General features: G+C 46.8%; 2 protein-coding genes and 1 pseudogene across 4 annotated transcripts; all 3 read right to left on the bottom strand.

Moving 5' to 3' along the window:
* Positions 1-17058: 17058 nt before the first annotated feature.
* On the bottom strand, positions 17059-28142 carry MSMO1 (methylsterol monooxygenase 1). Its single transcript, XM_058657532.1, has 6 exons — positions 28001-28142; positions 25338-25625; positions 22450-22598; positions 21931-22057; positions 20159-20313; positions 17059-18053 (listed from the first exon to the last, which is right to left on the bottom strand). The coding sequence occupies exons 2-6, from the start codon at positions 25590-25592 to the stop codon at positions 17864-17866; spliced, it is 876 nt and encodes a 291-aa protein (XP_058513515.1). The 5' UTR covers positions 25593-25625; positions 28001-28142; the 3' UTR covers positions 17059-17863.
* Positions 28143-31499: 3357 nt separating this feature from the next.
* Positions 31500-86322, bottom strand: KLHL2 (kelch like family member 2). 2 transcript variants are annotated; one of them, XM_004591423.3, is made up of 15 exons: positions 86023-86322; positions 73406-73531; positions 66941-67047; positions 62984-63105; positions 57242-57404; positions 55099-55208; positions 52161-52277; positions 50625-50774; positions 44654-44771; positions 40916-41113; positions 40376-40477; positions 38377-38505; positions 37710-37850; positions 33646-33789; positions 31500-32625 (listed from the first exon to the last, which is right to left on the bottom strand). In XM_004591423.3, exons 1-15 carry the CDS (start codon positions 86046-86048, stop codon positions 32597-32599), a joined length of 1782 nt encoding a protein of 593 aa, XP_004591480.2. In that variant the 5' UTR covers positions 86049-86322; the 3' UTR covers positions 31500-32596. The 2 variants fall into 2 exon arrangements, with proteins under 2 accessions (XP_004591480.2, XP_058513411.1); XM_058657428.1 differs by lacking the exon at positions 73406-73531 and having other exon boundaries at positions 86023-86269.
* LOC101534005 (large ribosomal subunit protein eL14-like) lies at positions 54069-54732 on the bottom strand (annotated as a pseudogene). The gene has a single exon (XR_192144.2). The product of XR_192144.2 is annotated as a large ribosomal subunit protein eL14-like (transcript).
* Positions 86323-115952: the final 29630 nt, after the last annotated feature.

Below are 115952 nucleotides of genomic sequence, written 5' to 3' on the forward strand. Positions count from 1 at the left end.
CCGTCCGTGTTGGCGACCAGGCAACTGCACCCCAGGCGGAGCCTCGGGACCTTTCATGTCAGACCTTTTCCCTTCACCGCGGCATAACCGCACTGCACTGGGCAGAACCCTCCACCTGGAAAAATACAAACAGTATTTCTGGTTCCAGAAATGAAGGCGTGGACCGGGTGGCCAAGGGGCTGGTGGAGGAGGAGGCTTCCAGCCTCAGCAGTCACCTCAGCAAGGAGAACCTTCCCTGAGGCAAGCTGCCCCTACACAGACAGGATTACCCCACACGCAATGGTTGGGGGACCAGGCACCACAGGATCCTCCACCGTCACTGGCCTACGCCTCATTCCTGAACGATCCTCAACCGTAAAACCAGGGTTATAATTACACTTCTAAAATCAGGCCCCAAAGAACAACTGTGGAAACACAGAGAGAAGAAAATAAAGTAGCTAAAACCAGTGACTTCAGAAGTGGAAGGTTAAGATTTTCATGTTAGCAATTTAACGTAACCACACTAATTTGTGGCTAGGCAGGGCACACTGACTAGTAACTACAAGTACAAACAACATATTAGAGGCTCTGTGTTGTTCCTCATCTGGCGTTTCACATAAAAGACCTATTTTCTATTTTCCTCCAAATGTTGGTTTTATGGTGATTTTTAAACACTTTTTTGTTTTTAATGGGAAGAATCACAGTAACTCTGCGTTCTCGTTTGTGTGGTATGCTTCTCTGGTCTGTGAAATGAAAGGTTTCTGTTAGATTATTCATCCTCAGATGTTGGAGGGCAAAGGATTCGCTTGGGAAGTTTGCAAACTGTTTCTATTTGCAAGACCCCACCAATGTGTTGGTTCTGAAATGAGTTTCAGATATTAACAGGTTTAGATTTTAGTAAGAAAATCAGCTTTCAGTAATTTTATGTTTGACTAATAAACACACCGTGAGAAATAGGGTCCTGTAAGTCTTTCAAGGTCTCTTTCATACCATAAACATTGTGATGATTCTGGAAGTTTCCTTTTAAAAAAAAATACGTCCCTGCTCGTCTGATAGACAGCCACACCCCTTCCATATTAGCCAGCAGACCACACACACCAAGGCAGCAGTTCAGAGGAACCCAAGCTTGGTCTTGGAGTTATGTCAGCTGCAGGTCAGTGTTTCAGCTTTGCTGGAGCACTCTTGTTTTGGCTTCACAGACAATTATGATCACAGGTTAACAGGAAAGCTTGCTGCCTGGTCTTTGATGTACTTGTGCATTCAGAGTGAATGCTAGAAGCCAACACCCCTTTTCAATTGCACGTCGCCCAGAAGGACGGAGTGAGAACCCGAGTGCCTGGCCATCCGGAGGGCGTCTTGGAGTTCCTGGAACCTCCACTTCCTGCCTCTCCTCTGAAACGGTCTCCTGCAAACCTGTGTCTAGAAGGAACTTACTCTACAAAAATGCTGTGCAGACGCAGATCAGCACAGTGCACACGGCTGCACGGTAGGAAAAAGGCCTGATTATAAGTGCTTGCTGCATGCCGTGGGGTACACATTCCAGCGCCACTCATTTCAGCCTGTCCACTTGACATCCGCAGCCACAGCATTAGGGAACAAGCCATAGCCTGCCTGCCATCCACAGTGTGACAGTCAACTCTCACTATTCCTCCCCTCTCCCTCCCTTCCATCAGAGTGCCGGCAGGACTTAATGATACACTCTAATGAACATAATGTAGCATAAGTGATGGGATTTTATCTCTCATAATTATGTTATAAAAAGACTGTGACTTCCACCATAATAGCTGTTATGTTTTCTCTCTGTGTCTCCTCCTCTTCCTCCTCTCTCTCCCCCCTCCCCTTCTCCCTCTCCTCTCTATCCCTCTCAGAACCCATCCTCCAGCACTAGAAAAATTGTCCACTTATGTAAAAGCCCTCATAGAAAGATACTGAAGCATCAGGCACACAGATTGAAGGAACTGACACTGTGAATCCAACAGACAGTGAGGACCCACTGCCTGCCACCACATAGAAATAGAAACCAAATGAGGAGACTGAATATGCATTCAAAAACCTTAAACAGAAAAACCTCAGGAGCAAAAGACTGCAGTAATGAATTATACCAAAGAGTTGATGAAAAACCGACATCAGTCCTTCTTAAATATATCAAAAACTTCAAATAAGGGGAATGCTCTCAAGTTTATAAGACCAGCATCACTATGATACAAAAGCCAAAGACAAGACAAGGAAACGACATACCAACATCCTTGATGAACACCTATAGGAGACTTCTTAACAAAACACAATCCAACCAAATCCAATATCACATTCAAGAGGTCATAGGTCATGAGTGTTGATCTCAAGGTAACGGCTGTGAGGTAATTTCTGAGCCAACTTCTGTGGTCCTTCTTACCATGCTAGTGTCAACTCTATGCCTAAAAAAAAAAAAAAAAAAAAAAAAAAAAAAAAAAAAAACTACTTAAATTACTGTGAAACCACAAAAGACTTAGGTCATCACCTACTGCCTCCACGATACACGTCAGCCAGAAGCTGAAGTGGAGATCATGGCCAATGCTCATCCACAGTAAACACATCCTGTCTTGTATCTTGTCTGGAGTTGTCAGCTCTTGGCTCCCAGGGCCGCCTTCAGAATCCCTGTATCAGTAGAATTCAACAACCACCATTTCCTGTACACTCATCAACAGCATCTACCAAGCTGCTTGCATATAACGTAAGTTATTTACCAATTTTCCCACTCTATATTCAATGTAGTTCCTATTTCTTCCGCTATTGTTGTAATTTTAAATCTACCACTGAAATATATAACGGCCAGAAAAGAAAAATGGAGTGTCCACTATGTTCTTATCTAGGAAATCAGATTACTGAAACGAAAATCAAATTGCCAGTTTCTATCAGATAAACAATCCAGAGAACAATGGGTTTTCCTTAGCTGCTGGAAGCTGACCAACACAACAACATGTGACAGCTTTATGGTGTAGATTAAGTTGCTCAGTAATGTTAGGCAAAGTGAGTACTGATGGGGTTGGATTTCCCATGGGGTTACATTCAGGTAAGAGTGCTAAGCAGAAATATTGCAATGAAAATGTAAGTCATTTAAGTTACAGAATTTCACAGTTCAGCCACACAGTACACCTTAGTGCCAGTTCTGTCCATTCAAGATCTCAGAGCTAACTGGGAGTAGCCACCGTGGCTGCCATGGTCACCACCACCACCACACTGGGTCATGCCACATATTAACAGCCCAGGTAAAGGTCTAACTTCAAAATTCAAAGGACAATCTCTATAGAATGCAATGCCAGGCAGCACCTGTACTAGACTCTCATTATTAGCAATAATTATGCCATAGTCCTCCATGTTACTTCTGAATCCTCATTATTTCTTGTGCATCTTTTAGTCTCAAGAGTCCAATTAAGAAAACAATCACCTTTTTATTTCATATACATTACTACAAGACGTCAGCTCAAATGGTCTAGTACTCAATAGAAATTCTTCCTTCCCCTGGTAGGGACATACAGAAAAACATACAAGGATACTTTAAAAGGTTTGTGAAGACACGAGATTGAAGGGAGCAGATAGGGCATGGTAGCACATTAGGCTAATTATCTGCCTTGGCATTCCGTATGGTCACAATCCTTGGAACCCTACATCCACGACCATCCAGACCTGTAAGAGGCTCCTGGATCTTGGCTTGGGATTAGTGCAGCTCCAACCATTGTGGCCATTTGGGGAGCAAACCAGCAGATGGAAGAACTGAATGCCTCTCCTTCGCAGTGTAAATCTCCCTTTCAAATAAAAATACATCCTTTTTTCAAAAGTAACTGGAGCGGAGGCTTACTGCAAGCTACCTTGCTCTGCTTCCTGCAGGCCACATGACTTACTGCAGCAGCGTGCATCCTGAGATGCTGACGTGGGAGGGCACAGCCCCACAGCACATAGACACGGGTCCACGGAGAGCTTAGCGGGAGCCTCCCACACGAGTCCTGCCTCCTTGCTGGTAAATGAGACTAGTTAGGCCCTGGCATGAGTGTCCCAGCAGGTGATTTCCTTCAGGGGAATCTAAGAATCCGTGTGGAAGCAGAATGGAAGAAGAGTGGGAGCTGGGAGAGGAGGAGCGGGGAGGAGACAGAAAAGGAGAAGAATGAGAATAAGAAAGATTTTTTTTCAAAAAAAAAGTCAAGTTGAAAAGTGAAATTACGAACACAAATTAAGTGACCTTCAGAACAACACACATCATCTACTTTCGTGCGATCACTGTGGGAAACTTACGTCCCTTCTGGATGATTGCTATTAAGTCAAGTTGAGAAATCTCTGCATGCTATTGTAACACTCAGAAGCAATATGAGAATAAGTAACACCCATTAGATATAGCTTCATGATTGTCTCATTGATCCTCACAGTGACCCGACATCATTTCATGAGCCACCCTTTACAAATGAACCACCTAAATTCAGAGAAGTTCTAAGGCAAGGAGGCGCTGCGTCAAAGAAAAACATGCCATTAGCTCAAACAGGCAGAATTTTAGAATTCGCTTCCATGCAAGTTTTGGAATCTGAGTTGCTTCTATTTTAGGACAACATATCATGAATCTAAATTCTTAACACATAAGCAGGAGCCAAGAATGAATTCAACTGCTGTGTTTTCTTCCTATCTATAAAGAAATTAATTATTTCTGTGTTTTCACTAAGAATAGACTACGAGATTACGTTCACAATTACAAAATGTGGTGGGATTCATCAGACTTTCAGCATTATTGTTTGGCATTTGAGAAGACGCTATCAAAATGGAATTTAAAAAGATGATGTTCACGGTAACCTACTTAACAAAATAGCCTGCAAGATCCTAACAGCTAGGGAGCCATATTGCTTTGCAGTCCTTGGTGTTTCTGCTAATACAATGTTCACAGAAGGCTAAAAGTGTATTTTCCTCCTGTAGACCTGTTGGGGATAAAATTACCTAAATGAGAAGCATATGGCGCCCTTTCCTCACAGTCTTCAGAGATGGTTGTTTTTGTTCTTAGCAAGAAGGTGCTGCCAACCTCTTTATTTATGGCGTGCCTTCGACGCTCTGGAATCTTCCGGAGCATCTCTGGACAGAATGCAGACGTGCACAGCAGTCCACCCTCCCTTCATCATGATTAACAATCACATCCAATCTGTTTGGATTTTTCATATTCGTGCCCAAAGCTCTTGATCCTCACAGCCCCACTCCTTCCTCTGACTAACAGGAACCTTTGTTTTCTCCTAGTCTTCCTCATCTCATAGATGACTTAACTATTTGTTGAATAAAATTCCAGTGTACAATCTTAAATATTTCACTGTTTATTTTATTTAAGAGGCAGAGAGAGAGAGCCAATCCACGAGTTCATGCCTGCTAACTGCCCACAGTGGCTGGGGCTGGGCCAGGCTGCCGCCAGAAGCTGAGGGTCGCATGTGGGCGGCAGGGACCAAGTACTTGGCCCATCACCTGTGCCTCCCAGACGTGCAGCAGGAGCATGGTCGGAACTCAAACCCAGGTCCACTGGTAGGGAATGCAGGCATCCCAGTTGGTGAACAGAACCACTACACCACACACCTGCCTGTGGTTTGTAATCCATTTTCTTTTTCTTTCTTTCCTTCTTTTTTTTTTTTTTTTTGGAATATATTTTCATCATGTCAGTGATTTCTCTCACTTCTGTCTTCACTATAAGGGATCAATCCCCTTCCCAACATGGCCTCTACCAGCACCTAAAACTTAGCCCCAACACCTTCCACAGGCCACAGTGATCGCCCCCACGCACTGTCTCCACACCTGCCCACGGGCCAACACCTTCCCACAGACCACAGTGATCGCCCCCACGCACTGTCTCCACACCTGCCCACGGGCCAACACCTTCCCACAGACCACAGTGATCGCCCCCACGTACTGTCTCCACACCTGCCCACGGGCCAACACCTTCCCACAGACCACAGTGATCGCCCCCACGCACTGTCTCCACACCTGCCCACGGACCAACACCTTCCCACAGACCACAGTGATCGCCCCCACGTACTGTCTCCACACCTGCCCACAGGCCAACACCTTCCCACAGACCACAGTGATTGTGCCCACGTACTGTCTCCACACCTGCCCACAGGCCAACACCTTCCTGCAGACCACAGTGATTGCCCCCACATACTGTCTCCACACCTGCCCATGGAGAAGTTTTTACTCCAGAGTAAATCAGATTTTATCACTCCTCTTATTAAAATTCTCCAGCAACTGTCCAAGGGACTTGAAGCAAATCCCCCACTTCCACCTGTGGCTGTCACGGCCCTCCTGGGTCTGTGCTTGCCTCCTCCGGCCCCGTCCTCCAGCACCCCTCTCCCGGCCTTCCCCGGCAGCATGTCTTCCAGGTACTGCCTGCTGCTTCCACCGCATCACAGCAAAACGCTGTCACTGTTTGATTGTATTGCTTTTTCTTTTTTTGCTTTTCCTTCTAGAAAGTGACTTAGCTCCAGAGCCTTGCTCACGAAAGAGGTTCATAAATAGCTGTTGAGAGAATGAATGTGTTATGTGTCCTAACATTTTTTCTTTAACTCCACAAAAACTTTGTACCATTTGAACATTAGATTCTGAGGAAGCCAGCACTGTGACTCAGCATGTTAAGCCACCCCCGGCAACCCGGCACCCATATGAGTGCTGGTTTGTGTCCTGGCTGCTCCACTTCAGTGTGTGTAGGACAACAGAAGAAGATGGCTCAAGTAGTCCAGCCTCGAAGTACCCTCAGGGAATTCTTTCTGAGGTGAGAACTCAATGTAGCAACCAAGGCATGGCTGGAGACATGGGTTGGCTGTTGGCAAGACGATCAAAAACAAACCAGACATTAAAAACAAGCGATTATTCATCTGGATAAGTTAGTCTGGTATAACAGCCCCTCAAATTATCTGCTCTCAGCCTGACAAGCACTTGGCACGCAAGCAAAACCACTTTCGCCTTGGAGCTGTCACAAGAGATGTTACCAAACAAGACAGGATTCCTTAGGAATGAAACAAGAAAATGCTTAAAATGACAAAGAACATTATAAAGTCCCCAATAAAAAACTGAAAACAAAATATTCAAATGTTTGCTTTTCCCAAACTGTTATTCTGTGTGCGACACAACAGCTACTGTAAGTTTACTGTGCACTTGCATTTGCGTAAAATCGTTGTATATACCCAGCACATTGTGTATGCCACAGTCAGTGGGAGGATTTGTCCTGGCCCTGGAGTGTCCATTTTCCTGTGTCCTGGTTTGCCTGTCCACAGCCTACTGAAACAATCCACACAGGACACTTACGTACCCTGGCACAAGACCACCCGCACCACCCAGGGCAGGACCCTCAAGCCTGAGGGCCTGCGTGGATGCTCACTGTGTACTGTTAAGAGAGAAACGACAAAGTATAAAAAGTGGGCTTTATGTAGCCAGAGCCGTTCATTTAACACAAATTGTAAATAGGGCATTTATAACTCTACTAAAATTTGTCTTAAAATCGCACAAGGTCAGCAATTGTTATTTCCATTTTACATACAAGGACATAAAAACTGGGTGCAGCCACTTGCCCATGGTCACACAGGCAAGTCACAGGGTAAGGGGCAGGGCTCCCAGTCAAGTCCCCAGTTCCCTGCCTCGCTGCTTTACAGACCAGCGCCACCTGTCGGCGAGCCCAGGCCTGCTGGACACTGAGTTCACAACCCGCTGACCGCTCCTGCCTCGTGTCCGTCTAACCTAGGAAGGAGATTCAACCCTGGGTCCATGGCCAAGTTCACTGAGGACACAGCAACCCCAGGAGCTCTCACTGCCTTCCAGGTGAGTGTAAAGCTGAGAGGAGGTAGGAAATGTGCCTGCCTTTGTTATGCCACAGCGTCCTCACACACAATTGCTGCTATGCAAACCCTGAATTCACCTTCCAAGAATGAGAACATTCATGACTGTTAATAAGATTCTTCATTCTGCCGTGCATATTATTATTGTATAATTACTAGGCTTGGTTTCATAGTTGTTCTTGTTACTGTGACAGGCCTGCAGAAGGGGTTTGGGAAGTTTCTGAGTTGGGTAAATGGGCTGGAACCAGACACAAAAAGGGCGAGCACATGGCAAACGTAGAGGGAGGCCACGGGGAAGGTCCGCTGGCATGGTCAGAGCTGGCTGCAGACATGGCATTTAACGTGATGAGGAGCCAGCTGGAGCCCACGTGTGTACACTTCAGTTACAATGTTGTCAGGGACCCTAAAGAGACCGTTCCCCCCATTTTTTAAAACAGTAACAATTATTACAGGATTGCAAGTTGCTAAGCCACAGGCAGGCTGTTGGCATGCTATACGGCCAAGAGAGGCTTGCTGCTAAGTAAGGGGAGGGGAGCCTTTGTTTTGCTCTGGTCTGATGGTCTGAAAAAGAGAGTGTGAGATGGTTTCTAAGGATTTGTGTATGTAGTTGGAATAGTGACACAGAGAGAGGCAGAGAGCTCTTGCATTGTCTGGTTCGCTTCCCAGATGACCACAATAGCTGGGCTGGCCCAGGCCGAAACCAGCATCAGGAACTCCATCCCAATCTCACACTTGGGTTGCAGGGGCCCAGGCACCCAAGCATCTGCTGCTGCTTTCCCAAGTGCATCAGCTGGGATTCGAAGCTGCACTCCAGTAAGGGATGCTGGTCTACCACAATGCCAGCTCTGGATATTTCTAAGTTATTTCTAAGAATGCATCATTTTAGCATCTCTAATCTTTAATTCTGAATCAGGGAAATAACATTCTTGCTACTTTTTACAAGATAATTTAGCCCCTCAAAAGATTTCCTGCTACCTGGAAATATAAACTTCTTTGAAAAAACCACAAAGGGATCTTGGCACTATATTGAGCTATAAATGACTGGTGTTCCTCTAAAAAGGGAGACTTGGGGGAACACATGATGGCATAGCTGGCTAATCCTCTGCCTGTGGAGCTGGCATTCACTATGGGCACTGGTTCATGTCCTGGCTGCTCTGCTTCCAGTCCAGCTCCCTGCTTGTGGCCTGGGAAAGCAGTGAAGGATGGTTCAAGGCCTTGGGACCCTGCAGCCACGTGGGAGACCTGGAAGCAGCTCCTGGATCCCAGTTTCAGACGAGCTCAGCTCTGACTGTTGCGGTCATTTGGCGAGTAAACCAGTGATGGAACATCTCTCTGTGTCTCTCCCTCTCTGTATAACCAGAGTAGAATTACTGAGTTGGTTGGGGCCTTTTACTAACATTTTGAGGAACTGCCAAACTCTTTTCAAAGAAACTACAACACTTGATATTCCCACCAGTCATAAATGAAGATTCCATTTTTTCCACATCCCTGTCAACATCTGCTATTGCCTGTCTGTTTTATTGTAGGCACTGTCAAGGATTGAAGTAATAACTTTCTATGATTTGGACTGTATTTTTCTTTTTAAAAAAAGATTTATTTTTTTATTGGAAATTTAAAAATACAGAGAGAAGGGAAGACAGAAAGGAAGATCTTCCATCCGATGATTCACTCCCCAAGTGGCTGCAATGGCTGGAGCTGCACCGATCCGAAGTCAGAAGCCTGGAGCCTCCTCTGGGTCTCCCACATGGGTGCAGGGTCCCAAGGCTTAGGGCCGTGCTCAACTGCTTTCCCAGGCTACAGACAGGGAACTGGATGGGAAGCAGGGCCACCGGGTTTAAAACCTGCGCCTGTATGGGATCCCGGCGCGTTCAAGGCAAGGACTTTAGCCGGTAAGCTACCACGACGGGCCCTGGGCTATATTTTTTTAATGAACAATTATATTTAGCACATTTGATTATTTGTGCATCTTCTTTGGAGAAATGCCTACTCAAACCTTTGCTCGGTTTCAGTTGAGCTCTGTAAGATGATGAGCACAACAATGAACACGCTGATGACGGTGATGCAGCAAGCACCTTAGGAAGCATGGGCGCCCTTGCAAGATAGAAGAGAAGCCAGTATCTTCCCTCACGCACAGACAGTTGGACCTGCTGTAGGGTTGTTTGTTTAATCTGGATGGCCTCCACTGTATCTGGTAAGTATTGTATTGAACCTTGAGATAAATTTTGAAATACTGTCATGTTAGCAATATTAAATATCTGGACCCATGAACATAGAATGTCCCTGCATTTGTCTAGATCCTGTTCAGGTTATTTCAACAAGTTTTGGTTTTGATTTTTTTAAGCATATGAGTTTGGCTTACATTTTTTTCTTTTAAGATTTATTTATTTTTATTGGAAAGGCAGATTTACAGGGAGGAGAGACAGAAGGATCTTCCGTCTGCTGGCTTACTCCCCAGGAGCTAGTGCCTCTTCCTGGTGTATCATGTGGGCGCAGGGCCCAAGGCTTTGGGCCACCTGTGGCTGCTTTCCCGGGCCACAGCAGGGTGCTGGATTGGAAGTGGAGCAGCCAGGGCAGGAACCAGCGCATGTGGGATCCTGGTGTTGGCAAGGGGAGGATTAGCTAATTGAACCACGGCACCTTTCTTCCGCTTTTATAAATTCGCTGTCAAGTGTGTGTATCTGCAGGTACTCTGATTTTGGCCAGCAATGATTGAGCATCTGTTCACTGAGTGAATATATACACTGGAATTGTGTTTGTCCTTAGACATTTGTTGTGGTTTCAGTCCAAAAAGGTTTCCTGAAGCTCCTGAGAGCACCCAGGGACTGTGTAGTTCCTGGGGCAGGTGTGTGAACGGGGGAAGTGTGCTAAATACCACATAGTGGCAATCAACAGTGGTTTGTGGATACATGCAAGAAGTCTAGGCCAGACTGAACGAGGAGGAACTGGAGGTCCATGGGCTGAGACAGGACAGTGTGGGCGTTAGCCAGGTGAAGGGAACAGGACTGGAGCACCAGGAAAGGCTGTAGCGGGCATCATAAAGAAGAAACGCCGATAAGGCAGAGAGGATGGCTCTTAGCAAGGAATCAAAAGCGACCAAGCATGCATTAGGCTAGAGAGGTGCATCAGCTGAAATAAAACTTTGTTGGCAATATCTTAAAAACGTGATTGTAAAACTATGGGGCTCGCGGAGTGCAGGCTAATCCTTGACCTGCTAGAGCCAGTACTCCGTATGGGTGTCCATTCTCACCCTGGGGCTGCACTTCCCATCCAGCTCTCTGCTTATGGCCTGGAAAAGCAGTGGAGGATGGTTCCAGTCCTTGGGCCCCTGCACCCTTCCTGGCTCCCAGCTTTGGCTAAGCTCCAGTCGGGTCAATGCAGACATTTGGGGACTGAACCAACAGATGAAGCATCTCTCTCTTTCCTCTCTCTCCTTCTATCTGTAAAATCTGTCCTTTCAAATAAAAAGAAATAGGGCCCGGCGGCGTGGCCTAGCGGCTAAGGTCCTCGCCTTGGAGGCCCCGGGATCCCATATGTGCCGGTTCTAGTCCCAGCAGCTCCACTTCCCATCCAGCTCCCTGCTTGTGGCCTGGGAAAGCAGTTAAGGACGGCCCAATGCATTGGGACCCTGCACCCGCGTGGGAGACCTGGAAGAGGTTCCTGGTTCCCGGTATCGGATCGGCGTGTACTGGCCCGTTGCGGCTCACTTGGGGAGTGAATCATCGGACGGAGGATCTTCCTCTCTGTCTCTCCTCCTCTCTGTATATCTGACTTTGTAATAAAATAAATAAATCTTTAAAAAAAAACAAATAAAAAGAAATAAATCTTTCTTAAAAATAATTGTAAAATTTAAAAAAAAATCAAGATAAAATAAAATGCCATGGACAGCACTAAGAGAATGAGAACCCAGTCCAAATTCATCTTCAGCTCAGGGATCTCCTTCGTTATTAACTGGGTAAGAATCCTGGGCCTTTGTTGTGCCACAGCAAGCAAAGCAACCGCCTGCAATTCTAGCATCCCCTGTGGGCGCCGGTTCAAATCCTGGCTGCTCCACTTCCCATCCAACTCCCTGCTAATGGCCTAGGAAAAGCAGCAGAGGAGGGCCCGTGTCCTGGGCCCTGCTCGCCATGTGGGAAACCTCCAGGAAGCTGCTGCCTGCTGGTTTCCACCTGGCCAAGTCCCAGCCATTGCAGCTAACTTGGGAGTGAACTGATGGATGGAAGATATTCTCTCTTTCCCTCTTTTTGTAACTCTTTCAAAAAAATAAATCTTGAAAAAAGAATCCTCTCCACACTGTCTAAATCATCAATGAAGGAATCGGTAAATTTGCTCTAATTTTAAGAATGTTTTCCCAAAGGCTGAGGTGGGTTTTAATTATTTTTATTTATTTTTTAGTTTATTTAAAAGACAGAGATCTTGCATATGCTGGTTCACACCCCAGATGCTTGTAACAACCCGGCTGGGGCCTGGCTGCAACCAGAGACTTGGAACTCGAGCTAGGTCCCCATGTACTGAGAACCAGTGGTGATGGCTCAGCTAACCGGCTCCATACCTGCACTGAGTTCCTGGCATCTGGCTTCAGCCATGGCCTAGTTCATCTTTTTAGTAAATCCCTCCCCCTCTGCCTCACCCCATCTCTGCCTCTCAAATGAATTATTTAAAGAAGACTGCATCAGTTAACTCAAACTTTAAGACGCACGGCCAGACTTCAGCTGAACAAGGCAGCTGCGTGTCAGGCGCTGGCTTGAGCTGTCACGCAGCAACGTCCTTCTGCCCCCTCCCACCGTTTGCTGTTGTGACTGAAAGCTTTCCGAATCAGTCATTTAAGACAGAACTGCCACTCATGCACTCTACACTCCGAAGCCACTGTAACGCTCTGCTTCTTTTTAATTGACTTGTACCGCATTCCTGGCACATGTAGGCACCATGCCAGACCTGCAGAAGACTACCAAGCAGAGCGATCCCAGCTCCTCACTCAGCTTGCCTCTGCACCTGCACGGCTGTGACCATGTCAGCGACCTCACTGCCATAAACAGGACAAAGTCCACAGGGCAGAGACCTTTAGTTCAGAGGAGGCAGTGACATAAAGTTGCTGAGGAGTGTCCCAGGGGAGCATTAAACAACTTGTGAGGGTGGGGACCAGGCCAGATTGTCCTGAAGCAGACAGAAGTCCTTAGTAACAGAGACAAGTGTTGGGACGGGGGCTGAGCCTTCAGCTGAATTCTTACAGAAAGACACTTTGCAATATGGACAGCTGCCATTTTAGCACCCACGTCTCCTGTGGACGCTTCAGAACACTCAGGGAAATTGTAATTAGAAGCTTATTTTTAGGAATGTTTCTAAATCTGTGCACCAAGCATTTGTCCACAAACTTTCTGAACACCTGTTGAATGCATAGATTTTGAAAATTTCTCTACCAAAGTAACTGATTCCATTTTCTGCTTTTTAACATTTTTATTTATTTAAAAAGGCAGAATGATACGTGCAAGTGTATCATTCTGCCTTTTAGAAACACTTACCAAGTTTACCTATTTCATTAAAGCTTTTTCCCAAAGCTTCTAATAATTCTATAGCTTAGTTGTACTTCACTGAATAGCAAAGTTTCTGAATTTAAAGCTACAGTGTAACAGCATCTCTGTATCAATGCAGTGTTTTCGAAAAGTTTTTGGAAAGTAAGTATTGGAAAAACCAATCTGAATTTTTGGCACCAAAATAAACATACTGTGTTAGAAAAACATATATTTTTCCTTCTATTTTATTTTTAATTTTATGATGACAATTCCATAGGCACTGGGATTTCCCTTCCTCCCTTCCCTCAACTGATTCCCCCACATTGTTATAATAGCATAGTCCTTCATAAACTGTCTTAAGTCCATCATTCTGTCATTAAAGTATACCCTAACATTGTAAGCATGGATAATGACAAAGCCCAGCATCCTATATATTTAAGTTTCATTGGCAATCCATTTTTTATTTGGAAGTAGGGATGCATACTGCATTGTACCTTCACATCTAGATAAAGTCTCTATTACAGTTACTATACATCCCCTTATATGAAAAGCCACAAAACAAAATCAATAACAGGAATAAAGTTAAAAAATTTGCATCACCATGAAGTTAAATAACATGCTACTGAATAAGTAATGTGTCAATGAGGAAATGAAAAAGAAAAAATAAAACTTTCTTGGAGAAAATGATGCTACTGTGGGATCTATGAGTCAATAAGAAGTTGAATAAAAGAAACTGTGACGAAATGAAAATAAAAACAAAAATATCAAATCTCATGGGTTGCAGGAAAAACAGTATTGAAGGGGTTATTGATCATATGGTATTTGTCCTTTGTGGATCGAGTTATTTCACTGAGCAGAATGCTCTCTCGTTGGGACACGGTGAGCTTGCACGTATGTCCTGACTTAAATCGCTTGGTGGTGTCCTCATTTGAAGTTGACATTCTTTTTCTTTCCTTCCTTCCCTTTCTTAAAATGTATTTATTTACATAGAAAGGTAGATTTACAGAAAGGAGAGATCTTCCCTCCGCTGGTCCACTCCCCAAGTGGCCACAAAGGCTGAAGCTGAGACAAGCAGGGTCCCAAGGTTTTGGACCATCCTCTGTTGCTTTCCCAGGCCAGCAGGGAGCTGGATGGGAAGTGGAGAAGCCAGGACAGGAAGGGGCACCCAAATGGGATCCTGGAGCACGCAAGGCGAGGATTTCACCACTAGGCTATCACACCGGGTTCTGAAGATGACATTTCAAATACTGGATTCAAGCCTTTTCTCCCCTCCCGCATTTCCTTTTTCTTTGGACCTGCTCAGAGCTCAGTACTCTAAGAATGTATCCAGAAGACATATTGCTATGGCCCTTCAGCTACTTTTTATAGGAATGTCACATGCGAGAGCATTCATTAGACTTCAGACCTGCAGTGCTCTTGACATTGGGAAGACCGGATTAAGAGCCAGCCTCTCCTCACTGTCCCCAACGTGGGCACTCACTTGGGACAGAGTCCATCCACTAGCTTCCTTCACGCAAGGAGAGAATGTGAGGATGGAATTAACAGCCCTAGTTTTTATTTAAGATCATAAGAATGGAGAGTTGGGGAAAGTCTATTATTTATCAGTGCTGACCCACCCAGCTCATCAAAAGATCCAATGTCTTTAGTCAGCTATGCAGGAGACCAAAATACTAGCGAGTTATAGCACTTTCATTCCTAAGCATACACAGGATCATATTCATTAATTACATTATAGTACTATTCAAGTAAAATTCAAGATAAAACACAAAAGGACTATTGCCTGATTCTCATCTAGAGCTACAGTCTTCCCATCTACTTATCTGTGAAATGCTAGTAGACAAAATACCTTAATTCAGTTAACTTTAACAATCTAAAGGAAGGCCTGGTGGGTTTCCATAAAGCCTAGAATGTTTTAATGTGCTGGTGAACATGAGTAACCACTTGCTGGGCAAGGCTAGATCAGAACGCCTCCCTTTTCCAACAGCAGTCTAAAGATATTTGTTCTCTGAGATCTTTATGGAAGATCTCGCTCTCCAGTGTGGTGAGTGTGCTAGTCTGCAGGATAGGTTTGAAAGTCCAAAGGCCAACTCTCTGGACTGACAGATTGTCATCAACCTCGGAGAATGAATAAATGGGAACACGCATTGAAAGCACACAGCACAATTCAGTGGACTAAACATTCACTACAATGAAAATGGTGGGGGAGAAATACCAAGTTATTTACCAATGTTTAGACTCAGAGCTGGGCATTGGACACAGCCACCATGATGCCACTGGTGAGACCTGCATGCCTGTCCCTCTGCAGCACCTGGCTCTGCCCGAGCCCTGCCTCCCGGGGACAGTGCCTGACCTGTCCCTCTGCAGCACCTGGCTCTGCCTGAGCCCTGCCTCCTGGGGACAGTGCATGCATGTCCCTCTGGAACACCTGGCTCTGCCCGAGCCCTGCCGCCTGCCAGTCTGCATCCTGGGCAGTGGGTGACCACTCCAGCACTTGGGTCCCTCCCCCAGAGGATCCCTGGGTTGAGTTCCTGGCTCCTAGATGCAGCCTGGTCCAGCATAGCTATTGTGAATTTTGGCATTTGGGGAATTAACTAGCAAGCGAGTGACATCTCTCCACCTCTTTCAAGTAACTAAAATCTTAAACAAAACTTAGTACCACGTCCAGCACCAGATGTCTCATGCTCCTTAAGTGCTGAACGGAGTCACCTTTTCCTGATTAACACACACACATATAACAGATGTTTAAACTGGATGAAAGCTAACATTACTCTCAAAACACTCATAACTTGACGCTTAATTGTACCTTTTACTAAATTTTCGAAAACTTTAACTTACAAATATCACTACGCACTAAGAATCATCAACTACAATTTGCCATTTTGAGAATCCAAAGATTTATTTCCTTGAAAGTCAGTTACGGGCCCGGCGGCGTGGCCTAGTGGCTAAGGTCCTCGCCTTGAACGCCCCGGGATCCCATATGGGCACCGGTTCTAATCCCGGCAGCTCCACTTCCCATCCAGCTCCCTGCTTGTGGCCTGGGAAAGCAGTTAAGGACGGCCCAATGCATTGGGACCCTGCACCCGCGTGGGAGACCTGGAAGAGGTTCCTGGTTCCCGGCTTCGGATCGGCGTGCACCGGCCCGTTGTGGCTCACTTGGGGAGTGAATCATCGGACGGAGGATCTTCCTCTCTGTCTCTCCTCCTCTCTGTATATCTGACTTTGTAATGAAATAGATAAATCTTTAAAAAAAAAAAAAAAGGCAGTTACATCCGCGGCTTCACTTCTCAAAGGGCTGTGATGGCTGTGTCTGCTGAAGGTGAAGGCAGGAGTCTGGACTCGACCAAGGTATCTCATGTTGAGTGCGTATGCCATCCTGTACTGCTTTCCTACGTGCACAAGCAGGGAGCAGCCGAGACTCAAACAGGGTGCCAGCCCCATACACCTGAGAATCTACAATGTGATCCTAAGTTTACCTCTGGAACTGGCATGGTGGCTAAACAGGCTAATCCCCCACCTGCTGGTGCTGGCATTCCACGTGGGTGCCAATTCGTGTCCTGGCTGCTCCACTTCCAACCCAGCTCCCTGTCCCCCTCCTGAGGGACACCTGGTAATTGAACACACTTGAAGCTGCCAGGAAGGTTTAGCAAACGAAGCACTTCAATAGTACTTTCCCTTTTATTACAAAAGAACAAACAGTTCAATGATTTCTGCACTTTCCTTAAAAAAAAGCACAATGGGTGACAGCTCACGTTTGGTGTTGGAAACTAGATAATCAGACAAAAATCACATTTATTTCAACAGCTCAAAGTGCAAATACACCCAGTCAGTTCACAAAGTTTCCAGATACAGCTGTAAGTATAATGAAAACCTGATATACAAAAATGAAAGGGTAGATAGCAGAAATAAAGCTCCTCATTTTTAAATAATTCAAGTAACCTGGAAAACCTTTAGACTAAAATATCTATTTTCCATTAATTTGGAACTGCTTCAATTACAGATGCCGGTGGCATAGGTCATCACCCACAGTTCTTCAGAGGAAGTCACCCCAGAGTGGTCGGCTCTCACTGTGGGCCAGAGCCGGCCTGGCAGCTGCAGGCGATCCGGCATGCCAGCCAAGACGCTCCCATCCATGGTTATTCTGATCTTCAGGCAAATCTGCAAGAGCTGAGAATGAGGCCACACTGCAGCTTCAGGATGTTCTGAAATGACCAGAGTGCATCTAACAGACAGAAAGGCCAGTGTCGACTCCAGGCCCACGGTGTTCCGGGGGAAAGGTTCGGACTGAATGTTTCTGATTTTTCACAACCTTTTGGTAAGGCCAGCAACGTGGCCTTTAAAACTTCCTCATGAAGACTGTATTTAATCTAATGTGTTTACATACACAGACTTGCACTTAAAGTAGAAACAGGTCCGCTAGGAAGAGGATTAAAGGTTGTTAATGTTCTCTCAGTCACTCAGCAGCAGTCGAGACACGGACTTCTTTCTGCTCCCCAGAAGCAATGTTAGCCACTAGTTTCAACTTGGGAGAATGCGTTGCTGAGGAAGGCTCACGGAGGTCTACTCGGCCTTCTTCGCAAGCTTCTTTTCGTAGTAGGCATGGAACTGAGAGTCGGTGCCGAAGATCCTGTCCCACCAGGTGAACGTCGAGGCGTAGTTCCCGATGAAGTTCATGTGGTGGAAATCGTGGTGCCGAGAGCCCGCGTAGAAGGGGATGAGATTCAAGGGGTTGAGGGGAATATCGTACCCACTGGAAAGAAAAGGCCAGAGATAAAGCAGGGAATAGAGGCATCTCAGATCACTGCCATTTCCCTCAACAGTCGTGAGCTCGCTCGCTAACCCAAGGAGCGATCCGCTCAGCCTAAATCACTGTTTCTGACAAGGCAGTAACAGTAAAAAGGCGCATGTCATCTAGGGATGACAGACAGGGTTACAGTAAGGCCAAGTTTATAACAGTGATCTCTCCTGTTTTACACAACTTTCTCATCTCTGTACAATAGTTGTAAACAAAGCCCATAAGAAAAGTGGTGTGAAATTAGCATCACTGTTGTAGCAACTTCTACTTTTGTAGGCAATGACAGGCTGGAATTCAATGTACGATGATAAAATATCATTGCTTGTCTAAAGCTGGGGAAAACCTAAGTGACTTTATTATTTATAACAATTATTTACTTGAAAGGCAGAGCCAGCAAGACACAGATTTATCTTTCCTATGCTGTGTCACTCCCCCATTGGCCATGACTCAATGGCTGGGTCAGGCTGAAGCCAGCAACTTCATCAGGGTGACAGGGGCCCTAGTCCTTGGGCCACCCCCTGCTGCTCTCCCAGGCACAGTAGCAGGAGAGCTGGATCAGAGGTGGAGCAGCTGGGATTTGAATCATGTTACAGTGGCAGCCAATCTGAGAGCTTCTATTTCTAAGCACATCTACAGTCAGATATCCAGTTAAACCCATTTGAACCAATAACTCCATTTCGCTCTGAGTGCCTGAAGAGAATGGGAGAAACCACAAGAGGAATGAAGTGTCCTCAGCTTTGTTTTTTCCACAGAGAAATGATTTTTGGCTAGGACTGGCTACTTCTGCGATTTAAAAATAATTCTTAGAGCTTGATACTCCAAGCACATGGGTACAGGAAGTCTCAAATCAAAATGCAAAGGACCAGGGATTTCAATATGATGAAAAATGAGGGGCTGGTGCTGCAGTGCCCTGGGGCAGGCCACGGTGTTTAGGTCACGTGAATGTACGCATACCATTCTCTACCAGCTCCCAGCCAGCAAAGCAGCACCTGAAGGCTGCGCGCTGCAGGCCGCCCTGTCGCCTGCAGGGGCTGTCACAGCACAGATCACAATGCACCATCCATTACTTGAACTTTTATCCAATGATTCTTTTCTGCTTTCTCAAACAAAATGCCACTAAACAGATTAATATCTCCTATTAATCTCAGAAATACAAATAATCATACTACCTAGAAAATAGAGGTTTTTCTGCTAGTGTGGATGTGGGGAAAAGGTAGCCTATTTCACTGTTGGTGGCACCTTGGGCTAGCACATCCACTATGGAAGTATGGAGAGTGCTAAGGCAACTGAAAATAAACCTGCCGTGTGACCCAGCTAGCCCATTCCTGGGAAGATATCCAAAAGAAACGAGAACTGCGTATCAGAAAGTGACCTGTAATCTTTTATTTATAGCAGCACCATCTACAATAGCGAGGATATGGAAACAACCCAGATGCCCATCAAGAGTGGATAAAGAAACTGTGGCTCATCTACTCCATGGAATAATACCCAGCCATTAAAAAGAATGAAATTCTACCATTTGCAACAAAATGATCCCAGCTGGAGACCATTCTGCTCAGGGAAATAAGTCAATCCCCAAAGGACAAATACCATATATTCTCTATGATATAAGGCACCTTCCTGCAAAATACAAGATCAAAGGATTTATAGTAAGCATGTATATACATAACTTATCTAGAGGAACTGCATGATGGAGGGAAGTGTACTGTGAAGATATTTAGTGTTATCTCTACTTCTGAATAAAAGATGGACTCCCAATGACACTGCTACACGCATCTGGACAGCAGGATGGTGGGCTTTCTGCCACTGTCATGATACCCTCAAATAGCAGAATGTTGGCCTTGCAACTGTTGTTGAAGGATTACAGTGTTGTTAATAACACAAGGGAAAACAGTGCAGGAGCAGGGAGATCCTTTCACCTGGTGCCTGGCACCCCACAAGGCTTCAACTTGTAGGATGGGGTGTGTGGGAGAAAAAATCCCCGAGTCTAAGCAACTGCATCATGAAAAGAACACAAAGGAACTTCATGTTTTCCTGAACAGAAAGACACCAGGACTCACCTGTGGACATCAATAGTTTCTATGAGGCGGATAGTCACCCACGCCCACAGAAGAATGACATGATCACACAAAAGCACGATTCCAATGAAAAATCCAGCTCCCAGAATCAGGGTTTCCAAAGGGTGTGCGTATTCAGCTTCCATTCCAAATGGAGCCTGAAACAAAGAGATGAAGAATTCCTCAACCTACCGGGATGGTTACCTTGGCTCGGCCAGAGAGAGCACACAGATCTTTTTTTAGATGTGGTTAACATCTCAACGAGAAACGGGAGAATTCTCTCCCGAGTCGGAGCGTCTTCATCTGCTCAGCTCAAGACTGCAGGACAAAGCCAGCTTCCCTGGAGAAGGAACGCTCATGGAGACCCACCCTGGGTGTCCACCTTGCTGCCCGAATCTCAACTCTTCTCTGAATTTCTAGACTGAAGCCTACTCTACAGATCGATTTCCTAGCCCAACAATCACATCAATCGATTCCTTAAAAATCTCTCTAGAATATATACATTATTGTTTCTGCCCTTTGGAGTCTTTATATTTATGCAGTTTTATAAAATTGCATCATTTCAGGGCCTGGTGTGGTAGCCTAGTGGTTAAAGTGCTCGCCTAACACATGCCAGGATCCCATATGGGCACCGGTTCTTATCCCAGCAGCCCTGCTTCCCATTACTGAATGGAAGATCTTCTCTGTGTTGTATATATTCATATATGTGTGTATATACACATGTATATATATGTATATGCACACATACTATATGTACATATAACATATAGATTCTCCCCTGTATGACTTTCCAATAAAAATAAATCTTTAAAAAAAACCTGTATCATTTCTATGTCTCATGCTACTAATTTCTACCAGTATATTTATAAGTAGCAATTCTCAACAAAAATAACACTTTTTCCCAACAAATATCAAAATGTCTAGGAGTACAGAACAATACTTTCACTGAGAATTTAAGAAAAAGACACTATGTTGCCTGGGACTCTTCTTTTTTAACATCTGTCAGCTCTGCCAAGAAAGGAATACTTGATTTACATAGCTCCCCCAAGCCACATCCAATCTGTGGCTTTTTTCTACAGCTTCAAATACCCAAGGTGCAAAAACATTAACTGGAGAATACCAGAAACAAACAAGCCACTTCTGAGTAGTGTGATGACATGTCTCACTGTGCCGGCCTAGACGTGAGCTGCCCAGCGCAGCTCGGTTACTTGCTGCCCACCTGCTGTAAGCCTGTGACTTGGGCACTGGCTCAGGGACGGGCTGAATGAACAAGGTTCAGAACAATCTGATCTGGGACATCACTGGGAGGTCCTGGCCATTGCCCTGGGGCTGAGGCGGCACCACCGTCACCGTGGTTAGTGCAGAGCACACTGACAGAGCCGGCCTGACACAGCTGCATCAAAGCAGCTTGGCTAAAAGGACAATCATTACTCTTATGATGTCAGCTATGCATTTAAATGTAGTAAAACTAAGCCAATAATTGTGTTAGAAATCTAAGTACTAAAATTGAAGTCAAAGTCACATGTGACTCTAACATTTGAGTGCAAGGATGGGAGTTTGAATTCTTCCATGGAATACTGTTTTCTGTTAGGTCTCAATTTACCATAATTAATGAAGAAAAATTATAGAACTGGTTTTTTGTATGTATATTTTTATTTCCTTAATAACGACGCCAAAAGAAATGAAATACAAACATCATTGATGTTTTAAAATGTTCTGGCAAACATCTTCCCTCTGACAGAAAACGGAGTGTCTGTGTAGTGCTTGTAACGTACCTGGAACTCATGGTGCATCTTATGGATGTACTTATAGATCCTCTTGTGGTGCAGGAGTCTGTGCAGGAAGTAGTGCCAGGTGTCCTCAATGACCGCACAGCCAAAGCACCGGCTCAGGATCCAGCACCTTGGACAGGAGAGCACCGTCAGGCAAGACACAACCACGACAACTGTGTCTACGGGTCCACAGCTGTGTCCACAGACTACCGTGCGTTTCATTCATTTGAGACTTAAAACACAGAATTTTGTCTTAGCACAAGGTAATGTACATATGTACATGTACATAGTTAAAGCACAGTATGAAATCTTCTGATGCTAGAAACTCACTTTATAATAATAAAATATTATATGAAAATTCAGGAGTAGGAACATTGTAAGTTTCCCCAGTTGTTTACTTTCCTTTTTTAGAATTTCTTTCTTACTATTTTTTAACTTTTTAGGTTTAGAATAAATATAAGATAAATTTAAACAGATAATAAACTGTTCCTGAGAATACAAATCAAACTTTTATCTACATACCATCTTGGCATTCTTTCCCAATCATAAGGAATGCTAAAAAATTCTGTAAAGTAATAGGTTCCACAAATCAGCGGAAGCTGGATACAAAAGTGATTAAAGAGAAGTATTTTGAAACATTTCCACTGGCCTTCCCATGTTTCTGGTTTATCCTACGGAGAAAAACACAACATTCAAATTAACGTAGCTTGATTACTGAAATTGAATTCTTAGTTTATACTAACCAAGGTTCAAGAATCACAACATCCTTCTGAACTCTTGCTAAGCATCATCACTGGTCTAACCAGGAAAAGAGCCTGCGCCAGCCATAAGGATCTGCAACAAAGTGAAGCAGGCTTTCAGGCGCAGAGATGCTGTGCGCCTTATGGCTGGGTGCCTGCAGCTGCTGAAGCTGCACAGCGTCCAGGGCTGGAGGACCTACGCTGGCAGGCTTCCGCAGCAGTCATGCTCCAGAGTAAGAGCACTGTAGTTTGTACACACTGACAGGACAACAAACAAGAACCTCAGAGGTATCCTGCCGACGATGGTCATAAAACCTCATCAGCCTACTGAACTACTTAGCAAGTCCCTACAAACAGTAAGTTTACTCAACTTGAACAGTTGCACTTAGTGAAGAAAAAGCACTCCTGCTTTTAACAAAAAGGCAAAGACAGTAAGCATGAGTTACTAAAAAACTGAGAAATCCATCAAGCAAACCCCTTTAATCACTTCAGTATGTTAAAATTATGAAACTGCTGCCCATCAACAGAGGCCCAAAGAGGTCTTCCAGCTTGTCTAGGATCATACTAGACAAGGTACTGGATGAGCCAGACTTCCCAGCACCGTATGCTCTTGAAATTCTTCAGGAATTATCTCCCCGAGGCTGGAGCAACGGCTCAGCTGGGCTAATCCTCCATCTATAGGCACTGGCACCCCATACGGGGCTGGTTCATGGTCTACTTACTCCGCTGCCCATCCAGCTCCCTGCTTGTGGCCTGGGAAAACAAGAGAGGATGGCCCAGGGCTTTGGGACCCTGCACCCTCACTGGAGATGAGAAAGAATCTCTTGGTTCCTGACGGGCTCAGCTCTAGCCTTTGTGGCCATCTGGGGCGTGAACCAGTGGATCAAAGGTCTCTCTTCCTGTCACTCCTTGTCTCAGTAAATCTGTCTCTCTTTCCCCCAAAATATAAAAAAAAAAAATTTAAAAAGAAAAAAAAAAAAAGAATAGAAATCATCTCCCTGACATAGTTAGGAAAGGAAGTGAATCAAGCAATCCCGAGACCTAGGACCTAACACCAGGGCTACCACTAACCAGTTAACTGTGATGCTCACAACTCCATTTTCTCAATCATAAAATGGGGATTCGACATGAAAAACAATTCTGTACTTCTACTCAGAATTATCTACCCCACTGCTCCAATCTCTGTTCTGTGACCAGAGAAAAAATAAACCAAAAATTTAGGCTTAAGCTGACAAGGCCTTTCAACCTCTTTATAAGCGAGTAGCTTCAATCAATTAAAATACCATCTGCTGTTCCTCTTACATTTCATGTTAATAGTTCTCACAGACTCTGGACTGAGAAAACGCATCCTCTGTGGGAAGCTTTCCCTAACAGTGACTAGTGTAGGAGGTGAGCCAGGAAGGAAGGGATGCCTTCGCCCGGCCAGCTGTGCAAGCATCAGCCCTACAGAGGACTCGATGGCCAACACCAAGCAGCAGAACCTCCCCTCCAGATGAACTCTGCTTTCAAGCAGGTGTTTATAAAAAGCACTCTGGGGTGTCTGGGACCTTAACTGAGGGTGGCAGAGAAGTGTCCTGTAAGTCTACACCCCTTTTTCCTTTCCTCCTTTGGTCTGCGGTGCACTGTCACCTGATCCCCCTGCCTTATTCCAAGAGGACCCAGGCTGGCCTGCGCTTCACGTGCCACTCACCAGGAGAGGCTGAACAGCCAGAGGAAGAGCACACGCACCGTCACCCACCCCGGGTGTGCGCAGGGAACTCACCAGCCCTCTCAGGAGGTCTGCTTTTACACACACACTTTGTGCCTTGGCATTCTAGTTCTACATGACTTTAGAAAAGCTAACAGCGACAATAAAAAGCAATCACTGGATCACCAAGTGCCCATAAATCATCTCTAAAGAAGCAACAGACTTCCCTGGAACTCCAGCAGGTCAGTCTACAAATCCAAAGTGTTCACCATGTACCCATCTGTGCTGGAGCTGTGCAGGACACTGTGTCTGTCTCAGTGCACTGCCACGCACACGGGGCTGTGAAGCAGCGAGGGCTGAGGGGAGTGTGTGATCTCACTGTCGGACTACCCACCATTGACTTCGGTGTAGGAGGAAAACTAGCATTTTTTTTAGTGCTTCAATTAGGTCTTTGCACATGAGTGCAAAAAATAGCAGGGGTTGGAATGGACTACACAGTATCCACATATCCCTGAACTCGTCTTTTCCAACTACTTTTAACATGCATTAAATACAAATTGTATAAGCATCACATCTACTTACAGTCCAATTCAGCAAACTATTCTTGAAACTTTGTGCCTGAGGATCTAGGGCTACACTGTCCAGTACAGCTGTGGCGGCCAGCAAGAGATGAGGGGGACTGACTGGGGACTAACAGATGGCCTAAGAAACACGGACTCTCAAAGACTCACGACAACAGCATACAACAGCTCATTCAGAATCTGCTTTGATTAGACAGCCAAATCATAACAGTTAATGTTTATGGGGTTAAATAAAATATAAAATGAAAATTAATTTCACTATTTCTTTACTGCAGAATTTTAAATTACGTCCATGACTTCAGCATACTCCTGCTGGACGGTGCTAACTGGGGGCGGCTATATTTACTTCTGAAATAATCAACCATACTAATTTGAATTCTACTTCACGTCTGTTATGCTCACCTTTTGAATTTTGTACTTTTTCATAAAGGGTATAAATTGAAATAAAAATCCAGGAAGAGAGAATAAGAAATACAGAGCTTCGTGAACTATAAGGGAGCCCCAAGTTGCAATCTGAAACTTGGTGTAATTATCCAACATATAGTTCCAAGCATTCTTAAAGGGCTCCTGCAGAGGATTCTGGGGCAGAAGTGAATCGATATACTCCACAGCCAAGGAGGCTGGGCTGAAGATGCCGACACTCTCATTTGCTGCCATTTTCCAAATCTCCAAAGGGGCAGCCCTGTAAGCCTGTAAGAGAAGAAAAGAAAAAGAAAATTAAATCAGCTAAACAATGAAATTCTAAAAAGTTTCCAAAATATATATTCTGGGGTCATCTGTCACAATGGGTAACACACTGCCATGGCTCACAGGACCGCCTGCACTCAGCTCCCTACCCACTCCGACAACCTCAGGATCTACTAAATTGCAGAAGACAGCCACCCTCAACACCACTTCTCTCTTAAAGTCATTACCAACCTCACACCAAACCAACACCACTTACCCGCCTGTAACCTGAACAGGGTATGTAACCCGTCTGTGCCACAATTCCATCAAATCCAGAAGAACAATCAACGGGAGCGCTTCCAGAGTGTTCGGGAGCCACTGCATGTGCCGGGCCTGACCGACACCATTACACCAGCCGGGCTCCAACAAGTCAACCAGGGCCACTTTTTGTGCCAGGACCCATGTTCTACGAGCCTCACGTGCTCTCTACAGTCTACCTTAAGTCTTCACCACACTGTCTTGAGCCTGGTATTTCACTATCCTTTATTCCCCCTCTAAATTGGTTTTCATTTTATGTGAAAGAGACAGAGATCTTCCACCCATTGGTTCACTCCTCCATGACTTAACAGCCAGGCACCTGGTACACAGGTGGGAGAGACCCAGGCACCTGAGGCAGCGCTGGCTGCCTTCCAGGGCTTACAGAAGGCGGACAGAATCCAAAGCAGAGATGGCACTCAGATACGGGGTGCGGGTGTCCCACAGGGCCAAGTGCCCATCTTCATCCCCATCTCACAGATAAAACATTGAGGTTTAAAGATCAAGGGAGGCCAGTATGTTCACCACATGTCCACTGTACCAGCAGCCCACAGAGGAAGTGGTTCAAGTCCAGGCTGTTCCACTTCCTATTCAGCTCCCTGCTAACGCACATGGGAAAGCAGCAGAATCGGGCTCAAGGCCTTGGGCCCCAGCACCTACATAGAAAATATGGAAGAGGCTCCTGGCTCCAGCCTGGCAGAGTCCCAGCTACTGCAGCCACTTGGGGAGTGAACCAGCAGATGAAGATCTTTCCCTCTGATTCTCCTTCTCTCTGTCAGCCTGCCTTTTATGTAAATAAACTTTTTTTTTTTTAATTCCTAAAAACCCCTCCACAGGAGCCGTTTTCCCTGGCCTTACTGTTGGGCACAGCAAGCTGCCGTCTAGTCTCACTGGCACAGTGGAGGCGCTTCCCACCTGACACAGCCAACACTCTCAAGGGATCAGATCAGATCATCACCCGAAAACACTCCGGGCTCCCAGGCGACATATGTCACTTTCCACGGACTAGGGCTGCGCGCTCAGCCTGGCACCTCCTCGCCCCACACTGCAAGCTTCTGGCCATCCGATCGTAACCCAACATGGCCCACGGGTGGACAACCCCTCCTCCCACTCCACACCCTGCTGGGCTGCCCCGCCGCCCACTGAGTCATCCTGAGCCAAGGTTCCAGGCTCTCTCATCTCCAACTCAACTGGAGAGTGCGTGCGTGCCACAAACCTGCAGGCCAGCTGGAAATGCCTGCACCAAGGGAGGGCTGGCAAATGGAGGGGAAAAGGGAAGTACAGGGGAGAGGACGGACAACGCCTTGGAAGGGTCACTTCTCTTTTCATCCCAGGACGGTAAGCATAGCAGATCCTTACCAAAAAGAAACGGGGTTCGGTGTGTGTCCCCGAGGTACCCCAATCCCGCTGGCGTCCGTCCCGTGCAGGAGTGAACCCAGCACCAGTCCGCGTCCCACAGAGGTCCTACGGCCTCTCCCGCCCTCGCCTTCCCACCATCCTCCATCCTCCCGCAGGTTCCCCGCTGAGAAGCACCGGCTGGCCCTGCTCGCCAACTCCTACTCATCCCTCAGCAGCCCGCTCCCAGACGCCCTTCTCCCAGCCCCTCCATCCCCGCTGCATCCCTGCCCGCCAACCCCCCCCCCCCACACACACACACACAGACACACCCCGTCTTCCCCTCACCAGCCCCGGCCGCCGTCTCCCCTCACCTCCCCCGGCCGCGTCCCCTCACCTGCCCAGCCGTCTCCCCTCACCTGCCCCGCCGTCTCCCCTCACCTGCCCCGGCCGCCGTCTCCCGTCACCTGCCCCGCCGTCTCCCCTCACCTGCCCCGGCCGCCGTCTCCCCTCACCTGCCCCGCCGTCTCCCCTCACCTGCCCCGCCGTCTCCCCTCACCTGCCCCGCCGTCTCCCCTCACCTCCCCCGGCCGCGTCCCCTCACCTGCCCCGGCCGTTTCCCCTCACCTGCCCCGCCGTCTCCCCTCACCTCCCCCGGCCGCCGTCTCCCCTCACCTGCCCCGCCGTCTCCCCTCACCTGCCCCGGCCGCCGTCTCCCCTCACCTGCCCCGGCCGCCGTCTCCCCTCACCTGCCCGCCGAGACGCGGCCGCTCGCCTTCAGCAGGATCCAGTCAGGTGCGGCGGCCTGCAAATTCTACCTCTCCCGGCTCTGAGGAGACGGGGCGGAGCCTAGAGGGCGAGACCGGCGCCCGCCGCCGTTATTGGCCTGTGTGGGTTGCCGCCCCGCCCCCTCGGCGTGGGGATTGGTCCAGCGAGTGACTTCACGCGGACGCAGCCCTGGCGCTCCGCAACCATTGGCTCCGCGGATGGAGTGAGGATAGTGAGACTTCGACGTGCAGCCAGTGGCGGGGCAGCGTGCGGCCGGAGGCGGGGCGGTGTGCGGCCGGGTGACGGCGTGAGGAGGCGTGCACACGCCGAGCCGGGGACGCCCGCGCCGGAAGTGCCTTGGGAGCTGCGCTTCCTGCGTCGCCTCCTCCCCGAGGTCGCCCGAGGCCGCCCGGGGCTGACCAGGGCCGCGTCTCAAGGCTGACCCTGTGTGGCACCCTCATGGCCAGACCCTGGCAAGAAAACAGTGTAAACGCTTTACACCCTGTGTGTGCGGGCCGTCCCACCCGCCTCTCGTCCACCTTGGACTTGGACTCCTGTAGACCTTGTCCCTCCCCGCCCCATCCTGTGGAGCGAGGTCATCCTCTCCTCAGTGCCTCGGATGGCGGAAGGCCAGCAGTTTCAAACGCGGTGTCCGCCCCTCCAGCTCATGGCCATTACCCCTCCTTGCGGACAGAAGGTTGAGGAGTCCGTCTGAAGGCGGTGACCTCGCCTGGGACCTGGGCCACACACAGTCCCCGCGTAGGATCCCTGGGGCCGGGCTGGCCAGTTCCCTCCCCGGCTCTAGGCTCTTCTCCCGCCTTCTCTCAGCAGATCAGTTTACGCAATCACAACCCGAAAAGCTCCTGGCTTGCTGAAGGGGCAGCCATTTGAGCCAGGGAACACGCCCCCGCCCGCACCCTGGTTGAATTAGTGATGGCGCTGTGCGATGTCTTAATAAAAGCATATGCCGTGGGAAGGCCGTGGCCTTGCTTAACCTGGTAGAACATTCCGTCCTTCCCTTCCCTGTCCACTTCCTCCTTGAGCAAGTCCCCTCTTGCGGCTGGTCTCCAATCCTCAGTGACCTCCGTCCCTGGCGTGGTTACCCCACGTTCTGGCACACCCATTTTCTGCCAAGGATGGCAGGGAGGTGACACTCCATGGAGAGCAGTGGGAGCTGTCCTGGGGGCTGCGACAGAGCCCTCCCTGGCTCCTGGGTACTGTGAGCACCACGCAGATCTCCCTCATCAGGGCTGCAGCTGCCGGGGCTGCCACGGAGACCCAGCGCTCTCCACCGCACACACACTTGCTGGAGGCAGTCGGTCCTCACTGCTCCCCCCACTGCAGACTGCCCTGCGTGGCTGTCCAGCTGCACAAACCCCGGCCTAGGGCTCAGATCCTGCCCCTGACTGCCGAACTCCTGATTTGCCTACTCTTGCCTGTCACTTGTCTCTTAACCAGTTCTTCTGTGGAGAGTTTAACGTAACACGAGGAAGGCCTTTTGCACGGTATCAGGCACATTCATGTCGGTTCTGCCGTCTGCTCGTCTTGGATCTATCCCTTGTCGACAGCAGTGACGGCTGAGACCAAGGGCAATGGTATGGAGGCTGTTACCAAACTTCTGCTTGTCTGCGCTGTGCCGTAGGATTTCTGGCGTTTACCATCTCCTTCTCATCTTGGGCTTGTGCGCCCAAGTTCTCTCAGTTGCCAAATGAGCCTGAAACTTCTGATCTTGGGAAACACACAGGGGTAGGGTCACTGCATGCGTGCGTTAAGGCTGCACGGTTCCAGCCTGAGCCTAAGGAGATTGCCTCCAGTACCCCATTGTGGAAAGGAGGCTACATGGGAAAAGGGAACCGTGTTTTGAGTCGAGATTCTGGGTTTCTTATCCTGGCTCCTTTAAGGATGCAGAAGGTGTATATACGTAGAGGGTTACATTATGAAACCAATATGGCATCTCAACTTCCGGGGCATAGGGGTGTGAGCCTAAGCTGTTCTCTCACTGTGCAACATGAATGCAAAGTAGATTAGCAGCAAGACTGTCAGCGGGACTTATCTGACTATGTTAAAGAGCTGGTACACACTCAGACAGGAGCGTGAGTCATTTCTGAGAGAATGGTCGCCACCCTCAGCTGGGTCATTCCCTTTATTGATCAGGGTCTGGTGCTGTGAGTACATCAGTGCGATGGAGTTTACATGGAGCGCAGGGTGTCAGTAATCTCTGGAATGTTCCATGGGGTCTCTCAGGGTGCTTGGCATACAAGTGTTCATCAGTCTGCAGAGTGGAGAAAGCCCAGGAGAACCACAGGACAGTGAGTGTGCTCAACTGGCAGGAAAGTAGGTAAGATTTTTTTTTAAAGATTTATTTGAAGGCAGAGTTACAGAAATGAGAGAGGGAGAGAAATTTTCCATCCACTCCCTAAATGGCCGCAAAGCTAGAGCCAGGCCCATCCTAAGTCAGGAAGGCAGAATCTTTATCCAGGTCTCCTATGGAGGTGCAAGGGCCCAAGGACTTGGGCACCTGCAGCTGTTTTCTCAGGCTATTAGCAGAGAGCTGGATCAGAAGTGGAGCAAGTGGGACTTCAATCCCTGTCCATAGGGGACTGGCATCGCAGGCGGAGACTTGACCTCCTGTGCCATGGGACCAGCACTGAGCGTTTTTAGCAATGCAGGGTTCCAGCAGGGAGACAACTGGCTCCTTCAGCTACTAACCAGCTCCCGCTCTAGCCCCTATCAAACTCCCTGATTTCCTTACAATGAAAACACAACAAACACAGAGTAACAACAGCTGTAATTATGTCAAACCCACTGTACTTCAAACACATCAACATCATTGCTTTCAGACCTGGCAACTTTATAACAACAGTACTATCAACATTTCAGAGGTAACAAAGGTTAGATATTATGTAATGTATTCAAAGTCACAGCTGGCAACTTGGTAAACCTGTGTGTGTGTGTGTGTGTGTGTGTGATGGGGTGGGGCATGCAAGCTGAATCACCTGATTTCCATGCCATGGGCTTTCTAATGCGCCACACTGCTGCATCCTTAAAGGAGCCAGGATAAGAAACCCAGAATCTCGACTCAAAACACGGTTCCCTTTTCCCATGTAGCCTCCTTTCCACAATGGGGTACTGGAGGCAATCTCCTTAGGCTCAGGCTGGAACCGTGCAGCCTTAACGCACGCATGCAGTGACCCTACCCCTGTGCGTTTCCCAAGATCAGAAGTTTCAGACTCATTTGGCAACTGAGAGAACTTGGGCGCACAAGCCCAAGGCGAGAAGGGGACGGGACTCTGGCTAATGTTTCTTGAAGGACAATTTGCAGTGACCGCAGTTACTGACTTAACTAACTTGCCTTAGAAGTTGACAACAAATTAAAAATACGGACTTTTGAGGTTAGAAAATGCAAACTTTATAAAAGAACATAAAAACTGAAGAAGCAACTTTCTTAACATAAAACCAAACAGATAAAATTCAAGGATATTGTGAAACAAATAATATACAAACTTTTATTCAAAGATAATTCAAGAAAGACATGTTTTGGTCGTTTTTTTTAAAGTGAGACTAGTTGAAGAGCTCAGAAAAGTTGAATCTGACCGATGCACAATGGCTACTTACAGGAAGTCCTTTCTTCTGTTAACAGCAGCTAAATTTATACACACAGAAAAATGTCGTAAGACCATGCAAATTCAGTTGAATTGCAGACATTCATTATATTCATCAAAAACCTGCAGTAATGTTCATGCCAAAGTGTTACTTTAACAAAAAAAATGAAAAATACACACCAAAACATGACCAATATTAAACTAAAGAAAATAATAAATAGGCATCATTTATCTTTTATTTAAAAAAGTTTGGCATCACACATATTCAAGTGTGTCACACCATGTTCGTTCCTCAGAAGTGGCATTTTAAAGTGTTAAGCATTGTTAAATATCAAAAAATACAACTCTGTTTTACAATGTAGTACTGGCATAATTCAAAGTACTGTGCCAATTATAAATAGTATAATCAAGTTTCAAACATCTTTTCAAACATATTTAAAGGAAAGCATATAGACACACATTTATATGCACACAATTTATTATATTCATGTAATCAAAGATATTTTATAAAAGCAAACAGTGTCATCCCTCCACTAGCTTGTATACTTACGCGGATTTTAATACCTGCTCAGAGATTTTCAGTTCCCGGGTACACAGATTTTCAAGATAAGGAATAAAGATTAAATTTAACTTTACAAGAGCACATATTACTTTCTCCTCCTCACAGAATAATCCCTGGTCACTCCCGGATGAAAAGCAGTGGTGTTTAGGAAAGCCGGTGTCTGGGAACTCCAGAGGGACGCCGGCAGCCCAGGGTTCTCGCTGAAATCCAGCCAGCTGCTGCTCAGTGCGGGAAGAGCCCACACAGTGCTTCGACCGAAAATAATCTTCAGGAACCGAGGCCTAGAAAGGCAGAGAGCTTGTCTTCTGCTGAGACTTAAAGTGCAGCTACAAGTGGAGAAGTGCTAGGTGCCCAGTCACTGCAGAAATGCTTGTGGAAGCCTCTTCTTCACGGGTGACTGCTCAGGACGCCCTTCATAGTGGCTTATCAATAACTGTGACTCCTAAGCAAAGACAGGAAGAAGTAAGCCAGACGGCACGACAGCGTGGGCATCTCTGGATTCCCTAAAGAGCAGGGACTGGACACTTGGCGACCTGACAGTCTTGTTCCTGCACATTTGGTGCCACCGTTTTAATCTGAACGATTAAGCAGTAGGCCTTCTGTTTAGTTTTGAACCAGAATATTTGAGACTATTTAATCTAAAACTAGTCTTTGGCTTGTTGCTCTGCTACAGGCAATACTGAAAGTCACCTACCGTGCCAAGAAGCTTTTGAAGGAGGTAGTTAACATTCACTCCCTTGAGTGTGGTGATGTTTTCCTGGCTATTCCAGAAACCAAAAGTAATAAATACTGTATACTTTCAATACAGAGTATTTATCCTGTCAGTTATACCAGCTATGAAATGAAGCTGCTGAAAACACTTCACTTAATGCTGAGCCGTGGGACTTTGGCATGCTACTGAATATCTAATTCTGTGGACTGCTCTGGATGGTAACAACCAACAGCGACGGTTAATTCACAGAAACCTTTCACCACATTTTTGCACCAGGTTTGTTACATTCTAATAATTAAAGCAGCGTAAATATCATCAGAATAATTAGCATATAACACAGTTTTTAAAGACTGACTACTATAGTTTATATTACTAACCAACAGATTTAAAATGGTACTTTATAATTTAACCTATGTTAGGCTTAAAAGTGGAAAACCACTGCACAAGCTGGATTAGCGCCCCCTGCAGTCTGGCCACAGTGAATGCCCTCTCCCACACACAGGCTTGGATATGAAATCACAGGACATGATTCTGGGCTGCAAAGATTTGGGATTTCTGACTATAAACTACCATAGACAGCCAAATGAATATCGATGCTTTACTTTAGAAGATACACACTCCGTGGTCACTGTTTTAAGATATAAAATGCACTTTGAGAAGGAATTTTTCCTAAGTACAAGCTTAACATAAGAATCACAATGTCATTTTACACGGATTGCAGGAGAGTCCAGGAAATGAGACAGTTATTACCTGCGTAGCTCCTCCCCGTGCTCATACAAGAAGACACAACCGTCCACTTGTCGGTAGTTGGGTTATAGTACTCCACTGATGCCAGGTTACAGGAGCCATCATCTCCACCGACGACATATAACAGGCCATTTACTGCACAAACGCCTTCAAAAAATCAGAGAGGACACAGTGAGCATTCCTGTCCAGGTAGGATGACCCACTGACACGTAGAAGAGGCCAGAGGAGGCTGTGCACTTAGCCTAGTGGACAGGAGGCATATGTCCCAGGGCCAGGTCCCTGGGTTCAATTCCCAGTTCTGGCGTGTGGCTCCAGGTTCCCACTGACACAGCACCCAGCAGGCAGCTCGCTGACAGGCGCATCCTGCACGGACTGCGGGCTCCGGCTCAGGCCAGGCCCTGTGAAAGTGCTTCCCGTGCTGGGGGATCAATCAGCAGGGAGCACCGGTATCTCTCCCAGTCTTTATGTCCGTCTCTTAAACAGACAAAAAATACTACTACACGGAAAATACTTGGAATGCCAAACACACTTCTAAAAAACTCTCCTTTTACATGTGAGCACTTGATTCCATTTGCAAGCTTCTACTGTGTATCGTTGGTGTAGCTGCTGCTTCATACAGGCGTTGTTTCACTGAATCTTCAAACATTAGAGGTTAGAAACTATTTCAATTCTCATTTAAATAAAAAAGAAACAAGTAAGAGTTAGCAACTCTCTCAAAGTCAGGTTTTTAGGGAATACTGTATTAGCAAGAAAGTTAAACTTATTCTTCATTTCATTATACTGAGTGGTTAACTATTTTATTTCCTCTAAGAGAAAATACTGCTTCTTCGATTAATAGAATAACTACCCCTGGTTTTTTTTGGTAAAAATTCAAAAATATCAAGAAAAAAATCACCTTTGATCTCACAACACTTAGAATAATGACCATTAAAATTCAGATATCCACTCTATTTTTCTTTACACATGTATACTCAGACACTTCCTTATTTAAATCCAGAGTAGCTCACAGCACGTAGGAGCAGATCCACCCTGGCCAGCAGATACCCAACTGATTTTTCAAGTGAGTAAATACTGATCTACAGTCTGCCCAGTCAGCACCCGTGCCTCCCAAGGTCAGTATGAACAGGAAGCTGGAGCTGCAGCAGTGCCGGGACCCAGCCCCAGGACACTTGCGCGTGGAACGTGGGCTGCCCAGGCCCAGGCGCTTGAGCGTGGAACGTGAGCTGCCCAGGCCAGGGCGCTTGAGCATGGAACGTGAGCTGCCCAGGCCCGGGCGCTTGAGCGTGGAACGTGGGCAGCCCAGGCCCGGGCGCTTGAGCGTGGAACGTGGGCAGCCCAGGCCCGGGCGCTTGAGCGTGGAACGTGGGCAGCCCAGGCCCGGGCGCTTGAGCGTGGAACGTGGGCAGCCCAGGCCCGGGCGCTTGAGCGTGGAACGTGGGCAGCCCAGGCCCGGGCGCTTGAGCGCGGAACGTGGGCAGCCCAGGCCCGGGCGCTTGAGCGTGGTACGTGGGCAGCCCAGGTCTCACCTTGGTCACTTCACCAAACACCCACACCACGCAGTTATTTCTTGATATAAATTTTGGAAAGCTGCTGGATCAAAAGGGAAATAGCTTTTAAAGTTCTTTACATCACCTTCATTTTGCCTGAGGCTCACTGAGAATGCTAGCCAGGTACCATATTACGAACTGGCACTGGAGAGCATCAAAAGAATCCAGGACCATGCTGTCCACACATTTGTCTCTTTTTGTACACACTTTCGTTATCTTGATCAGCAGACATCAGAATGCTTTTTAACATTACAAAGTAATGAGATGAAACCTCTAGCAATATTCTCTTCTCTCCAAAAGAAATGAGTCTCCTCTCTGTTACTCTATGGTTCTGTGAACTTGGGCAAGAGACAGCCTTTGCTGGCACACAATCTTCTCAAAGCTGCAGTGTGTGCACTCAAGTCTCCGTCTAGCTCTGTTGACAGGTGACATATAACCAGGAAGGGATAAAATGGCTCTGTGTTGATGGAAGAATCGAGGAAGGGGGCTATGACTTCCTATGAAAGCTTGTCATTTATATCTCTACAAGGGGAGGAAGCACTGGAAAGGCCCACTCCATCTGAACAAACAGTTCTGCCTTTAAAGGAGCCATTCTACCAGCCCTTACAGTCACAGCAGATCCCTCGTCAGGAACGGTGGTCAAACCACTTTTTGCCATAAATATGAACATTGCTGCAGCATTTGATGCTTCCAGTATATTCTGCTTACTTCACCACAATCAAACCCAGACTGAAAACCCGTCATAGGTGGACCATGACAGAGCTTAATTGAATAACTGAATTCACATCCTTCCTCCCTCTGATGCTGTGGTTTGCCATACTAAGAAAACAGTTGCCTGCTATTTTAAACTGTTTGTTGCCACCTCTTTCCGCGTGAACTGGAACACGTGTCCCAGTCTCCTTGCCAGCTTAGCCCTTTTTAACCCCGTGTAGTGCTTGAAGGAAATCCTGCAAAATTACAAATTTGTTTTGAGGGATGGACAGAATTATCAAAAGTTTGCTTTAGAACGCAAAAATATGCAATGAGGGCAATCTTCTAAAATATTCTCCTAGGAGATTATATAGATAATGGGAAAATATGTGTTTATTAGGATAAAGTCTTATAAATCATAGAATTATTCAAACGTCATTATTTGTGCAGAAAATACACTTAGTCGGTTAGGCTGCAGACTAAGCTTTCCTGCTGTGCTCTTCCTGATGATTACCGAAGCAAGCGCAACTGTTGCCCAGATTAACAGCCCTTCCATAGATACTTCAGAAGTCTTCTTCCTAAGGCCTAGCAGAGAGACACCAGAGAAAGTTGTCTCATCTGTTGGTATCCTCTTTCCAAACAGCTTTACGCTAGGAACCCCATCATGGTTTCTCCAGGGGACGGAACGGGCCCATGTGCTTTAGCCATCCTCTGATGCCTTCCCAGGTGAATTAGCAGGGAGCTGGGCTGGAAGCACAGCAGCTAGCACTCTCAACTGGCATGACAATATGGATGCCAGCACTGTAATCAGAAGCTTAACACACCCTACCACAACACCAGCCCTCAGCAGGTGAGACCTGGAAGAAGCTCCTGGAATCAGTCTGACCTAGCTCTGGGGTGAGTCGGCAGATGCAAGATTTCTGTCCCTTACTTGGTTTCTGTAACTGTGCCTTGAAAATAAACAAAAATAAGCCTTTAAGGAAAAAAAGCAGAGGTCCTATAACATTCTTGCAGCACTGTGTCCAGTTCTGTGAGTGTTCTAAGGCTTCCGTGCCCGTGGCCATGCTGCCACAGCACACACACCCAGCCTGCTGCCCGTCATGCACAAGTGCATGCGGCACACCTGACCATCACAGTCAGTGACTAAGTTCAGAGTGTACTTTCAAACCGAAGAAGGACGAGGTCAAAGAGTGTAATGTGTTAAGTCCCCAGCAGCCTGGGCGTGGACAAGTGACCAAGGTCTGACGCCCATCAGGACGGGAATACCCTGAGACAGTCACGTAACTGATAAATGGCATTGATTTAATTGCATTTCTCATACTGCTTACCCACCATCAAGCAAATTATTCCTATAGTGAGTTCCTTAACACTGACCAGTTCTTTCTCTGAATCACCTCGTTGCAGTGGCTGTGGTTTTAGCTTTTCCATTTCCTGGAAAGCCTAAATGGCATCACGGATACCTTTCCAGCCTTCCCTCCGGATTCAGAGAATCAGTTTTTTAACCTGGGATAAATGCTTCTTCAACTGGAACCCATTCCCCAAGAACTAGACTCTCCAGTAAGATACATGGTAGTGTGCTCTAAACGCCCGTGGTAAGAATGAGTAAGTTAAATGAAGATTAGTCCCCAGACCCAGCAGCATAAGAGGTGGTAGTTCAGAGAATCAGGAAGTTAGACAACTGTCACAACAAGCTGTCATGGCCCAGACATGATTATTATATCAGCATCTGCCTTTACACAGTTCAAAGGCTACCAGGGAACCCAGATCCACAAAACAGTGACGGCAGCAAAGCATAAATAAGATTAAAAATAAATCTCAAGATAAAAACACCTGCATTTCTTCGACACATGTTCATATCTGCAACTTGTCTCCAGGTATTGGTGGTGGGGTCATAGACTTCAACACTTTTTCGTACTAAAGGGCCATCATGGCCTCCCACGGCATACAGTAAGTTGTTCAACACACCAACTCCTGCAAAACACAACCAATTAACTGTATCAGCACAGAAGGGATGAGAACATGGTGGGGTACATTCAGGTGGAACTACAATTTAACCCACTATCAAAGAATACAACTTGAGAATGGGATGTCAACAGACTTGACAATGAACTCGATAAAGTCTATTACTCTAAAAAAGAGAGCATGTCAAAAAGAATTTAAAATAATATGGAGGAGAAAACCACAAAGGAGAAAAGGTGATATTTAAGACAACTTCCACATAAAATTTATAAGGAACAGATATGAACAATTTTAATTATTCAGCAAGTTCCCCCCAAAACATCGTATCAAAAACATATCAGAAATGCCCAACAACTTATTTATACAAGTCATATAGCATTTTACTTTGCAAGAGTGCTACCCACCATGACCCACACAATCCAATAGCTATTTAGAATGACATTAACATCAGCCAGTACTTTCAGCTAAGGGAAGGAGGTACCAGTGAACCTGTTCGCTGGGGCAGTCCTGTGCAGTGATGGAGGGAGGCGCCACCTACCGGCTCCACTGCGCCGCGTACTCATCTCCGCTATGTAGGTCCACTCATTGGTTGTGGCGTTGTAGCTCTCCACGGTGCTGAGACACTGCCTGGAGGCTCCGTCATAACCCCCGACTGCATAGAGCAAGCCTAAATGTGGAAGCATAAGGAAAGCACCCAGGTTTTCAAGTCATACATTAATGTATGTTCCCTCAGGGCAGCACACTTTAGCCTCTAAGTGTTACTAGTTTTGTGGAACTCTACTAAAGAATCAGACTAATGGTGATATGCAGAATGGCCAAACCCTACTATGCAAGATTCGCACATTTCTATCAACAATGTGGAGAAAAATGTACCCTTGTTAATCTTTTGGCTAATGCTATTTGCAACATGGCTAACATCATGGAAAACAGAATTAAACACGCCACCTCAGTAAAGTTAGATCAACAGTTAACACTGTATTGCAATAAAACACTATCTGATCATGAAAAGCTATGCAGTCCCCATCAATGTTACAGCACGATGAACTTCGGAAGCCTTGTGCTCCGTGAGAGCAGCCCATCACAAAGGACCACAAGACTGCTTGGCTTCGCGTACCAGAAATGTCCAGAAGGGACAAGGCACCACAGTGACAGGAGGCTTCTGGGGGGTGGCAAAGACGCAGGAAAGTAGGGCTGCTTTCTGGGAGAAACAAAACTAATCTAAAATGAATTGTGGTGACACATGCATAGAGCGTTGTATTAAATAGTTGAATTGTATGATACAGAAAATGTATTTATTATTTATTTAATGTGAGCGGTTGGGAGACAGCAGTAAACTTCCCACCCACTGGGACTGCACCAGTCCAAAGACAGGAGCCAGGAGCCAGGGCAATGCAGATCTTCCCAGGGACCAAACCCTGATGTTATCATAGCCTTCCAGGCAGACACAGGGACTCCATCACAGTATGCTGTAACATGTAGGCAACCCAAACAACGTTCTAACAATAAAGACTCAAGAAGAAAAAAGTCTTGGTGCCAAGAACTATACCCATTAAAAAAGGTGCAGAAGCCCACAGCTTCTACTAATCCAGTATGTGAAAACAAGAGAACACCAAGGACTAACATTTACAGCCTTCCTTAAGTTCTGTAAGGGAACAAACTACTAGGACATAAGTGATTCCAGCAACCTACCTCTTAAAAGTTAACAGCCCTTTTCCAGAAAAGTCACATAAACATGTCATCTGATCTGTTCCCCAAATGGATGAATTAAGATCACATGAATAAAAGACCGACTCCCTATCACACCTGACAATAGGGTGCTGGACTCTCTACCACTGCCTAAACCTACAATGTCGAGACACACATAAATACAAGAATAAGGGACGTGTGACGGTTGCTGAAGGACTACACCAATATAATAACATGGGGAAAACAGCAGGAGTGCAGGGATGTAAAGCGGAAGGATGGAGGGGGAAATCCCTGAGCCTATGGAACTGTATACTGAAACCAAAAAAAAATATCAACTGATGGGGCCAGCATGTGGTTAAGCCACAGCCTGTTTAACTCCCAGCTCCTCTGCTCCTAATCCAACCCCTGGGAATGTGCCTGAGGAAGCAGCAGAGAAAGGCCCAAGCGCAAGGGCCCCTGCCACCCTCGTGGAATACCCAGATGGAGTCTCTGGCTCCTGGCTTCAGCATGACCCTGTGGCAGCCACTGTGGTCAGCTGGAGAGTGAACCAGCAGACGGCCATCACGCAATATCGCTGTCTGTCTGCCTCTAAAACAAAACAAGTTGTTTTAAAAAACAGAGCAAGCAGCTGACAGTGGGGTACAGGCCACAAGGGAAGAAAGAGACAGGAAATGGGGTGAGACGGCCGTACACAAGTGAAAGCTTAACTTGTATAGATGAGTTACTCTGTAAAAGACAGTGTAAGTTCTACAGTAACTACTAGTTTTCTTTTTAAAGTGATATTTTACATTGCGAAGAGTAGACTGTTGGAGCCAAGCAGCACATGTTCACCTCGAACTTGCAGCACCCACCTCCAACAACACCCACACCCACACTGCTCCTCCTGGTGTTCATCGGAGCCACGTGGAACCACTCGTTGGATTTGATGTTATACGCTTCCACGGACGACAAGCCTGCAACAGAGACGGGCTCTTCATTCCCTCCTTGGAGAAACACCTAACCACTCTTCTACATGCATGCTGTTAGCAGAAAACATTCACATATGATATACTGAGCTAAAAATAAAAGAAAATGGTGCAATGTGTAAACACATCCATTACATGATGAGCAGGAACAGTTTCTTTCCAGGGGTCCTACCCAAGCTACTGACATTTCAAAGCTTTTCAAACTTGGCAAGATGACTGATACTGATGCTTAAGAAAGAACACGTAGTCAGCACTCCACACAACATTTAAAGAGATTCTTGAGGCAATTTCCAAGCTTACCTTTAAATATGACACTCCCACTTGTTAACACATTTAAGTCTATCCTAACTTTGTCACAATCTGTTCCATGCATGTGGTTGCTGTGTTAGTTCCAACAGCAGCGAGGGACGATGCCAAGGGATTTACCTGTGCTCCCATCAAAGCCGCCCACGGCGTAGAGCAGGCCGTTCAGCACGGCGGCCCCCAGGGTGCTTCTGCGGTCTCGCATGTTAGCCACGCTGGTCCACTGGTCCTTCACGGGGTCGTAGGAATCCACAGTGCGGACTCTGAGCGAGCCATTGAAGCCGCCGACAGCGAAAACCAGCCCAGCCATGTAGACCATCCCTGCGGAGGAACCAAGGCACTCGGCATGAGGAGGCAGTGCGACCGGCAGCTCTGAGGACTGCTCTGCACTTCACAGCTGCCGTCAGGACTCTCTGGGGAAATCTGCTTCATCGGGTTCTAAAACCATGCTATTCCCATGCAACAATTGGTACACCTCCTTTCTGTCATGGTCAAAGGTATTCTTCGATTCCTGGCTTTTTCCAAAGTTTATCTTCAAACCTAAAAAATGGCCAAGCGTTTCTAAATACTCGGACCTGTAGGTATCTCCCGTGGCCCTCCATCCGGGATCCCCTAGTGGACCTTTTAGAACTGAAACTGTTTCTGCTTTACACTGTTGTGTAACACTGTCCTGGCTCATCATGCTGGTGTGTTCAGAGTTCACAGCTGCTCCGGCTCACTGACCTGTTCTGTAAACCTCTGAGTTAAGAATGATTTTTGCATTTTTAAAATGACTGAAAAACAACCAAAAAAAAAAAAAAAAGACTGTCTCACCATTTGTAAAAAGCTATGTGTGATTCAGATACTAGTCAGGTTTCGATGGGCCCCAGCGTCAGCCCTTCACACACACGGTGACTGCTTCTGCAGCACAGGCAGCGAGTCGGGGCCAGGCAGACCTGCAAACCCAAACCTGCAATTCTTGCTCTCCTTGAGGAAAAAGTGTGCTGATTCCTAGACAGAGCAGGGAGCCTGCTGCACTCAGGGTTTCCACTGCCCTTCCACATCGTTCCCCTGATTTGGGAAGCACCTCTCTGGATCTACTCTGTGAAATGTATGCCCCAGCTGAAGTCTCACACTCTCTGAGACCTCCTGTGGCTCATTTGAATCTATAGGGCTAACTTCCAGTTCCTGAAACCCCAAAGCAAGAAACAACCACATACCAAACATGAAGTTTAATAAATCTTACACAGTCTACAATAGAACTTCTTCAAATTGTTCCATTTTAACTGTTCTCTCTTTTTTAAATCTATTTATTTGAAAGGCAGAACTTGCACTGAAAAAGGGAAAGGAAGAGCCTGATGTTTTCCCTCCGTTGCTGCCCTCCCCAAACGCCCGCAGGAGCTGGGCTTGTGCCAGACTCAAGTGAAGAACCCAGAGCTTCCTCCAGGTCTCTGGCATGGATGCAAGGGCCCACGCACTTGGACCATTACCAGGGAGGTGGATCAGAAGGAAGCAGCTGGGTCTACACCTGCACCCCGACGGAATTCTGGCTTCCCAGGCAGCAGCCTAGTCCGTGATGCCACAAGCCAGCCCTACTGTTCTTCAGAGCATGTCTGTCCCTGCACCAGATGGTAGGTAGGCAGTGAAGTTCAGCTTTATGAATCCCAGGAGAGAGAACTTGATTCACCATTGTTAAGTGTCTGATGGGCGTGTGAAGTTTGATCCGCTGTCATTAGGCAGGGACGGCATCACCACCCCATTATCCTATCCTCTAACGCTTCCTTCTCCCAACTCCTTGAGAGGTAGGGCAGTGTGGTCCACCATACGGCTCCAAAAGCTTGTAACCGCAGAGTAGCTTGCTGTGCTGTCAGCTAGCAGGGAATCTGGTACATCTCCTGGGAGACCAGAGACAGAGCATGACCAGAGCGAGCAGAGGACTCCGGGCACGTGTCCACTGGTATGTTAGCCATCTGAATGTGTTCCTTAGAAAAATGCCTGCTCATTCCCTTTGCCCATTTCTCCACAGGTTTTTGTTTTTTGCTGTTGTTGAGTTTCTGAAGCTCTTTGTAAATCCTAAATATTAAAAAATACTTAGGTTCTCTAGCTATTAGGGAAATACAAGTAAAAACCACAGTGAGCTTCCATCTAACTCCAGCGAGACTGGCCTACATTCAGAACTCTACTAACAACACCTGCTGATGTGTGGGTGTGGGTGTGGGGGAGGGTGGAAGGGAATGTAACCCACTCTACTGCTGGTGGGAGTGTGGGCTAGTACAGCCACTATGGAAGTCAGTATGGAGAGTGCTAAGACAACTGAAAATTGACCTGCCATATGACCCAGCTAACCTACTCCTGGGACTATATCCAAAGGAAATGAAATCTGCATATCAGAAAGTGATGTGCAACTTGCTATGTGTAGCAGCACAATCCATAGAGATGATCTACGTCGTGTTATTCTCTGCACCACCAACTCTGAGAATGGGCATTGAACCAACAGAAGTGTAATCGCCACTCCAAGGAACCAGGAAATCCAGAAGCTTAATTATAGAGTTTGCTCAACAGGTTGGCCAAGATTTTAGCCCACATCTGTAGGAAATGGAGAGCAAAGAACCCAAAGAGGTGACATTTATTCATCTATCATTGTCTAATAACTAAGCAGTATATTTTGGAATAAGTCCAGTCTAATAATTTATGGTGCAATTTAAAAAAACAAAAACCCAAAACTGTGTCAGGACTCAGCTATGAACTAAAAAAAACCGTCAATACCATGCAAGATTCTATTTCCAAAAACACAGATAATTATCTAAGAATAAACTTGCCAAGAAGCACACGCAACCGTCTGAAAAAGATGTTAAGAAACCTACTGAAGGACACAAGAGAAAACACGAGTCTTACTGCAATTCCCATTCCATTGTATTATAAAACGCAGCAAATAAAGCCACTTTATCATGGTGTATAAACAGGAATGAGTGACTAGAAAAGAATAGGAAATTCAGAACAAAATCAAGTGATGTGGAAATTGAGTGGTAACAGGCAAGTAAGTCAGAAGACGTTAGGACAACCTGTTAGCCATGGTAACAGCAAGACCTATGCCTTAGGTATGCCAAAATAGAGACCAGATAGTTTAAACAAGAATAGAAAAAACTGACCTGTAGGATTATTAGAAAAATTCATGCTATAAAAACTCTGATTTTGTCAAAGGCAGAAACGCAACAGATAGCGCCTTAAGCACGTGATCACAACCATGCCTAGAGATCACCATACGATCTAATCGTGCGCACAGTGAGGGACTCCAAACTGAGATTTTCCTCAACACAGCTAGCGAATTCTCTTCAAAATCATTAAGAGTGCAAAACATGAGAAAAATACTAAGAAATCATCACACACCAGAAAATGTGACCACTACGTGCAGTGTGGATGTGGATTCCTGGAAGAGAGTCAGGGTAGTAACAGAAAAGCTGATAGTGTCTGGATGAAGTCTTTATATATGAATAATGTGCCAAAGCTGATTCCTTAGTGTTGACACTGTGTATAGCTATGAGGTATCTGTATTAGAGAATAATTACATCAGAACTCTCTGTTTTGGCATTCTGTAGGAAATTTTATCTTAAATTAAGTTTTTCAAAATACAGAGAATTTTAGAGTTATGACTTCTGTATGCCAGAAAGTAATCCTTAGCTTCAAAGATATAAAATCATAATGCCCAAGACAACATAAAAATGTAAAGATGAAGCCAGAACAGCTTTCCCCATCAAGGTGTTCAGTGAGGCGTTTGAATCACTATTTCCTAACAGGAACTCCCCTAATGACTCAAGTCAGACCCCACAGAAAGGCTCAGTGTCTCGGCCGTAGGGAAGCGACACCCTCGCAGCCCCTGCTCACCTGCCCTGCACCGCCTGGAAGGTAATTCTGCGACTTGGTGCCACCTCTCCTCCTTGAAGTCGTAGCATTCCACGCTTCGGATAGCCTTTGGTGCTTGGCCCCCAACCACCACCATCAGCTGCAAAGGCAGAAATGGAGACACTTGAACACACAGTTCTCGCATTCAGGGATTTCTGAGTCCTACAAAGACATGGGGTGGGCAGCATTAACAAGTGAAGATGGCAGGGTGAGCCGGGGGAACAACCACCTGCCCAACACTGAGGACACGTCACCAAGGGGGCACAGGTTGGAACTACTGCTGTTATCTAGCACATGTAGTCAAAAATAAGGATTTCAGAAACTGAAACATAAGTTTCTAATCCTTCAAGCAAAAGCAGTATTTAAGCCAACAAGACAAAACAAAACAAAAACAAAAACAGCTAACAGTTAGCGGTGAAGGCTCCAGGATGTCAAAGGGCTTGCCACATACAAGATCCTGGTTTCACAAAGACCAGGGGTTATGTCACCACCGCATGGGAGAACAGGCTGAAATGAAATCTGTTACTGCATGGGTGAGGCAAGAAAGACACCAAGGGATTACAGGAAGATGGAAGAAGAGAAAAAAGGGAAACAAACTGATTGAAGAAGGAAGAGCCAGTGAATGGAATTAACAAGAGTACAGATTTCTAGATTGCAAGTCATCACATCTCCCCCTGTACCTACAAATAAAGCCACCCAGCAGGACAGAGGAGCCATGGCAGAAACCACAGTGAATGAGCTCACATCAGCTTGCTGCTGAGAACAAAGCAGCCCCACACGGTTCCTCCACAGCCATTCCCAGATGCCCGCCATCACTATCCGGCCAGGACCAGGAAAAGCACTCTACGCAAGACTTATGAGCCATAGCTCCACCTCCCAAGAACCTACAGGAAGGTCTTTAAACAAGACTGAACGAGGACCAACTGCACAATGTCTTTTTCAGGTTAGTTATCACATAAAATGAAGAATTAACAAAGAAAAGCTCCAATACTTGACCCTCCTACCATCAACACAGAAAGAACAAGGCGATGGTGAGCTAGGGGCAGGCGGGGGGCGGAGCGCTCCAGAGCCGAACACAAACTAAGATCCAGCTCGTCCTTAGCAGCGTGCGTTTGAAGCTTCAAGCCCTGCCCCATCCTTTCACAACACTGACGGGCTTGGATGGTGCATCCAGTGCACATTAATTCTGAAACATCTTGGATGGCAACTCTTTGAACAATCCTTGAGAAAACATTCTGATGCAAAGAGCTCATAATTTCTCAAACTTTGCATCTCAGGATTTTCTGTGCAACAGGTCACTTTGGCACATCAAAACAAAGACGAGAAGGGTAGCAGTGTTTGTCCTTTACTCGCCCGAAAGAAGTGAAGCACAGTGAGCTTTGGCATTCCAGGAAGCAGAGAGACAAGAGCCAGGGGAGCTCACTGGGAGGGCCGGGCAGAAGGGCAGGCAGGGAGAGCAGCGTGAGCTGCATGAAACCAGGAGAGGCTGCGAGCAGCAGTGCACCGCTCTGAGCAAGGGCACTGCCTTACCCTGCGGCCCAGGCTCCCCCTAAGTCCCTGCATCCCATCGGAGCAGCAGCGGACTGACCATGCCACCAAGCAGCAGAAAACTGACAGGCCCTTCTGTCCAGCAAAGTGAAATGTAACACTTTAAGAAAGGCAAGGGCCAGGGAGCTGAGGCACACCCAAGGGACCAACCCTCCAGTGAGGCTCGGTACTCTCCTCTTTCCATTTCCATGACTTATTAAACAGTAAACATCTTCTCCTGAAAAGCCAAGTTTCACAAATTTCCAATCAGAATTTCCAAAATGTATTCTAGGCAAACATATAAAAAAGTCTGTATATTCCCCAATCTGAGAGCGTCACTGATACAGATCCCAAAATGGAAGGGAAGCTCTCCAGGCTTCCTTTTATGACATTCAGAACAATCCAAGTGCTACTTAATGGGAATGCAAAACGAAGCAAGTTAAAGTTCACAAAATCAAAGCCCAATATAAGAGTACTAAGTCATTGCAGTGGTTAAAAAAAAAAATCTATACTATCAAAATTCTACAATCATTTCCCAGGCACTACTATCACATTTTGTTTGATCCAACTTCTTACTATCATTAAATGCATCTTTACCAGGAAATAAAAAGCGTAAGAAATGAACCCTTATTTCAATGTTACTTTACTTCATTCTCATTCTAAAGAGTTGACCTTAAATATAAGTACTGCAAAGTGACAAATAGTGCTGCTCAAAGAGTATCCAGCACAGCACCCTCTGAAAGCGTGCACGGGTGAAAGCCTGAAGGGATCCTGAGGCAGAAAAGCAAAGGCAGAGACAGCAGCCTGCTCACACTCGCCAGAGACAGCAGCTGCCTGCTCACACTCGGCAGAGACAGCAGCCTGCTCACACTCGGCAGAGACAGCAGCAGCCTGCTCACACTCGGCAGAGACAACAGCCTGCTCACACTCGCCAGAGACAGCAGCAGCCTGCTCACACTCGGCAGAGACAGCAGCAGCCTGCTCACACTCGCCAGAGACAGCAGCCTGCTCACACTCGCCAGAGACAGCAGCAGCCTGCTCACACTCGGCAGAGACAGCACAGCCTGCTCACACTCGGCAGAGACAGCAGCCTGCTCACACTCGCCAGAGACAGCAGCAGCCTGCTCACACTCGCCAGAGACAGCAGCCTGCTCACACTCGCCAGACAGCAGCAGCCTGCGCACACTCGCCAGAGACAGCAGCAGCCTGCTCACACTCGCCAGAGACAGCAGCAGCCTGCGCACACTCGCCAGAGACAGCAGCCTGCTCACACTCGCCAGAGACAGCAGCAGCCTGCTCACACTCGCCAGAGACAGCAGCCTGCTCACACTCGCCAGAGACAGCAGCTGCCTGCTCACACTCGGCAGAGACAGCAGCCTGCTCACACTCGGCAGAGACAGCACAGCCTGCTCACACTCGCCAGAGACAGCAGCCTGCTCACACTCGCCAGAGACAGCAGCAGCCTGCTCACACTCGCCAGAGACAGCAGCCTGCTCACACTCGCCAGAGACAGCAGCAGCCTGCGCACACTCGCCAGAGACAGCAGCAGCCTGCTCACACTCGCCAGAGACAGCAGCAGCCTGCTCACACTCGCCAGAGACAGCAGCCTGCTCACACTCGCCAGAGACAGCAGCAGCCTGCTCACACTCAGCAGAGACAGCAACCTGCTCACACTCGCCAGAGACAGCAGCAGCCTGCTCACACTCGCCAGAGACAGCAGCTGCCTGCTCACACTCGGCAGAGACAGCAGCCTGCTCACACTCGGCAGAGACAGCAGCAGCCTGCTCACACTCGGCAGAGACAACAGCCTGCTCACACTCGCCAGAGACAGCAGCAGCCTGCTCACCCCCTCACTCCCGGCTGCCAGGGCAGAAAGGATGAAAGCCCCAGAGGTGAGCCTCATCACAAAAGCAAGCCTGAGTGCCAACACATCCACTGGTAGCGATGCCCCAAAGCTGCAACCAGAGAGGCCTGGGAAGCAGCCAAACTCAACAGCTGACCACCAACGCACCAAATGCCCAACCAAGAACAACTCGCAAGGCATTTCCTAAGGATGCTTCAGAAGGCTTTCAGATACGACAGGAAAAATCAAATGTGAACTTGTTTTCCCACCGGGGTCTCAGCAGCACAGCCAAATTCCAGGAGAGAGAAGAATATCAAGAACGTTGCTGTGTTTGCTTTTTAACAAAGATGAAATATTTAATCCATATTAAGAATAAATTACTCAAAAAGAAATTGGAGGGCTCGGCAGCATGGCCTAGTGGCTAAGGTCCTCGCCTTGATCCCATATGGCCGCTGGTTCTAATCCCGGCAGCTCCACTTCCTCTCTGTCTCTCCTCCTCTCAGTATATCTGACTTTGTAATAAAGAAATAAAATAAATCTTTAAAAAAAAAAAAAAAAAGAAATTGGAAAGATTTGCTTGAAAAAAGTGGTCATTTTAAATTCATGGCCAAGACTCGGAACACATTTTATAGCTTCATTTTTTTGTGTGAGAACAAAAACTGACACGAAATAACACGGACGAATATGACGTGAAGAAGCCTCATAAAGATGGCTACTTACTGAAGCAGGTACAAGGGTGTTTGGAAAATGTAAACACTTGGAAAATCAGCAGGCCCAGATGACATGCATACTAAGGAATTTAGGGAACTAGCTAACATACTTACTGAGCCACTTACAATTATTTTTGAAAAATCTTGGAGAACTGAGGAGAGATCAGAAAATTTTAAAAAGGCAAATACCAGTTTTTAAAACAGGGTAGGAAGTGAATGCCTTGTTAAGTGATACTTTTCTTAAGTGATAACTCTCAGTAAAACTTTAGAAAGATTTTGAGCAAAGCATTTAACTCTCATAGAAGGGTGTGTGAAAGGAATCCTGCCAAGTCTGTGCCTATGGGGAACTCCCTCTCACTGAATGCTCCTGGCCACTCATTCACTGCTGGCTTATATGCTGGACTGGTCACACAAGAGGAGCTTTCCACAAGAAACCAGGCCGGTGGGCGTGTCCACTAGGGTGTCAGCACACAAGTGGACCTTTCTACAAGGGGACCAGGCTGGTGGACGTTTCCACTAAGCTGTCAGCACACAAGTGGACCTTTCTACAAGGGGACCAGGCTGGTGGGCGTGTCCACTAAGCTGTCAGCACACAAGTGGACCTTTCTACAAGAGGACCAGGCTGGTGGACGTTTCCACTAAGCTGTCAGCACACAAGTGGACCTTTCTACAAGGGGACCAGGCCGGTGGGCGTGTCCACTAAGCTGTCAGCACACAAGTGGACCTTTCTACAAGAGGACCAGGCTGGTGGGCGTGTCCACTAAGCTGTCAGCACACAAGTGGACGTTTCTACAAGGGACAGGGCCGGTGGACGTGTCCACTAAGCTGTCAGCACAGATATTAGTGGGGTCCATTACACATTTTAACACTAACTTATGATCTCAATAACTGAGCTACTAATACCCTGGCCAAATCTACAGTTAGCTCTGAATTGAGGAATACTGTTAACACCAGGAAATACAGGAAAACAGTACCAATGTAGATTTGAAACATTTGAAAATGTAGGCTCCAAAAATAAAACTTGAAAATAAAAAGCAAATAAAAGCATTGAAATAAAAGAATTAAAACTACATAATTCAATGGGAAGGAGAGAGTAAGAAACTGAAAATGATAAGAAAACAACAGATAGATTCTAACTCTTACTCTGGTATTACCCCAAATGCACACAAGAGTTAAAGTACACACATCAAAGTGGCAGAAAGTGGATCACTGCGACAGGTCACACACACATGCTGGCCCTTGCGGAGACAAACAGGCGGAAGGACTGCCAACAGAGACAGAAGCGAGGGGTCACTTGGCATGCAAGATCAAACCAGCAAAACACGAGAGGCTGCAAATGCAAAGACAACTGTAGAATGCGAACTTTCACATAGAAAAATCTAAATGCTGCAGATCTGGACACGCGAGAAATCCACGCTCCAGTGACTACACACAGCGTGTAGGAAGCAGCAAGCACTGTACAACACGGAACAGGAAGGCCGCTGGCTGAGGCGCTAACACATTCTCCGAAATAATGGGTTTCCAGTTATGCAAAAACTTAACTTCCATAGAAGTTGTCCTTCCTAGTCTAATTTTTGACCATAACTATTCTTTCTACCATTAAAACAGCTAGTTCGACTCAGAAGAGGCAGAAACGAGCTGCCTTCTGTTCCCCATGAGTGACATCACGCAGCTGATAAAAGATTAACTGAGCTGCACCGTCCCCACGCTGAGACAGAAAGTCAGCAGAGGCTGGACTATAACACCCCCATGCACACTATCTCTTGCAGGGAGACTAGAACGATCAAGCGTGGAGACAGATGAACACAAAATGAGCAGCTGGCGTCACTGTGGCTGTCTGGGAGCGCTAAGGAGTACGAGGAGCAGGTCCTACTTTGGGAAGGTTCATGGGCGTCCTCAGGCGCGTCCGCACGCTCTTCATCAGCACGCGCTGCTCGCTGGGCAGCAGGTGGTACTTCATCGCCTCAATGAGGTAATCTTTGCACGCACTGCTGTTCTTGACCAGCGCCTCCTCTTCCACCCTCTGTCAGAAAGCAGCAGACACGCACTGTGAGGGATGGCTGCTTCAGGACAAAACCACCAGCGAGACAGAAGAGACAAAAAGCAGCAACACTGCTCGCTGTTTCAGTGTAGAATGGAATAGGTGGAAACTTAGGAGTAAGGGAAAAAAATACACAAGACCTGACCCACAGAGGAAAGCATATGTGCAGATCCTTAAAAGCATGCATTAGACATATCTTTAAAATGACCACTGATTTTATGACCTATTTTCAGTGCAGAGGCCTTCCCTCCGCGGGGCTTCTCCTCGAATTCCTGCACCAGCCAAGGCTGAAGCAGGCGTCGGGGTGACAGCAAACTCACTTCCTCAGCCACCACCTGCGGTTCCCAAGGTACAAGTCAGCAGGAGGCTGGATCGTAAGCAAAGGGGCTGAAGCTCAAAGCCAGGAGCTCGGAAACGGGCTGTGGCTGTCTGTGGCTGTCGACAGGCCAACAGAATCACTGTGCAAATACTCACACTTTTTTCATCTTTTTAAAACCTCTTCCTTGTTATTTGCCATGATACGGTTTTGCAGGCTTGGGGATTTCCCCTCCACCTCGTCTTCCCCCACTGCCACTGTCTTCACTGTTATTTAAGTACATCATAGCAGTGTAGGTACAGGCAATGGCAGAAAACCTAGTATCCCATTATCAAAATACACTTAGCACTTTCGTCGGGTGTACTCATTTTATTCGGGAGCAGAGATGCATACTGCTGCATAGCTTCACTTGCCAGTACGTTGGTTCCCATTATATAGTTTACCTATGCGTGTGTATATGTATATACACACACACACACACACACACATTCACCTATATATTGATTGACCTTGTATTTTGCAATGAAGGTTGTCTTATATCAGAGAAACTATATATCTGTCCTTTGGGGATTGGCTTATTTCACTGAGCAGAATGGCCACATAATGTTTACAAACATGTAGTTAACTGAGCCCAAGTTGTGGCCATTTTATTGCAAATGGTAGAATTCTATTCTGTTTAATGGCGGTGTGATGTTTCACGGAGTAGATACACCACAGTTTCTTTATCTACTTCTCTTTCGACGGGCATCTGGGTGGCTTAACATGTCTTTGGTATTATGGTTTTGCTGCTACAAATATGACTGTAGGTCATCTTCTCATATGCAGATTTCTCGTTCTGTGGACATACGCCCAGGAGTGGGATGACTGGGTCCTACGCTGGATTGATTTGCACTTGTCTGAACACTCTCTGTACTGACTTTCCTAGTGACTGCACTAGCCTACACTCCCACCAAGAGTGAAATAAGGTAATCCCTCCACCTCACACCTCCTCTGCAGCCCTGAGTGCCAGGTGAGGGGGCGGAGTCACCTGCACTCAAGTGCTCTGCATTTACCTGAACCAGGTACTCCCGGGGAAGCAAAGGTAGGCGCACATGTTCCATCAGCCGAGCCATGAACTCTTGCCTCACATCCTTATCATGGTTCACCCACGCTATTACTGCTTCAAACACCTTGCAGGGAACACAAGGAAAGGAGAAAGTACAAATGAGCTTTGTACCAAGATACCTGGAAATATGCCTCATGTCTTACTGAGACACCCATGTTTAACTCATGGGTAAAGTATTTGCTAAACCCTAACCCGCAATGTGCTCACGGAGCCACTTAGTAAGTACTTCATAAAGCACTTTCAGTAGCTTTCTGTATTTAACAAGTACTTTATTCACTTGGTATTCATTAAACATTTTAATCGGCACCTTACCTAATCTTACCAAAACTGTACTACTATGATAATCTAACATGTGGGCTATTTCATGGCAGATAAACTATGCAAATTGAATTCTGTTCTACTTGCCTAGATTTAAATCTCTCAAGTCCTTTTGGTACGCAGTACCCAAAATAATAAATTAAAGTTATATTCTGAAATGAAAATAATATATCCTTTTTAACAATTCATCTTCAGCTTTTTCTTTAAGTTTACAAATACTGTATAACAACACAATGGTGGCTCTCAGGGTCCGCAATTTTTTTTTTTAAGATTTATTTTATTTTGATTGGAAAGTCAGATACACAGAGAGGAGGAGAGACAGAGAGGAAGATCTTCCGTCTGATGATTCACTCCCCAAGTGACCGCAACGCCCAGTGCTGTGCCGATCCGAAGCCGGGAACCTTCTCCAGGTCCTCCAGGTCTCCCACACGGGTGCAGGGTCCCAAAGCTTTGGGCCGTCCTTGACTGCTTTCCCAGGCCACAAGCAGGGAGCTGGATGGGAAGTGGAGCTGCCGGGATTAGAACCAGCGCCCATATGGGATCCCGGGGCGTTCAAGGCGAGGACTTTAGCCACTAGGCCACGCTACCGGGTAAGGGTCCGCATTATAATGTAGCAGTTAAAGCCATTGCCTGTGACACTGGCCTCCCGTACAGACACTGGTTCAAGCCCTGGCTGCTCTATTTCCGAACAAGTTCCCTGCCAATGTACTAGCAAAGCAACAGAAGATGGCCCAGGAGTTTGGACCTCTGCACTTGCACGAGACCTGGAAGAAACTTCTGGCTCTTGGCTTTGGTTTGGCCCAACCCTGACCATCGTGAAAGTGAACTAAATGTAACTCTGCCATTCAAATATTTTTACCAAACAAATCAAGCATCTGCAGAATAGGTTAACTCTGTAACAGAATATATTAAAATGCAATATTCTCAAACTTAAAACAAAACTGTTTAGAAGAGACAGAAGCAAGTATCTCCCATGTGCTGGCTTACTCAGATGCTAGGCCACGTTGAAGGCTGCAACCTTGAGCTCAGTCCCGTTTCCCACGTGGGGGCAGGGCTCCAAGCACGTGGGAGGAAGACGGAGTCAGAAGCGGACTGAGCCCTGACCCTGTTAGTCCAGTAAGAGATGCAGGCAGCACAAGCAGTGTCTCAACAGACACATCAAACACTTCCCTTCAAGGTGAAGTTTTTACAAGCTACATAAGAAGGGCATTACTACTTAAAATACATACTGATGAGGAAGTTAATATATTCATTTGAAGATGATGATCGTCTATATCATTTCCTTCCAAACTGACGTGTGTATCACCTGATAGTCTCTAACGGATTGTAAAAATGTTTGGCAATATGCAAATGGATCTCTGGGAATGAATGCATATTATTTTGATACAGGAAAAGAGCAAGGCACTAAAAATAAAACACATAATTAACCTTCCTCTTTAAATCATTCTGTATGCAATTATTACTGAGAATTTCTATGTGCCAGCTGCTGAAGTCAGAAAGTGGGCAGTGTGCAGCTTGTCAAGTCCATCTCCGCGTCTGCTCATGCTTTCCTGCCGGAAGCCTTTGGAGCAGACGCCTTCTGGGCTGGAGCTTTCTGGCCCTTCTGGGCCTTGGCAGGCGCTGCCACCTTCGGGGCCGCAGCCTTCTGGGCCGGGGCTTCGGGGCCGCAGCCTTCTGGGCTGCAGTGGTCACCTTCTTCACTGGAGCCTTAGCAGCGGCTGCCGCAGCCACCACGGCACCCTTAGCAACAGGCGCTTTTTTAGGAGAAGCTTTCAGCAGAGCTGCCCTTTGAAGCTTCTTAATTTTATTCTTGATTATTCTGTTTCTCATCTTCTTTGCCTTCATGACTTTAAAGCGGTCAAAATCAGTCACCTTTGCTTTCCTTTCTCTGGCTTCAACCTTCTTGGCCCATCTCATGGCTGCCCATTTTGCAATGATATCAGCCTTCTCTCAGGCTTTCCGGACATAGTTCTGGCGAGCACTGTGTGGGAACTTGAGGATGAAATCCGTCAGCTGCACGCATTTGAAAGGCATGGCCTGCCTTCTGACCCGCATGCAGGGCCCATCCACCAAAGCCCTGTTCTGATCAACGACATCTACAATCGCGACCAGCTTACCGGCATGAGGCCCAAAGGAGACGTAGGCCACACGGCCGACCTCCACGAAGCACCTGAACACCATGTCGGCGGCGTTCGGCGAGAAGCAAGAATTCCATTTTGTTTATCTTCTCCCACCCAGGACATTATAACAGTGTCTGGTACAGAGTAAACACTCAAAACATGTTTGTTAAAGTTGCAGGTGACTGACCAAGGCAGCCCAATGTCAAGGGAGCGAGAAGCGCAGCCAGGAAAGGCAGCAGCACAGAACTCTGAGGGCACAACACTCGAACAGGTCACAGTTCAGGGAGCTTGCTGCGACATGAACAACCACAGCGATCTCTACTGGCGATCAGCTGGTCAACTGGCTGAGACTCTCGTCTTTCAGATCAAAACAGGATCACCAAGTTACAACACGAAGTCGAGGAACTATGGTGTTACTGCATACTGGGCAAAGGGAGACAGGCTCACCTTCTCCTCCGAGGCAATGGTGAGTTTGTCACTTGAGATCAAGCTGCACACCTGCTCAATGCCAAGATTGAGAAACTCTTCACTTAGCACGACATCAGCAAAATGCTGCTCTGTGTGGGAGTGAGAAAGAAAACCCGTTAATGCCAGGATTCCACTCCCACAGCTTCAAGTTGCTTATAAAATATAAAGTTAGCCTAATGTAAGAATTAGAAAAAAGTTAACAGCACTTCCACACAAGAATTAGCAAGATCAACTATTTCGTTTCTGCAACTGCAAAGCAGCAACAAAGGAATGGGGCTTTTTACTTTGTTTTGTTTTTCTTTAAAGAACATTCATGCATTCACCATCTGAAAGGCAAAGTTACAGAAAGACAAGAGAGAGCAACAGACAGCTTCCACCCACTTCTTCACTCCCCCACGGCTACAGCAGCCAGGGCTGGGCTAGGCCAGAATCGTAAGCCTGGAATCCACCCGAGCCTGCCACGTGGGTGCAGAGGTCCCAGGACTTGGGCCATCTTCTGTTGCTTCTTGAGGAACATTAGCAGGGAGCTGGACAGGAGGTGGAATGGCCAGGACTGGAACCAGAACACATGATGATGACAACGTCACAGGCACCACACTGTCAGTGCCAGAAGCCGCTCTTCACGCACAGCCACACCTCGTGGCTCAACCTGTTTTATATGGTGGCACTTTAAATATCTATTTTAAATGGTAGCATCACTATCAGTACAAAATTTCTGGTAAGTTCCATGTCATAATACATCACGCAATAAATGACAGAGGGTTCTAGGCCATTACAGATTAAGAGTGGGAGGGATCCTGCTTTACTTGAAAACAGAAGAAACTGTAATGCCTGTCTATCTGAACATACGGCCATCATTTCTGCGGCTGGTATTATGACGGAGGTCAAGCCACTGCTGGTCACACTGGTATCCCATCGCCAACTCAAGTCCCAGTTCCTCGGCTTTGGATCCAGGTTCCTGTTAACATGCCTGGGAACACAGCAGAAGGTGGCTCAGGTGCCCAAGCCCATGCCATGGAAGTGTTTGGTTCCCGTTACCTACAACACATGCCTGGATGGTGTTCAGCCTCCAGGTTTCAGGATGACCCCACCTTGGCCACTGCTGTCATTTGGGAAGTGGATCCATAGAAGATCTCTCTCTCTTCCTGTCTCTCCCTCTTTCTGTAACTCTGTCTTGCAAACGAGTATTTTTTTAATGGATGGCTTATGATATACAGAGCTCTGAATTCTAAGTAAACAAGTTATTTGGCAATCAAACTATATAACTTAGACCGAAAGACATGTCCCGAAACTAGCAAAATTAGTAATTCTTACAATACTGGGGGAAAATGTCCTTGATTCAATATTATAGCCACTCTTCCCAAAGACCAAAAAGGTTCTATAAATACTATTGGTAAGTTAAAAAAATTAGAGAACTATTTACAAATTTCTTGTAAATCCATTACTCATACATGAAAGACAAACTCAAAGGGCACGTGGTTGTGGCTTTGGAGTCAGGGCCTACAGAGAATCCGTCTGCCCTGACCCTGCTTGCACAACTGTGGGCAGTTAGGTAACTCCCCTAAGCCTTGGTGTCCTCATCTGATACGGTGAGGACGACAGAAACACCTTACTCAGGAAGACCTCAATGAAGTGAGTGAGAGGTTTATTCGATATCTAGGACTGCATCTGACAGACACTGAAGGCACAGTGATACAGCTCACAGCGAGTGCAGGCTCTGTGCCCATGCATCCCGCTCTGCCCGAGCTGTAGTTCACAGCAAGAGGGCGCTGGCTCTGAGCCTCTCAACAAAGCAGGGAGAGCTCACATGTAGTTTATGAAGACATAAGTAGGGTTCATAATAAGTGTAAAAGCAGAAAGGATTAATTCTTTCAAGAAGTGTCACTGAGCTGGCATAAACTCATTCACCTTTTTCAGGGAGGAATCCTCTGTGTCAGTGAGTGAACACTACAACAGGTTCCCCAACAATCAGCACCTATTTTTATGGGCAATCTTCCACTATGCTGTACTCTCAATATAAGATTTCGCACCTACTTTCTTAAATCCAGGTCTAGAAACAAGACACAGCCCAACAGAGACCTGTGCAGGCTCCGCGAAGAACGCCCCGACGGCTCTCACTTGCCTGCGTAGGTGTTGGCCTTGTTCAAGAGGTCTGTGCACGCATGCATATCCGCAAAAGCTCGGATTCCCAAGCAGTTGACAGGGTGAAGCTGGGATTCTAAAAACTCACAGCAGGTCTTCTTCACGTCCTGTAACTGCAACAGGCCAGCTGCCGGGAGAAGCACCTGCAACACACAGGAAAGGCACCTGAGGCGACAGCTGCGAACCTGTCCTGTCCGTGCACGGCTTCCACACGAGAGGGCACAAGCAGGCAGGCCACTCACACCCCGAGAAGACCCAGATAACAACTGTTCGCAAGAATGCTGACAGTTCTTCACTCTGCTGCCTAACCTCTCTGCGGTGAGAGAACACAGCCAGCCAATCATGGCAGACGGACAGTCCATTTTACAAGCACAGAATGCTCCTCTGCTACGTGCAGTGCAACAGCCCTGTCTCCTCACTCAAAGGAGCAGGAGCAGCAGTGACTTATGGGACGTGGGGGCAGGATGACACCTATGACAACAAGGCTCATTCTGCAAAGGATTCTGTCTTCCTGGTCTCAGGCACAATGACCTGCTTCCCTCAGCAGGTGGACATCTGAAACCAGCGATCCTGCCACGGGCACACAACATCTCTAGAATGTGCAAAAAAGACAACATGAAAGCTAACTAACAGCAACTTTTAAATTTGTATTTCTAGTCAAATAACTAGGCAATTTTATACCAATGAAAGGTTATTGGTTGGGATTTAATCATCTTCACTATAAACCCTCCAGCCAACACTACAACAACTTTTCAAAGACAGCAACGATGAAACCTCTTTCTGTTAAAACAAGAAGCTGTTAAGGAGCAAGTCTGCAAGTCAAGTGAAGGAGAGAAACTGCATTTTTTAAAAGTTATGTAATATCTGCTTGCTTTTATGAACGTCAAAAAGAAAAAAGAAAACCCACACCTGTTGGAATAACAGTCAATTTTAGGTGAGCTTACAATGGCGTTAACAACTAGCAGGCCGTGCGTTCCCACCGTTGACATTCTCACGAGCCTCACTGCGGCCGCAGCATGGCCGGGCAGAGCCGGGCAGAGCCGGGCAGAGCCGGGCAGAGCGGGCAGAGCCGGGCAGAGCGGGCAGAGCCAGGCAGAGCCGGGCAGAGCCGGGCAGAGCGGGCAGAGCCGGGCAGAGCCGGGCAGAGCGGGCAGAGCGGGCAGAGCCGGGCAGAGCCGGGCAGAGCGGGCAGAGCACCGAGGAAGGCAATTCACTCCCTGAGCGCCCGTGACGCCCTCCACGCCAACGCAATCGGCTGTGAATGCAGTTAACAGCGTGTCCGGGCGAGAAGCCCTATGAGTGTGTGTGTGCGTGTGCGGGCACACACAGCACACATAAACTTGTGCACAAACAGCAACGAATAAAGTAAAATTAAGAACTTAAATGGGTGAATCCTTGTGTTTTATCTCAATTTACCAACAACTGTTTTCTCCAAAAAAGGAAACAGTATATAGGTAAGTTTTCCTTCGGAACTTAAAAAAAATAAAGTATAAAAAATATTGTTACAGTCAAACTCACTGCACAACACGTACAGTTGTTTCACTGCCGTATGAGAATGATTCTCCATGGAAGGCTTTAATTTGTTGATAATTTTCCAATCAGATGTTTCTCTTTACTGGTATAATTGTACTCTGAAGCAAAGTAGAGAACATTCCAAGATGCTTAACAGTGCAGCCATTTAATTCCACAAACACATACAGCTTGGAAAGCGGTCTTTAGAGTAACGTTCAGTGTCTGAGAAAGTTAGCCAAGGAGTAACGACCACAGGCTCACCGGCAGTTCCAGAGACAACAGTGAGGCAGAGCGGTGTTCAAATGTCTGCCACCAGCAGCCACGGCAAAAGGCCGAGCCGCAACCAGCAGGCTCTTGCGGAAAGCGCCGCCTCAGTTATGAACAACGTGTTTATTTCACAGTCACCATCACAGCAGCTCCAACAACAGATCATACTAGTGTCTGGACAAAACCCTCCTAGTTACAAGTTGTTCTCCACAGCACTAGTCCACATGTCTGTGACAGGAGACAGGTTGAAGAATGAAAAGCACCCACCCAAGCCACATTTTTCCCACTCCTATAAATGAAAGAGAAATGACACAAATGGGACTACTTTAAAGATATATTCAAGCAATACAAAAACCAATGACCAGTACACACTTTGCTACCACACCCACACACACCCAAAAGTAGCCACAGCGTGCCTTTTAGCTTTTATTGTGCCTTGGCAATTACAATTTCATTATTCCAGGCCCAGATAAACTTATCTGGAAAACATAACTACAGAGAACCTTAGCCCTCAGAGCGACATAGCAGTCATCCAGGTTGGAAACATAGAAGTATTTTAGTAGCAACCCATATGGCAATGAAATTTTATACATTATTAGTAAAAGCAACCAGTCAAGTGGTTCCATGCTTATTAAACCCATGTTAAACACAATTTAAAAATGAATCAAATGTATATAAAATTTTTTTATTTATTGATTTTAATAATCTTACTCAGTTGATTGGGGTACAAAGGGTCAAGGGCTACAGGAAAGTGGGTAATACCATTGTTTCCACACAAATGTATAAAAATTTTACTCAGGGCTCGGTGCGATAGTGTAGAGGTTAAAGTCCTCACTTTGCATGCATCCGGATCCCATATGGGCACCAGTTCTAATCCCGGCAGCCCTGCCTCTCATCCAGCTCCCTGCTTGTGGCCTGGAAAAGCAGTCGAGGATGGCCCAAAGCCTTGGCACCCTGCACCCACATGGGAGACCCAGAAAAAGCTCCTAGCTCCTGGCTCCGGCTTCGGATTGGCTCAGCTCCAGCTGTTGTAGCCACTTAGGGAGTGAACCATTGGCAGAAGATCTTCCTCTGTCTCTCCTCCTCTCTGTATCTGCCTTTCCAATAAAAATAAATAAATCTTAAAAAAAAATCTTTTTACTCATATTTTTCTTTTGTCAGTAAATGCTTCAGAAATATCTCAAATTCATGATTTAATGTTAATAGCTGTACATTGCATAATTATGCAGTTAATAAAGACCTATCTTACTAAGCTGATCTTGGCAACAATCAGTTATGCTCAATGACAACATAAAAGTACCTGCAGGGCCACACCGACTTCCTATCCGAACCTCACTTCTTAGGCAGGCAGCCAGCCAAAACAAAGCGAAATTTCAAATCATCAGGTTTCAAATGAACCTTATTTCATGACGAGAAAACCTCAGACCAAGCCTGGCATTATGGTCCAGCAGCTGAAGCCATTTCTCAGGATCCTGGTCTGCAACATCAAGGCACTGGTTTGAATCCCAGCTGCTCCACTTCCAACCCAGCTTCCTGCTTAGGCGCATGGGAAGGGCAGCAGTGAGGGTGGCCCCAGTTTGGGATCTTGCCAGCCTTGTGGGCCCAGGCTTCTCTGTGGCCCAGCCCTAGCTGCTGGAGTTATTGGGGAAGCGAACCAACAGATGCAAAATGTCAATCTCCATTTTTCTTTTTTCTTTTTTTCATTTCTCTTTCACATTACTGCTCTGCCTTCCAAATAAGCAACAGATAGGTTGATAGATCTCTAAAAAAAAAATGAAGAATCATTCAGAAAGCAGGCAGCCCATAAGCTAAATATATAAGGATCAAACCAAATCAAATCAAATCCCCTAATTTACCTGTTGAAGAAACCAAATCTTAGCAGAGTTGAACAGCTAAATCAAGTCACACAGCTGCCCACGATTTGCCAGGGATATAATGAAGCTGGCCAGATGTTTACTGTTCTAACAGCTTCAGCCCCAGTTCGAGATGAAGAATGGATGTGCTTATATAATTTCTGATTCTCCAATATTCTCCTAAGCCAAGGTAATGACAGGCCAGTAATGGCATAATTCAGAAAGAGTTTTTGATAGGTTTAATTAATTAGTAAAAGGGAAGAGGAAAAACAAACCCAAGGATAAATTTTCATCAAAAACAATTCCCTGGAATTCAGCTACTAAAGCATCAGGATTACATGTTCTTCCATGATAGAAAAAAGTTCACCTAGCATCCAATTCATACTTTTACATACAACCCCAGAGCCTACACCTAACAAATATGATACCCCAGGAAAGACCAACACACCATCTCATTTAACAATTAGCAACAAATCTTTAAAAGTTAAACCACAAAGATGTCAGTCTTTAAATTAAAAACTTTGTAGCATATTTCAAATAGAAGAGATAAAAGACTGAATCCATATAGGTCCTAATTGTAGAAATACAGATTACAGATTACTTCTTCAGAATTTAGTCCTGGGATGGGTCTTACAATAGAGGGTTAGGCCACCACTTGGAGCCGCCGGCGTCCCCGAGTGCCTGGCCTCCGCTTGCTGGCACACAGCAGATGCTGGTCCATGTGCTTGGGTTCCTGTCACCCATGGAGACCCTGACGGAGTTCCCTGCTCCTACTCTGCCTTAGCCCCATCCTAACCGCCACGGACAACTGAGGAGTCGCCTTAGCCCCATCCTAACCGCCACGGACAACTGAGGAGTCGCCTTAGCCCCATCCTAACCGCCACGGACAACTGAGGAGTCGCCTTAGCCCCATCCTAACCGCCACGGACAACTGAGGAGTCGCCTTAGCCCCATCCTAACCGCCACGGACAACTGAGGAGTCGCCTTAGCCCCATCCTAACCGCCACGGACAACTGAGGAGTCGGCCAGCAGGTTGGAGATTCATATTCACTCTCTCTTTCGCCTGATACCTTCTCCCTCTCTCCATTCCTCCCCTTTAATCTCCCCTTCAAATAAAAATAAAGTCTTAGTACTTATTATTGTCTTCAAAACACAATGCCTGTTGGATGGAGAATAATAAGTTCTTACATGTACATTTGGTATCGCCATCACGGGTTAAACTCCTTTTGTGTTGTATCCTATACAATTACCAGTATTATTTTTCGCCTTTACAAAAATGTTGCCATGAGTAGAAATTTTTATATTTGCATGCCAAAACTTCATGGGCTACATTCTTCAAATGGAACTTGTTGATCAAAGAGTGCGTGTGTATTTGAATCTTTGATAGCAATGAACACAGCAAGATGTATGACAAGTCTGTGTGTGTGGGCATGTGTGTGTGCGCATGAACATGTGCACATGAACGTGTGTGCATCAACAGAGATACAGAGAGAAGGAGAGAGAACGCAAGCATGGAGGAGCACCATGCATATACCAGGAGATCCTCTCTGGAAACCCAAGCAGGTCGCCATGTGAGGCAGAAGGGGAGTTTCAAAAAAAGACTTTCACTTATTACTCCACATCTATCGTGCTTATCACTTACATAACTCACCCAAAACATTTTTAAAATACAAAATAAGATACAATATCAAACTGGCTTACATTCTAGCATCACTTAATGAAGATGCTGAAATACTAAGAGTCAAAGAGTGTTGACAGTTAAAAACATCTTTTATAGACTATCCTTCAAAGGAAGAAAGAAAAGCTGTGGGCAGCATCACCCAGGCATCATGAATTAGCATTCAGGGTTTTCATAAAAGAACAAACATCACCCAGAGAACTAAAGGATCTGTAACTTGGAACTTCTAAGAATATAAAAGATAACAAAATCAGAAACATTATTGAAAAGATGTAATCATTCCAAATGTCCCTTAGAAATTCAGTTTTCACAATGAATCCTATTACTTTGGCACTAGCATGCCATGTGGGAATGATCTTTTAAAAACTGCACGTGTGCAATGAGCCTGACAGCACGAGGCAGCTGCTCTTACCTGGACATTTTCTTCTGTGACCTGAATTTCTGCAGTGTAAACATAATCAATTAGCATCCTCAGCGTCCAGCCATCCACCTCTTTGATGCGGACTCTCTTTGCTCGGCTCTCACTCATCTCACCTGAAACACAAAGGAGATGGAATGATGATGCATCAGAGCACTGGGAGCACCAAGCCAACACAGACACACCCACTTCTTACCAACCCTGCTGTGGGAGCACCAAGCCACACCCACTTCTTACCAACCCTGCTGTGGGAGCACCAAGCCAACACAGACACACCCACTTCTTACCAACCCTGCTGTGGGAGCACCAAGCCACACCCACTTCTTACCAACCCTGCTGTGGGAGCACCAAGCCAACACAGACACACCCACTTCTTACCAACCCTGCTGTGGGAGCACCAAGCCAACACAGACACACCCACTTCTTACCAACCCTGCTGTGGGAGCACCAAGCCAACACAGACACACCCACTTCTTACCAACCCTGCTGTGGGAGCACCAAGCCAACACAGACACACCCACTTCTTACCAACCCTGCTGTGGGAGCACCAAGCCAACACAGATACACCCACTTCTTACCAACCCTGCTGTGGGAGCACCAAGCCAACACAGACACACCCACTTCTTACCAACCCTGCGGTGGGAGCACCAAGCCAACACAGATACACCCACTTCTTACCAACCCTGCTGTGGGAGCACCAAGCCAACACAGACACACCCACTTCTTACCAACCCTGCTGTGGGAGCACCAAGCCAACACAGATACACCCACTTCTTACCAACCCTGCTGTGGGAGCACCAAGCCAACACAGACACACCCACTTCTTACCAACCCTGCTGTGGGAGCACCAAGCCAACACAGATACACCCACTTCTTACCAACCCTGCTGTGGGAGCACCAAGCCAACACAGACAAACCCACTTCTTACCAACCCTGCTGTGGGAGCACCAAGCCAACACAGACACACCCACTTCTTACCAACCCTGCTGTGGGAGCACCAAGCCAACACAGACACACCCACCTTCTTACCAACCCTGTCCGTGGGAGCACCAAGCCAACACAGATACACCCACTTCTTACCAACCCTGCTGTGGGAGCACCAAGCCAACACAGACACACCCACTTCTTACCAACCCTGCGGTGGGAGCACCAAGCCAACACAGATACACCCACTTCTTACCAACCCTGCTGTGGGAGCACCAAGCCAACACAGACACACCCACTTCTTACCAACCCTGCTGTGGGAGCACCAAGCCAACACAGACACACCCACTTCTTACCAACCCTGCTGTGGGAGCACCAAGCCAACACAGACACACCCACCTTCTTACCAACCCTGTCCGTGGGAGCACCAAGCCAACACAGATACACCCACTTCTTACCAACCCTGCTGTGGGAGCACCAAGCCAACACAGACACACCCACTTCTTACCAACCCTGCGGTGGGAGCACCAAGCCAACACAGACACACCCACTTCTTACCAACCCTGCTGTGGGAGCACCAAGCCAACACAGACACACCCACTTCTTACCAACCCTGCTGTGGGAGCACCAAGCCAACACAGACACACCCACTTCTTACCAACCCTGCTGTGGGAGCACCAAGCCAACACAGACACACCCACTTCTTACCAACCCTGCGGTGGGAGCACCAAGCCAACACAGACACACCCACTTCTTACCAACCCTGCTGTGGGAGCACCAAGCCAACACAGACACACCCACTTCTTACCAACCCTGCTGTGGGAGCACCAAGCCAACACAGACACACCCACTTCTTACCAACCCTGCCGGTGGGAGCACCAAGCCAACACAGACACACCCACTTCTTACCAACCCTGCTGTGGGAGCACCAAGCCAACACAAACACACCCACTTCTTACCAACCCTGCTGTGGGAGCACCAAGCCAACACAGACACACCCACTTCTTACCAACCCTGCTGTGGGAGCACCAAGCCAACACAGACACACCCACTTCTTACCAACCCTGCTGTGGGAGCACCAAGCCAACACAGACACACCCACCTTCTTACCAACCCTGTCCGTGGGAGCACCAAGCCAACACAGATACACCCACTTCTTACCAACCCTGCTGTGGGAGCACCAAGCCAACACAGACACACCCACTTCTTACCAACCCTGCTGTGGGAGCACCAAGCCAACACAGACACACCCACTTCTTACCAACCCTGCGGTGGGAGCACCAAGCCAACACAGATACACCCACCTTCTTACCAACCCTGCTGTGGGAGCACCAAGCCAACACAGACACACCCACTTCTTACCAACCCTGCTGTGGGAGCACCAAGCCAACACAGAACACACCCACTTCTTACCAACCCTGCCGGTGGGAGCACCAAGCCAACACAGACACACCCACTTCTTACCAACCCTGCTGTGGGAGCACCAAGCCAACACAGAACACACCCACTTCTTACCAACCCTGCTGTGGGAGCACCAAGCCAACACAGATACACCCACTTCTTACCAACCCTGCTGTGGGAGCACCAAGCCAACACAGACACACCCACTTCTTACCAACCCTGCTGTGGGAGCACCAAGCCAACACAGACACACCCACTTCTTACCAACCCTGCTGTGGGAGCACCAAGCCAACACAGAACACACCCACTTCTTACCAACCCTGCTGTGGGAGCACCAAGCCAACACAGATACACCCACTTCTTACCAACCCTGCTGTGGGAGCACCAAGCCAACACAGACACACCCACTTCTTACCAACCCTGCGGTGGGAGCACCAAGCCAACACAGACACACCCACTTCTTACCAACCCTGCTGTGGGAGCACCAAGCCAACACAGATACACCCACTTCTTACCAACTCTGCTGTGGGAGCACCAAGCCAACACAGATACACCCACTTCTTACCAACCCTGCCGGTGGGAGCACCAAGCCAACACAGAACACACCCACTTCTTACCAACCCTGCTGTGGGAGCACCAAGCCAACAACAGACACACCCACTTCTTACCAACCCTGTTGTGGGAGCACCAAGCCAACACAGAACACCCACTTCTTACCAACCCTGCTGTGGGAGCACCAAGCCAACACGGACACACCCACCTTCTTACCAACCCTGTCCGTGGGAGCACCAAGCCAACACAGACACACCCACCTTCTTACCAACATTGTCCGTGGGAGCACCAAGCCAACACAGACTCACCCACCTTCTTACCAACCCTGCTGTGGGAGCACCAAGCCAACACAGACACAACCACCTTCTTACCAACCCTGCTGTGGGAGCACCAAGCCAACACAGACACACCCACCTTCTTACCAACCCTGCTGTGGGAGCACAAAGCCAACCCAGACACACCCACCTTCTTACCAACATTGCCCGTGGGAGCACCAAGCCAACACAGACACACCCACCTTCTTACCAACCCTGCTGTGGGAGCACCAAGCAATGTGGAAATAATACTCTTCCCCACTTTCCTGTAACCCTTGAACCTTTTTGCCCTAATTAACTATGTAAAGATTGTCAAAAATAAAGGAAAAAAATGAAAAAGGAAAAAAGGAAGCTGTTAGAAGGGAGGCTAACTGAAGGGACACATGGGAATATAAACATAGAGGAGAAGGTAGCACAAAGCCACGTGCAGGTGTACCACACGATGTGCCGACCTCTGACCTCGCAGCACAAAGCCACGTGCAGGTGTACCACACAATGTGCCGACCTCTGACCTCGCAGCACAAAGCCACGTGCAGGTGTACCACACGATGTGCCGACCTCTGACCTGGCAGCACAAAGCCACGTACAGGTGTACCAGCATGGATGTGCTGACCGCCGACCTCAACCTCACCAACAGGGGGAGGAATGTGGGACGAGCAAGAGCACTTTCTTTCGCTTAAGTTCTTTATCTCAGGAGTTGGATGTTACCGACAGGAGACAATGTGGAAAGCAAAGCGAGGCTACCAGGATGACTTCCTACCTGTAAACATGGCGTGGAAGTAAGGGCTGCAGGCGGCCAGCACCACTCTGTGCGCGGAGATCTCCGTGTCCTCTGCCACAATGGTCACATCGCACAGCAAGTTCTGACTGCGGACCACAGCAGGGAGGAGAGAAAACGAAACCCAGTGAGAGACACATGGAACATTTCATGCACGTGGACTCTCATGGCTGTCAAGCCCAGTGTTCTGGGAAATCAGCTTAACAGATCCCTGCCTTGAGAACGGGATCCCTAAATACAAGACACACAGCAAGCAGATGCAATAAACGCACAACACACCCTCTAACCTCCACCAAAATCTTGCCTTGGTTTAGTCCTGAGATCTTTCCCAACTTGATCACTGATTTTTAAAGCGTCATGGACCGAGGGCAGGAGAAGCAGTGCTCAACGGGGGAGGTAGCAGCACCAGCAGAAAAGCAGAGGACATCGGAATGAAGATGGAAGGTAACAGTAAAGGTGCATCAGAGACCTCCTCCCCAAAATAAGAAAAGATATTCAGAATGACCCTGGGTCATCAACCAAGAGTAAAATTATACTGAATTACACCTGCTGCTCAAAAGGTATCTGGGCATTTAAAATGAACTTAATCAGAAAGTTTGAACAAAAAACTTTGTTCTCCAAGGGTAAAAAATATTTTTACATATAAAACTGAAGGATGTTTTCATACTTGAAAACAAACCATTAGCTACCATAATTAACTTGTAATGTTAACATACATCTTAATTCACTCAAAAACTTGCGATGATTACCTACTTTGTACACACTTTACGTGGAGGTAATTCGGAATGTCTCTTATTCCAGAACAAGCAAGGAGATTTCAGAGCCTAACACTGCCTTGCTATTAGCCATATCATGACAGAAACAAGTATGCTGAAAGCAAGCAGCCTTTCCGCCCCTGAAACATCCAAACACTGGACACACACTCAGGTGTGGCTTTCCTAGGTCACCAACACTCCCCTCCTCCATCAGTCTGTCAATTTCCTACAAAGATGGCCTGTCTACTTCCCTAACTTTCTAGAAGCCTACAGGCAACTTGCTCACGCCAGTATACCCAACTCCTGAGTTTACGTCCCGGCTCCATTGCTTCTTGGCCTTTCAGCTAAGATCAAGGGCAGTCCTGGCCCCACCGCCAAGCTCAGCTGTCCGTTAACGCATTCCCTGATGGGCAGGTCACAGCTCCAGCACCTGCGACGCTGCCCCCTATCGGGGACATGAACTGAGTTCTGAGCTCCTGCCTTCATCACAGCCCAGCTCCAGGCGTGGCGGATGTTTGTGGAGTGAATCTGCAGACATATTACAAGGCACAGTGACAATGCAGGCTTCAGACTGTCTCTGAAACATTCCTAAATAAACTAGGCTGCCTGATTTGAGGCCATTTCACAACCACTGTGTCCGCCACAGGATATCTGCCACTACTGTGGAACACCATGAAAACACAAGATCCTGATGGCATTCTACTGTGTGTGTGTGTGTGTGTGTGTGCAAAATTAATACACCTCTAGGTAATTATCTAAGATCGCTGCTATGACTGGATTTGGTCTGACTGTGCCCTCCAAGGGTTCACACATCAGGATTCTACTGATGTTAATACGTTGTGGGACCTTTCACAAATGGGTCCTGGGTAACCAGGGGTACTGCCCTGGAAACCCACTGAAGTAATTTGCAGAAGACGTAAGTTAATTCTGGAAGGGATTGTTATGGAAACCTGCCTACCTCCAGCCTTCCTGCCTTGGGTCCCCCCTGCACGCCCACCATGATGCCACCTCCACGGTGTGGTACAGACAAGAGGGCTCTCACCAGAGCTGGCACCATGCTGTGTGAACTTTGAACCTCCAACTCTGCAACAATGCTGTGTCTTTTTTTTTTTTTTTGGAAGTTAGCCTCAGGTATTTTGTTAGAGTAACAGAAAACAGATCAACAAAGTCCCTCTTAAAAGCAAGCGATAATACAGCTATGAAGAGAAAGGCAAACACACACATGTACTCTTTAATTCACTTGCTGTCTAAGTAACAAAGGAACCACAGAGTGTAACAGGTAATCTCATTTTATGGCCATCTGGGTCCATGATGTCAAAAGGCCCTAGAGAGAAAACATAGTAACCAACCCAATACTGGTGACCAACAGGCATAGATATTTTCTGGAAAGTAATAACTGCTCTTATGACCAAACTACTAAGTATTTATGGTTTACATGTACTACAAAAAGGTCATGGAAAATCAGAATTACAAGTGAGTTCATTACATTGCAAACAATTCTGATATCCACGGTTTTTCATAGTGTGCGCTGCACACTGGCTTTTTGAAGACCTTCACACACATGAACATTGTAGAGGCTTGATTCAATCTAGCTGAACTGAACACTTTCAACTCGTAAATGTAATTTAAGAACCTGAACTATAGTCTTTCTAAACTAAACTCTGCTCCCCCACTAATAATCCCTGAAATTCTTAACTCATGTAATCTAACCTATATGCAGGAAAAAAGTTTTATTTTTATTTTTAAAACTTAAACGCAAATGTTACCTACATTTTAGGCAGTCCCCTTTTTGGTCATCTAAAAAGCTGGAAAGCTAATGTTCTCAGTAAAACATGTATGTGGGGGAAAATGTGTGTCTTTTTCCCCTCCACAGACCCTATAGGATGCATTATAGATAACAGGTATTCTGCAAGGATCTATTGGTTTCATTTTTTGAACTACTGCCCTTGGCCTCTGCTGGAGAAATTCAGAGTCGAGAGCAGGATCTCCCCAGGGGTGTGCGGCTGACCCAGAGCCATCCTTTCAGAGCTCTCACAAGCTGTTCCTCCAACATCATTAATCTTATGCCCTCTCTGTCCAAGCAGTGAGTCAGACAGAGTAAGGCTAGCACCCGCCACTCTGGGTGAACTACACTGCACTCCCACAGGGCCGGCCGATGCCACCTCTGTGGGCTGCTGCAGACCCACCTCTGGGCACCTGTGTTTGGCCTCCAGTTAGTCTCCATGCTCACCCTCTTTCCTTTCTGCCAGCTCTCGTGAGACTCACAGGGGCCTGGGCCATGTGTGGTACTGTCTGTGGGCCCAAGAGCTTTATGGACACGCTAGCTGATTTCAAAGGAGAACCACGCGTTCACAAATCTCTTTTGACTTTATTATTTCAAAGTGACCACAGGGTTTTTACATCATAAAGTTTTTATGTTACTCAAGTGCAGACTGGGCCAAGATAGAGAACGAAACCTCTGGGCCTCCTGTCTAAAGAACTTTGGTTTAAGGAAATGTTAAAGGAAGTGTCATGCACTTTTGCTCCAAAATCATTTTAATTCTTCAACTTAAATCTCACAAAATCTCTGTGCTCTCACAGCCATGAACACGCCTTACACCAGCTGTAACTCGAAATGACTCTTAACATGCACTGCCTACACTTCACCTGACTCTTCAGCACACAGCTTCACTCTGACGCTTGGAGGCTAGAGCCCAAGAGTGTGAAAACACAGAAACCGGCCCTTCCCAGGAGTCCGGAAACCACTCTCAGCTGCCCTTGCCGGGAGCAGGAAGTTGATGCAAGGACAGGAAACAATGAATGATTTCTAACTGCAAGAAAAGAGGCTTCCCCTGAGATTGTTTAACTACTCAAAATAGTCAGAAGAGGTAAGAACGAACATTTTTTTTTTCCTTTTCAAAAATGGGGGTTCTGATGAGCCCCCAAGACAGTCTTTTTTTTTTAACCAAAGAATACTGCAGGTTGGTGGTTTCCTTAAAATATTCCTGGTTCCAGACCCGAAAGCCAGCTCTGCAGCTCCTCAAAGGTCACTCTGTTCTGAAAACAACCAACGCCTCCTGTGAGCCTGGTCTCACCCACCAGCTCCGCCATCACGCCACAAAGAACAGGAGGGTCCTGTCTCAGACACAGCGCTCACACCCAAAACATGACAGACAGGTAAATGGAGGCAGGCGGCCAACAACCCTAGAGTTTAGATCACAAGATTTTTCAGTAGACAGGGGATAAAAAAAACTCAACTCAGAGAACATGAAAGCAGCAGTGACCTGCTACAGCCACCCTGTCCACGCCTCTCCTTTCAGTCGAGGCACAAGGACTGAAGACCAAAGAGTTTGCCCCAAAACTCAGGCCGTTTGCCTTGAGAGGAGTGCCAGGTGCTCCGCTCCCCACCGTCTGATGAGTAGCCCAGGTCAGCAGAGCCGCACGCACACACCACAGCAGCGGGCAGAGGGAAACATGCGTGGTGCTGTTGACAGTGAACCAGCGGATGGAAAAGCCAGTCTCCCGTCCCTCTGCCTTGCAAATGAATATATCCTTTTTCTTTTTTTTTTTTAAGTCAGTTCTTTTAGATTTTTGATATAAGACAAAGAAGAACCATTCCAGTTCCCAGTCTCAGGGCAGGCATCCCATATTCCCAGAGTACCTGAGTTCCCTCCTTGGCTCTGGCTCTTGGCTCCAGCTTCCTGTCAGTGCAGACCCCTGAGGGGACGGTTCAGGTGCTGGGTACCTGTCACCCCACTGAGCTGCCAGCTCCTGGCTTCTGCCTGGCCAGTACTAGGAGTTGTGGAAATTGTGGAGAGCAAACCAGGAGATGGGAGCTCTCTCTGTCTCAGGGCCCCTCAAATTATTTTAAGACAATTTTTTTTAATGTCTTAAGCACAAACTTTTCTTCCTTTCCTCTCAGTTCCACTTAGTAACCAATGCATTTTATATTCTAAAACTACTGTCACAACAGAATTAAAAAAAAAAAAAAGGAAACAGCACGGCCAGCCCTGCCGAATCATCTCAGTGACATATTCTCCCAATGAATAAATGAAAAGCCACATTTCGAAAATGCTGTCAGAGCAGTCCTAGGAAGCAAATCAAACAATCCAATATTCAGTCTAACTTTTGTTGGCCTCTCCTCAATCCATTTCCATCCGGCAGTCAGAGTGTTCATAATACAAACCTGATCATGTCACATCTCTACTCCAAATTCTTGTAACTGCTTACTCCCAAGGCAACTTCTGACTCAACTCCTCTCTCCAGCGACCCCTGCAGTGCCTCCCAAGGGGCCACCACAGCCCCCTACTTGGACCACAAGCAACCTGACCTCACCCCCTCACCTCTATCCTCATTCAGATCTGAATATCATTACTCCTGCCTACAGTGCCCAATCCTCCTAGAATACGGGAGTGCTCCTTTGTAGCACTTTCTGTTATTGCAACTGAATGCTAAGCTATATTTGTGATTTTCTGATGCAAGTCTGTGTCCTGAAGGCAACCATGGTCCCAGGGGCAGAGCAACTGTATGTGCCCCTGCCTGCCACGGTGTCTGGCACCTAGTATCATGAACAAAGTCACTAAAGAATAAACAAGCCATGGGCTAAGAGGGTGGGATTCAGGGAAGAATAGCACAGGGAGCTGGAGGGAAAGCTTAAGCCTCTCCCTTCCTGGGACAGAGGGACTTGGAAAAGCTCATGCAATAATAGAACCCAAAGTTTATTTTGGTCCCCAAAGTTTTTGAAATCCACGTATAGTTTTCCCAGCCACTCAATGTCCCTCATGTGCAGAGTGGTTTCAAGAAAGAAACAGCAGGAAAACAAATATCTTCTCTCCAGGACTGAGAAAACACAATTAAGACTCCTAATATCTACACTACTCTTTTATTAAAAAAAAAAAAAAAAAAAAAAAAAACCACACCACACACGCACAACAGATATTTTCAGTCACCTTTTAATGTCCCTCTTTTCACTGCATTTGCTCTCCAAACACTTCAGGACGCACTTAGTAACAGGCAGGTCTCCATCCATAAAACACCACCGCCAAGAGAGCTACGTCCTCCTTCTACACTCTCTGGATAGTGAGTCAGAAACCCTCGACCACTGCTGTCCAATAAAAGCATAACACTAGCAACAATTTCCCAGTAATCATATCAGAAAGGTACCAACTATGAAACTGATTTCAACATTTTATTTAATCCCAAATTCTGGTATTTTAATTTCAACATGTAATCAGTATTTTTTAAACTTACTAATTAAGCATTTCACTCTGTTGCACTGACAAATCCATTGCAAGTTTTCTACTAACAAAGTATCTCAATTCAGACTGGCAGAAAAAAAAGAGCTGTGGCTACAATACAGGAAAAAAAGCCCTATATCATCCACATTTCTGACAACTGTCTGCTTTCTTCCTCCCTTCAGAAACTTGCAGGGGCAGGTGCTTGGCCTAGCAATTAAGTTATCACCTAAGGCACTGGGTTTAGGACACATCTAGAGTGTCTGGGTTGAATTCCCGGAATGCTAACTGGGGCTCCCTGCTACTGAGGACCTGGGGGAGAAAGAGAGGCTTCAAGGAGTTTCTGCTGTCCGCTGGGCGACCTGGATCCAGCATTCAGATCAAAACACAACTGAGAGAGACAAGACTCTGAATGTTCCTGGTAGCAACAAAACAACTAACTATAAACAACAGTTACATGCACATTCACGTAACAGTACCTTCTTAATTCATTCATGACTTTAAAAGCTTTCTTCATATGCCACGGGTTCACTGTCACAGGGCAGTGTTTTTCAGGATTATCATCTTTTGAATCGAGAGGCTTTTGATGACCCTGTTTTGTGCATCTGTACATAAAAGAACAGAAAAATCGTTAAAGACCATTTAGTTGTGGCTTCTCGAACCACAAAGACACAATGCATGGCTTCCTGCCCTCCTTAGGACAGGCCAGCCCACTGCAGGACCAACACAGCTCAGAACATTTTCTCCCTGTCACTAGGATCACATGAGAAAACCACCACCACACGATCACCGCCCTAGCCGAGGTCGAAGCTTCCAAGACAGACACAGGAAACAGTCCGAGTGGCTTAGCAGATGCCACCAAAGGAAGATGCTGAGAAATGACTGTTGGAAATCAACTTGCTTTATAATCTGCTACAGTCACATCTTACAGCAGTGGGAACACACCCCATACAAACTTGACATACTCAGCAATCAGATTTATGTTTTGCTTGCTGTCTGCAAAGTGAACCCAACTGTTGTGGTCGTATGCTAGCAAGAGGCCAATCAAGTCACCCAGGGTTGGCTGAGTTCTGAGCACTGTACCAAGTCGTTTGCTTTCATCATCTGTAATCCCCAGAACAGCCTCTGAACCAACTACCACTATTATCTCCAACTGACCAATGACGAGGCTGAGAGGAGAAGCCTGGGTCAACGGCAGAATGAGCTGACTCTCCACCTCACTCTCTTTTACTGATATTCAACAGCATTTCCTACGTTCCAGGAGGGACAATTAACTCCATGGTTAACTTTACAGCTTTACATATTTAAGTTTAAAAATTTGTATCAGAACTGCTATAGAATTATTCTTTCAAGACCTGAGGGCCAAAAAAATCTGGGCACCATGAAAGGATACAGAGAATCAACTGCAAGTAAACGGACACTGGGATTTTTGTGAAGTGATGAGTGTACAATTCTGAATTTGCTAAAAATAATTGGATTGTGTAATTATAACAAGTGGACTTTATGGCACATATTAACCTTTTTGTAACTGTATAAATTTTAGCTTTGATCATTTTTACATATTTGAGTAGGGATCGAAGAGTCAAGGGCTAGAGTAGTGGGTGAGATCATTGTTTTCACATTCTCTTCTTTCCTTCCTGTAACTGGGGGAAGGAGAGATAAGGGGAGAAGCCATACCCAGCCTCCCACCCATCCCAGGGTCCCCACAGAAGGGCATGCTCTGAGGCTCCTGCTCAAGTGGTTTTGATAGTTCAACAGTTCTGTATTGCTGCCGATCTTTCTACTTTTTAAATTACCAAATTAAACCTACCAAATTTTACTTGTGTGGACAAGCATTTACACTAGCAGCTAAGACACCCTCATCCCATGTTAGAGGACCAGGCTTAGATTTCCTTCTTCTACCTTGGGAGTCCAGACAGAAGGCACACACAATCAACCCAACTGAGTCAAGTACATGGCGTGTTAGGAAATAAGTAATATGGGAAAAAGAAATAGTAACAGGGCAGAGAGACAAGAAATGTGTGGGTTTGTGGCATAGCCCAGAAGAATTGAGACTGCACAAAAGGCTAGGAGGGGTGAGGAGGTCCAGATGAAGAAACACCAAGAGCCGGGGGCAGTATTTGGTACGTTCCAATCACACTGAGCCCTCCGCGGCCAGATCAAGTGCTGGCATGCGGGGAGGCGGGGAGGCGGGGAGGCAAATCACACAGGTCCTGGGGGACACCGTGAGGCCCTCGTTTACCATGACAAGCCACTGCACAGCAGTGACCAAAGCCAAAGGACCAGTCCAGCTGTTGGTTGAGAATGGTCTCTAGGGACTGAAGAGGAATGGAGAGACGGCTGGCTCAGTGTGAACAGCACAGCTGGCAGCATCTGTTCACAGAACAGACATGCACGCCAGAGAAAGGACAAGGTCTCCAGAAGCCGGCACGAGCAGGAGGATCGAGAACTCAGCGCTAACATATGTCGTTTCAAGATATCAGACATCCAAATGAAGATACCAAATTGTGAGATGAATGTTGCTGCGTAATGTTGGAGAGAAACGTCTGGTTTGAGAATGAAATCTGGGGCTTACTGTTTACATGGAGATGGTATACAAAGCCATGAAAGTGGGGCACGCATTGAGACATTAGGGAAACTGCTAAAATAATCCTTGTTCACATCCTTGCCCCGCCCCTACGGAATATAAAGCACCTAACTCCTTGCGCCTCTGCCTACAGGAAGTGGAAATCAGTTCAAGTGCTCCACCATGTGAGAGTTTTCAAGGAGTTTAACTAACCAATTGGCCCAAGGTCCCACTGGAAAGTCCACAGCTACAGTGGGACAAAGTGGTGCACTTTATTCCCCACAGCTTCCTGGTGCGCGGGGATGTGCTTGCCCAGAGTAATGTAAGCACTGGTAGATCTAGAAGCTGAAAGCTCAACAAATATTCACACCTGGGAAAGGAAGCTTCCGTTTAAGACACTTCAAAAAGTTGATGGAGGGGTGGGGGACAGCAGGCACTAATGCCCAGCCAGTAATACCAGCAAGCCTAGACAAGCTCTGGTTCCAGACCTGGCTGCTCCATTTTTGATCCAACTCCCTGCCAATGTGCCTGGGAAAGCAGCAAAGGATGGCGCAAGTGCTTGGGTCCCTGCACCCATCATGGGAAATCTGGAAGAAGCTCCTGGCTTCAGCCTGGCCCTTTGAGGAGTGAACCAATGAGTGAAAGTTCCGTCTGACCCTCTCCCTCTAACTCCGTCTGTTAGGGCTGGGCCCAGCCTCGTGCTTAGGATATCTGTGTGCCCTACAGGAGTTACTGAGTCTGTTGCCCTGGTCCTGGCTTTCTGCCAACGCAGACCCTTGCAGGCAACGATGGTGGTTCAAATGACCAGGTTGTTACTATCCATGTAGCAGACCTAAATTGTATTCCCACGTCCCAGCTTCAACTCAGCCCAGTCCAAGCCACTGCACACCTCTGGATGACAGCTCTCAGTTACACAAATAAATAAATACTTTATGGGAAAATCGAATTAAAGCTAAGTTTACTTTTCTTCTACAAAATACTTTAAACTCCATGCACGATTTTTTTCATAACGTGCATTTTGCATGAACTGTATGAAGAACACTCTGGAAGTATAAAACAGAAGCTGTCACCTTCATTGCAAAGAAAACAAGCAGGCAGAGGAGCAACGGGGCAGACATATCTGTCCACGCAAACTGACCACAGAACACTCAGTGTCCACACGTACAGCAGGATAAGAACACCTGTGTGTGGGGGGGCGGTTAAAAAACGTAAAGTTGAAACAGAGGGAAGATACTAACACTGAGGACTGGACGAGTTTTCAGGGCTCAGAATGGAAACAACAGTAACCGCTCTAAAAAGAAAATCTTATTTAAGAGGCAGTGTTTCTATTTGCTTAAGAAATGAGGAATTAAAAACTCCCTGCGCTGCGGAATTAGCTCTGCCACAGATGCCACACCACGATCAATTCTATAGATTGGTTGTCTCTGGAAGCTATTTTCAGTCCCGCTTTTTCTGATGTACTCCAGAAACTCTGCAAGAAAAAGACTTTATTCAAAGTCTTAAAAAAAAAAAAACACATGGGAAATTGCACTGAATTTTCTTTTTAAGTGTTCTCTGTTCCGAGAGCCATTTACAAATATGGCACCCTGCTGCACAGGCCTATTTCCAACACTAATGCCCTTCCCGTAATTTCCCATTCCCTATGTGGATTGGTGTTGGATGGGCTCTCATTCAGAAGCAGCACTGAGTAACAGAAAATGATGCATCAGTTTCAAAACTATAGATGTGAAAAATAAGCACATCCTAGGAGCAAGGGGCTGGGTGGAGGTGAAGTTCTGTCCTTCACATTACCCCATGCAAGGCAAGAATTGACACCTCCCTACTTCCCTTCAGCAGCAAACAGCCACCCCCTCTCAAAAAAAAGTTTCTCATTTCCAACAACCATTTCCTCTAGAGGAGACACATTCACAAGCTTCTTCTCCCTTTAAAGTCTTTCTCCAACCCTACACTAGCAACAGCCTTGCAATTTTCCTATAGCCTAATAGGGAAAGTTCTCTAAATTTGCCGAGTTGCCCAAGGCCTTGGATTTCCCGGAGCTGCCATGCCTCAGGCTACAGAATCCCAAAGCCTTCATTCACCTGCTGATTGCTGCAACTCCCGCATAGGGACAAGGCTCCTTTCTCAGACGCAGTGCCTTTCTAACTCTGCCTAAGAACACACCACTGTTGGTAACGAAATTCTAAATTCTCCTACCACCTGTCTCCCTCCAACAACCAAGATTTCAAAATTGAAGACTACTGCAAACTTTTTAAGGACACCTCATTTGCTTCAGAACAATGATTTCCAATGGAGAAGAGCTGAATGAACCAAAGAACTCAAGTGATTTTTTTTTCCCAACCACATGTAGCTGCCCCTCCCCATGTGTGTCCCCAAGCACGCTCTTCCTGTATCTGCGTATCTTCAGGGCCAAGAGTGACTGGGCAGCTAGGCTTGATTTTAAATAAAGAAAAAAAACAAAACCGATGATGTAATATGTCCCCTCACCCACTTCCCTCCCACCCCAGGATGATGTCTCAGATGGAGAAAAAGCACATTCAAAAATACAGGCTGTTTATGCTTTTAGGGTTTTCTGGTGGAAACAATGCAGCTTCAAAAATTAACAGAGGATCAGACATGCTCACACGCAGGCCCTTGGGTGGCCACCATCTCTGCCCTCCCCTGCCCACTCACCTCACAAGTGCAAGACTCCCCTGCTCTCAGTGACTCACCCGCCATTACTCACCAACTTCTGGCAAGTTCGTGTGAGCAGCTGTTGTGTTCAAACCCACCAGCCACGCTGCACTGCTTCGAGTCTCTCCACGACTCCATCATGCTGCTTTAGTCTTCCCTGCTGTCTGCCCAGCTATGCTTGCCTTCCAAAGCCATGTCTTCCCAGCTCTACTCCCAGGCGCGCATCCAGGACAGCCCAGGTAGAAATGCGAGCAGAACTGAGAACTGGTCGTCACCTGTTACCTCACTCTATGATATCACACTCTGCCACGCTTCCCCTCAACCAAATGACCACAGCGCCGAGAGCCAGCATGAGCCACGAGTTTCTCCACTGGGAACGCACTTCAGTTTATGGCAGACTCAAGTTTCAGTTTTTGGGATGAACTAAGTGCAAAGACACAAGGTTCTGCAAATTTTCTCCTAGTGTTTGGGATTTAAATTCCTATGAGGTATGGTGCCAATAAGCTAGCTGTAATCTGGAAAAATATATTTCCTTGATCAAAAGTGTTAACATTTGCCCTATAGACATGTAAGCACCTGGAGCCTATTTTCAGTATGTAACCCTCTGAACTGAACATGAAATATCTTATGAGACAAAAATAAACTTCCTACCCTGTGTTCAGTCACAGGATATGCAACAGACAATATTATTACAGCACCACTGAAGGCTTTAGTCTGTGATACATACATGCGTAAAAGCTATAATTCCAATTCCACCAGTCTGAAAAAGAAACATCCAGAAAAGCTAGAAATGCCCAATTTCACTAAAATGGATCAGCAGTTAAAAGCCAGAGCCCTGGGCCCAGCGGTATCCTAGTGGCTAAAGTCCTTGCTTTGCACGCATTGGGATCCCATATGGGCACCAGTTCATGTCCCATCAGCCCTGCTTCCCATCCAGCTCCCTGCTTGTGACCTGGGAAAGCAGTGGAGGTTGGCCCAAGACCTTGGGACCATGCATACGTGTGGGAGACCTGGAAGAGTCTCCAGGCTCCTGGCTTTGGATCGGCGTAGCACCTGCCATTGCAGCCACATGGGGAGTGAATCAGCGGATGGAAGATCTCTCTGTCTCTCCTTCTCTCTCTCTGTATATTTGGCTTTCCAATAAAAATAAATAAATCTTAAAAAAAAAAAAAAAGGAGCCCTAGCCTCACTGAAGGAGAGGGGCCATTATACAGCCCTGCCATGATCGCCTCGCCACCCTGGAACCCCTGTGTAGGTGCTGGGCATCAGGGCAGCACTGACAGGAGGACGTGGGGAGGGCTATGGAAGGGGGAGTATAATCGCCCTCTGACAGTAGAACAACCACTCAGCTCACGGCTCTCTTTCCCTCCCACCTACACGACAAACACAGCACAACCAGGCACTTCTTGTCCCTGACACTGACTATTACCAGGAAGGAGACTCGGAGAAAAGCATGTCTTATGCAAGATCAATCTTCCACGAGCAGTTTCTAAACAAGTAACAAAGCTCTATCTCAGTAGGGTGTTGGCAGCAGGGTCAAACAGAGCAGAGGCGGATCCGTTTCAGACACGTCCATGGCTTCTCTCAGGTTCCTGACCTCTTCTGCCACCTTTTCCAGAGCCATCACTTGGTCACTGAGAGGGGCAGCAAGACGACCTAGCAGCTGTGAACACTGGGCTATGCCTTCTAGCACGAGCACAAAAAAGCACTGCAAGAATTGGGAAGAAGACCAGGACGGTGTCAGACGCTAACCAAGCAACCCTGGGTCAGGGACGGCCCCTGCGGGCTTCAGACAGCATGCTTACAGGAGCAGAACACAGTGTCACAAATGTTCCCCAGCATCCGATGCCAGATGATAGCAAACAAACTTGGCAAGGAAAAGGACAAGGTAAGGCTTCATGAAACAATGCTTGCAGGCATATTCTTATTGCTTCTACTGGCTTTCTTCACTTTTAACTGTAGTATTTGATTCTAAATTATCACAATGCTCAAAATGACCAGAGCTATGAATCAGTCAACATGTGTCTGCCACTTGGATGCCCCCGGCAGGCGGTGCACTGAGCAGAGTGAGGGACAGTAGAAAGGTAGATCTGGGATTCTTCTCTGGATGTATCTGCCTGGGAGTCCATCACAGCCCAGTCAGAACACAGGTGCAAGATGACCCGCTATGATGACAAGCCAGCAGGAATGCAACCATGGTCTGGAATGAACTGGAGTAAAAATGGAAGATGTCGTACAGGGGATGGGGCTCCAACAGGGCCTGGTACGAATCCCATGTTGCTTTAACCGGGAACTGGAGGATGGCACCACTGGCCCTGCTCACAGTGTATCCCAGGAGAGTAAAATGCATGATGGTCTTGGATCCATAAAGTCTACATGATGACACACTATGACTGTCTGAGCAGCTGGTTCTGATGAGTCACATCATGTGACTCTAAGACAGTGGAGGGGAGCATAGTAGGTAGACTGCAAGGTCAGGAGAGAATACACAAAATTCAACAGGAAACCAGCAAAAAGGAACCAGCGTCAACGAACGCAATCCACTCATCAGAACAAGGGCAGTGGCGGGGATGCCTGGAACAGACTCTGGTCTCTGGGGACCGTGAGACACGCAAGGCACACAAAAAGAGACCAATCGGAGACGATGCTGACATCTGTGCCATCAGGCACTGAGGAAGTGCAGTTAATATGAAGAGAAGTCAGCCTGAGAACACAGATACAAACTCAGTATTGGCCGTGCTGTGTTGGAGCCATGAGCTCAAAGCAGAGGCCATTCAAAGCTCCAAATTCAAGACCAACACAGAGGTCTAGATCCCAGACTTAACGACACTCGAGTCACAACGTGGCAGAGTAATCGCTCAAAGACTGAGCGTACTGCTCCCGACCAGCACTGCGGAAGAAGTCACCCAAGACACAAACCGATCAACAGCGCTTGCAGGCCCAGTGCTCCCAATAATTCACGAGCTTGGGAAAGTAACTTAACCTTTATTTCCTCAGCCAAAAAATGAATTAAATAAAACAACAAATACCTGAGGCCTGACAATAAGATTTCTGACAAGCCTGGGGTAATATAATAACATAAATCACATTAGGAAGGAGAACCTATGGGAGGCAAACCAAAGTGGCATCATGGGAAGTAGGGGTTTGTTTTCAGAGGCAGATCTTGTCAAAAGGAACACTTCAGGAAATGCCAATTATCTGAAATGCAACAGAGTACAGTGTATCGCACAGAAAAAAATACACTGACCCATCCGCACAGCCATGACAGCACTGCACGAGGCAGGGAAGCAGGTCTCTGCACCTGCCAGTCCCCTTCTAGGCTCTGCCCAGCGCTCAGACACGACCATGTCTGCACCCTACCTACATTCTCACTCTCTCCACTTATCTCCTATTCCCTATATTGCTTTGTTTTCTAGTTGAACATTTCCCACTGTATATTTTCAGTTATTCTCTTCCTCCATGAAGAAAAGGACTTGATTGTGTTTTCTGAGATAGCTCTAAACCCTAGCCAATAGTAAACACTGATTATAAACATGCATGCCTGGAAAAAGAAAAAAAAGCCTCAAACACACACTTGGAATTGTCAGAATATGACAGAAAGGCAACTGAAAGCCTTGTGGCTGATCTAAGGAAGTGGGAGTTTTCACCAACAGCCCCAGTTGAGGCCCCCACCCGTGCCAGGCCAGCACACGCAGGAGCACCTCCCCCAAGCCCGACCCGTTTACTGGATGCACATGTCAAGCAAGGCGCTGGGGGCTCCTGAGGCGGGGAGTGCCACCTGTAACTGTCAGTACCAGAAACACATGCACCTTGCTTCCACACTCCACTTCTGCTCCCAAGTGCATCTCAGAATTGTTTCCCACATTACGCACTCCTCTCAACACACAGGGTTGCCTGTGGTTTCCTTCACCACTATTTTGTGGGCCTTTATTGCATCGACATATCCTAAACATCTCTGTCCATTCACTTGTGATATGAAACACCCGACTCACATTTAGCACTAATTAAACCAAAGCAAGAGTGTATACTCCAATGCACTCTACAGCGGGCGGGCGAAGGAGCCACGTGCCACAAGGTCACACCTCAGGAAGGACACTGAAGGGCATTCAGTCCCGTGGTCTGCAAGTGTGGAGCTTCAAGGGATCTTTTACTGGTGTGTGACAAAATGAAAACAATGTAAAAAGCTTCCCAAAAAATGCATTCAATTTAAGAGCTCTCCCATAGTCAGAGACGATCTTCTTTATGTTTGAGGAGTATTAAAATGTCTCTTTTTTTATAACACAATGGTGACGGCTGATACTTATTATCTTGACAATAATTATTTCACACAACTAAGAACACAGCCATTTCATATTGTACTTCTTTTTGAGCACCTCTGCTCTAAGCCAACCCATTCACTGCCTAATTTCCACAGAACATGGTCAACAAGTTGTCTGGTCAGGTGGAAGCATCCGGTAAAAAAGCATGGGTGGGTCTGAGGCAGGTCTGTCTGGCAAGTTGTGTGAGGGAAAAGCAAAAAAGCGAGGCGTGCAGGAATATGACAACTGGTCAAGGAACAGCCGGTAAGAGAGTGAAAGCCAAGGCAATGGCTTGGGATGGGAGCTCAGGCCTCCTTCAACTTGATGCCCATGAAAATGTGACACAAATCACTACGAAAGCTACAACCTGGGAAACACTGCTGGGGGCCGGGGCTCCTCAGTGCACACATCTGTGCTGAGTACTGGGGCTCCTATCGAATCGATACCTCATTTATACTTGCATACCTTTTGCGAAGCAAATGTCAGACACCAGCATGCAACAGAATCTAAATGCCACATATTCTTAAGGATGTGAAAAGCGAGCAGCAGAAAGAGGGAGGAGGGGTGGACACAGGCAAGCAGCGAAGCTCTCCCGGGGATGCCTGCACCCCAGCCTGCTCACGCCAGCTTCTGCTCCAGCTTTCCAGGAAGCAACAGAGGATGGTTCAAGCCCTTGCACCTGCCATGCATGCCGAGAGCCAGGCCACCTCCTGGGCTTCAGCCTGACCCAGCTCCAGGTGCTGTCAGCATCTGGGGAATAAATCCGTGGACAGCATAGCGCTCGCTCTCTCTCTCTCTCTCTCTCTCTCTCTCTCTCTCTGGAACTAATTATAAACAAACAACAACAACAAAAAGATGAGAGAAACTTGGGGGGAGGGGTGGAAAGCACAAAAGATCAGATCCTAAACTCTAGGAGCTCGTCTTGAGGACGACAGGAATGCTGGGCAGAGGGGCCTGCCTTCCTCCCAGACAATCCCGTGGCGGGCGCCGGGGAAGCAAGTGGGGTGTGAGAACAATGTGCACCCAGCCAGCTATTCAGAGCTGCACACAGAAGCGCTGCCCATGGCGCCGGGCAGGCGGAAGCACACTGCAAGCACCTGCAGCCTGAATGAACGAGTACAGACACCCCCACAAAGATCAGCTGGAAACCTGCTGCCAGCCGCATCCCAAGGCTCTCCAGGTCCAGGTCAATCGTCGTCTTCTGCTTTCAAACTCGGGCTACAAACTAACTCTGTGAAAATCTGAGTCCTCCCGGCCACTTCCGTTGGCCTTGGTCCTGAGCCAATGGCAGCAGTGAGGTCCAGTGAAGCCCCCTTCCGAAGATGCTGCCTGTATCTCTCAGAGCCAGGCGGGGAGCAAGTCCATGGGAGTGGAGGCAATGCCAACCGGTACCAACACAAAGGTCTAGTTCTGATTGCCAGGAGGTACACTGCACTCAGACCAATTCTGCAACTAGGGTTCACATATCACAAAACACATGTGCATTTACAATTCCATGGATGAACACACACACACACACACACACATCTCAACAACTTGAGCCATCCAGCAATGAAGAGGTTTCACCAATTCTCCCCTCCTTGCTGGCCTCCCAGGTTGGCCATGCTATCCCAGCCTCTCATTGTTTCAGCACTCCTGATGGGGTCTTAGCACCCAAGAAAATCGTGCTGGACATCAAGATCAGAACCAGCTGATGTGCCCCAGTTTTAACTCGATCAGTGCCCACACTCTCAGCCCCACTGCATCTGTCATTACTTCTGCTGAAAGCATTCCCGACACCTTCACTCCCTCCCTCCAGGGCCTGCTTCTACACCCTTCTTCTCACCTGCATCCTTAGATCTCCTGTTCTGCTCTCTGGCTGCCAGTGCTACAAAAGTAACAAAGGGACTACAGAGCCCTGACACCCAGGGGGCAGGCGTACTACGGCAGACACACCAACATGTTACCTCTCTCAGGCCACGCATTGTCTAAAAACAAGGATAACACATCCTGCTGGCAGCGCTTGCGGGCGTGTATGCATCCACCATCATGTTGCTGAGGAGTTCCTGAGCCTTCCCCACCTGCTCCAGGGGAGCCCCAGCCCAGAGCCCTCCGAGGCTCCGCAGCCAAGGTGAGGCTGAGCCCAAGCTCCTTCCACCTGCCCTCAGGGTCAAGTGCCTCAACATCCCCCCTTCAGCACCCCACCACCCCTGCCCTTCAGAACCCCACCACCCCTGCCCTTTAGCATCCCACCACCCCTGCCCTTCAGAACCCCACCACCCCTGCCCTTTAGCACCCCACCACCCCTGCCCTTCAGAACCCCACCACCCCTGCCCTTCAGAACCCCACCACCCCTGCCCTTTAGCACCCCACCACCCCTGCCCTTCAGAACCCCACCACCCCTGCCCTTCAGAACCCCACCACCCCTGCCACTCAAGCCAGAAATTCCATAATGCACTTTCAGAAACAGTAGTTGCCAAACCCCACTGATTCTCCTAAAAAGGATCAGACATGAAAAAAAAAAAAAAAAAAAAAAAATATATATATATATATGTATATATATATATCTTTTAATTGTCCATATTCTGTTTGGAACTCTGCTAAATAACCACAAAGAGGTTGGTGCGGTACAAGTAGCGTGGAGTGAGGCTGGCCAAATGTAACTGAAAAACAATCGGGCTTCGTGAAACAGCTCTCGGGGACACTGCTTCTCAGAATGAGAATGCCTGAGCTTCAAGAAGTCACATTAAAGCGCTCCTGTTCTTTCCCGAAGGTGAACCTCAGGAAAGCGCAGGAAAAGGAAAATGTTCAAAAACTCCAGAGGATTGACGCCCACACTTCTACCAAGATGTTAAAAAAAAAAAAAAAATCAGTACTAAATAATGTAAAAAAATAAAAATAAAAAAATAAAAAACCCTTCCACAGAATTCTTGGGCTGCTATTATTTCTAGGAAGTAGTCCTGTTGCAGGATCTTGAACATGCTGAATGTGCCCGCATACCGAGGAAATGGACACCTGTGCCTGGCAGGTCAATACACTACTCACTGGCCCAGGGTGCCAAGGAAACAGAAACGCTCTGATTTCTGGATAAAATCCTCCGCAGTGCCAGGTAAGAGCTCATATGCCCTAAACGGCCGCAGCTCCTTTAGGGAGCCACAGACAGGCTCGTGGGGTATCGATTTTGTTAGCCATTCGGGAGCCTGCAACCTCACATTTGATTCATTGAGACACCGGGAATCTGGCACTTTCCAGCTGCCTTTTTTTTCCTAGGGACGCCGTGCATCTTATGTCCATCCCTTAGGAAGCGGAGGTGGGCAGCCTGAGCAGCCGCAGCCCCTGCATCACAAGGAGGTATTCACAGGACGGCGCGGGTCCCCTCGCTCTGCTCTCGGATCCCCAGCGGATCGGGAAGGCACCCCCGGCCCGCCTCCCTCTGCGTATTCCCTCTCTCCCCGGCAATCCTGGCCAGTCCACCCGGGGGCTGCGGGCACCGCGCCTCGTCACGCCCCGCATCTCCCACCGTCCCCGGGCAGGGCCGCCGCAGGGCGCGCCTCTCCGCAGCGGCCACGGCCCGCTCACTCACGCGGGAGGCAGCGGCGGCGTCTCCATGGTGGCTCGTCTCGGGCTTCAGCACGCAGGCACCGACCGCCGCCGCCAGCACCATTCCAGCCGCGGACGCCGGCACAGCCCGCCCGCCCAGCCGCGTGCCATGCGCCCGCCTCGCGGCGCGCCACCACCACCTGCGGCGGCGGCCCCCGCGGCCACGGCCCGCTCGGCCGGGCGCGCTCCGACGGTGTCGGGTGCGGGCCGGGTGCGGGCCGGCCGGACGCGCGGGCTCGGCCTCTTCCGGGTTCGGCCGCGGCCGGCGCGACGCCGTGACGGCCCGAGAGGCGGCCTCCCGCGGCGGCCGCGGACCCTCCCCCGGCGCCTCCCCTTCCTCCCCGCGCGGCGGAGGCGGCGGCTGCTGGAGGCGGGCGGGCGCGAGCCGGGCGCGGGCGGGGAGGGCGCGGGGCCCCCGGAGCGAGCGGCGCGGAAGGCTTCTAGAAAACGCAGGAAAAGGGCGCCCCGAACGCGCTCGGCTGCTGACTGTGCTTCTCGGGCGCGTTCACCTGCTTCCTTTTTGATTTGAGGCCGTGCAAGGGCCACTTCCTTTACACATGGTGAAACTGAGGCCGCAGGAAACGAATTTGCCTGCCCAGTGTCTGACGCTAGACGCTTGGCTCCCTGGGCAAGAGAAGTGAGCACCACGCCAGGCTGGGAGGCACCGACACGCTAGAGCAAGTCTAGCTGTCCATGCAGCCAGGAGAAGAGGAATGGAGATGCCTGCCCGGGAGGAGAGAAGTCAGGGCGAGAAGCCCTTCTAGGATGGCTCGGCCCAGGGAGACCCCTCCCCAGCGCCACACGGATGGGGTGACAGAAACCTGGGCAGAGGACAGGGCAGGACCGGCTGCTTAACCACAGGAGCTGCAAGGAGTGAGCTGTAGCTGGTGGTGTGCCCGGTGTGCGCCCGCTGCAGTGGAGCACTGGGCACTGGGAGCAAAGGCCAAGGCTCCAAGGCCAGTCCAGACTCAGGCAGGAACCCCGCAGGTGAGGCCCCCCGGCCGAAGTGAGCCTTTCCAAGGCCTCTGGGTGGAGTGCGGCCTGAGGTCAGACCATCAAGTGTCAGGGAAGCAGGGTTGGGCGCAGACAGCAGCCAGAGGGAGAGGATGGCGAGGGAGGGCATCAGGGCACTGGAATCCTGGATACTAGGCCACAGTGGAGCATTTGGCTTGTTGTGTGGTGAGTATAATGCAAGCAGCTAAATCTTCTCACTAAAACCATGTCCTTGGGGCCAGGCCTGGGACATTATCAGGCTGAGCCGCTGCCTACAGTGTGGGCGCCCCATATGGCACAGGTTGGAGTCCTGCGCAGCTCCCCGCGAATGCGGCTGGGAAAGCAAGGGAAGGGGGCCCAAGGCCTTGCGTCCCGAACCCCCACGGAAGACTCCATAAAGCTCCTCGCCGCTGCTTCCACCTCGCCCAGCCCCAGAACTGTGGCCATTTGGGGAGTGAGCTAGCTCTCTTTTGCGCCTCTCCCTCTTGCCCTGTGCCCCCGCCTTTCAAATAAATACATCGTCTCAATTAGACGATGAGTTTGCTGAGGTTTGTCTTAAAATAGTACACGAACAAAAAGGGGGAAAGAAAATATATGAAAGATGATTGGCAAAGGATGATTGTTGAAGCTATGTGAAATTGAGTACTTGGAAATGGTCACAATTTATGTGTTTCGTATGAATCTTTTTTAAAGTATGTAATGAAAAGTTCTTTTAGAAGATGGTTGGTTTTGGCCCAGCACAGTAGCCTGGTGGCTGGACTCCTCGCCTTGCATACACCAGATCCTGTGTGGGCACTGGTTTGTGGCTGCTCTGCTTCCCATCCAGCTCCCTGCTTGCAGCCTGGGAAGGCAGTCAAGAGCAGCCTGGGGCCTTGTGACCCTGCACCCATGCGGGAGACCCAGAGGAGGCTCCCGGCTCTGGCTTCGGATCAATTCAGCTCTGACTCTTGCAGCCAGTTGGGGAGTGAATGACTGGACAGAAGATCTTCCTCTCTGCCTCTCCTCTCTGTAAATATGACTTTCCAATAAAGATAAAATAAATCTTTTTTAAAATGGTGATTGGTTGATGTGTGGGCAATACGCAGAGGGAGCAAAGAGTAATCAGACTAATAAAGAGATAATTATCTCTAGATGAAAACCAAGGATGGCCTGGCCTGGAATCCCAGGTAAGGGGAGCAGTGATCGGATTCTGACATACAGGAATTGCTGACAGATGAGCTAGGAGTGTAAGACAAGGAGTGGAGACCAGGACGAGCCTACCAGTATGGGCTGGGCTCTGGAAAGAGTAGAGTAGCCATTTACAGAGATTGGCAAGATTTAGGTAAGGAAAAAGATGGAGTGGGAGCGGTGTTTGTGTAGTCATATTTGGCAAGTTTGAGATGTCTGCTAAGCATGTGTGTGAAATTAGGTGTAGATGGTTTTATCTGGGTATCTGAGGAGGACAAGAAGTTAGAGGCTGTCCACATGTCCACGATAGGCAAAGTGATATCACTGGGGAATGTCACCAGATAATGTAGCTATAGAGAAGAGAGGAACCAAGAGGTGAACCAGGGGCCCGACACTGAGAAAGTACAATGAGGACGATTCAGCAAGAGATGAGAACGGGTACTTGGGTGAGTAAGGATGGGGTGTCCTGGTAGCAAAGCCAGAGCCCGTCACGTGTTCTCACACTAACTTTCCTCTGCCCTGATGGCATCGTTGAGCCACCACGCAGAGGGTGAACACATGATTTATCCCTCCGCAATCAGCCATTGTGTTCAGAGCCATGTTGAAACTCCCTTTCTTGATAATGCTGTTGTAAGAACTAAATAAAATAACCTATAAGAAGTAAGTACGAATTGGACACCCTCAAAATACTAGCTTTGGGTGGTTCTTTCTACACATATTTGTGGCCACCAGTTACACCTGACTCAAGAATGGGCAATATCTACCAAGTGGGGAGATAAGAACCTGTGGGATCTGCTAAGCTTCCTTCTGAGTGTGATCTGAGTGGGCAGGGAGGTTACCTGCCATCTCAGGAGCTCTTTTTTTTTTTTAGGAAAACACAAAAATAATGTCTTCTGATAACATCTTTATCACAACACTCAAAGTAGTAGTATATGCACAGGTACATGCTAACAAAAAAATGAAAATGTGTCGATCTGACAAGCGGACACATACTTCCAGCTACTGTCCTGTCACATCTTCCTCTGTGCTGCTTTTGGCTGTCACGCATCTTTGTTTCTGAAGGGGTCCGACTAATCTAGCATGGAAAATGTTAGCTCTAATGTTTAGTTTTTTTCTCTACCTCTTCCCATTTGTAGTTTGCACAAGTGTGCTGGGAAAGATACCCTTTTACTCACATAAAAAGACTCACCAAATTTTCAAGGAAATACGTATTATGAAAAACTATGACTTTCAGACTTTTAGCACCAAAGTAAAGATATTTGAATCCATTTTTTCATCACCGTTTTGAAGTACTGTCATGCGGTTCAACCTGGATAAAAGTTCAATGTTCCTCGCAAACTCCAGTGCCACAGTGCGGCGTCAGCAAGTGGATGTGGAGACGACTCACTCGGTTTGCTGTGGATAGGCAGAGCTGAAGCTGCATTAGACCCTGAAATCCAGATCAGGCTTGCATTTAATCAAGGATCTCATCCAAGACCCATGAAATGACTTCCAATTGCTCCTTAGTCCACACTGGCCCTTTGCTGCTTTCTGAAAAAGACAATGCCAGACCCTCGGCTTTCAGATACAAGCAGGCCTGCATCAGATCAGTAGCAATTTATGAGGCCATATGTGTCTTTAAGTGGGTCAAAGAACTTTGCAAAACTGGTCCTCGGCCAGCTCCAGCCTCTGTGTTAACTGTGACACCTTCCCTGGAAGACATACGCAAAGATGCTTGAGCAAGTGCAGAGGCTGCAGCAGCATCGGGGCAGAGCGATGGTGCTGCTTCCACCCCAGGCCCTTAGCAGCTTCTTTCCTTCCTATTTAGCATGCTGAGTTCTTATGAAAAGCCCATCCCGCTATACTGTTGAACTAAAATTCTCAAGCCATTTCCAACAACCATAGTCTTATCTCAGGGACCAGACTGTATTGCCTGTAAACAAGATGAAACCCATGCAGACAACCTCATGGTAGCAACAGGTGGCAAAAGTCAACTTAAGGACTGAGTTGAATTGAAGACACTGCAACAAAGCTAATGATATAACCTATCAGGCCCAAAACACCTTACAGCAAAAACCTGATATTGAGAACTGCTTCTGTAAAGAAAAGAGGTTATTATACCAAAGAACATAAAACCATAAATTCTGTATTTGTAACTCCTTCCAGTGTGAATATGACAAGTGTGAAAAGAATCACTCATTCAAAACTAGGCACTAAAGAAGGTGGAGAGCTTCTGAGAAGTTTCTCCTAAAGTTAGCCTAAAATGGATTTCTCCACTTGCTTGCCTAAGGTAGGGCTTTTGCTTTTTATTCTTTTGTAGCAGCATCGTGCACATGGTACATGATGCATTTCCAAGAATCCTTGTAAAACTGTGCTACTCAGCAAATGCCTTTGTCCACGCATTAAGGTGTTTATGACAGGCTTTGCGGTGTCCGGTGCAGTGGCAGGGGTCTCTGCTCCAGGCTAGCGGAGAAGTCTTACTGGAAGGAGTCCCTTCCCTCCCCGATTCCTCGGCTTACAAATGCTTGCCCGACTTTGATACCAGCACAGCACACCTGCCCATTATGCTACATCTGAGGTCCCTACAGAAATAAATCAAAGTGTTTGCTGCAAAGTTTAATTGGAAACTTGCTGGAATTAGTACAGGAAGTATCCAAAAATAGGTTCACACTCACGAATATCAGGTAAGCAGTTTCTCTGTGTATTTTTTTTAGAAAAGGAAATTTACTTAATCTATTTTTGCTTGTATATACTTATGTGGTATCTATTTATGTATTCTGGTGATGTAATACCTCATTATAGAATTATCTAGGACTAAACATCTTTCTACACAGTCAGCAATGCTATGGAGAAGAAAAAGCAAGTAAAAATTCTTAATAAATTCTGTGAAGTATTATTAGCTTGTTGTCTTTCATCTCAAATTATGCATTTTCGTGCACACATACAAAAGCTCCTACCCACAGCTTCTGTTTGTCCACCACAGCTAACTATTAATAGTGTAAGCCCTAAGCAAAATTGTGAAATAAGTTTGTTCTGGAATCCTCATTTTCCAATCTGTTCTTTGGAGGCTTTTTTTGTTTTGTTTTGTTTTTTCCCTGTTGACTCCAATGCAGCTCCCACTTCCGAGCCTCACCATCCACAGACAGACCCTGAGGCTGTGTCTCTCTCCCTAGCCTAACTGGGAAATGATCTGCTGTGACGGCCAGGTGTTTGGGACAGCAGTGAAGTCTTTGCTTGGGAAGCTTGCATTCCCCCCATCAGAGTATTTGGTTCTGGTCCTGGCTACTCCATTTCCAAAGTAGCTTTCTGCCTCTGCCCCTGCCACCTGTAAGAGAGACCCGATGGGAGACCCAGGCTTGTAGATCCAGGCTAGCAGCCCTAGCCATTACTGGAATTTGGGGAATGAACCAGTAGATGGAGAACCTCTCTCTTAAAATGAAAACAAATAAAACTCTTAAAAAAAAAAAAAGGTGATGGGGCGGGTATTGTGGTGCCGCATGCTTAGCCACTGTTCGTGACATCAGCATCCCATTTGGGCACCAGTTCAAGACCCAGCCATTCCACTTTTGATCCAGCTCCCTGTTAATGGCCCTGAGGAAGATGGCTCAAATGCTTGGATCCATGGCCCCAAGTGGGACCCAGAATAAGCTCCTCCTTCCTGGCTTCACCCACGTGGGACCCGGAATAAGCTCCTCCTTCCTGGCTTCACCCACGTGGGACCCAGAGTAAGCTCTTCCCTCCTGGCTTCACGCTGGCTCAGCCCTGGCCACTGCTGCCATTTGGGGAAGTGACCACCAGATTAAGGATGTATCTCTCTGTTTCTCCTTCTCTCTCAGTAACTCTGATTTTCAAATAAGTAAGTCTTTTTATTCTTTTTTAAAAAGGAATGGTCTAATATCAGTTAAGAAGAATAATTGGTAGATTACACTTTAATATATAAGTGACTCTTAAGTAACATCCTATTGGTATTAGTTTAACTTAAAAAAAATTAACTTCATACCTGTTCCCTGTTATGTTTTCTGGTGTCTTCTATTTTATTTGGATCACAAAATTGTTAGTAACAGTTTTCATTAGTGGAGGAATTACTATATAACACCCTGAGAGGATGCTTCACTTTGCCAAAGAACAATGCTGAGTACATAAGATGAAAAATATTACATTTAAACTCTAGACCTTATGAAACCAAACCTCTAGGAGTTTGTATTACTTGTTCATACTGTTCACATGATAATATAAAAAGATAATTCTTGAATTCCCACATAAATGCCAAAGTCTGAGCCCAGCCCAAGTCCTGGAATTATTTTTGCCAGTGTGGATCCTTTGCCAAAAAATCCTTTCTGGTTCTTTATCTGATGCTCTTCAGCCTCTGGACACAGAGGGGCATGTTTAAGCAGAATGGAAGTGGTTACTCAATTCCTGAGGCATCCATATTTCTTCATTTTCCTTGTTAAGATCTTGGTAAGGATCCAGCCCAAGAAATAGAATTGAATCCATCCTGCATATGTATGAGAGTTATTCTTCATTGAACTAAAAATGAACCTGGGCTGCCATTTTGAAGGCTTTGTTCAAAGCCAGATAAAATTAAATCATGAGAAAAGTGTTCCTCGTCGTATTTTCTAAGGCAGACTGATTCAAACGAATCCTAACTCTGTTACATAGCACTTCAACAAGGTCGTGAGGAATCCAAATCAAAGATAACTTTAGGAATGGGCATAAGGCCTTAGACAAGCTTGGATGAGGCTGGGGAGACCTAGGTAGGAGAGACCATCTGTACATGCTGACCTACTCACTCTATGTTGGTCAAAGGCTACAAGAATTTTCTTCTTCCATGTTTGTTTGAATTCCTGTTTAGAACTTTCTAAATCCAGCATAATTACATGCGTGTTTATAATAATGATTTACTTTAAAAACATGTTTAACTATTACAGTAGCATGCATTTAGCACAATCCATTTTTACTGTTCTTTGGAAAGCTATATGTGTTCATAATTGCAGTTTAATTTGAATGTGCAGTATTTTTGGAACAGTGAAGCACCATACTTTGGGGGAGTTGAATGGAAATAATTTATATATTTTTAAATCTTAATGCTGTTTTTAGTGTTCAGCATCTAGGATGATTCTAAAATACATTGGTTCTTTTTTCTATCATGAGCTGTGAATTAAAATAGCTTTGTACAATGGAACCTCATTAATGTGGTTTCCATTCTTCATGTCATGTGACCACCAAGCACTCTGATCATTGTGACGCTGAAATCAGTTGTGAGAGATTTTCCTTTTACAATGAAATCCAGGTAAAAGAACTTTTGCAAATAAGTGGATGTCTTTCACGGGACCCATTGAAAATTATTGACATTTCATCAATAACTAATTATAGGTGTAAGTATGGCTGAAATCACTTTGCAAATATATCCAGTCCATTCACGTAATTTTGAAATGAGAAAATGACTGATTTTAAAAATAGAGAATATTCCAGAACTTTTTCCTTTCAAGATTCAGCATCTAGCTGTGTCCTCACAGTGCAGTCAGTCTGGAAGGAACTCACCCACCTGAGCAGACGTTGCCACACGCACAGCTACCATCATGCAGGAACGCAGTGCAGGACTGAAAATATCATCGGACACAAGAGGCTTTTTTTTTTCTCCAGAAACACTTTCTGAAAACAGTGTTTTTGACATGGACTTCTGGGACATACAGATTTTTTCTTTCTAAGCCCACGATTCTGAGATAATGGCAAGTCCTTCAGCCAGTTATAGCCCTAAGTAATCACAGTTACGGGATGCTGGTCTCGGCCAGCAGGAGCCTTAGCTGATAGGCCACAAGCTCCGTTCCCATCACTGCCCATTTCTTGACATCTAGAAGGGGTTGGCACACCTCATCCCTTCACTTGGTATAATGTAGCTGGGACAGCCCCTGTGTTTCCAGCCCGTGGTGAGCTGGCTGGGCCTGCTTTGTCCTTGATGTCCTACTCATGTATCTAGTGGGGTCAACTGGGCACTTATCTCTCAGAGTCCAGCAGGTTGATCCAAGTGTCTCCAGGTGGGAGCCTCCAGCAAGCCAGAGAGGCAAAACTCAGCATGCAAGCACACATCCGATCTCGGCTGTGTCACTGGCTAAAGCAGGCCACAGGCCAAGCCCCAGGTCACTGGCTAAAGGGCTTTGGTTAAAGCCTGGGTTCAGGAAGGCATGAACCTTCAGGCTTCCCATTACGGCAACAACGTTTATCAAAGTGCTCTGAAGGTATTTACTGCTCATAGTCTCAGTTTTTTAGATGAGGAACTTAAGCCCTGCAAGATGATAGTTAACCAAAATGTGTAAGAGGCACAGCCAAGATTTGAACCCACATGGTCTGGTTCCAGAGTCTAGACTCCTTTTTGTGCACTATACTACATGGAGGAGACACCATGCAAGGCGAAATCACCGAGGTGAGTGGGGGCAGGTCCCCGTGGGCCTCCAGCACCGACAAGGGCCTGATCTCCAGCTGAGTCCTGAGTCCACACTGTGCGGCCACGCAGCAGGGGACTTGTGGGCTGGGATTCCTGGAGGAAAATGCAACCAGAATTATGGGCTGGAAGAACAGGAACCCCAAATCTAATCAGAGGGGGGTCAGCTTTGTGGCACGGTGGGTAAAGCTGCTACCAGCATCTCGGGGTTGTACCAGTTTGAGTCCCAACTACTCTGCTTGCCATCCAGCTCCCTGCTGAAGCTCTGTGAAAAGACTGCCCACACTGGAGACCCAGACGCTGCTGACGTCTAGGGAGTGAACCAACAGGTTTCTCACATCCTGATTCCGATTCGGGCTTCTATCACTTTTGTCTGTCTTCCAAAGACCGATTTATTTGAAAGGTACATTCAGCAATACTGAGAGAGAGAGAGCGAGACCAGGCTTCTGTCTTCAGGCCCACTCCCCACACGGCCACCACAGCCCGGGCTGGGCCAGCCAAAGCCAGGAGCAAGGAGCACACCCTCATTCTCACCCATGGGTACCAGGACCCAAGCACCCAGGCCATCCTCTGTTGCCCTCCTAGGTACATTAGCAAGGAACTGGAATGGAAGAGGGGCAGTCAGGCCATGAACGGGCACCCACATGGGATGCCAGCATCTTAGGCCTTACTAGCTGTGCCACATCATCAGCCTCCAAAAAATAAATCTTCAAAAAAGAAGAGGAAGAGGAAGAAGAGGACGAAGGCAGCAGCGGCAGGAAGAGGCTCAAACAGCCGTCAGCACGCCGGATGTCAGCACTGAAGGAGGGGAGAGAGGAGAGGAGAAACAATATGCCACGCCTTGCTGCAGAAACAACACAAGTCAATTCTGCCTCTTTGGGTGAGGTTCACCTAGAAAAACAATCTCTGAGAGCCCGTATTTGGCCCTGGCGGTAAGACACGAGCGCAGGGTCCCCATCTGTATTGGACTGTCCAGCTCCCGACTCCAGCTTTTCCTGATGCACACCTTGGGAAACGGCTCGAGGTCTCGGCTTCCTGCCACCCACCCAGGAGACCTGCACAGGTGTCCAACTCCTGACCTCAGGCCTGGGCACTTGGGGAGTGAACTAGCAGATGGAAGCTCTCTCAGTCTGTCTCTGTCTTTGTCTTGTGTGTGTGTGTCTCAAATAAATACATTTGAAATGAGATCTGCTTTACAGCAATGTGTCTAGAATCATGGTCATCACAGCAGAATGGAATTCGGTTTTGCTCCTTTTTTGGGAGGATGAGGGTGTATGTAGTGAATGTGCTGAAATAACAGTGAGCAGCTCTGAGCAGCCTGAGTGTATTTATAGATATCAAGCACACGAAATACGCCCACATCATACACCCTCTCCCCAGGAATCCAGGATGCATGAAGAATAACACGAGGTGTACGTTCGGCAGGCTGTACCGCACGCAGGATGTGCTGGGCGTAATAGCTTAAACATCGTTTACAGTACCTCACTGTTCTTCTAGCAAACCTATAAAGTGATTAATGTAAGGCATACAGGCAGAATTATTTTGAAGATTTTTTGCTTATCAGACATTGGCAGTGACACTATCTAAATATCTCGAGGTCAAGATGTTACCAGCTGTGACCTCTGGTGAATGAGGACAGCAACTCTTGATTTCACATGGTCTTCTTCTTTTTCAAGATGTGTTTATTTTCATTGGAAAAGCAGATATACAGAGAGGAGGACGGAGAGGAAGAACTTCTGTCCACTGATTCACTCCCCAAGCGGCCGCAATGGCTGGAGCTGAGCTGATCCGAAGCCAGGAGCCAGGAGCCTCCTTCGGGTCTCCCACATGGATGCAGGGTCCCAAAGCCTTGGGTCGTCACTGACTGCTTTCCCAGGCCACAAGCAGGGAGCTAGATGGGAAGTGGGGCCACCGGAATTAGAACTGGTGTTCATACGGAATCCCAGCGCATGCAAGGCAAGGACTTTAACCACTAGGCTACTGCACCTGGCCCTCAATACGGTCTTCTAACACCATCTCTGAACAACAGACTATAAGACACTGATGACTGAGAACACTGGATGTTTTTAAATAAAACAGTAGGCTCTCTAGACAAAACTGTCTGCCTGTGACAGGGGGAATCAGAAAGTAGTAAGGGGAATAACAGGTCATGTCAACCCAGAGAGGGACGCCCCTAACTCCTCCACTCCAAAGGTTAATGTAGCCATTCAACTGCAGGAGCAAGTCTCCAGGCACGAAGCAAAGGGGCCCTGGAGGCTTTCGGCTTTATTCTCTTTTAGGGTAACGGAGACGAACAGCACTTACCCAGAAAATCATCATTTTCTTGCTTGTAGAAAAGAAAGAAAGAAAAAGGAGAGAAGTTACTGTGAAATCCAGGCAGAGGAAGTCTAGTACAAAAGGCTGAGGGTACCTGATCTCTGTCACCAACTTGCAAAGTGCAAAGAGAAAACACTGGCAGAGACTCAGGAATGCCTGATGCGGGAGCCAGCCCGGGTACATGGCTGCCTAGGCCGCATCCGTGACGCAGTAAGCATTTCCAGGGGACCTGCTTCATGCTGCTAAAGCGCTGCAGGGCACTCGTGAACAAATAAAGCACAGATTCTGTCATCAAGGAGCGCATCATCAACCACCACTTCGCTTTCCAGGGCTTTGCAAGCAACTAAAATGCACCCTTCCTGTTTTTTGAAAGCAAACCAGGTGCTGTGTTTTGCTTGGCTTGGGTCTCAGCACTGTTCTACCGCAACCTTCTCAAGGGTGGTGACTCTGTTTCACACATCTGAGTTCCTGGAACAGACAGATGAAGAATACGCTATCTGCTGGGATGTTTTTAGGGACAAAGGTCTGCAAAGGTTCAAGCCCTGACTTCACTTCCCAGGGAACTTCCTGCTGCTGTGAACCCTGGGGGGCAGCTGTGCTCAGAAGACACCAGAAGAAAGCAACTGAATTGCCTGACTGACAGATGGAATTTTACTTATGAAGTCAAATACATGGAAGCCAAGACTACAACAGCGAATATTACCAGGGTCAGAAAGGAGTGTAGAAACTGGGAAACACAGGGGAACAGGTGTAAACTTACACTTCTGTATGAATAAATACATCTAAAATCTAGCCTAGGGATTACAGTGTTGTACCCTGGAGATGTGCTGAGGAGGTCAAGCTCTTTTCACGCACACACAAGTACCTGTGAGGTGATGGATATATTATCATGCTTGACACTGTCATTATCTGACAGTGTGTATGTGTATGAGAACATTATGCAACTTAAATATATTTAGAAATGTTCAATAAAGGGACAAGCATTTGGTGCAGCGGTTAAGACAGAGCTGGGGACGCGCACATCTCGTGCCAGAGTATTGCACTGGAGCCATTGCACATTCCGTAAAGCAGACCCTGGGAAGGCAACAGGCACAGGCTCACAGCCGGCTCCCTTCCACCTGCGTGGGAGAGCAGGGTTGAGTTCTCAGGGCCTGCCTTTGATCTGACCAAGCCTCGGCTGTGGCGGTCACCTGAGGAGTGAACCGGCAAGGAGAAGCTCTCTCTGTCACTTTCTGCGTCTCTCTCCATGTTTTCTTTATCTCTCTGCCTTTCCAATAAAATCAAAGAAAGAACTTTATTTTTTAAAAAAAAGAGTAACAATGCTAAACATCTGTGCATTGTGCTGAATGTTTTTTTAACTGAAAATATTTCAATTTTAGAATTGTTTGCATTTCTTTATAAATTTAAAAATGGAGTAGATTTTTGAAAACTTTCTTCCCACAATACATTCTTTCTCTCTGTTTCTCTCCCCATTTGTTTTTACCAAGTCTTCCCCTGTTGGCTGTCCTGGTCACCTGCAGTCCCAATTAAAGCCCTGAGACGTTCAGAACTCCCACTCGTCCAGGGATGATACCAATGTGTTGCAGTTCTGAAATGCGATGCCAAACATTTCAACTTCACTCGGCCTTTAATCAAGCTAATCAAGTCACAGATTAAGCCATCCAAATTCACAGCTTGCTCCAGAACTAGAGCCTGGGCTGGGGGAGGAAGCTGGAACGGAACACTCCGGGAACAGTTTGATCCTCCTCGTCCCTCTGTCACCTCTGCAGCCAACAGTGTTTTCTTAAGCTTCCAGTTAAATGGCCCTCTTTGGATCACAGTCATTTTCTGTATCTGTTAGTAGTTCTCAATCTTTTTCAGCCCTTACATCTAGTTCTTCCAGCATGTCACTTTCTGTAATTTTATTACAAAATACAACTCCATAAATATGACATCGAATTATACTATGAGGTTCTCCTCCTCACCCACTCGCTTAGAGACTGTATCCACCCTTCTGTGAGAAGGGGAGGGGCTGGACTTTACCGTTTCTCCCCGAGGTTCCTTTCCAGAATCAGTCACCCCAATGCATTGCTCCTGAGAGTGAGGTTAGCGAATCTGCCAAAGTTGGTGGAGCTTATAGTAAGGAATCTACAGACTACGTTGCCTTGGCTGGAGACAATCCAAACTGCATGGAGCTGGTCATTTGGAGGATCTATATAGGGTCTTGGCTAGTCCCTATGAGGGCTTTTCAACTTCTTAAGGGTTTCTACAATTGCTACTAGACCCTTGGATCTGTCCTGCTTCCAACTGTGCTAAAGCGAACTGAGAGAATTGTTTGATGTGTGTCAACAAGTTTTTTTATTTTCAATCCTTTTTCCAAAACATGTGATTTTTTTTGTTTTTGTTTTTAAAGATTTATTTTATTTTTATTACAAAGTCAGATATACTGAGAGGAGGAGAGATAGAGAGGAAGTGGAGCTGCCGGGATTAGAACCAGCGGCCATATGGGATCAAGGCGAGGACCTTAGCCACTAGGCCACGCTGCCGAGCCCCAAAACATGTGATTTTGCACTGTAGTTTTTATACCAAATTAGTTTATACACATTGCTGAATAAAAGAGAGAGAGAGAGCGCGCTCCTGCAGTCAGCAACTGACTAATGGATAAGACTGGACAAATTGGAACAATATGGTAGGCTTGCCTCTCTCAGCATCTCCCAGCCTTGGGAACTTGGCTTTTTCCAACATTCCAGCTGTTTCCCACCCTCCTCAGCAAGGCACCGGGCTCGGACCCCTCCGTCAGTGAGAAACACTGAAATGTTAAAGTGTACATATGCTTTTTATTTGTGGACTAGAGTTTTTCTTTTAGTAATCAATATGCAGCAAGCACGTCCATTGCATTTTTTCCTCTCTGCTAAAAGTAGGTTATCAGGATTTTCTCACTCACCCTTTCTGCCCCCTCTGTGGAGCACGGTACATCTCTCTCTCTCTCTGTCCATTCCTCTCTCCCTCTTCACACTGGGTGTTTCGCAGAGGCTGGTAACATCTCTTGTGGTGCCCTCACACCATATGAAAAAGTCTGGTTTCAAGCCTGGTTCCATTTGTGACTCCAGCTTCCTGTAAATCACACATGGACAGAGTGAGCTCCAAGAGATTGGAACTCTAGGCTCCTTGCTTGCATATAAAAGCTCAGCTTTTATATGGCAGTGAACTAGCAGATGGTACATCTCCCCCTTCTCTGTTACTCTCAAATACAACAAAAACGAATTAACTTTTAAAAAAGTTTGTCCAGTGTAAGCAGTGTAATAGTGTTATAATCAGAAATAGATTTTAAGATGGTAAATTCTAACATTTTCCCATCATGTGTTTCCAAGGTAATTGTATATGAAAAAATTTTCCTCAAAGGATGCCTACAGTTATCAATACACAGAAAAAGTAATTGCCAAATGCAAATACGGGATGATTTATATGAGATATAAAGAGTATGCTTATCGCTTTCAATATATTGGAAATATGGACTAATAGATGCTGATGTTCAAAAATGCTTCAGGTCTGGAAAAAAAAGGCTAAATCCATTTTCTAAATCTATTCCATTCCCTCTGGAACATAATGCCCTCTTGAAATATACTTGATAGTCCAATTACCAGTCCTATTCCTTTGTCAGAAATGTGTTTCTGGCACTGACGCACAATGTACTTGGCCTTGCTATAATACTGTTTTTTGGAATCTGACTACAAATGGGAATGACTGACACTTCACAAAGATGCCTTCCTGAGCTTGTAATATCATTTTTTAAATATTTCACTGTAGGAACGTATGTGAATTTGATAGCTGAAGTTTCTCAACACCATAACTTTTGAATGCCATGTGATGTTTTGGTGATGGGGTGTTTAAAGGGAAATACTTTTTAAGGTCATGTTTTTGAGCCTGGAGTTGTCTGGCCCTATTTCAATGCCTTAGTTCTGGTATACCAGATACCTCCCAAGGTTTCCTCTAATTACTCGGGTTTTTTTCCATGTTGTTTTAGCACTATTCGTGCTTTAGGGGAGAAATGCCCTTGACCTGATCGTCGCTCCTGTGTCTGTGCCAGACTGTTCCCGAAATGTGACCCTGGGAGGAGCCACTCGAGGGTCAATGCATTGAAAGTGGTGTAGTATTGTAAACCATGACACCTGCTCAGCCTGCCAAGCTCTTGTGTGTGATGCCATCGCCCCATATGGGAGTACCTGGGCTCAACTCCAGCCTCTGACCCAGGACCCTGCTAATAAACACCACGGGAAGCAACAGACAATGCTCAAACCCCTGCGTCCTTGCTATCCACTGGACATCTGCACAGGGTTCCTGGCTCCTGGCTTCAGGCTGGCCCAGCTCTGGCTGTTGTAGGTATTTAGGGTATTTAGATCTCTCTCTCTCTCAGTTTCTCTATCACTAATTCAAATAAAAATAAATCAGTAAATGTTTAAAAATCACAAAATGTAACCACGCTCATTATCAACAATGTTCTCTCCTGACTTAAAAATATAAAGTAAAAATAGACTGCAAAAGAAATTATCACAAAAGAAAAGTTTGCTATCCATGTGACACATATCTTCCAGACTATCTGTAAGAAGATCCACGCATTCCGCAGCAGACACCTTTTTACACACATGAAAAACTGCTCTGGAACATTCTTCTACTAACCACGCTTCCAGGTGTCATTCCCTGCCACTCGGGGGTTCCTCTATTGGGGACCGGGACTCGAGGTGTGCTGACCGCGCCGAGAAGAACCGGGACACAGGGGATGCAGAGGCAAGATGAACCAATGCACACTCTATTGAGTTATACTAGGCAACTTATACCATGATTCTCACTGGGCAAGCAGGCAGATGAAAGTTACTAATTAACTAAAGAGCAGCATACAAGCTACTCTAACAATAGATGACAAGGGGTTTTGAAAACAATCACCAGGTCTCAGGCAACAGGAACCAATACAGGTAAACAAACAGATCTAACTAGAAAAGGAACATAACAGAACTTTGTACTCAGACACATTCAGGCCACAGTCAGGAAAAGAAGAGGTTGATGAGGATGCCTCCCGCCTCCCCAGGCACGCTTAGCCGGCAAGGCAGCCCACAATCTCAGCAGGAAGTCTGCTTCTAGCATGATTCTCAGTCTGCAAAGGACATCTGAGATTTGGGGTCCCTCAGGCAATTTGGTGGTCTGCTTTTGGGGGGGCAGTCCTTCAACACACGCCTAATAATCCAATCTGAGCAGACTGCAGGCAGGCAGGCACTGCAGTTTACCCACAAGGCCCTTCCGAGGTTTTCTATCATGAACAAAGCCACAGCAGGTACCCTTATCGATCCTGCTCTATGCACTTACAGTTACGTCTTTGGAATTAACTCCCACCTGAGAGGTTTTGAGTCACTGGTATCAAATTGCCAAACTCTCCTTTAGAATTATTGTACTAACTTCCAATTCCACCAAAATTCAATTTCCAGGTCTGGAAAGTATTCATATCCTGAAACCATGTCCAACTCTAGCTATCATTGACCTTCTTACCATCTGTCAATCAAAAAGAAACAGAGCATTTCAATGATGTGCTCTACTCTGATCTAGTACCTGATTACTAACAAGATCAAATACTTCATGTTTATTGGTCATTTGAATATACTATTTCCTGAATTTCCTATCCATATTTCTATTCATATTTCCTATTCTTTTTTCATCATCCCTCTCTTCCCTATTTATGTAAACATATTTTCATTTTTAATCCTCTGCTATGGACCACGCGGCAGAATGTTTTCCCAATTTATCATGTTTTCTTTCCTCCTTTTACATGGAAGTTGTGAGTTTTGGCTTCATTTTGTTTGCAACACAGACATTTAATATACATTTATTTAACAAAGAGCTCGAGCTGACATTCACTAGTCCAGTTGTTAAATGACTGCACCAGCTAGGACTCGGCCAGACAAAGTCAGGAGCCAGAACCTCAGCTCACGGCTCCCACGTGGGTGTGCACTGTCACAGACCTCGGCCCACGGCTCCCACGTGGGTGTGCACTGTCACAGACCTCGGCCCACGGCTCCCACGTGGGTGTGCACTGTCACAGACCTCGGCCCACGGCTCCCACGTGGGTGTGCACTGTCACAGACCTCGGCCCACGGCTCCCACGTGGGTGTGCACTGTCACAGACCTCGGCCCACGGCTCCCACGTGGGTGTGCACTGTCACAGACCTCGGCCCACGGCTCCCACGTGGGTGTGCACTGTCACAGACCTCGGCCCACGGCTCCCACGTGGGTGTGCACTGTCACAGACCTCGGCTCACGGCTCCCACACGGGTGGTGGAGACGCAGGTTCTGCAGCTGCCACCTGCTGCCTGTTCTGCTGTGCACTGCCACCAGCTGAAGGCAGAGCTGGTGCCAGAACTCCCCCCAGGCATCCTGGTATGCAGTGTGGGTGTCCCGAGTGTCATGTCAGCTGCTGTGCCAAGTGCACAGCTCACGTGCCTGCCCTGCCCTACAGAACAAAGATGTCAACATACTCTTTTTATCCCCTTGATTCTGTTACATAATTTTAAAAGATCTGTTGTCTTCCAAAGGACATTATTCCATTTTTTTCTTCTGTTCCTTCTGACACTTGATCTGTCACATTTAAACCTCTAATCCATGTACAAGATAATTATGTGTGAAGAGTTGACATCTTTTTTAATAGAAAAATTAAGAAGTGTGTAAGGGTTATGATGTACAACATAATGCCTTTAAATATGTATCAATTGTGGAATCTCTTGAGGTAATTACATTCATTACTTCACATATTTATCATTTTTGTAGTGAAAACACGAAGATCTAACCTCTTTCAGTGTTACATAAATAATTACCAGCTGAGTTGTACAGCTAATCCTCCCTTCCAACTGGAGTTCTGCATCCTTTGGCCACTCCAACCCCATTCCCTGTTCCCAGCACTGAGGACCCTCCAGTCCCATTCCCTGTTCCCAGCACTGAGGACCCTCCAGTCCCATTCCCCATCCCCAGCACTGAAGACCCTCCAGTCCGTCCCCAGCACTGAGGACCCTCTAGTACCATCTCTGTACCCAGCACTGAGGACCATTTTCTTAATAAGGGATTGAATCATTTTTTCCAGATGACTTTGTGTGACAAACTCCCACTGAATAACCAATGTTTACAATTGATTTGAAATGCTATCTTTATCATTTAAATGAGTATTTACAAGTAGATGCAGAATATCGATTTAAAGATTGTGTTTGGAGTAAGACATGCCTTGGTAAAATCTGGTGATGTCTAGGGTGGTGTGTGCCCTACTGGTTAAGATGCCCATGTCCTTCGGGTCCGTTCCTGCCTCTGGCTCCAGAAGATCCCAGTTTCCTACGAGTGTAGGTCCTGCACAGCGCAGTGCACCAGTGTGTCTCTGTCACTGCGTACCTTTCAAAGAGACTGGGATAAATACATAAGAATTTAAAAATTATGCATGCTGGGCCCGGCAGCGTGGCCTAACGGCTAAAGTCCTTGCCTTGAACGCGCCGAGATCCCATGTGGGCGCCGGTTCTAGTTCCAGCAGCTCCACTTCCCATCCACTTCCCTGCTTGTGGCCTGGGAGGGCAGTCGAGGGCAGCCCAAACATTTGGGACCCTGCACCCACGTGGGAGACCTGGAGGAGGTTCCTGGTTCCTGGCTTCAGATCGGCACAGCACCGGCCGTTGCGGCTCACTTAGGCAGTGAACCATCAGACAGAGGATCTTCCTCTCTGTCTCTCCTCTCTATATCTGACTTTGTAATAAAATAAATAAATCTTGAATAAAAAATAAAAATTATGCATGCTTTAATTGTAAACAATACTTCTCAACATTTAATTCTCCAATCTCATCTTGATTTTGCTACTTTAAGTAGTAAATCAGTTAATTGCTTTTTTTGGTAAGATTTCTCTATTTATTTGAAAGACAGAGACAAGAAGATCTTCTAACAACTCATTCCTCACATATCCACAAAAGATAGAGTGGGGCAGCATGAAGCCAAGACCCAGGGCCTCCATTCTGGGCACGCGGCTTCCCGGGCATATCAGCAGAAAACTGCACTGGAAGGAAGAAGCAGGACTGGCTTCTAAGTACTTGGATATGGGGCGCAGTGTTCAAGAAGCAGCTTAACCCACAGCACCGCAATGCCTCCTACAGTCAACGACTCCAAAGGAGTGTTTATTTAATAAAGTGGATCTAAGATTTCATATGGATAACCACTTTATAGTAAAGGAGTAAATATGAATTGCTTAAATAATAATTTAATAAATCAATGTTTCAGTTACATGGATATATCCAAGAGAATTGAAAACATATGTCCACAAAAAATGCCCAAACAAATATTCAATGTATTATTCTCAACAGCCAGAATTTGAAAACAGCTCAAGTATCTATCAACAGATTGATGGATAAGCAAGATGTAATATCTCCATATAATACTACTCTGCCATAAAAAATGAATGAAATTCTGATACATGCTACAACATGGACAACAACCTTGCAAACATTACACTTAGTGGAAGAAAGAGGGCGTACACTGTATGATTTCATTTATATGAGATGTTCCTAATAGGCAAGTGCATACAGACAAATGTATGGTATTGGCTGCCAGGGCCTGAGCGAAGACTGCAGAAGGACTTCTAAAGGATGAGGTTTCTGCTTAGCATTCTGGAATCAGAGAATGGTGATGGCTACGAAACTATGAACACACTGAATAATATCGAGCTGTATATTTAGAAGGCTGAATTCCACTACACTTAGACCGCATCTCAACGAAACATCATTAACATAATATTTTACATGAGGCTGGTCAAACAGTGAAGACACCATATCCCACATAGAGATGCCTGGGTTTAACTTCCAGCTCCGGCTCCTGTCTCAAGCTTCCCACCAATGCTGATCTTGAAGGCTGCAGGTGATGGCAGAGACCTGAAGGAGCTCCTGACCCCCAGCGTTGGCCCTAACGCAGCTCTGACCATTGAAAGCATCAGGGGAGTGAACCATCGGATGAGAGCTCTCTCTCACTCTCTTTCTCCCCTGTCTCTTGGCCTCTTAAATAAATATATGCAATTTTACAAATTAGTATCATGTAAGAGAAAAGTACTGAGTCACAGAAGATATTCTTTCCCTCTCCCCTCTCTCCCCTAAGGCGAGCTTGAATAATCAATCTTCCTGTTAAAATGGAAGCTTTTTCTGCAAAAAGGAGCAGAGCACTGGCCCATAATCCTGACCTGCGCAGACTGAGGAAAGCACAGGGTTCTCCCCACAGCCATGCCCGCCCCTAGGCAGTGCTAAACGTTACTGCCAACAGCACTATCCTTCAGAACACAGGCTGAAACAGCTCCAGCTGACTTCCTGTGTTTTCTGTTCTTGCTGCAGAGGGAATGGACAAGCTCCTGGCGGTGGTAGGGAAGATCTGCAAAGGCTAAAAGGGACGACGACAGGTTTTGGACAAGCTTGCCCTAAACTATACAACGTTCAACAGGCTCCCTGCCCTTCCTGGGAGTGCTACAATCCCTGTTGTTAGACCTTGGAATCATCCAGAGACACCCTCATTACAGAGTCCTCATTTCATTGCCTGAAAGAGCCCACTGGCTTCCGTGAATCCCAAGTCAAAACCCCAGTTCTCCCTGTTGCTATCCTTGCCTAAAAGATCACACCACTGCAGGCAATAAGTTAAACTGGTCTGGGGAATCTTCTAGAAAAATGCAATCAAGTGTGTGTTTATTCCTTAATTCCCAATTCAGTAGGGTGTGCTTATGAACACCAACTAATTTAGAAATTACAGTACTGAAGGGGCCAGTAGCGCTGATTTCAAGCCTCACACAGGCAAGATTCCACCCAGTGTTTGCCCACACCTGCCAGCACATATGCGGCCATATGTTTTCTAAGACTTGGATTTCCTTTTTCAAATGCTATTTTAAAAAGGATTTATCTATTTTTATTGGAAAGACATATTCACAGAGAAAAGGAGAGACAGAGAGAAAGATCTTCCATCTGCTGGTTCACTCCCCAAGTGGCCACAGCAGCCAGAGCTGAGCTGATCTGAAGCCAGGAGCATGGAGCCTCTTCCAGCTTTCCCATGCAGGTGCAGGGTCCCAAGGCTTTGGGCCATCCTTTGCTGCTTTCCCAGGCCACAGGCAGGGAGTAACTGAGACACTAAGCAGTGCCCTCGTGGGATGCAGGTGCTTGAAGGTGTAGGATTGGCCTCTTGAGCCATGCTCCTGGTCCTTGAGAGACCATCTTAACATGGTTTGTTGTCTAATAGTTATGATTGGCTATCCCCCTTACAAGTCTGATTTGAGAAACAGCACCCGCCGAGAGGCTTTCATAAACCGTGCAGTGCAGCATCATACGCTGGGTACTTCCAGCTGCTATTGATAAATAGCAGTAGAGTGATAATGACATGCAACCAGCCATGCCTGTGTTCACTCTTCTTGAATTTTTTATCTAACTCTCCATGAGGGACAGGAGTTTTGACAGTCAATGAGACAGAGTCAATCGATCAAGTAATCAATTACGAATATAGCGACTATCACAAGGGGGGTGGAAATGCCATAGGTCTTAAGGATGAAACTCTCTCCAGTTCTTCACTCTTAGTAGATGTGAATTTTAAGATTCTTTCCTACGGTGATGGTAAGTCTGTACTGACCCATATCAATTTCTTGCCAAGATTTTCTCATGAGGGAACTGTTTGTGTAATCGATGTGGCAGTTGGCATTTCCACCACCTTAATAAGAACTGGGTCACATGAAGAGTCCTCCACGGGGGACAGTGACCAGGAAGGTCAGGGCTTGGGTGCCGACTGGGCCATCCAGCAGACCACGGTCTCTGCATCATCACCTCCCTCGCACTCTCCTTGCCTCATGGGAGAGAACACAGATGGTGGGCTCCAGGGCAGACTGATTGCTTCACACATTATCTACTAACCAGGTGTGACTTACAAAGTCCTGATGGTAAAGGAGGACCCCGTAAGTCTGCAGCATCCCCCAAAATACGCATAGATCTGTACCACTTATATCTCCCACCAGGCGTGTAACCGGCTGAGGACCCTAACAGTCAGACCCTGAATCCACCATGTCACCCCATCAACGCCGCTCTCCTGAGTCGGTGATCTCTCGGGGCATGAGTGTAACCGCAGGGGCTCCTCCTGTGATGCAGGGACCCCTCCTACGAGCGCCTGGGGCTTAACGGCACTATCAGCTTCACTAACACCTCCCTAAGTGTGCTGTGCTCTGAAACTGCCTACCCATCTGCTTTTCCTCTCCCCTCCTGAGGCCCTGGACCTGCAGCCCTCTGGCTGTGCCAGTCACAGCCTCAAAGCTGGCCTCTGTCCTCCTCCTGGCACTCACACCCTTCTGGAAGCTTCCCGAGAATTAGCTATACCCAGAGACCTGCTGTCATCCACAGAATCAGCACAGAGATGGAATGCCACTGCTGAGGATACATCCCAAAAACACGGTGGTTTCCACTTTGAATATTCTGTCTGGTTTTCTTTCGGCTTTGCTGGGAGGGAAGTTGCCACACTGTCAGCTGCTCTTTGAAGTGAACCACAGGCCGACAACAGAGGGAGGATTTGGGATAACAGCCAGGAAGGAAACAACACCCACTCAGGACAGAATCCTGACAACATGGAAACGAACCGGAGGTGGCCACTGTGAGTCCATCTTCAGAGGAGACCACAGCTCTGCTGGTATCGTGCCTGCAGCAGAGCCCCGCAGCTAAAGCAATCCCTGTTTCTCGCTATACAAAAACCCCAGATAATAAGAGTGTGCTGTGGAAAGCCTCTACATTCTTGGGCAGTGTGCTATGCAGCCAGAGACACTGAAGTGGCTGGTTTCCCGCTCCAAGCGTTCTCCCACCAGTCTCGTATGTGTCGCGTGCCATCTTAGCCTCTGTTGTTCACAGGGCTTAACAGGATACATCTCCACTTACAGACAGAAAACTGCCACCTAAACGGGTCTCTCTGCCCTTCACAGGGCTTAACAGGCTACATCTCCACTTACAGACAGAAAACTGCCCTTCAAATAAACAGCAATACGCGAATAGTGAGCTTCACTGCTTTGTTGACAATATCTGCATGAATCAGTTCAACAAAGCAGTTTTATCAGAACTCCACAGGAAGTACACTGCTAATGGTTAAATGAAATTTAGCTTGTGTCCAAAACCAAAATGATAGCTTGACCACTTTCAACCTTTTAAACTAAAATGTGTACCACAGGTTTTTTGCCAACTTTTTTACCAGGGTTGAAGAACTGAAAAGCAGTTTCTTTCCTAGCACTTGTCGCATTTTAGAGATGAAAGGGAAAAGGAAGACATTTAGTCATTAGGTTTGCACAGCAAGAGAAGTGAGTTTAGGCAGAGTGCAGGTGGGTGTAGAAGGAGTTAAGGAGACAGGCTTGTGGATCCATGGGGAAAGCACAGTTCTACCTGGTATCTGCCCACTTTTCTGACCTCTGGGCTTGGGTCTGTCTGAGCTTTAAAGGTCCTGAGCCCCTTAACCCTGACGGAGTAAACTAGACTGTGTCTGTCTTGCTATGAAGACAGACTCACACATGTAACAAACATACAAAATAGACTACCATTTTTCTGACTTTTCAAACCAGGTGGATTGTTTATGTAAAAATTTAAAAATAGCAAAATCCCCATTGAATTTAATCGGTGAGCAAAAACTCAGAATATTACAAAAGAAAACATAATACAATTTTTTTTCCTCAGGAGGACAATGAGGAAGATAAAAACGTAGTTCAATTTTATGAATGTATTGCTAGAATTACACATACGGATGTGCCTTACAAATGTTCCTTCATGACACATCTGCAATTCCTTGTGATGAAAGTGAATGGACACAGCTAGGAGGACGTAATTTTAGGTGTGTTCTCTCTCAGGGTTAATGTGCTACAGTTTCGTTCAGTCTGTTCATGTGTTTAATTGCCTTCTGTTATTATTTTTATGCAGGAACTCTACCCAGAGACCAGCGCATCAAAGCAATCGCATTTGGCTTACGTTCCTGCAGTGAGAACAGACCCTGCTAACTACAGCGGAGTTCACTCCCCGGGCCTCATCTATACCCGCAGTGTCAGTAACTCGTCCGGCCGTCTAGACACGAACGGTGCGAGCATTACTGAACTGTTCAGGTCAATCAAGGGTCCACAAATAATTTGGAGGAAAAACCAATATTTTCTATACTCTAATCTGGCTATGAATTTTACTGGTTGGTTTTGAACATGCATTTTTATTTTATTAATCAGATAAACAACTGCTCAACACCTCAGTAGGTAGTTGATACTCATGTGATAATACACGTGAACTACTAGTTAGAAAACAACAATAATTTGAAATGCAACGGTATGTAAACGTCAATGTATTCCAGCCGGTTTCTAATGTTTAGCATGTTAGCAGCAGCCAGGGCTGGGCCAGGCCAAAGCCAGAAGCCTACAAGGATGGCAGGGACCCAAGCAGTTGAGCCATAACACCTTCCAGGGTGCAACAGAAAGCTGGAATTCAAAGCACAGCTGCGACTCAATCCAGGTGTTCCAGTGTGGGACACGAGCATCTTAACCACACTACTAGTAACCACCCAAGAATTAGAAACTGTAGGGGAATGCTGTGGAAAGGAAGTCACCTGGGGACTAAGGGCAACTTTTGCCTTTCTTCTTTCTCCCCAAGCTGTCGTTGAGCTCCTTTGTTCAGCCGGGCCTTTCTGCCTACTGAATACCCACATGCCTCTAAGTGTCTTTGCTTTCTGGGGGGAAAAGTTTCAGGCTCATCTTGATTTTAATTATTTTTTATGCCCCGAAATGCAGCATCAGATATTTAAAAAAACAACAAAACCTTAGTTTTTAATTGAGGGCAATACTGGAGAAACAACGGGAAAGAAGAAGCTGGGCTCTTAGCGTCTATGGAATTTTTTTCACATGAGCATTGGAAGGAGGTAGAATGACAACAGAGGAGTCGCCATACAGTTACCATGGTAACAGCAATACTGTCTGAACAGAACAATGGATTCATGGCAATGTTTTCAATTCATCTGCACGTAGTTCCCTTTGTTCTGCTCAGAGGACTTGTTTTCGACTTTGGTTAATGGAATCCGTCTGTCTTAACGTCAATTTTAACATGTCATATTCCAGCATCTGAACCACCTGTGTTACCCTGTGTGTTGGCCCTTAAAAACTCAAATTCTTTTTTTTTTTAAAGATTTATTTATTTTATTACAAAGTCAGATATACAGAGAAGAGGAGAGACAGAGAGGAAGACCTTCCATCCGATTTTTCACTCCCCAAGTGAGCCGCAACGAGCCGATGTGCGCGCCAATCTGAAGCCAGGAACCAGGAACCTCTTCCGGGTCTCCCACGCGGGTGCAGGGTCCCAATGCATTAGGCCGTCCTCGACTGCTTTCCCAGGCCACAAGCAGGGAGCTGGATGGGAAGTGGAGCTGCCGGGATTAGAACCGGCACCCATATGGGATCCCGGCGCGTTCAAGGCGAGGACTTTAGCCGCTAGGCCACGATGCCGGGTCCAAAAACTCAAATTCTTAAAATTATCCTCATTTTTCTTCTGATCCTTAGCCTAGAAATTCTTATTTAAGTTTTTATTTATTATTAGTTTGAAAGGCAGAGAAGCAGACAAGTGGGAGATCTCCCATTCCCTGTTTCATTCTCAAGTAGCCAGCCAGACCAAGGTCAGCAGCCAAGGCCTCCAGCTGGGACTCCCACACGGATGACATCACCTGCTGCCTTGGAGAGCACGCCTTAGGAGGAAGCTGGACTCTGAAGCAGAGCTGCAGCTCAAACTCGGGCACTTTGACATGAGATGTGGGCTCCCCAAGCACCATGGTGACCATCACACTCACCACACTCAGGTGTTCTGGAATTACTTCTTATATAAGGCTTCTTCAAGAAGTTCATGGAAAAATGGAATTGAAAGAAAAGCTTATTTTGATGCAAAAGCATTTTGAATTCATGCCTGTTTTCACAAAAAGCATTTTCCATGTACATTAGGAAATGCATTTATTTGCTTATTTTTATTTGAAGAGAATAAGGGGACACACATATAGATAAAGATCTTTCATCTGCTGATTCATTCCCCAAATGCCTTCAACAGCTGGGGCTAGATCAGCCAGAAGGCAGGAGCCCAGAACTCAACTGATACCTCCTATGTGGGTGGCAGGGACCCAAGTGCACTACCTGCTGCCCAGGTACCTGGATTTAGAACTAAAGCGAGGACTCAAACTCACGGACTCAAGTTTAGGATACAGCCTTCCCAGGTGACATGCTAACCACCACATAAAATGTCCACTTCTTGGTGTATGTTCTGAAGATCCTTGGGACTGCTACAATGGCTCAGCTGGCTAATCCTCCACCCATAAGTGCCAACATCCCTTATGGGTGCTGGCTTTTGTTCCAACTGCTCTGCTTCCCATCCAGCTTCCTGATCACAGCCTGGAAAAGGGAGACCTAGAAAAGGCTTCTGGCTCCTGCTTCCTGAAATGTCATCTTCCCTCAGGAACACAATCACAGATCCAACCTAGGCTGATTAAGAAAAACAGACAGTCAGAGAAAGCATCCACACACCGTTCCTCAAATTCCTGGCTGCTCTAGGGTGTCAGGCCGCAGGATCCAGAGCCTGCAGCTCCACCAGCTTTCCCACATGGTTGCCTTTGAGCGTGTACATGAACAGGAAGCTGGAATGAGAAGCACTCGAATCCCGGCACTCTGATCAGTACATGGGCATCAAACCTGGGGTCTTAACTGCTAGGCTATGCACATGCACCCCTAAATCTCTCCTTTTATGCTGATTTTTCCTGTCTTTTTTTTACCTTACACCAATGCCAAACAAGCACTATGCTTATTTGGTTGCATATTTATTTATTTTAAGGCTGTCCCAGAGCTCAATTCCACAAGTCCTTGGGTACCAACTATTGTCTCAGCGTTGCACAACTCGAATGATCTCAACCAGACAAAAATAACCAGAAAACAAGTCTAAACTGCATTTAAAAAAAATTGAAGCCAGATTCATTAGAAAACTGTATTAAACAAAATAGTTGGAGAATTCTCTCACAAGAAAATTTGTTTTGAACACGCTCTGCTTGATTTATGGTTGACTCTGCTGTGCTTCACGACACCATTCCATAGAAGAAATAGTTCGATTGAATTACAGCAGGTTTCCTATTCAAATTAATTTTACATATTCCTCTAATGATATTACATGTATTTCTGGGACATTTGGTCCACCTCCAAAGACTTGCAGTCCAAGATTTTTTTTTAACTTAGAGAAAATTATAGCTACAGAAAGTTTCAATGCAATATCTCTCAGTTCTTCACGGACTAAAACATCCCATCACTATAGTCTGTGATAACTTCCCAGGTACCACAGAGATAAAACACAGACTTATCTATAAAATCACACTCCCCCACAAAAGATCCAGTCGTTTGACATAAAAAAAAAATGTTAAGGAAAAAGAAAAAAGAAGAAAAAGCCAGTTTCCATTTTACTAGATGCACAAATAGGGAAATCAAGAAACATGATGTGAACTCAGCTCAGCCTTACTATTTGCAGCTTAATGCTTTGATAACAGAAGGAAGCATGTTTACATGTGGTCTTCTGTGGAGGAAGAACAGAGAAGGATCCACTGAGGCAGGTGTGCAGTTTTGTTTGGACAGGAAAATGGGGAAGTTGAAGTCTGCGGGGCTTTGGTCAATGAATTACGAAGGGGAAATGTGCACTCAGGACCGGTTTAAGCTGGGCAACTGAGCTAAAAGACTAGAAAGTGAAGGTTGGAGAAAATGAGTAGCTGAGAGCCAGATTCCAGAAGCAGAGATATTGTGGCCAGCTTGATTGTGGGTGTGGAAGATGGTTACCAAGGATCAAGCAAAGGAAAGTCCTTGGAGGTATCTCGAACCTATTTCAGCTTTTTATACTTTTAGGTTTGTTTGTTTTTATGAATAGTATATAAAAACAATCAAATTTTTAAAAGAGTTATTTATTTTTATTACAAAGTCAGATATACAGAGAGGAGGAGAGATAGAGAGGAAGATCTTCCGTCCAATGATTCACTCCCCAAGTGTGCGCAATGGCCGGTACTGAGCCGATCCGAAGCCGGGAACCAGGAACCTTCTCCAGGTCTCCCACACGGGTACAGGGTCCCAAAGCTTTGGGCTATCCTTGACTGCTTTCCCAGGCCACAAGCAGGGAGCTGGATGGGAAGTGGAGCTGCGGGGATTAGAACCGGCGCCCATATGGGATCCCGGTGCATTCAAGGCAAGGACTTTAGCCACCAGGCCATGGCGCCAGGCCCAGCAATCAATTTTTTAAAAAGTATTGTTCACTTTTGGGGCTGGTACAGTGGCTCAACAAGCTAATCCTCCCCCTGCAAGCACTGGCATTTCCTATGGGCACTAGTTTAAATCCTACCTGCTCTACTTTCCATCCAGCTCTCTGCTTATGGCATGGGAAAGCAGCTGAGGCTGGCCCACGTCCTTGGAATCCTCCATCCACATGGGTGACCTGGAAGAAGCTCCTGGCTCCCAGCTCAGCTCTACCATTGTGGTCATTTGCAGAGTGAAGGAGCAGATGGAAGCGTTTTCTCTCTGTCTCTCCTCCTGTAAATCTGCCTTTCCACTAAAAATAAATAAATCTTCCAAAGATTGTTTACTTTTGTTTATTATTTTCCCAGCATCTTTGAAAAATACAATTTCTCTTACTTGAAAGGCAGACAGACACACATACAAATAGAGAGAGAGCGACAGAGAGAGGGTGAAAGAGATTTTCTGTCTACTGATTCACTCTGGAAATGCCCACAGTGCCAAATACGGGCTGGACCAAAGTCTGGAGCCCAGAACTCGGATCAAATCTCCTATATGTGCATCCCAGGAAGCTAGGTCGGAAGTGGAGTAGCCGGGATTCAACCGGGTACCCACATATGGGAGGCAGGCATCCCAAGCACGGATCAACTCTGTGCCGAACACCGACCTCTACATGGTTGGCTTTGTGTTTGCTTTTCTCTCTAATGCTTTCTCTTTTTTAAGAAAATTATATATTGGCACGGAGATGCTCGACTCTCCTGGCTCACACTCCAAGGGTTTGCAACAAATCAGAGCTGAAGGCTGAAAATGTGAACCAAGTTTCCCAAATGCGTGGCAGGAACCGAGATACCAGAGTCGTCCCCTGCTTCCTCCCAGGATCTGAGGTAAAGAGCTCTCACTCTGACACTGTCGCTTTGCCTTTCAAGTTAAATACATCAGCAAATAAATACAATTGTAAAAGTCCATTTCTGGATGGGCATTGCAGCTCCTTGGGTTAAGCCACCGCTCGGGGCGCTCACATTCCATCCCAGGGAGTCTGAGCTCCAGCGGCTGGAGCAGTTCTCTGTCGAAGAACGCGTAACAGGATGAGTGATAAAGAACTCGTGGCATATTTGGATGTAGAACATTGTGCAGTCACTGTAAGGTTGCAATAGACAAAGGCGTTCTTACGTAAAACACTGCTTAAGACGTATTGAGTGTTTTCAAAAGCATGCCCTAAGCTCCTCTGTGCAGAACAGCAGATACATGTCCATGGGATAAACATACAGAAAAAGAAGTGAAGGCTGAGACTCAAGCTGTAACCATGGTGGCTACCACGGAGCAGAGAACTAGCCATGGAAATGGAGTGAACGGGAACCTCAATAGGCTCCTGTATGAATTTTTGTATTGCTTGAGCCATTTGCCATAATAACTTATTTATGTGTCATTTTAAAAAGAGAGGAAAAAAATAGCATGGAAACCAGCAAAATGTTGACAGATGGTTTGTCAGAACTCCCAGGAAAAAAAAAATGCAAGCAACGAAAAAACAACAGAGGGAGAAAATATCAGGTCAATATCCTTAGCTAATTAAACCCAAGAAAGAAAAGGAGTAGAGAGGCAGGCGGAGGACCCGAGTCAGCGGGATCTAAACCTCGAGCAGGAGATCAGCAAGCTCCGAGAGCTGTTCACTGCGAGCACAGCCCATTACATCTGTGATTTAGGAAGATCATTTTGTCAAAATCGGAACATC

Source organism: Ochotona princeps, chromosome 32 (genome assembly GCF_030435755.1).
Source record: "Ochotona princeps isolate mOchPri1 chromosome 32, mOchPri1.hap1, whole genome shotgun sequence".
Taxonomy (NCBI): Eukaryota; Metazoa; Chordata; class Mammalia; order Lagomorpha; family Ochotonidae; genus Ochotona; species Ochotona princeps.

Excerpts from the sequence above, each read along its gene's own strand:
- KLHL2 (XM_004591423.3), bottom strand. The coding sequence starts at position 86,048 with ATGGAGACGCCGCCGCTGCCTCCCGC. Across the intron at positions 55,209-57,241 it reads CAAGGCCAACACCTACGCAG|AGCAGCATTTTGCTGATGTC; the intron begins GCAAGTGAGAGC and ends ACTCCCACACAG. Across the intron at positions 32,626-33,645 it reads CACGGGGAGGAGCTACGCAG|GAGTCACAGTTATTGATAAG; the intron begins GTAATAACTGTC and ends GTCTTTGCTTAG.
- MSMO1 (XM_058657532.1), bottom strand. The coding sequence starts at position 25,592 with ATGGCAGCAAATGAGAGTGTCGGCATCTTCAGCCCAGCCTCCTTGGCT. Across the intron at positions 22,058-22,449 it reads TGGGAAAGAATGCCAAGATG|GTGCTGGATCCTGAGCCGGT; the intron begins GTATGTAGATAA and ends CTCCTGTCCAAG. Across the intron at positions 18,054-20,158 it reads GAAACTATTGATGTCCACAG|TGGGTACGATATTCCCCTCA; the intron begins GTGAGTCCTGGT and ends TTTTCTTTCCAG.